At 40.0% G+C, this 109,837-nt stretch overlaps 6 protein-coding genes and 1 pseudogene across 13 annotated transcripts in view; 2 read left to right on the forward strand and 5 right to left on the reverse strand.

Annotated features, from left to right (window-relative positions):
- The window catches only part of LOC145498089 (importin-9-like), a 29,851-nt gene extending 6,579 nt beyond the window's left edge, over positions 1–23,272 (reverse strand). Inside the window, exons 1-27 of the mRNA XM_081477965.1 lie at positions 23,066–23,272; positions 21,564–21,625; positions 18,719–18,805; positions 18,409–18,480; positions 17,615–17,744; positions 17,007–17,095; positions 16,785–16,871; positions 15,750–15,869; positions 15,505–15,664; positions 14,804–14,955; positions 14,401–14,499; positions 13,430–13,536; positions 13,020–13,162; positions 12,247–12,325; positions 11,335–11,415; positions 10,156–10,303; positions 9,681–9,759; positions 8,737–8,804; positions 8,079–8,159; positions 7,365–7,493; positions 5,781–5,839; positions 3,962–4,088; positions 2,857–2,946; positions 2,315–2,481; positions 1,403–1,506; positions 763–792; positions 134–258 (exon numbers count right to left, since the gene is read on the reverse strand). Coding sequence (XP_081334091.1) covers positions 134–258; positions 763–792; positions 1,403–1,506; positions 2,315–2,481; positions 2,857–2,946; positions 3,962–4,088; positions 5,781–5,839; positions 7,365–7,493; positions 8,079–8,159; positions 8,737–8,804; positions 9,681–9,759; positions 10,156–10,303; positions 11,335–11,415; positions 12,247–12,325; positions 13,020–13,162; positions 13,430–13,536; positions 14,401–14,499; positions 14,804–14,955; positions 15,505–15,664; positions 15,750–15,869; positions 16,785–16,871; positions 17,007–17,095; positions 17,615–17,744; positions 18,409–18,480; positions 18,719–18,805; positions 21,564–21,625; positions 23,066–23,201 — 2,811 coding nt within the window. The 5' untranslated portion in view covers positions 23,202–23,272. The remainder of the gene's footprint in view (positions 1–133; positions 259–762; positions 793–1,402; positions 1,507–2,314; positions 2,482–2,856; positions 2,947–3,961; positions 4,089–5,780; positions 5,840–7,364; positions 7,494–8,078; positions 8,160–8,736; positions 8,805–9,680; positions 9,760–10,155; positions 10,304–11,334; positions 11,416–12,246; positions 12,326–13,019; positions 13,163–13,429; positions 13,537–14,400; positions 14,500–14,803; positions 14,956–15,504; positions 15,665–15,749; positions 15,870–16,784; positions 16,872–17,006; positions 17,096–17,614; positions 17,745–18,408; positions 18,481–18,718; positions 18,806–21,563; positions 21,626–23,065) is intronic.
- Positions 23,273–24,382: 1,110 nt separating this feature from the next.
- On the forward strand, positions 24,383–31,210 carry LOC145497239 (synaptotagmin-7-like). Its single transcript, XM_081477060.1, has 8 exons — positions 24,383–24,740; positions 26,125–26,345; positions 26,934–27,171; positions 27,892–28,068; positions 29,044–29,120; positions 29,330–29,459; positions 29,576–29,707; positions 30,270–31,210. Exons 1-8 carry the CDS (start codon positions 24,396–24,398, stop codon positions 30,339–30,341), a joined length of 1,392 nt encoding a protein of 463 aa, XP_081333186.1. The 5' UTR covers positions 24,383–24,395; the 3' UTR covers positions 30,342–31,210.
- A 14,427-nt stretch (positions 31,211–45,637) lies between these two features.
- Positions 45,638–71,961, forward strand: LOC145498331 (GATA-binding factor 2-like). Of its 6 annotated transcripts, none has more exons than XM_081478246.1 (5): positions 45,638–52,774; positions 64,395–65,270; positions 65,998–66,146; positions 66,807–66,932; positions 69,289–71,961. In XM_081478246.1, the coding sequence occupies exons 2-5, from the start codon at positions 64,421–64,423 to the stop codon at positions 69,643–69,645; spliced, it is 1,482 nt and encodes a 493-aa protein (XP_081334372.1). In that variant the 5' UTR covers positions 45,638–52,774; positions 64,395–64,420; the 3' UTR covers positions 69,646–71,961. The 6 variants fall into 6 exon arrangements, with proteins under 6 accessions (XP_081334372.1, XP_081334373.1, XP_081334369.1 ...); XM_081478247.1 differs by having other exon boundaries at positions 45,638–50,439; XM_081478243.1 differs by lacking the exon at positions 45,638–52,774 and adding an exon at positions 52,784–61,280.
- Positions 71,962–85,751: 13,790 nt separating this feature from the next.
- Positions 85,752–86,546, reverse strand: LOC145497535 (uncharacterized; annotated as a pseudogene).
- Positions 86,547–89,769: 3,223 nt separating this feature from the next.
- LOC145496457 (kelch-like protein 7) lies at positions 89,770–108,780 on the reverse strand. Of its 3 annotated transcripts, none has more exons than XM_081476120.1 (3): positions 103,909–108,780; positions 96,477–96,677; positions 89,770–89,791 (listed from the first exon to the last, which is right to left on the reverse strand). In XM_081476120.1, exon 1 carries the CDS (start codon positions 107,044–107,046, stop codon positions 105,232–105,234), a length of 1,815 nt encoding a protein of 604 aa, XP_081332246.1. In that variant the 5' UTR covers positions 107,047–108,780; the 3' UTR covers positions 89,770–89,791; positions 96,477–96,677; positions 103,909–105,231. The 3 variants fall into 3 exon arrangements, with proteins under 3 accessions (XP_081332246.1, XP_081332245.1, XP_081332243.1); XM_081476119.1 differs by lacking the exon at positions 89,770–89,791 and having other exon boundaries at positions 96,456–96,677; positions 103,909–107,524; positions 107,666–108,780; XM_081476117.1 differs by lacking the exon at positions 89,770–89,791 and having other exon boundaries at positions 96,456–96,677.
- On the reverse strand, positions 90,296–95,794 carry LOC145496456 (kelch-like protein 7). Its single transcript, XM_081476116.1, has 2 exons — positions 95,755–95,794; positions 90,296–93,359 (listed from the first exon to the last, which is right to left on the reverse strand). The coding sequence occupies exon 2, from the start codon at positions 92,876–92,878 to the stop codon at positions 91,058–91,060; it is 1,821 nt and encodes a 606-aa protein (XP_081332242.1). The 5' UTR covers positions 92,879–93,359; positions 95,755–95,794; the 3' UTR covers positions 90,296–91,057.
- On the reverse strand, positions 96,729–100,858 carry LOC145496458 (kelch-like protein 7). Its single transcript, XM_081476121.1, has one exon. It carries the CDS (start codon positions 99,385–99,387, stop codon positions 97,573–97,575), a length of 1,815 nt encoding a protein of 604 aa, XP_081332247.1. The 5' UTR covers positions 99,388–100,858; the 3' UTR covers positions 96,729–97,572.
- Positions 108,781–109,837: the final 1,057 nt, after the last annotated feature.

The raw sequence follows: 109,837 nt of genomic DNA on the forward strand, positions 1-109,837 counted from the left end.
AAGGCGAGGTCAATATCGGAGAAATATTGCTCGAGTCCTTTTCATTTTTTTGCACGTTTATGAACCGAACCGCCGGCTCGGTCCATAAATAGGCACATTTTAGGCACTAAATGACAAGAGCGTTTAATCATACCTCATCCGAGTCCCCGTCCTCTTGATCGTCACCTGCCGCAGCACTCTCCAAAAGAGTGCCTAGCTCATTGATGATTAATTTAAATAGCTTTACTGGCACAGGAATCATCGTCCATTGCTCGGGAGCTGAAATGACAAGTATCACGATGAATAGGAAAACCCTTGTTAACAATATTTGCTTCATATCCAAAGAGCCAAAAATTTCACCAATTATCAAGTTTCACAAGCTCTTTAAATGTTTGTAGTCAATTCGTGTCTAGCGTGATGCCTTCTACGCGCAAAAGAGGAAAAATGTAAACAAAGACAGAAGCAAAGATTCGCCTGTAGAGTACCTTCTAAAGTTAAGTAAACAGAAATAGGAGACGCCGTGAACCAATGGTTAGCGCGCTGGACTAAGGAGCGGTCTGACTTCGAGCCCTGGCCGGGGACATTTTGTTGTATTCTTGGGCAAAACACTTTACTCTCACAGTGCCTCGCTCCACCCAGGTGTATAAAAATTGGTACTGGTGTATTCGTGGGGAAACATGAAAGAAGTGCTGAGAGAATAACTGGGGAGTGTTAGCATTCCATTGAGGAAATACTCTTAATCGCTTCCTGCTTCGATAAAAGAATGTTGTCGCTGTGGCTTACCTTTCGCCGTTCTGGATCTTGTTCGGATTCCTGCCACAAAGATGAAAAAAGAGAGTTGTTAAAGTCTGACGTAACGTGTCAGCAGTGATCTGTAATAATCTTGACTATGGAGACGAAGATAAGGCAAAAGGTCGCAAGAGACATGGAGGAGAACAGTGGAAAGATAGCTTAAGGAGAAAGGATTAAGACCTCGGGCCGAGGCTGCAACGGCTGCGGAGGATAGGATAGTCTGAAAGCAGAGTCTCCATCAGGAAAACGGACAAATGATAAATGACCAAACTATGAAGATAATTGTAGCGATTTACCGTCATCGCATGTTATAGCGATAAATTATCACTTTTTTTCTGTTTATCACTGCAGAATTGAAATGTCGATGAAAAAAAAAAATCATGAACATATTGAGAGTTCTTGGGGTCCAGTTACTTTTAGGTTTTTTAAAATGATTCACATTCAAACTCTTTTCAGACACAACGTATCCATCCTTGAAATGTACAAATTGCTTGAATAAAACCCCTCCCCTCCCGGTATACAAGGATTTCCGTTAAGGGCTGTTTCGTCTCCCTAAATATGATTGATGCCACCATTCCCAACATACTGAATGTTTTAAGACGCAGTTTACAAGTTTGAAACTTTTTATTACCTTCATCCTGTTGGAAAATCCTCTCTCCTTTGACTATGATACTCGAGAGTCTTTTGTCGCCAGTGTTAACGAAGAACTGTAGAACATTGCAAAGAGCCATTGTGCTGTAAAAGATAGAAAAACAACAATAAACTGAGTCTCCAAAAGCAGTAATCACAGGTTGGTAGGAGGAGGAAATTCTCTAAGGGACGGACAATTATTAATATTAATATATTTTTTTATTTATTTAAATCAATCAATATTAATATTAATATTATTATTATATTATTATTATTATTATCATTACTATTATTATTATTATTTTTATTTATTTATTTATTTATTTATTATTTTTTTTTTTTTGCGGGGGGGGGGGGGGGAGAGAGGATTGGGCACTATCCAAAGAATAATCCTGCACAGCAAAAACTGCTGAAAAAAATTGTGCAAGGGGAGCCATAGGAACAGAAATCGAGCAACTGCCTTTTACTATCCGGGTCCTGTTTTCTGATGTTGAAAAATTCTTGCAAAAGTTAAGAAGACGCAGCTTTCACAGCTCGAGATGTGCAGTTGGACAGTCTAGATGGGAAGAAAAGTTCGCATTCTCACTGTTGTTGAGTTACAGTCAAACCTCCCGTAAGCGACCACCCAAAATGTCAAGCTTAGGTGGTCGCTTATGGGAGGTGGTCGCTTACGAGAGCTTAGACCATATTAGGTCACAATTTTGCCTCGTTAGCATATGGTAATTTTTAAGGTCGTCACTTTTAAGTCTGAAAGAGTACAGTGTATGTGCATTTTCTACTTTAAATTTTTAAATGTTGTTGTCATGTGAAAAGTCAATTTCGAGAAAAACTCCAGTTCTCAGTCCCATTGAGAAATGAGAAGACTTTATCTTTATCTACTACAATCGCCAGCACAGTTCTTAACATGAATTACCTCACTTTACTGTCGTAAACACCAAAGAATTCCGGCTGCCTCGCGCACCATATCTTTACAACATATTCTAGCGCCGACTTGCCGGTCGGGTCAGGAACACCGCTCAGAAAGTCAAGCGTGATCTGTAACTGACTGTTCATCAGGTGAAGAAATGAAAGGACCAGCGACTGTGAAAGCAGATAAACAGAAGCATTAGGACTAAAGCAACGCCTTAAAGTAGCTCAGTCACGGAATTTTGAGTTATTTAGCCACGTACAAAATTTTCTTTAAATTGAAGGAAACCTGAAAATAACAGTTTACTAAGATAGAAAAACACCAAAGAGATAAAAATAAACATAAAAGGAACAAGGATGGCTAAGGATGGAGGAGATTGACACGGATTACAAGCGAAGAACTTGAAAAATTTAGGATAAACTTTCGAAGATGCGAAAACCGTGACGTAGCTCACCGTAACTTGGTCGAAAGTGAAACTCTGGAAACGAAAGTTGACTTGTAAGGATTTCAATGAAATAAGTGTTGCAAAACATACGTCTGTGATTTACCTGGATTATGCTCAACGTTTCCGCCTGTTGAAGTTTGCTAAGGACTCCTCTTAATAATAAGTCGAGATTTTCACCAAGGTTATTTCCAATCTGCCAAGAAAAGAAGGAAAAAAACTCAATTAATATCCCGTTCTAACAGCGTCTAATAACTTTTTCTCACGCATTTTCTACATCTGTCAATGAGAGAACTTGGTTTTCCGTCAAGACGATTTTTCTGAGACGATCAGGATGTTATATAAAAGTAAAAGGTCTGCATACGAGCCAATTGGCCCATCATGGCCGAAGCTTATCCCGGTTTCTGTAGCATGAAGTGACTAGGAGTATTTCTGCTCCCCCCTGAATGGGATGCTAGTCCATCGCAGGGTTACCCCCAGCAGGGGGATAGAGAGAAGCACTTTGAGAGTAAAGTGTCTTGCCCAAGAACACAACAAGTCCCCGGCCAGGGCTCGAACCCGGATCGCTCGATCCGGAGACGAGCGCGCCAACTATTAGGCCACCAGGATTCTATATACCTGCTTGAATTAGTTGTTAAAATGTTAACAGAAGCCAGGATATAATCAATGATGGGGGAGGAGGTTCAACTCATACTTTAGGAGAGCACCCAGTGTCAAGCACCCAGTGATTTAGGTGATTCAAAACGACGAAGATAAAGAGGAGTTTTTCCTTTCAAGAGCAACCCGGCATGGCTGTGCTTTATCAGCGAAGGGTATGAAGGCGGTAACAGCGCACGCACAGTGCGTTCGACGGCTGTGGAGGTGTTGGCTCCACAGCGGTGAAACGTATTGCGCGCGCCGCACGCTGTTCCCTCCGTCGTTCCCGCCAAAACCGCCGCTTACCATCTCAAATTTCCGAAATCCTTTTGAGGACAAAAGGTGAAACAGTCACTGAAAAGTTAACCTTTGAACGGCACATATGCATAGAGAATTTAATTATTGTTATCCACCTTGTTTATCTGCACGTTATTTGATTTTCTCCTGTTAGTTTTCTTACATTTTCTTACATTTTCGCTCCAAACTGACCATGAAAACCGGAAGAGACGTTAAATTTTTGTACGGGGGGAGAGGCACAAGCTTATTCAGATTGACTAAATGATTCTATCACTTACCTTTTTAATCATTGTAGTTACCAGTCTACCAACAAAGGAGGCCGTGAACTCAGGCGCCCTGGGGTCGAGAAGATGTGAAGTTGCTCGGACAATGTAAGAGATAGCACTGTTCCCTTGAGGATCGCGCCTGGAAAAAAGGAAAAAAACGACAAAGAGCACAAAATGCTTCTTTAGAAAGGGTCGATAACAGAAAAATATTTCGCAATATTCTCGAGAACTTAACCCTGGTCCCTCAAAATTCGGTCTTCATAAATTTATGCTTTCTATAGCTTTACTCAGCAAGTTGTAAAGAAAAACATGCTTGGACTTATTAGTGCAGAGTGCACTATTGGGATGGTTTAGGGGGCTGCTGTTCGCTAAGACACTAACGTAATAACGCCGTAAGGTGTAAACTTTAATGTTTGTTTAATTAATTAATTTCAATTAATCAATTAGCCTTGACGGAAGGGGGGCTGGGTGTAGTAGGTACCCGAGTGCACTACGCAAAACGTGATAATATGGCAAAAATATTTATATGGTTTTGCAAATCTCATGCTATCCTTGTGGTGCCATTCTCTCAAGAACAGAAGCAATTTGCTCCAAACGCATGCGCAGATTAGTTAGCGTCAAAGTCGACTATATTTTAGGTGAAAGATGCATTTCGTAGAATATAAGACGCATGCGTTCTAGCATTGCCAGTGTGATAAACTCCGTTCTCGAGTTCAGATGCACGTTTTTTTTTGTTTTTTGTAATGAGTGATATCACACTCTCGTTTTGGCTGGGGATAGCAGTTATATTTCAGGTAACGTCAGTTCTCCTTTTTTAGTCCAAAGAACGTTACTGTGACTGCGTATCTTCTGGAATCTTCCCTAGCTCTATTCAGGAAATGTCGTCTGCTGTTTTATAAGTATTGTGTGTTTGCCAGGGTTGAAATAGAGAATCGGAACATATTGCTTCTCCTTAGCAGCTTGTTTATTTCCTCTTCTATGAAAGAGAACCCAAAGATCATATTCCCGCGTTAGTTATATGTAAACTTATAAATTTATGACAACAGAAACTTCGTTATTATTGCCGCAGACTCCGTGGCACTTACTGAAACCTCCAATTAATTTCATCAGTCGATGAGGTGACTCGCTCACCGATGTGGGATATAATTTCGGTCAAGTAAAGATCTCGACCTTTAATACTTCTCGTTGAAACGCTCCTCAGTTGTATTACTCAATGGCATTGTGTATTAGTTTGATGTGGTTTTATTGTTTACACCAACTCGGCTGGCAACAGAATCAGAACGCACTATTCCGTTATTCGACGTGACTATTTGATAATTAGATTAATTCTTGTTTATCGGTGAAATGAATAAAACAAATCGTTCCTCTTCAACTTTTCAGCAGATATTTAACTTTTATATTCCATTTATCTCCAGCAGTAAGTTAAAAAAATACACATCTTTCCTATATTTTCGTGGAAACAAAGGTATCTTGTTACATACATTGACGAGGAAAACAAAAGTAACAAATTACAAACGTTGGAGTGAAAAGTAATGTACACAATGAACGAAACTCAAGATAAAATACCACAATAAATTTAAAACCGTCTTGACAAACGGTAATTGTAAGTCATTTTTGGGCAAAACACAAACATGAAACATACACACGGCTAAGAGTATGTCTTATCAAGTTTTTGTCCGCTCATATTCTGCAAAGGGGAAAAGGCCTAGGTGACTACCAAGGGAGAGAACAGCAGGGGTGAGGACCTGTGTGACTACTACATCAGAGATGTAAATTACACTCAGCACTATCTGAGATTTTCTCACTAGTTTTTTAAAACAGTGTTACTCACCAAGCAATCAACTGTTCCGGTGAAACGTACACAAACGCTCTGAGGCATTGCCCACCACCCTAAATTATAAAACCGGGAAAAAAAAATTAGGACTACAAAATTACAAAGTCAACATATCTCAAGAAGATGGTTACTGACGAGGTGCTAGAATTAAATTCGACGGGAAAAGGTTTTCTTGTGTAAAAGTATTCTCTGGTTAAGAATTTTTAAAAAAGTCGTAGAACTTTCGGCTTCCAGTCTAAAACCTTAAAGAATTAAAATGCAAAAACGCGAGATGAGACATGTATGCGAAAAGAGGTGTGAAAAAATTGTAAAACGGTAAAATTACGCTTTTTACCCCCAGTTTTAAAGGAAAACGTTTTAGTGTTAATTGGAAACTAACAAACGACTTATATTGCCCGAAGTAACCGTCAATAAACCCCAGCAAGAAACGCTTATGAACAAAACGAAAAGTGTAGAAATCTTCTGAGGCAACCTCGTTCCTAGGGTCCTCTCTCTTCCTCGAGAAAGAGAGAGGAACCTGGTAACGAGGCTTCTACTGAGGCCCTTGAAAGAGCTGTGTCAAGAGAGGCACATCTTGGAAAATTTAGCCCAGTATTTTACAAGTTATACGATCGTTATCAGTGTCAATCGTCGCCAATCTCAACCTTGCCTGTTGCTGTTTGGATTACCGGCAACAAGCAAGCAACAAACATGCTTCTCTGTTTGTCAACCTAGTAAACTCTAACCGAATTTGAAAGTTTTCTTGGACACAAAGGAACATTCTGTACATCGCAGAAATACCACTTTAGGAGTTCCTTGAGACTATATGAGAGTTCAATATAAAGATTCGACCCATACATAGGTGAATCTTTTCTGACGTCATTGTCTACATTTTTCCTCATTAACATACGACTGCGCATAGAAGGCATCATGCTACACACGAATTGACTACAAACATTTAAAGAGTTTGTGAAACTTAGTAATTGGTGAAATTTTGGCTCTTTTGGTGTAATATTCGAGGAGAAATTGGCTATCAAAAACTGAAAAATGTTTGGGTGGCAAAAGCGCTAATGAGCTCATAAGTTCTTTGTGAAATTGAAATTTTCAGTTTTCAAACCCGCGTCGCACGAAAAGTATTCAAAACATCGGGCTCAAATTCCTTGGGACAGTTAAACGTGCTGTGCACTTTTGATATTCAGAATTAACGTTTTTGTAGCTCCATTAGAAACTGCATCGCTTATGGTAATGAGGCAAATATTGTAAACAAAGATTCTCCTATAGGGAGGCAAAGGGAGAGTTCAGGCACTGGGACCAGGTGCCCATTTCTCGAAAGCCCCGGAAACTTTTCGGGCCCGTAAAGGCATTTTAGTGAATTGGTATTTAAAGACAGAGAGGTGTGTGTATACGCCTGAAACTTCTTGTTTGAAGAAAACCTCTGCTCATATTAAGAATGTGTGCATAAAACAGCTCTGTAATCATAAGGTTTGAGATTTCGCTTGGACTTTTCGGGTGCGAAAACTTTTCGGGACCTATACGAGAAACAGGCTCCAGCCCAATAATTATGCAGCAATTGTGCGAGATATTTTGACCCCATGTCTGTACCTGTAACACAGAGTTATCATCTGACGCGAGTATTGTATTGACGACAACAGGAAATACAGAATTGAGAAGCGGCTCCGAGAGAGGGGGCTGGGTACACCGAATGATGTTACACAGTATATCCATACAGACCTGTGAAGATAGAAATATGAATGAAAAAACATGCCAGGACCTTGGAAAAGGAGACAATTTTCTCACAGTCTGGTGGGTCCACCCTAAATAACAGAGGAAAACACTTTACCACATGGAGACATAGATCTAGACATTCGTGGATTGCATTTCATTGCAGTTACATCACTTACATGCAACAAAAAGGAAAATTGTTTCGCTTTCGCACACGATAATTAACAAAGAACGGTAGGCGAAAAACGCTTGCTTTTCACAAGCGCATCATTGACTTTGCGATGAAAATCTTTTCAAATAACCAGCATTTTTTTGTTTGGATCTGTTTCTAAGGGAGGGGCAAAAAATTTGCACAAAATCAAGCATGGGTGGGGGAAAAAAAATTCAAAAAAGCCTCCAGAATAATGTCAGTAAGTTTCAAACCAAGGCTCATACGAAACGAGAAGGATAGAAATGCAAGTAGATTGAAGAGTTCAGAAATTTTGGAAAATGGAGTGGTCAATAAATAATGAGTAAAAGCAGTATGGTGTTGACATCTTTAGAACTTTAAGTTGTTCGCCACTGACTTCAAATGATATGATCTGTTTTACTTACAGCATTAATTCCTAACGGAGTCTTCTCTGGCGGAGCCTGGAATATACTAATTAATGTCGGCAGAAACCTCTGCTGTAAAAGCTAAAAAGAGAAAGTTAAATCAACACAGATCATTAAATAGTAGAAGCAACTTTTGTGAGTTGTGGAGAGCAACTTGCCACGTGCTTTACCTGCCCCAGCCAATCACAGTAAAGACGATGACATTTTGACCAATCGGGCGAAATCATGATTTTGCCGGGCCACTTTTCCCTCGCTTTTTAAAAAAACCTTGTGATTTCGTTGGAAAATGATTATCAACACGAAAATAAGACCTTAGTGCCCAGGCAAAGCTGCCATATATCATATGGGAGGCAAGATTTAGCCTAAACAGAAAATCACACAACAGAGATGCGCGAAATAAGTACACGTCACTGTAGGGGAGGTAAGTGGGTAAAAAACTAAATGCAACTTACGACCGCGCGCGTGACTTGGCGAAAAAGATAGGAAATCTGAACAAATGCGCCTATATATATAGGCAAGGAAGGCCCCTTGGGGACGTAAGGGTAATCAGGTAGCACCCATTGAGGCGATAGGTGCCTGATAGGTTTGTGCGCGGGCGAGTTCCGTATACTTTTTCGCAGTGAGAATAATGCCACGTTTCACACTTTTCCTTCCTTACCTTGTTGCAAGCCTCTATCATTGCAAGTTCTTTAAACAAGTCTTCTATTAGTGGAATAAGAGCGGCATCTAAAAGAAACGCAGACTATAATTAAGGTCATCAGTTTTAAGGGTAAGCCTGAGGTTTGGCTGATTTGGTTGAAGAGTCCCATCAGAACACTTAACCGGCCAAAAGCAGAGAATAAAACCCTGTCTAAACAGGAAATGTTTGGCGACCAAACACGATCAAACATTGTTTGGTAACCTAACATGTTGGTGTTGTACTGTGTGGCCAAACGGTATCAAACATGTTTGAACGAACAAAATGTTTACAATGTTTGATCAAATGTTTGACGTTGTTCAGATTTTATCAAACACGATCAAACAAGGTGTCCAAACGGAAAACGTTTGGTCACTAAGCAATGTTTGATCGTGTTTGATTGCTAAACATTTTCCGTTTGGACGGGGCTTAAGGTCATGTTTTGCCTGGTCAATTATTAATGGCGCAACTAAAAACATAGCGCTTAATTTTTTTATAGTTCGCAGTTAAAACTCCGTTTGAATCTTCCTCAATCTTAACCCTGTTTGCTTTATTTACCGGGTTTATTATTACTACCGTGTAGTAAGAACGTGTTTTTATACCTTGCCAAACTTTTACTTTAAAGGAGATTTATGATTACTTCACAGACCGCAAAACAGAAACAATTTTTATATCATTGTGTTGCTCCTTAAAGCTGCTGGAAACGTCTTCTGTTCGGTTCAACCGAAAATCTTTTTTACACTAACAGAACAAGAGTGTCCACCAAACGTGACCGTTTTCCAACCCAACTAGAATTTGACGGCTTCTAGATTCTGTTACCATCTCCGTCGCCAAATTCATAGCTGTCTACACCAGGTTTCTAGTTGCACGTATTCACGAATGTATTAATCAACAAACAAGCTAGTTAATTATCATTATTTTCTTACCGTGAGCATATTTGATAAAGAGCGCTATTGTCAGCGGTGATATTCTTCCTTCGCAAGACGTTGTAAATTCTTTATTGACCTGGAAATAAACCATAAGGACCGATTGACGAGAATATAATAACCATTAGACCTGATCGAAAGAGGACGTGTAAATCAGATCAGAATATTCGTGCAGTGAAAAGTTGACGGGAGAAAAGAAAAGAAAAACAAACGGGCGAGGAAAGATTGGGGGAAGTAGAGTTGGGGGGGGGGGTGGGTTGGGGAGAAGGGAGATTGTGGGAAGTTGTGAAGTCTCGAGCCACATTTTCCACAGCCACTGTTCTCGCCCTCTGCATTTCCTCGACGGCTTATGAGGATCAGTAACAACAGGAGCCCATCACGAGCAGCAGCGACCTCGTTCCCAGGGCTTTTCCAGCGCCTCAGAATTTCTAAGGAAAAAGGCCTGGGAGCGAGGTTGGAGCAACAGTCACCTTACCGACATAACAATCCTAAGAGACTCTAAGACCAGCGCCAGTACATCATCTGTCGATTGCGTTGCCATGGTAAGTAAACCATCCATGATCTTTGGAAGGAATGGAGCCAGGATTTGAGTGTTGTTCGACATCTTTAGATGAGCACAAAATCTGCAATGAGCCATTCAAATAGAACATATAATTATCCCAACTCTTTCCTATGAAACCCTTGTCAAGTAATAGCTCGAATTAACAAATATCCGTTCTAATAACGTATTTCCTTTAAGGTTGGATTAGGTATAAATTCTCAATTCTTCCCTCGCTTGAGAAACGACTGGAATTCGACCTGAGAAGCTCCATACTATGACGTAGCTCAAAAAAGATTCGTGAAGTTCCCTGATTGGTTGGTTCTTGCCCGCAAAAATTCAAAATTGAGCACGAACCAATCAGAGAATACCTCTGGAGCGCGGGAAAAAAGACGTATGCTTAGCCTTGTCCACACTACGCCGGAGGAATTTGAAAACACATCAAAAACCGGTCATATTAGATTTGTAGTAGGGAAATCACATTACTAACGCGATGTCATCGTTTTCGAAAAGCTCCGTTTTCAAATATTTTCCGTCCACACTAAAACACAAAGCCGGCGTTTTCAAATTCCTCCAGTCTGAAAAGCGTTTTCAAAAAGCTCCGTGTTCGTGAAGGATTAGTGTGGACGGTAGACCTAACCGTAGAAATAAAGCTGTGTTTTCAAATTCCACCAGCATAATGTGGACGGGGCTTTAGTCTTTAACCGGACACGATATTCTCTAGTTCTGTTCTCTAGCCTACCGTTATTCTTGTCACATAACTAAGAAATAAAGCCGATGTTGAATATAAACGTTGTTTTGGTGCTGTCTTCATGAAAACAAGGAAAAGAAAGAAATTTCCCGATATAACAAGATTCTTGTTAACTTCAGTGGAATCTGTAACAACTTGACAAGCACTACGTTTCCAAGTTAGTCCAATGCGTAATTACATCAATCTCCACCACTGCTAGCCACCCTCAGTTCCTAACTTGAGTTTTAATCATTTGTAGAGTAGCGTTTGAAAGAAACAAAGCCAGAGTTCGTTGGATTCCTGTGATCTAAAGGCGTATTTATGAAGCTTCTGAAAATCCCATGCAGAAAGTCAGTAAAAGTGACCTTTGTTGTCACTTTACTTACTCGTAAACAGCTCTGACAGCCGATATTCTTACAGCAGCTAGTTGCGTTGACTGGAGACCAGTAACTGATGCTTCAATAAATCTAAAAATTACAAGGAACATCATAGTTTAGTGGCAGAGCAATTTTCATTTGAGTATTGAAAAACAAACTACAAAGTTATTACGCTAACCAATCGCAAAGGACGCAGACAATCCAATGAACCAATCAAAACTCTAAGGAGATATGCGTAGTTGGCGGTAAGCGCGGGAAAACATATGCGAGTGAGTCGCAAATGGTTTGGGTTTTCTAATTGGTCGAGAAAGTGGCACGAGACCACTTTACACCAACACCGAGCTCAGTAATGTAAAACTAAAACAAATGCGAATACTTTCGACACTCAAATGAAAATCGCTCTATAAAGGTGAGCAGTACATAATTACTAGTACACACCACACAATAAAAGAATCCAGATTATTTCACCAGTGAAAGAGAGAATATTCAGTCCCTAGAGAGGTTCGGACCCACGACCTCCTAGATACCTCCAAGCTAACCAATGAGCCACAGAGCGAAGAGACTCATGGTGAACTGGGTCATTTACTAGGTCCATGTGTAAATCAAATACAATATTTGGAAGATCACTGACTATTGACACGTGCTCTTGAATTTTCTGAGAGTTGTTTCCTTTGCATTGACTGTCGTTGGTAGACCAGATGACTGGTAGTTATTAATTATATGGCCTGTTATAGCTACAGTGTAATAGCACTTATTTTAAGCTCAGCTGTCCATTGGCATTAAACCTTACGGGATGTTGAAAATGAGAGAACGAGAAGACAATGCAAATCACGACAATATGTCAGGTTGCTTAGCAACCCCTCTGACAACAAAATGTGGGCTCAAATGAAGTTATTTCGCCCAGCTCGTCCCTTCTCTTACCTTGTTAAAAGCTCTTGAGACATAAGCGGAGTAAAACGACTAGCCACCCACAGTGCTTGACCAATAAGAAAAGGTGATACTGAAAAGAGAAAAAAATAACCACTTTCCTCAATCATGAATTTAACATGGGCTAAAAGAAGGTTATACAAGGAAATGTCAGGTCCACACAGCTGGTCAGGGCTGGTGTTTAATATTGGTTTTCTTATTGTGAACCAACAAGGAATGCTTTTGTTCACAAACAAGGATGTTTCTAGCCCATAGTAGGCTCCACAGTGGTCAAATGCAGTGGGCAAGCAATTCCCACAAAAACTGCCACTTGCACACTTCTTAAATTTTTGCAGTCCTCCACATCAGGTCAAAAGGAGAGATCTGTATTCTGAATATGCATAGAGAATTTATTAATTTTCATCCACGTAGTTTATCAGCACGTAATTTGGTTTACCACTGCATTTTTAAAACAATTTCTTACAAATGTCTCCTTACAAATGTCTCGCTCATTTTTGCTTCATATTCTCTTAATAAGCTTTGAGGCGATGAAAACTGGAAGTGATGTAGTTTTGGATTTGTCCCCTATGAAACTGCAGGGCTATCCCCAGTCCACCATTTTTTGTCAGGCTGCTTCAACTATTTGCAGGTACAACTGTACCCATCTACACCCTTGAGTGGAAAAAATGCATTTCTGTGTGCCATCTCCTATGGCCTTACGTGCCACAAACCACAAAGAAGAGTGCTGAATGATATCCATTAATATCTTATTGCATAAAAGTTATTACCTGACTCCTGTAGATCTGCTAACACAACTTGTGTCAAGAATGATGTCATATCTGACATAGATACTTTGCCATTTGATACTTTGTCAATCATGAGTGACTTAATGCATCCCATTGCTAACATACATGACTCATGTATTTTCCACCTGAAAAGAATAAAAATTTAAACACCCAGTCCCTTAGCTGTATATCATCATCTTCACCGCCAACATTATAATCATCACCGTCATCATTGCCATCGTCAACACGATGATCATCAACATCATCATCACAGTAATCACCTTGGTTATATATTGTTACCATGATTGTCGTCGCCATCCTTGTCATTATCATCATCATTATCATAATCGTCATGAGTCTTTGGCATGCCACTGAAAGATTTATTACAGGCTATAACCCCCAAACATACTTACCAGTTATCATCTCCTTTACTTTTTCTATCATTTGCTTCTTGTAAATGTCTGTTGACTGCATTTGTTAATGAACCTGCACTTTCATTTTTGAAGTCAGCAGCAACTGCCTGGAAAGCAAAGTAACGATTGAAATTTCAGTGGGCTGGCCAAAGATAAAGGTAACAGCCTCCTCTCATAACCCTCCAAATGCTTCAGGAGAGTTTTCGGGAAGGACTGGACATACAGTACTCTCAGCCATCCACATGAAGGAGACGACAAACAACTTCCATGTAGGAACGTGCGGTAAAAAGGAACATAACGCACTTTAAATTTTATTGATGTATGCAGTTTTTATGTGAACAAAATTACAGTAAAAAAAGTTATTACTATTTTCATGCTTTGTATCAGTTTGTATTAGTTAGAAGTTAGACGATTTTGCTTTACCCATATCATGGATCATGTATAAATAGAGGATGTCATTGTTGATGTGAACTTTACAGTAATGAACTGTGCATGGTTACATGGGAGGCAGGGGTTTCATTAAAGTTTTCGGCAGGAGGGCAACTGGTTTTCACAGGCGGGCAAAACTATTTGACCTCTACATCTAATATGAGAAAAGCTTTCCTCTCGATGGTCAAACCAGGTGGACAAAATCGTTCTCTCACCCGACCAATTTGCCTGGTGCCCCCGGGAGGCATCATGACCTTCAAGATTAAGCCAGCTGTGATCCTTGAGGTGTGTCCTCTGGGGACATACTTAATTTCAGTACCTGTCTTCACAAGGAGTGTAAACAGGTACTGGTGAATTCACCAGCATCTCATGCAAGGATGGTGCAGCAAAGGAAGGGTTAGCAATTTTCCTGGTTGCTTTAAGTTACAGCAGCCACAGTTTAGTGCCAGCATAAATAATTTGTTTGGTTAGGCCTTTCTGGTGCTAGGACTGGAATAGTCTTTAACTCAACATGATTAAAACTGAACATTCTCTGTACTTACCAAGAGTACATCTTGAGCAGCAATACGAACAGAAAAGGAAAAAGTGTCATCATCCTCATCTTCAACAAACTGGTTTGGATTGGATGTCCACACTTGCACCTAATCAGGAATTGAACAACACAAAATATTTTACTACTCATGGGAAAACTAGAAAAGGTGTTTTGTATCTAGAGCATAACTTAAAATTATTCCAAGCAAATTCTAAATCATTTCTTGCAAAATATTGAGAAACAGATAAAACTACTGCTCCAAAGCTTTCATTTAAATGGTCACAGTCAAAGTTTTTATCCACAGACTTACAGTATAAGTTCAAATGGCATTAACCGATGTGAGGTTTGAACTGGTTAATTTACAATGGTTTGCAACAGCTTCTCGGAGAAAGAACATGTAATATAAGACTAACCTGTTCCTCTGTGATCTGCATGTACAGCACCAAGAAATAAATAAGGTCATCTAAAAACTTCTTGACAGCTTTCTTGAATTTTGGTGTTTCTATCAGTCCATGAATGAACTCAAACACACTAAAGACAAGATTTTCAAATCCTAGGACTTCTCCTGAAATACAAAAAGTGAAAAAGCAAAAAATTATTTAGCCACCATGAACATGCAGATCTGCCTCCTCTGGTCAACAGACAGGGCATTGACCTAAAAACAAAATTATACTGATTAAATATTGTTGCTCCATAGAGCCTTTGTTATCCATAACCAGACCAACATCAGCTATGTCAGTGAGCAAATCCACCAGTGGCACTAGAAAATTCATTGGCCACATCCTCAGAATGTATAACAACCAACATTCCAAGACGGCATTAACTTGTCCCCCTGAAGGAAAGAGGCATGGTAGACCCAGAGAGACCCAGTGCAGAACCACAGAGAGAGAAAGGACAGCCGTGGGTTTTACCTCATGAAGCGGGGCAGCAATGGTTGCACATGACTGAGTGGCATGGCTTTGAAGAATTTCCAGCCCATTACCCCCTGGGCATCATGGGATAAAAGTCGCATCACAGTCATAGAGCCTTTGTTACTTGCATGCAAAATCTTAAAGCTAAACAAAAATTGGCTAATATTCAAACTAAAGCATACAGTATGGACAAACAATCTCACCATCAGAATCAACTGGATCATCAGCATCATCAGTGTAATTAACAACTGTGCGAACATAGCGATCAGCACTCTGTGTCAATGTGTTCCACATGTGCGGCAGAATCTGCATCAGATGAGGTGCCATTTGCTTGGGAAAATTCTTTACTAGTGTGGTCAGTGCCTAACAAGGTTAACCAAGAAGATAATAATAAAAAACAGAGTGACTGGAATTTAAGGTGAAAGATTGATCACTACAGGAAACTTACCTTGAGCACTTCCATCTTCAAGCCACAATCAACTGTGGGACTGTCTGCCAAAGCAAGGACCTGAACAAATGCTTGAGTGAATTGTGGCATCAATGGAAACAGGATTTCCTTGGCAATGCTCTGAAATTCAAGAAAGTGAAGTTAGCTGTGAAGATATTAAACGACACTTTACTTTTGATTTCTCCTTTCTTTGTGCTCCCCTCACATGCAGTATCTCAGGATCTACCATGTGTACATGTAGATGGAGGTGTGGTGGCCTGATTGTTAGTATCCTCAACTCTGGGTCAAGCAGTCCTGGTTCAAGCCCTTGCCGGGGACACTGTGTGCTGTTCTTGCAGGGCTAAAAAAAAAATTGAGTTTGAGCTTGCCCTTGGGACAAATACATGTAGCTCTCAAATTTTGCTTGCCCTGGGCAAGTCTTAGTTTGCTCTTTTAGTGATGTAGTTGGCACAGGATTTGCCTAATCCCTTTCCCTCCTCATCCCTTACCCATTGGGCAAGTGAGAATGAAAAGTTACTGGCCCAGAAGGAAAATCTACTTGTCCAGAACAATGGAATGGCACTTTTTACAAGCCCTGTCTTGGGTAAGACACTTAACTCTCCCAGTCCCTCTTTCCATGTGGTTGTATTAATGGGCACTGGCAAATTTAATGCCGGGGGTAACCCTGTGATGGAGTAGCATCCCATCTGGGGGGAGTAGAAATACTCCTAGTTGCTTTATGCTACTGAAACCGGAGATAAGCTCCAGCTGATGGGCCACCTTGCTCGTATGCTGACTTTACTATGTGTAAACTGTGTCTTTGTTTGAAACAAAATCAGCACAACTGAGCAGTGATAAAACATCAAGGTTTAGCATGACTGGAACGAGAAGGAGAGGTCGAGGGGAATACTGCCCCACCCTCTCTCCCTAGATGAGATGCTGCTAGAGGTTCTGGAGCAGAGTTGGCCTCAGACCTTCACTTTTGGTTGCCATACTTACACTCTCTTCATCATATGCTAGATGATGCACCATGCATAAAGCTGAGTTTATTCTTACCAAATTGTCATCTTCCATTGCGCAGATCAACGAAGCACAAGTGTTAAAAATGTCAGCAGCACGTGATCTTGTTCTGATGCTGTACACCTATAAAGACATTGGACAACAACATCTATCTGAAAAGACTAACATATGCACTATATCAACTATTGACCATCTGTCAGTTTCTTTTTCCATCATTATGCATAGAGACATCACATAATATCCATGAATGTACTGTACCTCTGCATGAATGAATATCTTGTACATTTCAGGAAGAATCACTGGAGCAACATGTGGTATCTGGATGTCTGTCACCTCACGGCAGAACTCTGAGAAAAGGTAAAATCAAGTTACAAGTAAAGACTTGATTTTCGTTCAGCAACAGAATGCATATTAAGTGTAAGCTTTCCACAAAGCTATATTTAGAATTACTAGAACCTCTATTTTTACACTTGTATATATTTTTCTCATACTTTAATTAGAGAGGGCACCCTAGTGTAACAGCACTTTGGGTTGTCTCTTTCTCCAGAATGTTTCTTTACAGTAGCGAGTAATTCGAATTTAATTTATTATCTATTTGTAATTTAGTGGAGTGAATCTGTAGTAAACAATAAATAATAAATAATCAATCAATCAATCAATCAATCAATCAATCAATCAATCAATCAATCAATCAATCACTTGACTCTGCCAATTTTTAGCCACAACTCACAAGAGTACCATTTTCACATTTCTTTTTATTCTGTCCACAGGAACCTTGAGTTCAGATATTATCTATGCCATGCTAACAAAGCATAACAAAAACAATACTTCAACAGTGTCTAAATACTGGAAGGTTGACTTAATACCTGTTAAAACTCTCATTGCTCCATGAACAAGGTTACCATCACCACTTGTCAATGCCTGCATCAGATGTCCAAACAAATCTGGCCACGCCTCAGGCCAGTCCCAGTGGGCGATTGCGGAGATGGCATATGCCTGATAATGAATAATAGTAGTTTGAAGTGTTATCTCCAGCTTTTCAGATTAAATACTAACTTCTGATTTCCCATTGAAATATTTCTAGGCCCAAAATAATTCCACAAGTCTCTAAGTTTCTTGGTGATTTCAAACACCTTGGCATGGCTTGACTTGTTTCTGACCACTACCACAAATCTTTTGCACTTCTGCCAAGTTTTTTGGGCAACTGCCAATGATTTGGTAACAGTTTATGTCCAAGACTACTGTGGTTTCCAGGACTGTCATTAGGGCCCATAACCCATGGCACCTGTTAAGGCTGAGTATGCTTGATTTTCCCTTGATGCTAGAGGTGAAATTTCCTCTTGTTGTTGGAGAACAAGGCTGCCTGCAGGTGACTCAAAACTTAATGACAGCCCTGGTTACTATGACATCACATGTTATTTACATGTATATCTGATCTTGCATCACATGAGCACATCACATGAGCTCATCACATGAGCTAACCCAGTCGACCATGTGCTTGTGCCACAGTATAAATAAACATTCAATTCTGTGATTAAAACCTTGCTCTAGTTCCAGTAAGCCCTACATGTATTTCTGCCTTTAGTTGTGAATTATTTCTCCCAATCATGACTTCCTTGTGAGTGCAAGTTGAACAAGGTTGCTTATAAACAAAACTTACCACACTTGATCTGACTTTACTTATGGACTCTTGCAGGCCACCTGGTAAAAGACGTCGGATCTCTGCCTTAGCCTGAACACAGCAAAATTTAAATGAAAAAATGTTAAATAATCCAAGGACATAACACAATGTCTCCAACCAGTGCATGACCTGCTAAATAAACAGTCCATCAAACTTCCTATTGGGCCACTGTACCTTCCATGCAAATTCCATGACATTACCTCATTCCTTACATGTATATAACAGAGTTTTTTTTCATGCCATCAAAAAATGTTACGCATGTTCCCTAACTTGTACTTAACGCACTTACTGCATCTGTAGTTTCTGGAGGTCTAAATTTCTCAGCATTACAAGTCCAATGGGCTTCCACATACTGTTTAAGAATTACTGATGCAAGCTGAAAAGAGTCAAATCAAAACAATTAAATTGAAAAGAAACGATTCAAGACAAAACAATTAAATTATCAGTTTAACATTTTGTAAGGGGGCATCCTTAGAACCAGCATAAAATTCCACTTCAAAGGAATTAGCAGCTTTAAAATACAGCACTTCTCCATGGAGGTTCAGCAAGTCATTTTGCTGCAGTTGTTCTAACCATGGTGGCAACAAAGGCATTTCCAAAATTAATGCATCACTCCTATCTAAATTTTAAAGCTTGTCAGAATTTGGAGTGGTCAACAAGTCATTTCCCCAAAGGACGTCAGGTACAAAAAGCAGGCATCATGAGACATTAATTTTTAATCAGGCAGGTTTATTAAGTGTCAGCTCAACTGATGAAAATTTCACCCCTGACAAATAGTTGTCATCTGATAAGAATTTCTTGACTGATGAATATTTCTCAAACAATGAACAAATTCCCAACCACATTTAAAAAATGGTGTAAGTTACTGCAGTACTATAAGGACACAAAGCATGAGCTAAAAACTGTCTGCATTTTTTGAACAATTATAAAATAATGACCTGGCCCACTTAAGTACACAAAGCAAGAATTCTTCAGGCACTGACTGGCAATTGATTTAACACAACAACTGTGGAAATGCAATCTGTTTAATATACGTTTCTAACTGACTAAAACTGAAAAATGACAAGACTAACTTTTGTACACAAAGCAGGAGTTTCTCATACATTGATTCATCTATTTAATTAAAATAATGCAGTTAAAACCGGTTTTCTTTCTTGACCAACTGGAAATGAGCAGCCTAACTAGAATACAGACAGCATGGGTTTTGGAAGCAGTTCACACAGCAGTTCTAGCTGATCCAAGATGTAATTAAACTATGTACACAAAGCAGGAGTTTCCTTGGTTTTTTAACAAAGCAGTGAAAACTCTTCTGTTTGGTTTTTTTTCTTAGCTGACACAAAGTTCGTGGCTGACAAAAAATCCTCAATCAATAAAGAATTTCTCGCACATTTGGTAGCTTGACTAATCACAAGATCTTAAGATCTTGATGGGCCATAAGTGTTTTTACAGGTGGACAGCTGTTTAAAATGCCCATCATCAATTCTAAAAAGGTGAATTTGCATCTCCACTCGGCACAGCTGGGAGGGCAGATGGGCCTCTTTGTCTTATTTGCTTGAATGTATACTATGTTACATCAAGTCACAAATGTTGTAACACCTCCTAACATATACATCAGTAAAGTGGTAATTTAAATGTCAGTACTTTCCAAAATTTGCTGCTTTTCTTGCCTTTCGTTTAACCCTGTAAATCAGCAACAGCGAATAAGGATGATTTTGTATCCTTTGTGACAATACTGGCAAGCAGGATAAAGTAACAAGTGTTGTTGACTGATTATATTTTAATGTCAACAATTAGAATTTGTCAAAAAAAATTACGATGGGCATTTTAAACAACTGACCACCAGTAAAAACACTTATGGCCCATCAAGATCTTAAGATAGTGTGATTAGTCAAGGTACCTGTCTACATTCAAGATCTAGTAGCATACTACCAACCTTCCAGAATCCTCCGATCATCACACTTATTACTTCTTAACCCCACAAATTTTCACCTGAAGACATATGGTTCTCAAGCTTTTGCTGTTTCCACTCCTGAACTCTGGAACAGTCTACCTGTTTTTATCCGCTCATGTGACAATCTAAGTTCTTTTAAATCTAAACTCAAAACTCATCTTTTTAAGAAAACTTATTATTCTTAGCGATTTTTACTTTCTATTACTTTCTTAAATGCACATTTTTAATTATTAAGATTAGTAGAGATCATTTTGGCGAATTGTACAGCGCCTAGAGCAGGCATGGATAGGCGCTATATAAATATTTATTTATTATTATTATTATTACCAAATGTGCAAGAAATTCTTTATTGATTGAGGATTTTTTGTCAACCATGAACTTTGTGTCAGCTAAGATAATAGAAGAGTCAGACTGATTACCGGTATATTTTAATGTGATCAGTCAACAACAAAAATACCTCTTGGTTGAGGGAGTTTTATACCTGTTAAATCAATCAGACCCTACAACATGCTGTGCATGCTTTTAAGAGTTTGTTTCATTTAATACAGTCCAGGGATGCTGTCATACTGTCACCTTGATAAAGCAAGGGATTCATGCATACCCAGCTCACTTTTAAACACAACTGCTTCATGTTGGTTTTCTTATTTCTCTCCTTTGCGGTGGTAATTTCAACACAAGAGCAGGGCTCAAAGTTAACAACCAACTGGTCACATATGTGACTAGACTTTTGGTCATGCACCTAAAAACCATGTTTGACTGTACCCGTGTGTCTTAAAAGCCAAATGACAGTAAGGTGCATGTTTCCTAACCTGACCATACTTACATAGCCTAACTTTGAGGCTGGGATAAACTTTAAGCCCTGAAGTGTTATGGACATCACCATTTCATTTATGTTGTATCACTGTTAGAATATCATGTTGCTTATCACAATTTTCCCCAACGGGATTTCACATAGTGCAGGAAGTACAACAGCGGTCATAAAGAAGTGAGAAACATTTGCCTTTTGAGTGTTATCAGTACTTCCTCATGCTTTAATAACAAAAGAAAAATGCTTGGGCATTTTCTCCTCTAATCAGTTAAAAATGGCCTGATCATCTCAAGAAAATAGTGACCCAGAGCTAAATTCTCCCAAAGAAGATATAGAAAATGTATTACAAACAGCATGGAGAATTGTGATTCTGACCTGTCTGATGGCTAAAGCACCCTCCCTGTCAAGTGTGAGTTCTGCTAAGTGGACACCAAACTCTGCAAGTAACAAAGTTAACTATGGCTTTAACTGAATTCTCAAATCCAGTTTGAATATTTGTTGGACACTACTTGCATTATGGATGTGCTTAAGTTATTGCACATTAAAAAACAACTTCATTCTGCCGCTAATGCAGTCCTAAAGAAAAACATAACGCAAAAAGACACATGCTATGCCGAACAGGTTGACCTGAGCTGGTCTGAAATTCAAAAATGCTCTATAATTCCAAACACAACTTACAATAATAGCATGAGCAGTTTAGGTCATTTCTTGTGAAATTTTCCAAATTCTTATCACATCAAGTCTAGCAAAGCTGATATGATAAAATAATTATTGACTGAGCTTGGTCAGGCCATATGGAAAACTCAGGACAGAAAGATCTCACTGCATATGGTCCACATGTCCTGACCTCAAGCAAAATATTTTCACACTGACCTGTGTCCCTCCTCCTCGCCCCCACCCTCCAACAACTTATCCATCAACTTAAAGGGTGGTGAATAGTAAATGTGAAACTTTGTGAGAAAGCGATTTTCATTGCCAGCCCAAGACATTTCAGTTTCTTCATTTGTGAGACCTAGACTTCGAAGTGTTTTAAATGAGCTCAAGACATTCAGATTCTAAGACGTGCAGACATCAATCAGTACTTTTCCTAGCCTTACAAAAAATCAAGAAAACCCAACTACAAGACCCATGAAGTCTGACGGGAATTTTGCAAGACCCTTGGTTTTTGAAGGACCATTTGCCACCCCTGACTTAACCTGTACGCTTATAGTATGCATCATGATCTATGTTTGTCATCAATAGACAGATGCACCAGGATGAAAACAAAGGTAGCCACCAACTAGTAAGGGAATATTATCTGATTTGGCTCAAATTCTCCAAACCAAGATTTAAGATATCAATATTTAGGGTTGGGTTTGTCAGAGATTGTGCATTTGATGGAAATAATGCTTGAGGCTCTACAGAAAAGCTTATCTGAGTGTCTTGCGTAAGCTAAAATAAGTCTTTGACAGATCAAGTAAAGTTATGAATGAGTCTGAAATTAAGATAAAAAATTCGCCAATAAGTTAAGTTATGCCATTAAGACTGGCTACTCAAAAAGAAAAAAACAGGACTTGTTATGAATTTGATTTCTTTCGTTTGAATTTCACGCATGCAAGGTAAGCTTATCTTTAAAAAGCTTCATCGATGAAACTCTAACCATGCACTACAAAACATTATTCAATAAACATTAGCTTTTAAAATGCAACCAGCCAAACGTTTCGCTTGTAAATCAAACGGAGCGGATCTAAAATACTGTACTGGCAGAAACTACCGTCATAAAGAAAACAGTGTCACTTTCATGAAATGTACAATTTCGAAGTTTTAGTATGTCACGTTTTAGGCTAAGAACTGTGCACAGGATCTATAAATAATTCAAAGCAGAGAAATAATCTTACCCTCTGTGACCTCGAGAACCTTGAGCTGTTCTTCCGCCTGTTGTCTAGCTTGTTGATCTGGTGACAGAATGGCTGTTAAACTCTCTATGAGTGCCTGTTTCAGTGAGCGGTTCCTTTCCTCCGCTGCAGCAGCCATGTTGGAAATCGAAGGGAAGAAGTTTCGCGCATGCGAATATTTTGGCGGGAAAATTTTCAAGCAAGACTGGACCGCTGACCAAACATTTTCTTATAGCGCGGGTGACTGCCATGCCAGGACAGTATGTCTATTTCTTTTACAGATTGTAAGTAAGGCCCAGTTCAGACGCCGAACTTTTCATGAGCCGAACCAAATACACTGAATTAAGTACATGAAAAGTTCGGCGTTTGAATCAATTAAGAACGGCTATTTGAATTTGGAACGGCCCAGCCGCTCTTCCCGCCTAGCTCAGCCGGGAATTTCGGCTTTGGAACGGCTTTGATTCAGACGTCAAACTTTTCATGAGCCGAACCTAATGCATAAATTGTCATAACGTATTTTACTAGCAGTTTTTACTTTGCCTGGAAATCGCCGACATTTCGATGTGAGTTTGGTTTAAACTAAATAAAGTTCGGCGAATTGAGTTCGACGTCTGAATCGACAGGTGTACTTTTGATAATTTGGGTCGGTCCAAATTCGAATTAAGTTCAGCTCATGAAAAGTTCGGCGTCTGAACTGGGCCTAAGTTTCATGGAGAAAAATGTTTGTCATCGGATTTTCACACACAAAAGTAGCTGTATTTCACATGATGTGAACACTCTTTAAAAAATATTCAATTCAGAAGCGCATTTACCCATTCATTTAACCAGCGATCATACCCTCCCTCTATTATATTCAGACAAGCTTGGAGAACACCAGCACGAGCGACTCCTCACAGACTCTTTGTTGAATAGAATCAAAAAGAGAGGTGGAAAATAGAACAGTATACTGAGAAACTATTAATTACCTGGGGAATGATAAAGCAATCCGTGTAACCGCACGCCTGAAGTAACACTTTACCTGCCAATTATCACGCATCGAAACATGCACCATTCATACCCGAAGACCCAGGCGCGTCAGGGTTAGGTAGTCGGGACGACGCGAAAGTCTACCAAAAATATCGCGTCGTCCTACATCGCGTCGTCCCGACTAGCTCTATCAGCCTCTAGGCCGCACACCTAACCTGCAGTCAGGTGTTCTTTTTTGGGCGAACGGAGGAAGTGGAAAAAAAGAACATTCCTTTTTCCCCTTCCCCTGTTCATCAAAAAAGAACGCCTGACCACGCGCCATGCCAGCGATGGCACAAAGGTGCCTGGGAACGAGTTTGGAATCTTCATGACGTCAGAACATACGTCAAAGCAATCAAAATTCCACAAAGATGGCTTCCATGGTGGTGAAGTAAACAACGTTTGTCTCAAGAAAAATGATCTCAAAACCGTGAATAAGCGAACATTTGCAAAGGTTAACATTATGGGGACGGGAGCAAGCACATCAAGCCGGGAATGGACTGTAGCAGATGAAGATAATGCTACTGTGGAAGATGTGAGACCTCGAACAGCTGCAAATGCCAACCTTCCCGCCAACGACGGTATGACTGGGATGACGAAAGTAGTGGAAGCTAAAAACAGGTTTTTGAAGATCAAGAATAAAGAGAAAAACACGGCATGTTTTCAGAAACAGGTAGTTACTTGGGTTTAGTTATGTCTGTCTTTGAAATAAATTATGGTTTGTGAAAGTAAGCTAGAGTTTTGAGTGATTTTGCTTAGCCGGAGAATTGGTCTTCTCCAGACATTCCACAGTTTTTATGGAGCGATTGAGAAAGGCACTGTGGATTCTGTAGACTTGCTGTAATGTGCTTTGATTTGAATTCTTCATGCATAATCGTATGGAATTATAAAATCATTAATATTAAATCAATAAACAGGCTTACTCATTATAAGGGACTGATTGAACTTACAGAAGCCAGACTGGCTCTGAGACAACTCTCCTGACCCTCCCCTTCCCTCCCTTTCCTGAGTTACCCCAGGCAAATTAAGTTCTCACTGTTTTGATGAACAAGTCGAACAAGCATTAATATAATTTTCCCTAAGTTGTCTCAGGTGACAAGGCAACTCAAGGAGCTAAGTTGTCTGGGGAGTTCTGGCAGGAAGGACAGCTTTTGTCATCCATATATAACGCCTTTGGCTCACCAACCTTAGGCAATTAACAGCTTGCTGAATCTCATGTAATTTGGGAACTTTAAAAGCAGGTATTCAGGGCTGCAAATACCAGTCGGTCATCGGACATTGGCCGACCACAATTTGCTCATTGCCGACGAAATCCTAAGTGGGGTGAGACATGATGTCCAGACAATTTTTTGATCGTAAATCATTTTACGGCAACAACAAATAAAAATCTGTCCGACCACAATTTTGTTTGTCCGACCGAGACGGTGTCTTAGTAGGACATATGTCCTTTCAAGTGAAAAAAATTATTTGCAGCCCTGGGTATTTATTTTAGAGACGTAAAAATTACCTTGGCAAAGCCTACAGTGATCAATTGATTGAGAGGAACTCAAAGAAAGAGGGATAACTGAGCATTATTTTACTCTACCGCTATTTTGTCACTACACTAACAGATCACAGAACTGCTTGTTATTCAGGATTATGTACTTACTGACTGAGTGAGAGGGCTGGACAGAAAAATATTTGGATTGAGGTGAGGACGTACAGACCAAATGTAGTAAGATCTTTGCGTCCTGACTGAGAGCCAAATATTTTTCCATCTTGCCTGGCCTCACTCAGTCAATAAGCATTTTATCGTATGACCAGTTGTGGTCTTTGCTTCATGCATTTTCCAGCCCTATCACTTCATCCCTTAAGGTCTAAAATTGGGACGTTACTCCTGATGGTTTTCCAAGGAAATAGCGCACAGGGTCTTATGGGTCATGTGATAAGCAGTTTTATGTACCTGTAAGCAATAACAGAGCTGTACAGAGAATTCTGTCTCTAAAATTCCCTTGAGGAATACCAGTCTGTTACTAATGCTTTTACATGATGTGGCTGTCATTTCATTCTTTTTCAAGCTTGATGGAACCGACATTATTAAAGAACTATACAAGCGCATGGACCCCACTGTGACACAACCAGACTCTGGTGACATCAAGGGAGATGTGCAACTCTCTCTCAAGTACAACCACAGACAAGAGCTCTTACTAGTGAAAGTCATTCGAGCTAGAGATCTGGTACCAAGAGACCTGAATGGCAAGTCAGATCCATATGCTGTGTTAGATCTGGTTCCAGATCTGTAAGTGTGCATTTGACTCTCCTGATTCAGGGCAGGAAAAAAAATTAGAAATCCAGTTACTCAGTGGGCCACTACATTTCAGTTTTCAGTTGCCCCACTAAAATATCACTGGCCTAATAGGCGCACAATGTTCATACCTTGTATCAACTACATCATTTACTAGGTTCTGTCTAGATAGTCAGTGATAGACTATAACAAGACTTCTGAGGCTAATTTCACCTGCCCACCAGACCAACAAACATCCATTTTTACTTGCCCAAAAGCAAAATTTACTTGCTCCGGGCAATCGGACCTGGTGAAAGTTTCCATTTCCTGCCCTGCTGATTATCTAATGACAGTATTAAAAACAATGAATATCTCTTTATTACAATTAAGCTTAGGCTAGTATCTAGAATCAGCCAATCAGTGCTTTATGTTTGTGTACCATTGGAACTTATCCCAGTTTCTGTAACATAAGGTGACTAGGAGCATTTCTAAATATGTTCCCACTGGATGGCAACACAGTACACCAGTCCATTGTGGAGTTACATCTCAGCATACCCATACAAGTACATGCAAGTAGTTATTGTATATCTCCTTTTCTTGTAGGAATGGAGAAGGGCAGAAAAAGACAGCATACAAGTCTAAGACACTCAATCCTGTATTTAATGAGATATTTTCCTTCCAACTGGACCAGTCACGCATAGCAGACACTAAGCTACGAGTGGCCATCTGGGATCATGACTTCTTTGGTGAAGATGATTTTAATGGCGAAGGTGTAGTGGATTTGTCCAGGATTCATCTCAGCTCGGGGACACATACAGATTGGTTTATACTTCAGCTTGAGGTTCAGTACATGCATGTTGTAAATTGAAGGAATATTGGTTGTAACTTCAGATGACTGATGGTTGACTGATCTAGAAATCTGAGTTCACTTGAGTTCAACCCAAGTCATCAGAGGTCAACAAAAATGAAAATTAACGTTTGAAGGTCCACTGTAATATTATTAATGACATGAGCATTTTCTTATATGTAGCTGGAACATGCTTGCTCTCTTTGGCTGGAAAATTCAGTTTTCAATTACACTCAGTGTTCCAGCCAATTAATTTCTCCTAGCAATTCCTACAGCTGTATATCTCTCCATGCCACAAGAACCATAAGGCTTTGACATTCATTTTCCATCCACTTTGATTTGCTGCTAAAGCTCTCTGACTGACAGTTACCTATGACTGCAATTTATCTTTCATACTTTTTTTGCTTGAACAGTGAAGTTCAGGACAAATTTGTAAGTAGGTGGAGATCTTTCACTAATATTGTTTTTCTAGTCTTTCACCTGGTCAAGTGAATCCTTGGTTGCACTTTGGGTTCTCTCTGCCATCTCAGGACTGCAAATACATGTACACCATGAGCTATTGATATTTTGATGCATACACAGTCATAAGAAGCGGTGTTTTATTCTCAAAAAAAAATAGAGCTAAATTTTTAAAAATAAAATGGCAGCTTTGTGTACCACCATTTGGTAGCTGAACATACGATATTCACCTTTTCATTGTTGTTCCATTTTTAGACTGATTTCAGCATCAAAGGGGAATTAGAGATCAGTCTGGAGTATGAAGAACCTGAAACTCTGATTGTAACTATTCACAAAGCTTACAACATCAAGGCTGGGAACACCTTTACCAACACATCTGATGCCTTTGTCAAGTGTGCAATTTCAGGAACTGATATGCATCATGAAACCAAGGTGGGCATTGTTACTAGTGATGTGCACAGATTACTTGCCTTGAGTAATAATAAAAATATCTCAACAGTTTAGTATTGGTTTATATCAACTTGGCTGATAAGGCTCTAGTATTATTTGTTTTTGTTCAAAATGCAATAATGTAGTCGGCAAGATATGTGGGACACTCGGATCTACATAGTGGCAGGGCTGTCATCAAGGGCAGTAACCTGTTACACATGTTACGGCTGAGTATGCTTGATTCGCCTTTGGTGCTACTGGTGAAACTGCCTGTTGTTGATAGAATGTACATGTACTAGTTTGCTACGGGTGTGAAGAACAAGGTTACAGGTGACTCAAAACATAATGATAGTCCTTAGGGGGTCCTGCAAAGGGAGATGCCCATCACTGCAAGACATTGAATTACGTAAAAAGAGTGGAGGGAAATAAAAGATCTAAATGATTACAAGCAGTTGCGAGCTATTTTTGGCTGTAAATAATAATACAAGTTGTAAGCATACTTTTTTGCATAGAATTTTTATTAGTTATTTTTAACTTTAAAGACTGAGACAAAGTGGCAATTGATTGAGCAGTTTCTGTTTTGTACCTAGTAGTTTGCAGAGTAAATAATTGGCCAGTGTAGGTAAAGTCTGCATACGAGCCAAGTGGCCTATCAGGCTAAAGCTTATCCCAGTTTCTGTAGTATGAAGCAACTAGGAGTATTTCTGCTCCCCTGGATGGGATGCTAGTCCATTGCAGGGTTAACCCCAGTATTAAATTCGTCGGTACTCATTTATACACCTGTGTGGAGAGAGGCACTGTGAGAGTAAAGTGTCTTGCCCAAGAACACAACACAATGTCCATGGCTAGGATTCCAACCCAGACCATGTGATGATCCGGACTAACCATGAGGCCTCCAATTGGCCAATGTACTGTAGTAATAAACAGTGAGATTCATTAGTCCTGATCCCTAACAACAATCATTCTACTCAACTTCAGGTTGTGAGTGGAACTCTGTTTCCAGAATTTGAAGAAACGTTTGAATTCACAGTTCCACAGGAAGAGTTTTCCTCGAGGTAAGACTACATGTCCTTTTTCCTTTAGTTGAAATCAGGAAAGCAATCCCGGTAGGCATAAGTGTGAGATAACCTTTTCTCAAACTGGCGTTTACCACCCTTGTTGCGTTTGCCGTTTGTGAGGTGTTTGTTTCTAAGAGAAAGAGATGTCTGTAGACAGTGTAACAAAAAGTTTGAAGTGTGTCTATTTACAAATCATTTTTTGACAGGGCCTTACTGTTTCACATGTTTGACAAAGAAACCATCAGCAGTAATAACTCACTGGGTCAGGTCAATCTAGAGCTGAAATACCTGGACTTGGACGAGCCAATCAGAAAGCGCTATCCTTTGGCTGATCTGGTAAGTTCCTTATTTTAAAGGGATTTCGGCTTGGCTTTAGGACTGTGCTCTTGAAAATTTCTTTTCTTGATATTAGGTTAACTTGTAGCTGATGACCTTTCCTTTCTTTGTGGTAGAAAAATGAATCTTACAAGAGAGCAGAGTGGGCACAGAATGCAGTGGCACAAGAATTCAGAGAGGCCATGTATGCACATGCGTTGTACAGACATCCGCTGTTCTTACGAGGCATTGAAACCAAAGGAAGAAAGGTAGGACTCTATGAAGATGACTTCTTTGTAGATATAAGATCCTGTCGATTGTCAAATGCTTCACACCCTTGCACTCCTACTACCCTTGATCGGAAATGCTGATGTTCCCCAGGGATCTCAGTTCAACCCCACAGATGTGCTGGCTCAGTTTTTTCGGGAACTGTGTTACGTGGCCAGTACAACAGTTTATTTATTAATCGTACTGTTCATAGCGTCTTCCCAAGAGTGCATGAGTAATAACTATTATCTCCTTACAATATTACTATATTGTCAACCAGACAGGTGATGAGAATTAAAAATTCATCACCTAGAAGATATTGTCTTGACACACCACCAACTTTTGGTCACAAAACCAACATTTAAACCTTCATTTAACTTTGGGAGGAAATGGCAGAAGCCCTGATGTGTACGAAGGGAAACCACACCAAACCCCACTCTGTCGCTCACGCACTAGACCAGTTTCTTTAGAAACTAATTCTCTGTTCATTTGTCCTTGTTGGACAGTCTTTGTGGGCTGCTTTTGACCTCCCTTAATATCCTTGCTTCTTTCCGTTTCTCGCAGATGTACTCACTAAGCAGTCGGAGCGCTGGTTCCTCTGCCAAAGTGTTCTTGGTTAATGGGATACCCGGTTGAACTAACCGTAACACAGCTTGGAGATCCGGTTAATTTCACTTTTACCAGTTTTCAAGTTGATAATGAACAAAGCGTCACTTTCACTCTCCGCCTACGCGATGCAACAGTTTCTTTAGAAACTCATTCCTCATTCCTGGTTTGCTTGTATTTATAAGATAAGTCGCTCTAACTTAAATTAAATTAGAATATTATGAGGGGAAGCCATATTAGCCCTAGCTGGTTTCCATGCAGGTCCTAAATCTTGGTCGAATTGGAATTTGGGAGATGTTGGTTTTTGTGGAGGGAGGAAAACTGGAGAACCCGGAGAAAAATCCTCGGAGCCAGGCGAGAACCAACAACAAATTAAGCTCAACCCACCAACAAATCAAGCCCAGCCCATGTAAAATTAACCTTTTTTATCCATTCTATGGTGGGTACGTTTTCTCCGAGGCTCAGCAAAGTTTGAGTAAAATAATATGCGCGAAGAACATTAAATGTTCTAACATTTGCCTCCCGGGGTAACTATTGATAAAGAAATGTTGGATTTTGGGCTCGCAAATAGCAGTATTTGCCAGCACATGCTTCGAAAACAACGTTTGTTGGGGGTAACCATCCAATTTTAGAAGCAAGTCACTTGAAGGTACCCAAGGCCGGTGTTTTTTCCTTTTTTATTCAGATAAAAGCATTGATTACTTTTGCAGACTACTTTTGAGAAAGATTTCAAGCCTTCAGTCATGTATATTTTTCATATTTTAGGATCATGCATGTATCACGTACGTGCCACTTGTATATAATGGTAAACTTAGATGCCGACGTAACTTATCCTCCCCACGCTGTACATAAGTTAGTTATCTATTATCATAAAGGAATAAATAATTATAGTTGTTATAGTTGCTATAGTTGTTAATTATATTATGTCTTGCTATTTTTTCCAAACCAACTTAGAAATCACATCTGGCCAATCAGAGCAGGCGCGAAATTAATACGTTTTTTGTGACTGGTCAATACAATAAGCCAATCAGACGGGTAGAAATGTTAAGTTCGGGCAAAGACGCGTAAACTGTGAAGCCAAGTAATAATTGATGTTTGTTTTGCTTCTGGTTGGTTGAAAGAACATGATGAAGTTTTCGTTGATGAGCAAGGGTATGTCGCACACTTTTTTAATTTAGATCCATTAGAAGGCTCGGCAAACGCGAAAATGGCACCTACCTAATGGTCAGTAAACCAAACGTGTGTGCTCACGAGCAAGTTTTATTCATAATATCACCTAAAAAACAACAAGAGGGAAAGAAAACTCATTACTTCAGTTACTACGTGCTGTTACCAGTAACTACAGACATCCGAAACAAAGGCTCGGCGCCTGAGATACCACGTCTTTTTGACAAATTGAAAACAATAAATCAAATCTTTTCTGTAGAGAGATTTTGAACGAGCAAACAGCTCTCGATTTATCTTGGGCTTATGATTTAAGATAGAATTGTGTTCTAGCAATTGTTGTCATTTTATGTAGAAATAAAACTTAATGTCACTTTCAAACGCTTTCGAAAACTGTGGAATGTAAATTTACGTCAACGTTTCCCACGAAAGATATGCCACCGGTAGAAACTTTACATTACTGTTTTTTTTTATTCTTTGGATGTGTTTGCTTTTTCCCACATTTTAAAATAGTATCTTCGTTTTCAGTTGTGCCTTGATAGATAGCCTACAAATGAATTTATTCGAGTAGAGAAAACAAAGCAAAACCCCCGCGGCATAACCCTTCGAAAAACCGGTTCGAGTAAACAGTTTTAGATGTAATCCTGAGACGCATTTTTTTTTTTTTTGGAGTAGACTTTTAAAGGAACTTCTGACCAACTTCTATTGTATCCCAAGAAAATACTCTAAAACTAATCCTTGCCGAAGAAAAACAACTTCGTCTGAAAAGCAACTCTTATCTCAGTGGGTGGGCAACAAACGGATTATTCAGTAGGCGGCATTTTGACTCCTCAGGAAATATTGGTCTATTTTTTTGCTATTATTTCCGAAGAGAATAGAACAGTAAACTGTGGAGTTGTTGAGCCGGTAATTTTCTCTTAGCGGGTGGCAACAAATGAATTGTTTACTCGGCGACATTTGACTTTCTCGTGCAATATTTGGCCATCGTTCACTTTTATTCCCACGAAACCACTACAATGGAACAATAAGTTGTGATTTAGTTAACATCTTCTCCACGGGTGGCCAGTAAGAGAATTGTTCACCGGGCGACTTTTCGTCTTTTTTACTTCGTTCACCTGCAAGAGTTGCTCGGCTCGTTCACAACACACGCCATTGTGTACACCGCTTGCTCAGGTGTTATGCGATGTTAAACACATGAAAGGTTGGCCTTCCAAAGTCGCGCTTGTGTATTTTTCAATTAGTGCTCAGGAACTACCGCTTCCGTCTAAAATACGGTTCCTCTTTTGACCTAATACCTTTATAAATAGGCACAGTTGCTTGTAGCTTAGCATCATCTCGAATCTTGAACGAACGAAATTGTGAAACTAGCTTTTGAAACTATCGGGCACGCACACGCTTTTCCTATACAAGTATGATTTTTCTAACCTGACGTTTTTTTTATCTCAACGAATATAAACGTTCTTAGCCGGTTTTTAGCAATTAGCGTTAATGGAAGAACAAACTTAAATGTTTAAAGTTGTGAGATAATTTTTTCACTCTTTGTTTCCTTAAGAAGGAATCAGTCTGCCGTTTACTTTTGTTATCTCGAGCTTTTTACTAAGGCAGTTCTCTAAAAGATTGGGTTGTCGTTGTCTTGTAGTTTTTAGATAACGATAAAAATGTTTATTCTTTTAGTTCTTGATTTATGGTCGATTTACCATAGCCAAAAAAACTTTAGTCCCAGATTTACGAGGTAATGTTCATTTTTATTCACTTTCCAGAAATGACTTCCTTTCAGTAGTATTGGAATAAAACAATTTTTTCAACGCACGAGTATTGGAATAGAACAATGTTTTCAACATAGTATTGCCCGCACTGAAATAAAGCCAGTTTCTTCCAGTCGACTTTCAGAAAATTTCTTGAAAACTTATCTCTATTTATCAGCATCATTTCTAGATGAAGACAAAGATGTTCGTGTTTCGACTGCACTAGTTGCCAAAAAACAATCTCATGCGGCAGTCCTTATGCCATTGTGAAATGTCGAGCAATTCGGTGAGTCAGTATTTAGTTTTTGTTATCTTTTTACCGATCTCGGTAACATGGCAATAGACAACTTGAAACAAAAGGAGACTGGTTTACAACTATTGATGAAAGCGGTTTAAAACAATTATTTGATAAACGTTATCGGGCCTTGTTCATCAAATTAAAATTGAACATCAACAGCGTTATCGGTAAAACTGATTTGTCTATCAGATTCCGAAAGTTGTGATGGTTTGGTAATCGAAGACAAAGAGAAAATTCGAATCCACGTAAAACTTAATTTAAAAGATGAGATGACTTCTATTGTTTTTTCATAAATACAGCCAAAACAAACCGATAACAAATGATTCTCGCTCAAGCGTCACGAACGCTCGCAGCGATGTTTTTCATTAGTAATGACACCTACCCAAGTTTGTTTTACAAGCGGCGTCGACAGGTAGTGATTTCACAGCCAAAACACGAGCACGCTATGAACAATACTCAAAGAGTGCTGTGTTTACCAAAAGGCTAGCCAAATATTTACCAACGAGGTTAGAGTCAATACAGCCACACTCTCATCTCCAAATTGCATTAGCGGCGCAGCTGTTTAAATCCATTCCGCAAACACATTTCAAAAATAAACAAAAGAAAAACGCCGTTTGCACTCGAGGGCACGTGTCTGTAAAACCACAATCTGATCTGAATGGTATGTCCCACATTTAAAATGATTTGCAGTAGTTAGTTTTCTTTCTGACCGTTTAAGAAACTCTGCCTTTTATTAACAGTCGCAAATCTTTCATCACATACAAATTAACAGGATTAAAAACGTCAAGATTTAATCGGCATTCCTTTCAAAATCTCTTTAGAAAAAGGAAAATGAAAAATGAATGAAGTTTAACCTTTTCACCTGGATTCAAGACTACGCTCGTCTTGATGAATGAATGAATCAATGAGGTTGCTCAGCCAACTCTCAAGCTTTTGTTCTCTCTTCGGAAAGTAAACTCAGCTGCCATCAGCTAATCGTGTTGACAGAAACGCCTAAAATCAAACTCAAACAACTAAAACCAGCGCCACTGAGAGTGGGGAAGTTTACTTGGCTAATTGGTTCTGTAGCGCTCACTTTAACATGATCAATTTGGTGCAAAATAATTTTTATCCTTGATGCGTGCGCATTTTGGCCACTTATGAAACGTCGAAGCAAAGTGCGTCAGGGCTACGTAATATTTCTTTCAATGATTAAATTTATATTGTGAAATGTTGATGTTGACTGGACAAAACCAAAGCTTGTGATCAATTCGCGCGCGTTTCAGTTTTAGTGGGTGTCGCGCGCGCGTTTTCCGACTGTATCTCGCGTGTGCTACACGTTTGAGCATTGATCCGTTATCGTTGTAGTCGCGGGAAGTCCTCTTGCTGTTGTTTTCTCGAGCGAAAATTATTTTGTATTTCTGAAGAAAGGAGTAACCAGCTGAAAGAACCTTTTTTCTAACGCTGTAGTTCAAGAAATAGAAGGCCACAGATTCACGCTTCAAATTCACAACTGTTCTCCAATAATGATGATAATAATAGTAATAATTTAACAACTTCTAGAGCGCTATTTACATTTACTAATCAACGGCGCTTTACAACTTAAAATACTACAAAAAATAGCAAACCCCGCAGCTGTGCACTTCGCTTTCAAGCTTTAAGGGGTTTGGTAAGCTTGGTAATAACGTTTCGGCTATTCAGCCTTCTTTAAGTTGTCTTTTACCATGTAATCGATTACATAACCTATCTTGAAACTAGTTTTGCCAATATAAGTCCGCATCTTGTAATTTCATATGGTCGTATTTTTTATTCTTTAAACTATTTTTTTACTGTAAAGCTTATTTTAGCCTGAAGAAGGCTGAATAGCGGAAACGTTGTTGTATTAAAGCCGGAACAGTCAAGAGTCGGTCTTCATCCTCTTCAATTACACAGATTTTTTGAAAAAAACAAAAACAAAAACAAAAACAATATGTATATATATAAAAGAAGAAACTGACGCAACGTAGGATGGTTTTTTTTTTGAAGGTGTGCTATATTTCGGCTGGCCAAACCAGCCTTCTTCAGGTACAATGAGAATTTTACATTGGGACGTGTTTTTATGTAGCATATTTTCGTAATACCGGAAATACGTAAAACTAATTGACAGTGTAAATTTAAGATAAGAATATGGTATAATAAAATAATGAAATAACATAATAATAGGAAACAATTAATATGTTTCTTCACGGATGTTCAGACCATCGGGATCAATTGCTCTGCCTTTTTGAATTAAAAAAGCTTCCCTAGCCTTACGGCTAGAATTGTTTGCTTAAACATTTTACAGAAAAAAAAAACTTGTTGGTCATTGTTTTGGAAAAATATCAATTCCAAGACACACCTGGAGGTCACTCAACAAACGTTTGAATTAACTGAACCTTGTATGTCATCATACACTCTTTCTTTTTATAAGGATACGAGTTATAAAAATATCGAGGTTGAAATTTGCGAAATTTTAAGAATAGTTTAAGGATAGACCTGAGGCTGAGACTTTGAAAAGAATATAACTGTCGGAATCTTTTGGTTGAAAATTTGTTTTTAAGTTAACCGTATAAAATTCTTCCTTTCTGTAAATGGCAGAACTAGCCAAAAAGTAACAAAAACAGCACTAGCCGTATGTTCCATGCTGATGACATCTTAACTTTGCAAGAAGTTATATGCGTGATATCAGGCGTAAATGCCTGCAGGCTGGCTCCAATATTACTTTAACACCATCCAGAAACACATTCGAAAGCAGAAATGTCATACGCTATAATCTAAGAATTTTCATAATAATGATAATAATAATAATAATTGTAATAGTAATAATAATAATAATTGTAATAGTGATAAGTGTAATAGTTTTCTTTTTTTTTAAATAATAATAATAATAATGTTTATTAGTGGCTTATAAAAAATTACAGCTGTACAAATTCTTAGGACAATATATATATCAGGGAAATACTAACTTACAAACGAATTACAAATTACACTCATTCTTTACAACCCTTATAAGTGTAAGTGTAATAGTAATAAGTGTAATAGTAATAACAAGTGTAATAGTAATAATAATAATAATAATAATAATAATAATAATAATAATAATAATAATAATAATAATATTTATACAGGATAAACCCCGTCAGTGTAATCAACACTGGTATCAAAGGAGGTCCTGTTATTAGAGTACATAAGTAAAAATACAAAAGGTCTAAAAGGTATAATTCACAATGAAAATTGTCACACGGCCAAAAAAATATAAAAGAAGTATGCATCTACACATAAAACGTATTATCTAATTAAGAAAAAGTCTTTAGTGTCCCTTGAGAATTCAATGAAGGATTCCTTTGAAAATATGGCTAGGAAGACCGTTAAATTCCATCGCCCCAGTGAAATAATGAGATGTTTTGGCGACCTCTGGGTTGACTTTTGGAATACGAGTGTCATTACAAGATCTAGTCGAAGCTGTGGGTACAGAGGCATTAAAATAAAAATAATTATTTAAATAAGGTGGTACTGAACCACCAAGAGATTTTCTGGTTAACAAGACAATGTGAAGTTTACGCCTATTAATCAGGGGCACTAGACCCAAAGTAGCATTCAGTTCTTTAGTATCGAGACCAGAATTTGGAAAAATTAACTTCGCAGTTCTATGCTGTAGTCTCTCGAGGGCATCAGTGTTAACTTTTCCACACCCGTGTCATCGTCTTGTAGTGGCGTTCAGCTGCAGTCATGGGAATAGAGATTCTCAAGCGCCAAAAAGCACCCAATTTGCTCGAGACCTTGTTGACCACGTGCTCAATATGGTTGTTAAAACTCAAGTGCTTATCAGTCACGACTCCGAGATATTTGAAAGAATCAGATTCCGTCAAAGGAGGTCCACTATAGGATAAGATAACACTAACCTCCTTCTTTAGCCTTTGATGTGAGCCATAAATTACATATTCAGTTTTTCTCATATTCAGAAAAAGCTTATTTTCTTGCATCCACGAAGAAATACGGTTGGTGTCTGTGTTAAGACTTGCCGGCTTCTAGCTCAATAGCAGTTTTAGCGGCAAAAAATAGCATTGTATCGTCACATACAGCAGAACTTGTGAGAAACAAATACAAGAGGGCATATCATTTAGGTACAATATAAAGAGCAGGGGCCCCAAAATTGATACTTGAGGGACGCCAGAAGTTATATCCAGGGGAGAGGAGAGAACTTTGGCGACCTCTACACGTTGGGAACGGCCTTGCAAATAACTGGAAAACCAAAGAAGAGTCTTGTCACAAACGCCACATATCTCTGTAGCTTGTTTAGAAGGATATGGTGGTCTATCGTGTCGAATGCCTTCTTCAGGTCAGTGAAGACCTCCCCAGTGAGGAGACCGTTATCTATGTTTCTACGGATTTCATCCACAAAAAAAGGTGACAGCTGTTTCAGTGGAGAAATTCCTGTGGAAGACAGATTGACAGGGCGACCAAAAAGAATATTCAGCCTGTGCCGGAAAAACAATATTCTTATGAAAAAAAAAAAAGAGCGTATGCCAAGCGCGTCTACCACTGTAGTTGGGAAACATTGTAGAATTGGTAACGAATGGTACAGATATTTTTTTTGTTTGTAGACATTTTTATTGGCATTAAATCCAATACCTACCATATATATTTACGAAAATCGACGTATTTCCTCAATTATGTGGCCCTGTTTTTCAAATTGCGGGTTTTTCTTTGTCAATGTTCGTGATTAAACCAGCTTTGTTTTGATACAATGTTATATTTGGAAGCATTACAGAGTTCGCGTTTACGGTGCGCAAATGCACATACATACACAATCTTTATTTCAATTCGGTTAAAAATTCTTCAGCTAAAACTCCTAATATCTCGTGTAATAAAAAATAATCAAATAGAAAAGCTGCTTCCCACGAATGCCGTGCCTTATACATCTCTTTTGAGTAGGCGTTTAAACTGCCTCCGGGACTCTGCTTCCCTTCCCTTCCCTTCCCTTGAGTCACAAGGAAGACTGTTCCAAAGAATGGCGCCACTATAGCTAAAGCTATTTTTATAATAGTTTGTGCGCGGCAGTGGAACATTTAGTTTATTCTCAGAGTCCCTTAGATTATATCCGATTTCTCGCCTCTCGAATTTAGAACTTAGATATTCTGGAGTCAACCCGTGCAAAAACTTATAAACCATCGTAGCCGTCTTTCGCAGGACGCACAAACGCAGGGCCCAAATGAAATAAAATAGCAGAAGAAAAAATGAGAGAAAAAATAAGCTACCAAGTTGTACAAATACAATCTTACCGTAAGGGCTCTAACTTCGATCCAAGAAAAGAAAAATGAGTGATTGGAGACACTCATTAATAAACTGAATAAACATACAGAGGACCTAACATGGCGGCCAAATTAGATTATTTGGAGAGAAGAGGAACTTCTTTGAGGAGGGACACATCATCAAGGAAATACTATACTCTTTCCAATAAAACTAGGAGGCAAGCCACGTACAGTTTCTAAAATATTTTCCAGATAGGAAAGCAAATTAACAGCTGATTTTGGAGATGTTGTTAAACAGCTGTAAGAACAACAGGTGAGTTTGAAGTGTTTGTGAAGCCAATTTACAGACTTATAAGAATTCAATAATCTCGGTCTCATGAATACGTTCCAAACGAGACAAGACCAAGCTAGTGTGCTTGTGGCAGGAGTGGAGATATTGTAAGTACACTTGATATACACTTTCAAGATTATCCCTGGACTTTGTCCAGCCTACTTGTCGTCCCCTCTACAACAATACCACTCGCAACTACGCTCATCCTCGAAACTACTTTTTTCTGTCCCTACTGTGAACTCTGTGACATTCGGTGAACGTGCCTTTTCTTTCTCCGCACCTATAGTATGGAGCAATCTACCGGATTCTATTAAAAATACAACATCTCTGTCATCTTTTAAATCTGCCCTCAAAACATTCTTGTCCCGGAAATTTGATTTTTGATTTATTACATGAGGAATTGTACCTAGCTTTCATGTCACCTAATTTTTAAATTAAATATTTCATTTATTTTACTTATTACTGTTATAAGAAACATTGTGCAGGTTTTAACTAATTTATTTTTTCTTATATAAAGTAATGTAAGCGCAGTGAGTTTTCTAAATGAGCCCAAAAAACTTTATTATTATTGTTATCATTATCATTGTCATTGTCATTATTATTATTATTATTATTGTTATTGTTATTGGTATTGGTATTATTATTATTATTATTATTATTATTATTATTATTATTATTATTATTATTATTATTATTATTATAGACAACCGTACAGTTGCGAAGGCAGTGATTGTCATTTTTAACAGATTTAGCAAACTTTTTCTCCTTTTCGGGGAGCCTGTGTGTGTAGAGTGATCGTGTGTGTCGACGAATCCATCTAATAGCATAAAATTGTTTCGAATAAACCTTCGCGAATTAATCAGTCTTTATTTTAAACAGCAAGAGATAAAAACGATAAAATCTGTTATTGGAACAGATTACTGAGCCATAGCTTTTCAAGTAATAGTCTTATAGTTAATTAGACATAGGATTTCAGTGCATTCTCGTGTCTAAGTTTACAGTATAATAGAAACAAGCAAGCAACACAAGGCAAAAGAGAAGTTCGATATTTTTACCAAACAACTGATCAAGTTAAGATTGGTGCCATGTTTAGTAAGGGGATTGTACTCAAGATAAGTACTGCATTGTCGTTATCTTACTATGCCGTATGTTTTTTTCGCATTTCTCGTGTAAAGCATGTGGTCTTGAATTTGCCCTTCTGTTCTGTATGGCGTACTATGGGTGTGATCGTGTGGTTAATCTCCCCACTGTTTATTCAAAGAGACATACTTTCACTGCTAAGGGACCGTTCATTTTTTATGAGGGAGGGGGGGCTGGTGGGATTTGGGAAGCACCATTTAAAAATCGCATGACCCCCCCTCAGCTTACCAATTTTTTCACATGGCCCCCCCTTATAGCGGACATTTTTTGGGATGGCCCCCCCCCAAAAAAAAAAAAAAAATTGAACAAACAATATTTAGATTTCAACTTTTTTAATATTTCTCTTTCATCCCCCTACTTCACGTTATTGTGCTCACTATGAAGACAATATTTACAATCTCTATACGACAGAGAGCTGTTGTTTAAAAAACAAATCAAAAGAAAGAGAAGTCAATTTCGGATCTCCTAGTTATGGCTCGCCCTGAGCGTGTGGCATTTGGCCTCTAATTGGCATCTTCCTCATCTGAATTGATGAATGCAAGAGTGACGTCACTTGAGTCATCTTCTCCCCCAGAGTCAATGGCATCACTGTCATACTCATCATTGTCACTTTCATCCGTTTCACTGCTGTCAGCACTTGCCCTGTTGTCATTTTGTGTCAATGTCCTGGCATTTCTCAGTGTTGGTTGGCCAGCTCTGAGAGAACTCTTCTGCTGCAAGCATGAATGTCTTACAATTGTCTTTACTTTCTCACTCTTGCTGCCTTTCAAATGCTGCTTCAGCCCGTGGTGGTTTGAGTACTTGTTTAGTTCTGGAACACATAGCTTTTTAAGCTTGGTTAGATCTTCGCACAACTCAGTCCAAGGATAATCCTCCTCCCTACTTAACTTTGCCTTTTCTTCTGCTCTCTTTTTGCTTTTAAATTCCAGCACTTCAAGATGCTGAAGATAATCCACCACAAACTTCGATTTGACAATAAACTTATCTGCAAATAGAGCAACGCTCTCTGGGTCAGATAAAACCAGCCTGCCACTTCCATGCTCGTTCTTCTTTATATTGTTAATCCAATCGGGGAAAGAGCGCATTACTACATGAGCATCATGAAAGAGGCTCATTCCAAAATGCGCAATAATGGCGAAAGCGACGAGTCGTTTAAGAAAAGGTTTACAGCTAAACGATCCAGGCAGTTTGACATCTTACAAGCAAAAGAAGCAATTTTTCTAGGTGCGGATGGCTGTTCAGAAAGGGCGAGTGAGTTTTCCATGCAAGGGTACCAGTTGAAGCCCAGTGATGGAAGAAAACTGAACTTCTCCATCAAAGAGCACAGAGCAATGGTGGAAAAGTTGAATGTCATATTGAAAGATGTAAAGGAACACGATTCCACACTCTTTCAGTCCAATGGGCTTGCTTTAAAGCAGGGCGAAGAATTTGCCCACAGTTTTAATGTAAAACAGATCAAATGCACAGAAGCTAAGTTGACGAAGGTCACGCAGGACATGGAAGCACTAGAAAATAAGAAGAGCAATTATAACAGCATATTCAAAGGCATACTCAAACAGCACATCAACAAAAGGAGAAGGAAAAAAGAAAACTGCAGAAAGTCAAATGAAAGAAAGAGGAAGCAGACTGAAAACAACGTCCAAAGAGTTTATGGAATCTGTGTTGGAAACCCGCTAGGAAATGATCTTCCACAATGCCTTGTGTACCCTCCTAGAACGGCCGTTCCGGTAGAGTGTCTTAGAGTTGAGGATGTTGCCACGTCGATATTTAGAAGAGATGGGCCATACATCGCACAGCTCTTGGAAGGGAATTATTTCACCAATGCTGCAAGAAGCAGAATCACCACCAACCTTGAGCGGGAAGTCAGAGATTATGTTTACACCTTCATGTACCCTGAAGAGTACACTCTGACGGAAAGCAGTGCTGCTTCTTGCAGCATTGGTGAAAGAGACTCCCATAGCAGCACAAGCGGCGACGAAGAACTCGACGACAGCGGAGATGAAGATAAGTGCCAGTGAAAGTTGCATTCGAAAATAACAGTGTGAAATACTTCTTTTCAGTAGCTACAAATGCTTTTTGTCACTAAACGTTTTTTCAAAGCAGAAGGAAAGTTTGTAATAAATTTGTATCCTGCCTCCTATGTTTATTCTATAGCAATTTTTTTGATATTCAAACATTATGCCATTTTAAAGTTTTACTAAAATATTTCACGCGACCCCCCCTTTTTCCCTTATTTTTTTGGGATGGCCCCCCCTCGAAAGCCATTTTTTTTCGCATGACCCCCCCCCAAATCCCACCAGCCCCCCCTACCTTATAAAAAATGAACGGTCCCTAATTTAAGGTTACAGTATACCTTCAGGGGTGTCTCGCGCGCAGGCGATGTAGCGCGTGCAGTTTAAGCTGTAGATACCTAAACCCGTATATCAAATTAAAGCTTATGGAGCTGGCTATCAAACTATACCAGGAATTTTGAAAGAAAATGAATTGTCGAAATTTTCACGACCAGTAAATGCGAGCGCCCGAATCACCTTTCGAAAGCTACAAGTCAAAGCGAATTTCGTTTTACGCCAATTTAATTTTTTCCTCGGTTTCAGGGCCCAAAGCGCTTAAAAAACGTGTCTGCGTTTTGGCATATTCAATTGCAGTAAAAAGTTACAGAACATTTTCGAAATAGAATTAAAAAAATGTGGAGTGATCGTACAAAAATCGCTCTCGAAGAAAAAGTATTTCGAAATTAACAATTCCCAGACACGCTTTTGTATTTTATATGTTAAACTAGCCACTGTCCAAATTTAAGAGCAATTGAACAAATTCCCTTTGAGTTATAACTCTTTAAAGTGTCTGCTTCAAGTGAAAAAATTTATTCGAGAAAACAGCGCTAAGAAAAATTTTCTGCTTCGCAAACAAACTCCGCCCACAAACGCCTTCAACTGGGTTCTCAGGTAACTAAGCCAATCAGTGCAGGGAAAGTTTACTACCGTTAACCTCCTGGTGAAATTTACGCGCGAATCTCTAAAAAACTCTTGTGTTTCGTAATGCGCTCAAGGAACCGAAAGCAGAGAGAGGATTTTTCTGTAGCTCGGTTTTTCTTGAAGCTGGTCTGGCAAAATGGGGAAGACTAAAAAGGATACGAACGCTAGAGTGGCTGAGCGAAGGAAACAAACAAAAGAAAGCGCGGAGAGCAACTGTGTGTGGGCAACTGTGCATGAATAATATTTCAAATGGTCTCAATGAGTCCGACGATTCATCGATATCGGACTCATCAGAAGAGTCTCTGTCAGCATCCCTGTTATTGCTGTCAAGTTCCGAAATTTTTACAGAACCTTTCTTTTCTCTTACCACAAATATTTGCCCGCCTTATACGATAACTATAGCTTCATCCGCGTGGCGAACTTTCGCTTCTTCACTCATTGATGTATTTTCATTCGTTCTTCGCTGTTTTCGCTTTTTCGAACTGGTCCATGGTTTAAACGTGGCCTATGTTTACTTATAACTTAATAGAGACACGCCCAATACCAAAAATGCTGGGTAGTCAGAACAACAATGCTGATCAACTGAGTAGTCAATTCGTGACATCCATACAGGTAATTCCCGCGAAAATCGTCTCGGTTGATTGCATACGCGCCATAGGGCTGTCAATCAAGAGGTAAACTTTTACTTCCGGTGAAAACGTAAAACCGCCATTTCTCCGCCAATATTTAGCCTTTTTCAAATTTTTTTTTCAGAAATTAGAGATTATTCTTCGACCACTATTTTGACCCAAAAATCCAAATTTGAAGAAAATTGCCGACCCGAAGGTATACTGTAACCTTAAGTAAAACGTGATTAATTTATATATTGTTTAATACGGTAATATAATTCTGCGCACATCCTGATTAGCGAGAATCTCATATTGTATCAACGTATAAGACACGGGACTCTATTCCTCTTATTATTCCGTGTAGAATAAGTACCGATATCACACTACAGGGCCGTAGCACTGACGAAATGTCCATGGCTGAATTCGGATAGGTAATCATACGGTTTGGACATAGTTAGTAGAATTAATTTAAAACCGTATGATTACTTATTAATAATATAAACATGAAAAAATTTGCGTGGAGGAAGTGCCGGAAGACCTTTTTTGAAGCCATTTTTTCTCATTCGAGAAAACTTTTTTCAAAGTTTCCGCACAAAATTTCCCTCATCATTTTACGTAATATCATTGGCTTCGAAAATTTCCTAGTCTTTCAGCCAATCATAATCCTTTATTACGATGTGTAATTTGCACTGGTGTTACACTTTTTGCACCGGTGTTACAGTTTTTGCACTTTTTACACTTTTTACACTTGAACTGCACTGCTGTCAGCCAATCAGAATCGAGTTATTTTTTCATGTATATTATTATCTTATTTATTTGCTACCAGTGTTCTACTTTCCCCTCTTAAACAACATCAACGCTCTACACTAAAATGTCTAGTCAGATATTTACAGTGGCGGATCTAGGGGAGTGCCCCCCCTTAAAAAGCCGGCTGGGCAAGCAAAACAAAACCACCCCCCCTCCCCCTATAGCTCAAGGTCTGGATCCGCCACTGATTTGAATGCCGTTTGTCGGAAACGGGACCTAAACACCAGAAACAATGAATCTCGTCAACTAATCTGGTAAAACTTAGTCATATCAGATTAGGGTATCGTCTTCACTTCATTACGTTTTAAGGATCGCAGGATGTTTCCTGGATTAATTATAACTGAATTAAAATCCTCTGGAGCGCCACGCGATGTTATTGATCTGTAATTACGATAAAATCCTGCCATGCGTCACGTGCCGAGAGTTCGGGTCGACCCCAAACATTAGTCTCCTAAATCTCGGGTCGTCCACAACCTTCCGAAACGAGTTACTTTACAGGTCTTAAGAGTATTTTAAAAGACAACAGTTCATAACAGCACCCCTAGCCTTAGGGACGGACCATTATTTCTTTTTTGAGAGGGGGGGGGGGGCATTTTCTGGGGCATGAAATTTTTTTCTCATCTATAGTTTGGGCATGATTATTTTTGGTGGTTATCTACGGGTATATTACGAACTCATAACGTGACCAGCTCCCAGTTGGCTTAATAGCTTAGTTGGTAGAGCACTGCACCGGTATCGCAGAGGTCATGGGTTCGAATCCCGTTCAGGCCTGAATTTTTTTCAGGCTTTAATTTCACAACTGTTTCGGTTGTGTGTATAACTGCGATGATCAATCATATCTTCAATATAACTTGTCCAAGAATTTTTAAACTTCAAAAACAGGACCTGAATAGTAGAAAGCACATGCTCGATTTTTTTTCCCATGGCTCCCCTTGCATGATTACTCTGCAGGGATATTTCTTTTTGGAAATTTCCCAAATCCCCGCCCCCCCGCCCCCCCCCCCAAAAAAAAAAATGGGGAAAAAAACTTCCCTTCAAAAAAGTAATTGAATAGAAAACTAACAACGGGGAAATGAAAATAAAGGTTCCAGAGAGTGTTTTACCGCCAATCTCAAATGCAATATCTTTCTATTGGAAAGTCCCCTTGCCTTTCTATTAACTGCTAGGCTTAGAAAGAACAGGGCGAACCTAATTACTAAACTTATCCAGTAGATCTTGAGTTGCGCCGCGCGTTGAATTTTTGTGTTCGATATTTGACCTCCCTCTGTTGGAGTGCCACGTTAAAGGAGCTACGTTAAATATTTCAAGTTCGTCGTTTGCAATCCGTGTTAATCTTCTCCGTCCTTAACCATCTTTGTTCCTTTATGATTCATTATTATCTCTTTGGTGGTTTTCCATCTTAGTAAACTATTATTTTGAAGTTAAATTTCAAAGCAATTAAGCTGGGGGTAACCCTGCGATGGACTAGCATCTCATTCAGGGGGGGAGGGGGAGTAAAAATAATTCTAGTTGCTTCATGGTACAGAAACCGGAGATAAGCGCCGGCCTTGGCTTGTGTGCAAACTTTACCTTTGCCTTTACTTGTCCCCGCTAGGGCGAGAAAAGCTGGTAAATATCAACCGTTTGAACTAATTGTAGGTAGAACTTTTCAGACAGAACTCCTCCCCCTCCCCATAGGGACACTTGTGTTGTGAACAAGGTCTTTTAACTGAGAAATACCACTTCAGGAATGTGATAAACAGTATTGCTTACAATTCGGCGAATGTTCTTCACTCTTATCTAGATGGAGTCGTGGCATCTTGAACAGATTATCGGAATGTGCATGCTTGTTTATTGTTACACAGTCGGCGATTCAAAAGGAGATATCGATTTAATCATGTAAACACTAATAGACAAGATTTGCCTGCGAGACTTCACCGAGACAGAACCGGGAAAAACTTCACGTACCGAGCTTGCTGACGTACATATTTACGTAGAGGAAAAAGACCAAAATAGCCAAAGTATTTCAATAATTTATCAAACAAACTTCAAAGGGAAGTAGCAGAACTGTGTTTTTTGGTTTGGTTTGTTTTGTTGATTCTCCCACTCAATATTTCCTGTTTTTCTTCAAAGTGTTTCAGTCTAGGGAAAAATTCTTCAGCGTTCAATGGACGTAACAACAACAAAACTGAGAACATAGTTGGTTTGTGAGCACGTACATTTTAACCTTTACATCCCAAAGTGATCAATTTTCAAATTCTCGTTGCAATCCCAATGCTTTGCCATAGAAGACAGGTTAGGAGAGTGGTTGTAGTCATCAACTTGGAGATGTTGTCTTGATGTGACATCGAATTCTCAGAACCGTACCCAATAGCAGTTTTTGTAAGTGGGTAAGGAGAAGTTATCAGGAGGAATCAAACGTTATGCCGTCAACACTAATTAGAACTTTCGTGGTTTCTTTTTTTTTTCAAAGTCCGTCACATACTTCCTTAATAATAACCTCTTCTTTTTGTTTCCTATTTTATTAAACTGCATTCCGAGATTTCTTTGGAAATTGTAAGGGATAATTTCTAGGTTTAGCAAGAATAACTTAAACATCATTTAGTTCTTTTAAGCTAAAACGGAAGCCATTCGGTTGTTGAAAGATGTTTCCAAATAGAAGGAAATTACTGATGAGAAATGAAACGGAAATCTATAACTACGCCCATCTGCTTCTGCTCGCTTATGTATTTTCTCGTGAAATCAATGTTTCCCCGGCAATGTTATCCATCATAAAACGACTGTTATGTTAACTTCCGTTTCTCCTTTGGAAAACCGTTATAACCTACAAAGTCAGTCTGGCAGTAAACGCCGGGCTTATTTCATATCATCCTTAACCCAAACCTCACTAGTTCTTTACTTCACCAGCAATTTCCCACCTCTCGCCGACTTTTTTATGTTGTTGTTTTTATTAATGAACTCCTTCCACAGCAATGCAAGGCACGCAGTTTAATGGCGTCCTTGCCATTCAGTGTGCCAAAAATATTCTTCGGCATGCGTTTGTATTTTGTCTAGTTGGAGGCAAGTTGTCACCTTTGGAAAGAAAGAACTTGTGTTTGTTGGGTCAACATTGAGGAATTTTCGTATCAGTTTTCACTAATTTAGGAAAACTCTACAGATGGCGTGGGAAAATGGATTGGGAAATTAGTAAACATTGATTCTATTTGCATGCCCCTTGAAAAAAACCACTAAAATTTCTAATGTGCTTGTGGGCCTTGTCGCCAAAATAACATTTTTATTTTGATGTTCTACAGATATCCACCTTTCTAAACAACACGAAAACTTCGAGCTTCGAAACCGCAGGTCTCAGTGGCCTTGTATTAAAGGGTTCTTCCAGTATTGTTGTTTTTGCTTTTCATTTTTTTAGAAGAAAACTGTTAATACAGAGGTAGATTGTAAATCCAGTAATACCACTGCTATGTTCTTCTCATTGAAGCACATCATGGAATGCATGTAAAGTTTCAAGTGGGAGCTACTTTTCGCTACGCCGACATGTAAATTTCTTTCAAAATTATGTCTGCTGACAATTTGCCACTGTAACAGACGAGAAAAAAAATCGATTTGATACAGATTTGCTCTTCTTAGGTATTAATAACATGATAGTGTTAAAGAGTTCCAAATCTCTGATTAATATACGCCATTACATGTAAGCACCGAGCTAAAACTACTAATTCCTTTTACTAATTTCAATACGATTCTTCTGGTGTAACTTCTGAGAATTTGAAGGTAAATCAACGCAGAAACCTGTTATTGATGATTTTCAATATTCTCCTAATCTTCTGTGTGACAAGATACTTGTGTTGTCAGGAGAATTTGGTCATTGATCGCATTTACGATTTTTTAAAAAAATTGATTTTTAAAATTGCACGTCTGGTAGAAAAATAAAAGATATATTACAACATTTGAACCCGCGTTCTGTCCGTACAAGTATATTTCAAAACGAAACGCTGTTGAAACTGCCTTTGTCTTCACACGAAATTGGTTCCTTTTGAAAAAAAAATGGTTTAATTTACACAAGATTGAAATAATACTTTTCTTTCTTTTTAGCAAATGTCGTTTGTAAAGCGTCGCAACAATTCTTCGTTGCATCAAGGGAGGACAAAAATTTCCATTGATTAAAAACCGAAAAAAATTATTAAAAATTGAGGTCTTAAAGTGGATTTACCAAACCGCACGCGAGTCTGGTCGAACTTAGCACAAAAGATTAGATTGTGTGAAATTGTTATTAAGAAGATGCGGGACTCAGCACGTTTTGTTAAGTTTGCGTTTGTGCAGATTATTTACGCACTAAATAAAACCAGCAGTAGAATTTGTCTTCAATTGAGTGATAAGACGGACAAGCGAGAACGTGTGCAGCGTAGTGTCGCGTGCGTGATGTTACGTTTTTCGCGCGGCTTGCCGCTTGTATGAATGACGCAACTCGCAAAACAGGCAAAAAATATTGCCAACACACTCACGCAAAGGTCAAGTCTGCACGAAAATTATGGACTTCTCTTTGTATAAGGAATTGTTTTTATAGAGTGAGATTGATGAAGGTGCCAGAGATGCTGTCAAAAGAGGCACTTTAAGTGAGATATGTCCCACTGATCTAGCGAAACTAAGATATAAATAACGAGCACAGGATAACTGAACACTGTGTATGTGCGAACTGGAATTTAACTGACTCAAACGAATCTCCAACTTTTTATTCAGTAGAGGGTAAAATTGTTGTGGAAAAATCTTAAATCTTAAAGTTGAATGGTGGCGAAAGAAGAAAACAAAACAAAAAAGGGTTAGGTATACAAACAGAACGGATCGTAAGTTTGCGTTCAATATTTTTAATGTCGAATGTTAGGTTAAGCCTGATAAGATTTCTGTCGCTGACAAGGGAAGGCATTTTGATTCTTAAAAAGGGTTTAAGGAAGTTATTAATCTTATTATTAATACGCCTTTTTCGTCGGTGATGCTTTCACCGTATTTGCTCGCAACATTGAATGGCTTCCAGGAAAATAAAATATATTGACTCATATGTCGAGGTTTTCAACATATATTAAAGGAAAGTTAAAAAATAAAACAGGAAACAAACGCGATATTAGATTTCTGAGTGATCATCTCCTCTTGAGATGAAAACTTCAAAGAAAACAGATAACAGATCGAGAGATATCAAAGCACTTCCAAGGACGACACCGATTTGAGACCATCCGGAAGACGGAATTCGGTAGCCGAATTGTTTATGCAAAGTGCCCCTAACAAGCCAAAACAGAACGTATCAGATTGAGAAATCTAAGGCTTGGCAGGGTTTGTGAAATGTGTTTCCTCCATGAAATATGCATGCCATGATCGTTATCGAAAAACAATGCGATTGCTTCTGTGTTGACAGAGAGCAGAGGTTCGCGTTGATTAATATTGAAAATGAAAATCGCATTCAACTCAAATCACCGCACTTTGTCTAGCTATTCTTTGCACTAATGTTTATGTATTCAACTGATTTCTTCCTTATTAGAAACTAATGCGGCGGAGGAGAAGGGAAAAAAATTGGAACAGTTTGTCTTACTCCAAATTCAAATCCCTACCGCGCCCCGGCCTTTGAAATAAACAAATTAGGGATCATCCGAAAAGTGCTGATATGGTATGATGATTAAAATAAGCGAAGAGTGGTCGCGGATTAACAAAAAAAAGCTTCCTTAAATTGAGTCTTCAAAAGCTTTGCCGGTGCGACACAGGAGATCCTCTGGCCAGTAAAAACTGCCACGCTACAAAATAAACTTAAAAAGCAGAATTTGGTTCTACACGGACGAACGAGGCCGAAAACCTAAGGTGGGAGTTTTAGAACTTTTTTTTTTCCTGTCTTTCCTATCCATGTTGATTGTGTGTCCAGATGAAATAAATGGTAGTCAGTCCATCTTCACAGCTGTAGTCGGACAATATCACATGAACTATCGAACCCTGCCCTCTTCGCTTCAATCTGAGAAGTGAACATATTTTAAATCTCCGCAAAGTTTGCGCTTCATGTAATTCACCCGGCATATCTTATCGATAAAGAAGGCATGAATTTAGAGCAAAAAATTGACGCGTGTAATGTAAGACTTTAAAATTGAAATATCTACTTGTCTGATTAAATATTTTGCAAAGACGTATTTTGCGATATTTTTCTTCCATTCCAAAGATAGGTTTTCTTAAGCGCCATCTTGATAAATTATTGACAAATACATCAATGGTTCGTTTGCACCTATGCTGTTTAATTTAAATCTACATCACTGACTTAAGTTTTGCTTTCATGTCACACCGAGCTCATAAGTGTTCATTGGTATAAAAGCAATTTTTTTTCTAACTAAAACTGGTGTTGTGAAGCCTTGTACGAAGCCATCACTTCGAGTTTTATCTGCGTAGTTTGATATTCATGCAGAGTATGAGGCCGGCTATCGTGATTTTCACGGTATACCCTTGACAAACCTGCATGTAAAAAAAGAGGTTTTATCTTGCAATTAAACCTCACTTGTTAACTTTATTCATGTTTTATATACACTGATCAGATTGAGAAAGCCAAGGGATTATGTTTCGGGGTTTTACGTATCATTACTCATGATCCTCTTAACGGCGTGTAAGCTTGAGATCTAGCCCGGCTTCCTGAACGAGACACCTCGTCAGCACAAAGCACGATTTTCACTCCGACTTCTCGAACGCCTTCCTCTTCCAGAACATTTCTTTCTTTCTTATGGCAAACACCGATGCGTTGATTCGCTGTTTGACCGTCGAAGAGGGCTTAACTGCATAAGTCGGTTTTGTATACTTCAAGACACACATTCCTAGATCCTGCCCCCTTTTGATTGGAATCTACTTTGCACTTTAAAATCGCAAGTACGAGACACTATGTCGATCTTAAAGTACTCAAGCAGGATATCAGAGACTTTAATCCACTTTCTTTGAAATTGAAAAATGGTATTTGGAAACTGTGAATAATTTTTTTAACGCTATCAGGTTCTCTCGCGGCTTGAGTCAGATGAAACTTTTGTCTTTAACTTTGCTTTGTCGTATATTCGGAGATATTTACCGTACATATCGAACAGTCTCAAGATATGAGCCTTGTTATTTCCTTCGACATTTGAGATATGTATTTTTTTTTTTTTACTTTCACATTTATTCGCAAGAAAAATACAGTATAAACGAGGATATCGTCAGAAGCGCGTTTAAATACCAGATCTGGACTTTGGAGAGGAATAATTCTTGAATTTAAAGCCATTACAACGCCTCCGAATGATTGCAAAACAAAACAAGACCCAAATGCGATTCACGGCCCATTCGATAACTTAATGAAAATATCTTTATATCTCCATTAGGTGACACTATTTTTAAAAGGGTAAACTATCGAACAGTACCTTCGATAGAAAGTAAGATTGCTGTGGCAAAAAAGTACAGCAAGAGTAAAATAAGAGAGGCAAGTGAGTGGATGAAATCCTACAATGCGAATTTTTTTGGCTGGCAACATTTACGTCCAAAATGATTTCCAACCTAGAAGGGCGTCAATGTTTTAGTCAACAAAGGTCGTGCACATGTTGGGTTTTAAGGTTTAATCCCGTGAAATCTGACACTAAATGCAGTTAAGCAAAGCCTACAAAAACACTTGTCGTCACGAGCACGCAATTATTTTTTCTGACACGCAAACCTGTGATCGAACTCATGTGGAGAGCGCGAGATCTTTTAATAAACTTGTACAAAAACCGCTTTGCGCCGTATGAAAACTGAGTTCCGCAAATGCCTTGAAAGGTCTTTTAATTCGCTATTTCTAGAGAGCAATGACGCCGTTTTATTTCTTTATATAAAGGAAATAGAAAACGACTTTGATCTTTTCAAACTCGAGTGACCGATGCAACACATCTGCCGCCTCGGAGGCTGGTCACGTGGGTGGATTGCTCGCGCCACTTAACGTCCGCGCGAGATTGGTCGAGCGTCCATGCATAGTAAAACAGTCCCATTACATTATGTGGTTAATATGTTTTATAAATATACGCCGAATGTTTCAATTTCCTCCAGTTAATCGAATCTCTGCTGGTTTAAAACTGCGCCATTGAGATCGAAATATCACAAAAGAAAAATACGAAGTTTCGACTTGATGCTGTATAGCCACAAATTTATTGACGCAAACTTGAATACGGTAAGTTCTGTTATATTTTTTTGTCTTTTATTTCCCTCGTGCTACTTAGCATTTTACATAGCGTTTTCTTTGCCAAGGCAAGTAGTGCAAGAAGTCCTTGTTTATGGGATCAGTTTTGCTTTCAAGTGACCTTTCGGGTCTTTTTCCGCAAATCAAAATTTTATTTTTGACACCTCTCACCTTATTAAACTCGTAAATGCAAACACTTGAATTTTGTATACCTTTGAAGCCAGAGCCTTCACATCAAAGATAACCAAATCATTCACGAAAGCTTCTAATCTTTCCTGAGGTGAGATTCTAGATTTCTGTTATGAAACTTAAGCTTAAATATCTACCTTGAAAATCTAAGATAAACCTAAAGGCACTCTTTAAGATCTTGCATGTTGTTTTAGTGTAATGACACCAGATTGAGGAGTTTTTTGCCGCTCGTTCAACTGAAACAGTTTCGTTCGACAGTAGGAGGAAACGAGTATATAAGTTGACGTTTTAGGAAGGCGTAGAGCAGAAAAAGGAAATGCGTCTTCAAGAGTTCCCCTCCTTCAATCTCTCGCTGACGTTTCAGTTAAAACTGTAGCAAATTAATAAGGAACATTGTTCAACAGCAATTGACAGAGGTAGTTTAATACAGAACGTTTAGCTACACGAAGGAAGCTAGTAAGGTAAAGCATTCAATCAAAGATAACCTTAACAGATTTCTAAATTTAATAATTTATGAAAGCTAAGAGTTATCGTCGAATGGACGATCATGCCGAGTCGTTTTAGAATTTGAAATGCATACTGTCGAATGACCGTTTGCGTGTATTTTATACTGGCCAAACCAAAGCGAGATATTGAGATGACTGTGCTTGCTTACTCTGTTCTATACTCAGCGCAAAATGTGGGCGAAAGTGGCTCGCAATCCTTCTGTTTGCGCACAAGAAGAAAGAAATTCGTCCTTCAAAGCATGCGGTTTTGCATTGATGATGTGCAAAGATCAATGTAATCAGTTACAAATGATGAAATCACTGTTAATAGAATTGAGGAAATTTCCTTTTAAAGAATCTTAAATGAACGCACGCGCGGAATATGAATGGATTATTTGGCGCGGTAAAATGCCAATTGCCTCCGTTTTTTCCGCTTGAATAAAACCGATTGAGACGTGTTCTCGGCCCCAGAGGAGGACAGCAATCAGAACTTTCTAGTTTACAATGAAACCCCGCCTTCGAGGATGGCAAAATACAAATTCACTAAATAACCCATTGGCGTCAGAAGTCTTGGTGGACAAGGCAGAAATTCAAACAATTTCTAATATACAACATATCAATGTCAAAATTGAGGGATCCCGTTACAAGCGCAGCTTTTGTTGAAAACGAAGAACGCCGGCAGCGAAATTGAAGTACAAACGCGAAGATTTGTTCGGTTGTACGGCCATGCAGATGTTTGAGGCATGGCCGCGTTAGTTTTTTGTGCCAAAATACGATGTTTACAAACTCAGCACAGACTCATTAATTTGTTATTATCCAGTCTTTTATTGAGGGATTTTTTTAGATTTAGCTGCCATAGGTGGGCGAATTTGTATACGGAAACAGGATTTGTGGCTCCAAAGTGGCCAGATGGATGCAAGAATTTGCTCAAAAACTGACAATGTCTTTCTAATTAGTCATGCCATCAGTTCGTCTTCGCCAGAAAAACGTCACTTGGATCGACCTTCAAATTTGCGTTTCTTTGGTTTTTGAGGTCTTACAGAAAACCTGACGAAATAAATCACAACCTGTCTCGAGGAATTATCGAGTTGACAAACTCTCTTGTCTTTCCATCCATCTTCGACTCCGCGTGTTAAAATTGTCTTGTTTGCGGCTTTATATCCCGATTATTACAGAAAACAGGGTTCTTGTGTTTCGTAATTAAATTTCAACAGCGCTTTTCAATCAAAATTTTCACCGCATCGAGGATATTTCGGCATAGAGATGATTTTATGATGGGTTTTTTTTCCGTTCTCGAGTAACGCGCGAGAGAATCTCGAGCATGCCTAAGTGACAAAGGAAAGATCGATTTAAAAAGAAATATAACAAGATCACGCGTGATTTGCACCGGATCAATATCCACAGAACCTGCAGTCTGTCAACTCCTCCTGAACCAAAAATTAATAGGCATTCGTTTTTTGGTTATTTGACGCTAAATTTTTGGTTTCCTCCTTCTTGCGTGCTCACTTACCCACCCTCGAGTAATGTCAGCGTGAACAATTTTGATTTCCGCTGGTGGAACATGTAACGCTTTCGTAAAGATACAAGTGTGAAATTTAGCGCTTTTTTTGGTTGTGGATTTTGTTCCGTTCCTTCTGCGAGAAGTTAGCTAAATATGGTTACATTGCGCTCGCAAATACTTGGCTTGCCTTGCCTAACGAATGGATTCAATCAACCAGCGCGTATCCAACTCTCAATACGCGAATTCGGCGCCAATGGTTCGCACGGATGTGACTCGCTAAATCCGTCACAGTTGAGTGACCGTCCATCGTCTTGTGAGGTATTCGCTCTAATTCACACCATTTTGCTCGGTCGATCTGGAGGCATTGCAGGAAATAAATCGGTGGATTTCGCAGAAATCTCAGCTACATCTTGCGTGCTTAGAAGTCGGCACAGTAAAGCATGTGCACGTTAGACAAAGCAGTGAATTAGACCGGTACGCTAGGCGCCGAATTGGCGCCCAAGCGCTCAAGTCGTATAAATAGCATGTAACACTAGCCCGTGCTTTCAAAGTGTACTTTCTGTAGCAGAAAAAAAGTCAGCGATCGCTGGAGCTCGTTGAACAAATAAATCGCCAACGAGGTGAGTAGATTTTGTTTTACTTGAGGAAAGCTAATCGGATTACCTTGTACCTCGGCGGTTTGTGGCGAAAGTTTTTTTGCGAGTTCACCTCAATACGGAGTTCTTTAGTGCGAAGGAACCAAGGTCCTTGGCTTTCCAGTGAACCGCAGCAGTAGTAACAACTTCCAGCCAGTTTTCTGTATACACTAATTTGAAAGAACAAGCTCCCTGTAGTGCTGAAAGATAGATTTTGACTCCGTTTAATCGTACTGATCAATGAAATTGCTGTATCTGTACTATCGCACCAGGAGGTTGATGGGTTTATCTCGATAAGGCTGCAGCTTCGCGCAAGGAATAACAAACTGATTTCTGTAAATACCTACACATCACTTGCAGTGAATATTAATAAAAACCACCCGCCTTATCGTTAAGTGCTGTCGATAATCCAATATCTTAGTTCCGTTCCTCGAATTGGTCGACTTTACAAATTCAAAATCGAACAGCAAAGTTTATGTAGTTTGTAAGACACTGCGAGCGTATTTCGAATGTTATGACACAGCGGTTACGCGTTCTATGTTCGCATTAGCTCCTTGCTAAATTATCAGTCAGTGAAGAAATTATTATCTACGAGCACTATGGCTTTCGAGGGCCAAGAACAGCTGCCTCAATACAAAATTCGCCAAAAGCCTATTATCAGACCATTAGAAATGTGTGAGAGCTTGATGGCTTGGTCATCAGTTATGCATACATTATCACGCACTGCACAAAAGCTGTGCCATTATGAAATTACGTCCATTTTTATACAGACAGCTTTTTTGCCCTCACTTATTCCCGCAGATGCTCCAGGTAAATATTGGAAAAACCACGGACCCCTAATTACAAGACACTTACACGGTTCGATCGAGTGATTGAGCGCGAGGTTTCGCGTTGGCCTATATTGGACCGCTTGTGCTAAACATAGGCGCAAAACTGTTTCGGTTTTCGATTGAGCAATTATCTGTTACCCGTTTGCTACAAGTTACTTAGGTCGCTGTTATTAGCTGCATTATCTTTTGCCATTGATAGGCGGATAACTTGTGTCGCAAAGCCATTATACAAGTACACACAACAAGAATTTGACCAAACGCGAGCGGGTATAGGACAGCAACTCATTCGTCTTACTAGAAATCGTAAAATGCGTTTACGAGAATTCAATTAGTAGCGAAATGAGGCTGGATAGCCGAAGTGATAAAAAATTAATGGCTCAACAAAATTCTTGAATGAGAACCATAATAGTTCACAGCCTATCAAAGGCGCTACTGAAGAAGTTTTGCTTTCGTAACTTTTGCCCATAAAGGGGGTGGGAAATGTTCTCACTTCTGACAATCATATCAGCTTTGGTTTGCGCAAATATCGAGAAATATTTATCCAAGGCTCCCTTTGAATAAACAATTATTACCATCAAATCACCGAGTTATTGAGTTTTACGCCAAAAGGGTGGGAAATCAGAACAGACGACACAAAATGAATTATTTAGTGCACTTATTTGGCAATAAATTCTAGGCTGCAAACCAGAACATTTTCCACCATGTGGTCGGCTTAAAAGGTGAGAAACGATTCGTGGACGAAGAAAGCACCGAAAAAAAATATTGTGGACGAGATCCGCAGGGCTTATTTCGAGCCGGTTTCCTTCCAAGGCCGTGAGAATTGTTTCAACATTGGTAGGTAAAAATTCATATCGTTCAGTATCAAGCGTAGATCCAAAATGTGATAATTATGCAATTATCAATTTTAGATAGAGTGATTGATAAGTTGGAGCAAGCCTCCCTGTCATGAGCTTCAACAGAGGTAGGTATTAAGAGGGAGCGTGGCTCGCTATATCGAGAGGTGAATGGCATTTCCGGCTGCAAACCACGAGCGCATTTATCTAGTTCCCGCGAGAATTTACACTTTCCGCTACGTTTGCAGCAAAGTCGGAGAGAAGTTGTTTCGAGGAGCAGTGTGCTAAGTAAATAAACGTCTGGGACAGGAACTGAGAAACGCTCCGAACACAAACTTGATTGTTAAGGGGCTATCACAGTTGAGAAATCAAAGACACCGACAACCGACTCACTGTCGCCACTATGACCCTCAAAGAATTTTCCCATTAGGCCAAAAATGCTATTTCACACGGTTACTTCTGCAAGAACAACGGCAATGAACAGCCCAGCTTCCAAAGGCTTTCCCTGAGGGCTCGCGCCCGTCTAAAACTCTTCCGCTCAAAGACGTTTCGCGCTTTCTTCATCGAGGCTTCATACTACGCCCAGAAACCATACGTGCCCACGTTTGTCAAATAAGCACAGTTGTAGTCGAAGAACAATGCCAATGAGTGTTCCGGGTCACTCGCCCCTAAAATTTAAGCAAATTGAGAAGATAAAAGAGTCACTGAGTTTTAGAAACTTGTATTCTTCTTGATGGGCAGTAGCACGCGTCTGTCTTTGTTCCTAGCCGGGTTGTCGCGACTTGCTTGAGGGGAACGTTCGTCAACCGAGAAACCCTCTTTGATTAAACTTTGTTTCGTATCTGTTTCTTACTGTGATCTCTTGGTCGGCTACCAAGTTTCCTGATTGCGTTCCTAGGAAAGCGATAAGGAAATAGGCAAACTTCTCTTAAATTTTATCGAATTATACACAATAGTCTTTTTATTTTTTAACACCATTTGCAAACAAACAGCTCACGCAATGAAGTGAATCTTTTCAAGCGGAACACTTATGAGCGAGTTCTGTACGTCTTGGGTATTAACATCTCTCGTCTGTAACCATAACATATAATTGCTACTTCGTTTATCTGTTCTTACGTATTGTAATTTTAGTGAACTTATCCTCCTTAGATTGCGGCGGATTATTTGCTTTTACAAATGTTTAAAATCACAAAGGAACATGCTACAACAAATAGAAACGAGATATGTTTTTCTCGTCTCACCATCGTTCTCATATGATAACGCGCTTTTCAAAGTTCAAGAGTATTTCGAGTTCCTTCAATAACTGCTCCGAATCCGCTTATAAAAGCTTCGCAGTTAAGACATTTAACCCGAAATTGGCTTGCCGTACAAGTCTTGTCTAAAGTAATCCTTCTTGGAGAGCCGTTTAGGGACGCCAAGTGGATCAAATACATTTGTCAATCACGAAAACTCTTTAGGACACAGACTCGCGTGCTCCAGTGACCACCGCAAGTCGTTTCGCTTTGTAATTTTCAACCCCTCCGCAGCGAAATGATGAATTTTAAGGACTAGTAAATTGCTTATTACTGATAAGACATTTTTCGTGCCCACAATGAGCTTACAAGCAGAAAATTTGCATGCAGAGGCTAGCAATTCGGGCGTTTACCGACTCGTGCCATACCGATAGAGCTTAGGGAAGGTCCAGCGCGAAATTATTTCCAAACTATCTTCTTTCACATTTCGAGGATTTAGAGTTTCTTGGTTAATTTCTTTGTAAAGTATATCCGGACCAATATCTCCTCAGTTTAAACTCCCTCCCGATTTTACAAGTTGCTTAGTTAGCTCATTGTTATGTAAATTCTGCGTGTGTCAAATGTGAGACCTAGATTTATCGTTTTTTGTTCGTGAGTTTTTGTTGGGTTAACCTTTTGTTGGTTTTCCGTGCCAGATAACGATTCTGTTTATGTGAGCGAGATTTGTTAGTTTAGTTAAGAGTTGTGCTGGTCATTATTAATACTGAACAGTAGAAGAATATGACTACAGTAGTTTCCTTTTTTATACCAAAAAAAAAAATCGAATTATTGCTCGGGGTCACCGAGTAAACGAGGCAAGATTTTGCGCGTAAATCTATTTTTAAACTCTCGATATATCTATTCGGAAGCACTATCGCAGATATAGATGTACCTTGTGTTAACAGCATAAAACGTATAGCTTAAAAGTCATTGCAATTGATTGTTTCTTCGATATTGGACCGAGCTAAAGATAGAAATAGTAAGAGTGATCTCGTATGTAGCCAAGTACAAGCGAAGACTGATTTCCTGTTTGTCAACTGCTTATGGCAATCCTATTTGAGGTATTAAAAGCTAAGCTTAACTTAGATAAAGGGACTAGGAAAAACGCAAGTAGCTTTGTAGATCCTGAGCGGGATTTCAACAGTTTCAAGTGAAATTAACCATGTCTCACTTGTGTGGTACGAAACGGATCTGATTCAGGCGATACTGGTTCATGTCTGTTCACAACGGCCGTTGCGATTGTCGACTCGACAACAAAACGATGTCTGTAACAGTTACCTATTTTCCCCCACAAGCGGAAAAAAAACCATCAACCGCTCGTCTGTTTTAAACTTTTTAATCATCGACTTAATATTTTGTCCACAACTACGGATACGCTGCTATTTAAGTACAATGACACCCCAACTGATTGTTTCTAAATGCGTTTTGAAGCCGTTTTAGCCACAATTTTTGCCTCTTTGTACAGATTCCTGCGGTCGAACAACACGCTCTTTCATACTGTCAGCATTATTCTCATTTCCTTCGACAGCGTTTCCTGTGTAGAATTGAACACCTTTTCATTTTGAATAAAAAACAGCTTCTAGCCCTCCAACGTTGAAACAGTTAGTAACTAAAATCAAAGTTACCTACCGCCGATCAATGGTTCTCACAGATGGTTTTATCCATAAAAATTCCTGCATGCACGGCGACTCCACAAAGCCTGTAGCTTTCGATATTCATCTGATGTACAACCGATATATCTCGCAGCTTTAAATTGTCTTGGCGCTATGAAAATATATCACTTTACGATCTTTGTTTTGGTGCATCGAAAGATCTGTTTTCCCTTGTTTTTATGCAACACGTTGCATGTTGTGTGAGAACAACTTCACACGTCAACCAGCACGCGAGCCCAAATTCTCTGTATTGCCGACAGTTCTCTATGCCTGCAAGTTTAGCTAGCGTTTATGGTTTTAATCCGTTTTTATCACGATTCAATGCTTTATCAGTTTGCCCTGTCGAGAGCGCTTTAAAGCCCTACAGTTCGGTTTCCAGATATAAAATCGATCGCGGACATTAAACTTGTTTTAGCGATTAACTGATACAGTGTACCAAACCTGCACAGTATGCAAGCAAGATACGACACCCCCTACATCAGATAAAGCTAAACGGAGTTTCCTGTTTGGGAAAGTTTTCAAATTATCACCCTTCTTTCACGGGCCTCAAAGTCTACTCTACCCACGAACCATCGACGGCCATATCGAGCTGTATCTTGGTCTGTTGTGGTGGGCGGTGGCTTTGAGAGCTCACGGATTTCCAAAGATTAATTTTTCAAAACAGGACGAGAATGCGTAATAAACAGTTGTGTGTTTTCAGAAATCAGAAATGCAATCATGCATGCTGGCGATTATACAAAAGATTTCATCGCCACCGTACACAAAGGAAAATGGGAACATTTCACTGATAACCTCTTTCCTCTTTTGACTTATCTCTCCAGCAAAGCAATGCTTGTGTGTTTTACGGATTTAGTCTAGCGCAATGTGTAAAGATAGATATATCTAGTTAGCTACCGTGTGAGTCGCACAGTGTTTGTCGGCGCCGGCTCCTCGCAGCTCCGTACAGTCTCGGCGCGTAGCAACTGTTAAAAAGTCTCAAAGTAGCCGGGAACTTCAGCATGTCTTTGGAGAACGTTAACCGGGAGACCTGCATCTTGGGGAGTCTCTGTCCTCTCGTGTTCGGAAGAGCTGTGCCCGAGGGCTTTCGAACTCCTCTTCCTGGTAAATTTTTCATGTTCTTAATTTAGATAGGTATCCTTACTGTACAACGGACCCAGGCAGTTAAGACCAACCGGCGCAGCCACCCAAATAAATCCATCAAACAGAGACATACTTCAGTGAAGTAGACATTTTAATCCCTGGCATTGTATAGAGACAACAAACATTTTTCCTCCTTCAAAGTGAAAGGCTGATGATTTTTTTTTTCTCTTGAAAGTTGCGTTTAATTGAACAAACCGCACACGCAATGGCACTTGTGGGAAATCGCCGAATATAAATCATTTATGAAAAAGTTATTTCTTTCTGCACAGCTAAGTAATTCAATTTCTCGATCTTAATTGCGATAAAATAGGTTTATTCAATTCTGAACACCTAGCGCTCTTAAAAACTCATAATTACGTTATATTTTAATAGAGGGCTTAGAAACCTTTAAGTTTTTCAAGCGCTTACTATTTCGTGCCCTTGACTAAAAGTGTTTTCTCATGGGCAACGCATTTCATTTGTTGAATTAAATACACTAATTTTTTTCGAAAACTATTATTCTTTTTCATAAAAGGGTTATCTTTATTTCTTGTTGTCCTAAAGAGTTTTGGCTTTAAACATTTATGACTTATAATGGAAAATAATTGAAATGTTGATACCGCCACAACGGAGAGGAAATATTAAGAAACTATTTTGAGCGGTTCAAGGGCATCACGTAAAGAGAAATTTCTCACATTTATTGAAGCGGAGCGGAAAGGGGTCGATTTCATGTTCGTTTCGTTTGGCACGTGGGCATGTGGCCCTTAACCGCACCAAGTAAACAGCCTGTCTTCGGTTTGATTGTATTTCTTTCCTGTGCCCGCAGGTGGGACTAAGAAATTTTAATGATTCAGCATTTATGAAAGAGGGAAAAATTATTTTCGCTGCAAGCACCAGTTGTCCGTTAATATTAGTAGCTATGGATTTCAATATCATTTCACGAGTGTGATTCTTGTGGTAAACATTGAACATTTGGATCGCTCTCACTGCAGAGTGTAAATTGCATGATCGATTCGGTCTTATCACACATTTCAAACTCTGCACTGTCTTGGTAATCGTCGTGATTATAGCGATTATGTTTATTGCTTGTTTACGAATTTCTGCTGCTTCGTGATTAGAAAAGTATAAATATTATCATTATTCTAGACACAAACTCTGCTGGAATTCGATCAACGATTAAAGAAGCGATTTACAAATCAGGAGCTCTTTCTCCTTGGCGCACCACGCATCAAACACCCATATCTCCTCCGGAGGTCGGGAAGCACTTCGTGATCTTCATCTCGAGTTGTCGAGATCTCGTTTTAACAGGCTGCAAACTAGCGTCTTGCTGTCTGCAAACCCTAACGCCATGCACGCAAATCATCAACATTGTTGAACATTTGAAACTCTGATAACACCAGCCAATTACATTGTCATTCTATTCATACTTCGCGCGAAAGGTCACCCTCGATGAATAATAGCATGTTAGTGCGACTAGAAACCGAATTCAGTAGCGTTTGTGGCGAAGTGTTTTACGACAGTTCGGAGCCACCGAGTGCAATAAGGCCTTAATTTATTTCCCATCATCCCTAAAGAGGTTTTCGTTTGCAAACATTTACACTGATAACAAGCCCTGAAATACGCAATAAAATCTTTGCGGAGCTTATCTTTTGTTATCGGCTCTATCTTGCGGTCACGTTCCACCTGTCGTAACAATGAACTTAACCCGGGAGCCAATCAGTGCTCGGCATTAGATAATTAGTTGTACAGCGAAGCACCCATGTTGTTTTTCTTTGCTCTGTGATGGCGGATGCGCCCATCAAGACGAGCACCGCTTGATCAAATAGTCTTCAGCAAACATTCACAACGGGATGTTTTCTCGGGACGTCATGGAAAATCACTCGGGCATCACTAATGCGGATCACAAAGCCGTTAATTTTTGCTCGTCAAATAGGATATTATTTATCGCTTGTAAGAAAAGTATATAATGATAACAAATGCAGTCAAAGAGGTTGATTTTACAGAGATAAGTGAGGAATCCCTTGCCCCGGATCTAAATTCAAATCTGACTTTGAAGAGTTACGTATTTCAACTACGCAGGCACGAAACCAAAATGTGTTAGGAGATCAAACCGGGCGTCCTTCTGCTTTTTACGCGCGTCCGTCACGTGTTTTCGATGCTAAACAGAGCTCACGTGAAATACTATTGCCGCTAATTTACTGTTTGAAAACTTTACATGGCACCCAGCCGCGTGATTGACAGTTCACTTTAGCCGAAGAATTGATTGTTTGATTTGTGTACCAATGAAGTTTTGAATGGAAGAGAGAATCTAACAAAATGTCAACCAGCGCGCCAGGCGATTGGCTGAGCGGCTGACCTGTCACTCCTAATGTGTATACAAGCAGGTTTGTTGGCGCCAACCAAGCGGGAGTGAACTTCAGCCTGGTTTGCTTACAAAACCTTTCAAATATTGTTTGAATATAACCAGACACCACATCTCAGCTTGTGCATTGCGGGGTTTATCCTATAAGACTCAACACTGTGGCTATTTACAAAACACGTTAAGGTTCTTCAACGACCCACTACGCGCGAAGTACTGGATTTTCACGAGGTGCGCACAACGGATCAAAGTCTCAGGACATTTTTTTTTTTCTCGCTCTCTCTCACTCTTCTGCCCGGCGTCACGTACAAACGAAGTTCCGCGATGCCTAACAAAGCTAATGTCTCGCACTTAATTTTAGCGCCTTATCTACCCAATCATCATTCCCTACAGCTTCGGAGATCTCCCTTTGTGTGTTAGGAGCCCTGGAGAAATTCCATATCTATTTGAATAGCTTCTAAAGATTTCTAGAGTGTATTCATCAGATAAGTCGTGCTAGCTTCATTTTACTTGTAAAACTGTGAATAGAGACTTCCGTTTGATGATGCACGTTAGTTTTTGACGTCTTGCACCGTTCGCCGAATTTCCCATTGAATATAATGCCAGGACAATGAAATTCCTCTTGCCTATTATTTCCTGAAGTTATTGTTATGGGACTTATTAAACCATTTAAATATATGCCACTCTGTCAGTTTTGTGTTCTATTTGCGTTGAGCAACACCTCTGTTCTCTTGAAGGTTTCTCGCGACTTGGCATTCTGAAGATGGAAGCGGTCAACCCTGAACACAGATGGATTCACCCAGCCGTTAGCCAACAACACGAAGGCGCTCATGGCAGCGACAGAATGCAGCCTTCTGTCTCGAACTGCGCAGCAAACAACATGAATTTGGTTGAAACGAACCAACTTCTTCCTCCAGACGAAGTGGACGTTTTCTTTCACCACCTAGACAGCTCGGGAAACGCACCAAATTGGTCGTACACTCCCGGCGGTCGGGCCTACCGCCCGTCAATGTGCCAAATGGCCGCGCACGGTGCTACAGCTTTTCAAGATCCTCAAAGCCAATCTGGACAAGGAAGCTGTAGCCGGGTGTTCTTGCCAACCGCTCGCGTTCCACCAGGTCAGGTTTGTCGTCCTCATTTCCACACTCCGATCCAGTGGATTGAAAGCAAGCCAGCGCCGGGACTCATGTCGCACGGTTGTTCCACCGCTACTCCACCGTCGGTTTGGTGTCCTTCGTTCCAGCAGGGCCATCGTCCAAGTCCCGTGCCTGTTTCCATGCCTCCTTCGGCAGTTTCGGGCTCCATGTCATTGTCTCACAGCTCGGCGCATTTATTCCCCTTCCCGCCAACACCGCCAAAGGATATAAACTCTGGCGAGAGCGGAGTAATGGGCAGCGATATTTTCAGCTACGGTAGTGAAGAGAAGGCACGTTTGAAAGCCGGAATGCCGCTTGTTTCCCCGAGACCCGACACGGCTCCTTTCACGGGCGCTCTCCCACATTACGTTGGTTCAGAGCTTAATATGTCCTCTTTCGGACCACTGCCTGGTTTGCCCGGGCTAATGGCGAATAGAAACTTTCCTAGAACCAGAACCAAGAGCCGATCGAACTCAGGTTAGTACGGATTTACAGTCGAGCAAACAAAAACTAATCGCCAAATCGAATTATCTCCAAAATGCCACTTTCCTGGTGAGATTAGCGTTCTTTCCTTCCACAAAAGCTGCGGGAGTTGAAGTTTTTCTCTCCGCAAAATTTCTTTTATGCCCGTTCTAATTTGGAGGCACTAATTATGCCCCTAAATAAACCTAATTACTGTGCGGTAATGTTCACCGTTGAAACGTCCTGTACTTGCGGCATTCCTGCTTTCAGAGACTCCTTAAATATATATGTGTGTGTTTTTCTTATCTTTCCTTTTTAGTTTTATATGTTTTAGTTTAGATTTAGAACGGTAACCACTGCGCAAAGATGTGTTCGACACAGTCCCTGTTAGAACGTCATGTTATAACGTTTTGCTCTCGCGAAGTGAAGAGAGTTGTATTACAGAATTGCCATAAGAAAGTCATAAAATCTGGCAAAGGAGGATAGACTTATCTCAATGTAAGACGCGTATGTTGTCGTAAAGAATGACCTTTTAGGAAAAGTGTTTACCAGAAGGAACTCGACTCCAATCCGTCTTCTAAGGCTAAACACATGCACACTACATGTAAAAGCCGGGCACACATTTGTTTTTATTTTGATGATTTTATTCCGAATTTCTCGCGAGTGGTTACCATAGAGGAAAGTAGAAAATCCTCGAAACGCGGATACAAGCTGATCTTGGCTTCTTCGTCTTTTCAACCAGCGGATGGGCGCGAATGTGTGAATTGTGGCGCTACTTCAACCCCGCTTTGGCGGAGAGATGGTGGAGGACATTACCTCTGCAACGCCTGTGGATTGTACCACAAGATGAATGGAGCCAGCCGTCCTCTCATAAAACCTAAACGAAGATTGGTGAGTCGACTGGTATGAGGCCTTTGAATCACACGTAACTCTAGCTAGAAGGCTCTTTTAATTTCAGTTCTTTTTCAGTTACATACGTTGCAATTGGAATCTTTCTACGTTAGTCGTGGTATTAAGCTAATTTTCAAGTTGTCGCTAAAGGTTTTGACGGTCGACATTTGATGCGTTCACAATCGTTGACAGCAAAGAGTGTGAAAATTTTCAAAGCCCTTTCAATATTAATTGCTAACTAAAAGACTCGATGAGATGAATGTAGCGGACAGATAGCCCGAGTAGAATTTTTCAGAGGCGCAGGAATTTTTAATTTTATTTATCTTAATGGTCTTCCATATGGGGAATTTGATTAAAATTTTAAGCGTGATGCATAATTTGCCAATTAGAGCTTTCATGCTTCTTTTTGCGTAAAATCGGGCTATTTTGCAGACAGACGTTGTATAAATTACGCCTAACACGTAACTGCGACTTGTCAACGCCTCTAATGAAACTCTAAATGCTTTTGATGGCGCAAGAAATCCCCTGCGAGGAACTTCGCATTCAGAGTTTATTTGCGATCACTGTTGAGGGACTTCCTAAGCGCTTTTCTCTTTTCGGGAACCGTGAGGTTTTCTTTCTTAGTTCTAATTTGCTTTTCTCTTTTTTTGTTTCAAACAGTCGGCAGCCCGCAGAGCTGGGACATCTTGTGCTAATTGTCATACCACACAGACTACACTCTGGCGACGCAACCAAAACGGAGACCCAGTTTGCAACGCGTGTGGACTGTACTGGAAACTCCACGCGGTAAGTGGAACGTGCGTGGCCGCGCGCGCGTGCTTAAAAAACACTTTACTTCGTGTTCTGTTTGAGAGGACAGGATTTCTTGTGGAAAAGAAAAGCGTCGAATCGAATGTAATAAGCGTAAAAGATAAGATATTCGTTGATAACTGGCGGGTTGCTTGATTTATTTATCACACGATCAGAAATTCGTTTATCCTTAATGACTTAGAAACGATAAACAAACAGAGTTTTAAGACGTTCAGAGAAGCGAATTTCCTTCGTTTTAGATAAGAAATTTCCGAATGCAATCGCTCTTCTGTTCGTGTACAATTTCTTTTATTTTCTCCTCAGCCGTTTGCCATCGAGGAAATAAAATTCAAATCAAGAATGCAAATGAACTGGTCGTTTTATGTATTGAATAAAATGTGAATCGCTCTTTTGACGAACAATCTCTTGGTGCGTTCGCTGAGATCTTCCCCAGCTGTTGCCAAAGCCGTTATGTGTGATGATTATATTTTATTACAAAGCTCATCAATTAGTCTTTAGCAAAGTTGGGGTAATTTCATCTCAATTTCCGGTTGAGTTATTTTGAGTAAAAGCTTAATGTGCTGTGCTTTTGGGTTTCCGATTTTTTTTTTGCGAGGCTTGTAAATATTTTTACATGTTCAATGACTTTTGTTTGGCTTTGCGTGGCAGAAGTATTTCACATGGCGCGCGGGCTGCGAGCAAATAGTGGAGTTTTTGTTTTGCTTTGTGTACATTCGTAATTTCTTTTACACGATTCAAAAACATAGCTTCGACACCTTCTCAATGGAGAAAAGCTGCAGTTTCCATGCTAATTAATGTTAATGTATTAAACTTTAATGACTTGTGTGTCCGTTAAACACCGAAAAACTCACATTTCCTGCGGTAATTTAATTGTCAGCCTTCAAGCCTTCTGCTGGGGAAAAGGGCCTTTGTGTTCTCGCTTGAATTTTAACTGAGCACATCAACTTGTCGGTTATATCGAGTTAATAGCTTCCTTTTATACCTTGGCGGGAATTGAATTTTCGGCTGTTTCCTGTGCATTACGAAGATAATGAGACTTTAATATTTGCTGTGTTATCGGGCTTTCAATAAGTCAAGAAACAAATGTCTTGAATTTTCAGCTTTCAAATAAACGCCAAGACCGTAATTGTGGTTAAAAAAATACTTTTGTCTGATTATGTATTAGGTAATCACACTGGCTTCCTTCAACTTTTTTGTGTAGTCGCGGGTCTTTTTATTTTTAGCGTTGTCTTAACATATAATGAGTTACAAGCATGAATTTTTAATTTCAAAACTTGAAATGTTTTTTATCAGCCTCCCGTGAATGGATTTTAAAGTATGGTGCACGCACACACACAGAACCCGTTCAATTTAAAAAGCACAATTAATTTAATGTTTAGAATAGTGATTTTGAATCTCGCTTTAAACACGGAAAGACATAAAATGGCTTTTCAATGGTCAAACAAGGATCTTTGGTATTTTAAACCCAGGACCACCTGCCTCTCTCTTTTGTATTTCTGTTAAAAGGCCGCGGTAAAATGTAGACTGAAAACGTATGGCTTTCCAAGACAAGAAAAGGGCTCCTTTGTTTCATAAAAACGCGGCTTGGCAGAAAAGAAAGAAATTCAACGAATAACAAGTGGTTGCCACGAAACCAGTTAAATTCGAGACGATTCCATTCGGGAAATTTTCCTCAAGACCGTTTTAGCAATTGTCATTATAGTTCTTTTTAATAAAATGCACATTCGCAAACAATGGAGAGAAAAGGAGGTTGTCGGCAAGCGGGAAATTGCCATTGATACTGCTGCGTGTTTAAACTGGCGATTTTTCGCCTGTTGAAGTGAATTGAGTTATTGGTTTAAAACGTCACAAGAACACAGCAGATTTTCTGCACAGGCTTACACAATTAAGTTCGATGAAAATCGAAACTTTCGCCTTTCTATTTCACTTCATAGTCTAATCCAATTTCCGTTCGTAATGGTGGAAAATTGAGAGTGCACTTACTCGCTTTTACAAGTCACGAAATTATCGGATTTTGCGGTTGGAAGTTTTTTAAAAGTTTCCTTTTTGTCTTTAAGTTCGTTTCACACTTGGCTTAGCCAGCAGATATTCAAACATTGATCGGTTTTTGTTCAGTGATTTTTTTTTTTCGACAGCTGAGAGCGCCGAGCACAGTGCGCTTTAGAAAGATTTGTTAAACTTCTGTAGATTAATTGAACATTTTCTCACTTCGAACCGAAGACAAATTTAGACTACTGGGTAGTTTACGCAAGGGATTAGTGGCTACACACTTCCCCTCGTCAATTGCTAGGGACTTCTCGACTAATTCTGGTTTTCTCTTTTCCTTTCAAAGGTGAACCGACCGCTCTCCATGAAGAAGGATGGCATCCAGACGCGAAACAGAAAAGTTTCTTCAAAGAACAAGAACAAGTCTAAGGGTGTAAAACAAGAACAGAAACATGGCAGCGAAGACAAACTCATGAGCAGCCGAGATTCCATGCCTAACATCAGTCAAGGCAGTTCAGTATCCAGTATGATCAGCCCAGTTATTAGTCCTACAATTCATACTCCGACCGCGTTTTCAAGGCCGTCCATGACGGGTTTACCCACGCTTCACCCGGGTCTATACGGGCCGCTTATTCCTGCTCCGACTTCGAATCCGTCAAGTTATTTACCTGCTCCTCCAGCTGTCTCGATAAACGCCTCTTAGGAAAAACTACGACAAGACTAGCTGCCGTGACGTCTTCAAGGAAAGAGAAAAACATTTAATTAGTGCGAGAAAAGCGTCTCTGCATGCTATGAAACGACAGGCAGTTCTTGCTGAACAAGTTCCGCCGAAGAAAACGTACTCGTCGCTCGCCCGCCCGCCCCTCCGTCCGTCCTTCGGAGCCAAGTTCTATTGTAATTACAAATTTTCCCGTGTATCTGTACATCAATTAGAACTTTCACCCGCAGAAAGGCCGGGAAAGAAAACATAAAAAGGAAAACGGACACAAGTTAAGTTGAATGTGGTGCGTACCTTAGTAAATGTTCCCGTCGTATTAAAGTTCTCGTCCGTTTCACGTGTGGAATAGCCATACGAGAATTAAATAAGACTCGCTGAGAAGAAAAGTTGGGTTGGAAAAACTAGCAAGAAGAGCGATTCGGTTGTGTACAAATTGAAGGTTTTGCGATGTTGTTCTTTTTCTGCAGTTTTGGACAGGTTAAATATTGTACAAGTTCGTGATAAGATTAGGTGTTGCGCTGTGGAAGTTAACTTTCTTTCAGATAAAGCCGCCCTGCTTGCGACATGATAAAAAGGTCCTCATATTTGATTTCATGATATTTGTGTGTAATTAAAAGATTTATCGTGCACTCGTATATCGCTTCTTGTCTCAAGGCTCAAAAATCCGTGAGATATGAGACCGTATCGCTCTGAAAGGAAAATATACGCTGTAAATATTAAACTTGGAAAATAACTGAATCTATTCATGCAGGTTATGTTATCAACACAGATTTCTTCTACTGTTCATTCTGGAAATCGTCAAAGAAAGATTATCTCTCTTGTTGCTCATGTAGTTATTTCTATCTTTTAGCGTTCGTTGAATTATAAATCATGTTTTCCATCTTCTCTCTTGTAAAACCTGTATGAAGGTCATTGCTTTGTCATTCGCTATGTTAGCGATCGAGAATAGTATAATTATAATTATTATATCTAAATATATGAACATTGAGACTCAAAAAACTTAACTAAATAAAGTGAAATCCACTGGAAAATTGTCTGGTATTTCTTCATTTATTGAATACTAGGAAGCCACGATTTTTACAGCTTCTTGTACGAAAAGTTACTAAAACTCTAACGCCCTTCTGGTATTGTGATTTCTGTATTTAATGTTGGAAAAGCAGCAATAGGAAATAATTCAGTTCAAAGCTTAAAATATTTTGAAACCTCAAACTATCTTTCGAGAGATTTTGCAAGAGGCAAACAAGTGAATCTTCTTCGATATTTGTAACTTCATTTCGCTGCTACGAGCAACGAAAACAAAGGCAAACTGAAGGTGTAAATTAGCCCTAATATTTTCAATTAGAGCAAAGAAATCCTGAGACATCAAATCACTCTTACAGAGGTCAATATTTTGTTGTTTTTGCAGAGTTTGAATGGTGGAAAAATCATAATGGCGAAACATGAGAGAAAAATGACATCACTCGCTCAATTTACAGCTTTTGCTCAGCTGAATTTGTTGCCATTTGCCTACAAAAGTTTCAATGATTAATAATTGGGCTATATGATGGTATAAACAGTGCTTCCTAATCGCCTTTCAACAGGAATTAAATTATAATTTAAATCGATGTGTGACACAAACATTAAGAAGCTGACTTTTTGTTGTTTTGCAAACTACATTGAAAAGTCTTGATTTACGATTCGTCCACTGTTAGCCAACTTTTTGCTGATGAGTATAACTTAACATAGATGTTTGGCCCTCGCTCAATGGCATACAAAAACCAACCGTTTGATAATCGCAAGAATTCAATTTTTGAATCTCTCAAAGTCGGCTCTTTCGTTTGAATTTTGAGCCATGTTTCTGTCCAAATACAAAAACTGATTACATTCTGCTAACAAGTCATTAAAACCGAACCGAAACCTTACACTTTTTTATCAAAATCACTTTAAAACTGAACACACTTTAAAGTCTTCTTTCTATTTAACGAACAGGTTTCCAAACTAATTCAAATCCGCAAACAGATATAAACATAACTAAGATTTCGTGCAAAAACTACATACCGAAAACCTTCCCTGTTTAAAAGGGCAAGAGCCGAGGGCAAATCCTTAGACGAAAAGACGACATTTCCCAACCCACGCTAACCGCACCTTTGCCGGCTCGCAAAAGAATAGCTAAATCAAATCATCTGGTCCCTTTAGTGCTGTCGTTTGTCCAAGAAAGGGTGCGGGTCTTTTTGCGAAAGTTTTAGGTGCTCGAATAGAAATGACGATTAAAAAGACAAGTGATTTCATTCAAACAAACGGGTGAATTTTGTTTTTCTCAAGTCGTGCAACCGTCGAAGCTGGATAAATTATTCAGATAGACAAAATAACCTGTACTTTCTCTGCAAATGGATGATAAAAGAATTGACATATTGTATTTCTAGAATGAAGACCTTTTAAACGAAAACAGATCATAACATTGCTGACACAATGTAAAACGGATGATAAAAATAAATGCAGCGATTTAGCGACAGAAAGAAAAACCCTTTCAACGTAGGAAAGGGTTTAGCTCGCTCGCGACAACTCAACGGAATCGTTAAACAGCGAAAACAACACATGTACGTGAGTAAGAATAGAGTATATCTACTCTAGCTATAAACATTATTTACACAGCCAAATTTATTTCATTATATCGACGACAAGGGAATGATTTCTGGGGGTGACATTTCTTTGGATCGCTATCGCAGAGCTTTCATGAAAAACAAAAAAGAAAACAACCCTCTATTGTACCCGAATGCTATTTGTGGAAAGCCATGAAGCGGTGTTTTCGTTTAAGGTAAACGCAAAATTGACGTGTTGTAAGCTTTTTTTGGTTACATGTGTTTTAAATATGGTGAAATCAAAAGGATATCACGATCTGAAGTGACTTTCATGTCAGAATTACTTTCTCCGATATATTATCGAACTGATAGCGCTTGTGTTCTACTGAATTTCTTTTTTCTTTCCTGCCAAATATTTCAAAATGTTCAGCATTCGCGATAAAATGATTAGATTGATCTTGATTTAGGCGAGAATTTGAAGAAGTTCTTTTATTTACCTATAATTTCAAGATAGAAGAAATATTAGTAAGAGAGGTTTCAATTCGAAAAAAAAAATCACAATTTATTGGTAGTTCCTGTCCATAGAAAACCCAATCAAATTTTCTTCGCCTTTAGTGGCATAAAAGAGAAAGCGGATTCACAGGGGCTCTTTTCAAGGACATCAGAAGACATCAAGACAAATTCGCGTTTTGTTTTTTTTTTCTTTAAGTCTAGACTTTCATCTCCTGTACATAAGCTTTCGATAGCGCCTATAAAAAGTTTTTGATTGTCAGTTCGGAACCGCTCTCGTCGAACACCCATTTACTGGCTTATCAACAAGTCCATCGCCATTGAATGCGTTCGAACTGGAAGTAGCTTGACATGTTGTCAACAGCACGCACGAACGCTACGCCAATACGCGACGCCGTAATGAACGAGATTCATAATCGCGATATTCCTAAAAGATTCGCACGAAAAGCGTTATCTCCATCAAGATAACGCCGAAATGAGTATTTCCTACACCTGTGTTGGCGGCTGAAGTTCGCAAACACAACTTGAGGCAAAATGAGTTTTTAATTATACGTTGTAAGTTCTGTTTGCTTGTTAGGCGAGACTTGGCCGAGTTTTCGTGGAATCTCACCAAATAAATGAGAGCAGAAAAGTGCCAAGATCGTCACATTTCCCATTTATCACTGCCTTTTCTCTGATTTCAAATCATAATAGCCTTTTAGCGTCTTTTAGCGCCTTGGCTTTTAGTGAATTCAAAGATTTTCCGCAATAAAATAGGCTGATGTGGGGAGAGAAACTTCCGATGGATTTTCTAAGCTCTTCCTTCAAGACGTTATCATTTGATCAATACACGGCGAAAAAAAAACTGATAACAGAAATATTAGAGGGAAAACAAATTTAAAATTCAAAGTTTCTGACCGACTTTTTAATTAATTTAAATTCTTGTTTTCTTTTTTCTACCTTCGTAATTACATAAAGAAAAATATCGATGAAAACGAATTATTTTTTTTTAAATCTGATTACTTTCTATGGAAGACATTTTATCGTAAAAGCTGAAAAAAAACCACTGATATTGTTTTTTTAGTTTTCTGTGGTCGTTTCCTCAAGCAACTTTACCAACGAATACATTTTTCCAATATTTGTTATCTTTGATCCTTAAAGAGTAAAATATGTCCTGTCTTAAGGCCATGTCTGTGTTATAATCGTGGATATGTTTTCGGTGGTTATGAGTTTCTGATGTACGATTAGCGAATGTGACGTGCAACAAATTTGATATTTTCCTTTCGACAATAATTTTCATATTTTTTGTCATTTCCTTGGCACTGATAGAAAAAATAGTTTGCGGAGTTTCTTGACTTTAATTACTGACTCGATATAATTAAGTTTATGGTGTACCTTTGAGGAGTGTGTTTTGTGGTATTTTTTAATCAAGTTAAAGTTTAAATATTTGATGTAACGTTACCAAAAAAACATAAAATTTCCGAAGTCTAAAAGTCTGTTTACTGTAGAGAGCATTTTGTTTTCCAAGAGAATTAAGAAATCTCTATGGGGTTCAAGTCTCACTACCATTTCGTAAAAGCTGCTTTTTGTGCCAAACCCGAGCACAATGGTCCACAATGAATTAGCATTTCTAGTTCATATTTACGGGAATTTTCAATTGCGAGTTGCCGTACTTTTAGAAGAGGCCCAAAATTGCCCTTACTGAATGATTATCTCTCATCTCCTTACGGTATTTCTGATTATATCTCAGCGTCCGAGAGTAGAGGACCGTTTGTTCCTCAGTCTGTTTCGATCCGCTCGCTGAAACGTTCGTTTCGAGGAGTCACAGCCACGCCATTTTGCTGTACGCGCAGCCAGCTAGAGGGGGTCTGGACGTACTTCTTCGAGAAAACCCAAACCAAGAAACTACCTTTGTAGAATTCGTTTTTCGCCTTTCTAATCAGTTTCTGTACGCACTGTCGATAATTGACTGTTAATCTGATAGTTAGAAAAGCTAGTTGAGCCAGACCAATCAACCTGCTTGATATAAATCTTTCCGTCGACTCTTACTTTGCCAGTGGATTCAGAAAGCGCGAAATGTAGCATGAATATCAAGAACAAAAAGTGTTATACCATAGTATCGATGGAAGTAATGTTTCAAAAGGTTCTCTGATATCGTTTATTTGGTTTTCTCGAAATAGGAGAATGCTGATCTCACTGAAACTAATGAAACAAATTGTAATCGTACCTCAAAGACTTAAGAAACTTGATCAACGGAAGTTTGATGCTATTCCTAAATTTTACAAGTATGGGTTTCTAATAAAAAAAAAATGCGGATATTTTATACCTATTTGTTTAAGATGGCGTCCCCTACTGTCGATTTTTATTCTTCTTAAGTTGATCAAACCCAAGCTCTCCGTACAGTGTAGTGACATAATCCAAGTATAAAGTTTGAGAGAATTTAGCGAAACATCACCAAAGAGAAATTTTCTTAGTATTTCAAGAAAATTTCACAGCTAATAGAAATTTGTAGAGACCAGGACAGGAACTTTGAATGTCGATATTCAGGGCTTTAAAAACAAACAAATTAACTTTTATTGTGTTTAGCATTACTGTTAGGAGCTTGTTGATTAAAACGCCTTCAACACGAAAACTACTAACTAAAAGCTCACTTACTTTACATTAACCCGAACATTACTGAGCTCAAATTTAACACTTTTTAACAAATCTTGCATTTTTTTTTACGATATATGTCCGTTGTTATCCGTATAAGAATCGATTTAGTAGCTGTTAATCTGAATTTAAAATATGTCTAATTGAGTAGCCATCAGAATTCCTGAATTTCACTGAACAGTGTTGTTTAGCCATAGAATTTATTTATCCTCAACCTTTCAAAAAATACGATATCTCGTATTTCGTGCGTGTTAGAAACTGTTGAAAATCCATACACACACATGAAAACAATAGACCACGCGTGTCCTCCACGCGCCGTTCACGCCTTGCACACGCGCTAATTTTCCACCTTTCCTGAGCGAACTGGGATGATAACCATCTTTTGGTTTATCTGCGCTTTTCTTCTGAGCTTGAACGTACAAGTAGCTTGTCCTCTAATAGTTATATCACAGAGTTTCGAACGTATTTGTAATTTTGTATCAACCCTGTAAGGAAGAATGAAAAGTACATGCGATAAACGAATTTAATTTGGAAACCACTCAAAATAGCAGAAATCTTCCTGTTTCCGCCAGGCAAACTTTTAAGCATATCGCTTTAATCGTATTAGATTTATACGGAGTGCAATTTTCTTCAGTTTCCACCAAATCATGACCTATTAATGCTGCAGAAAACATCATAACAATCTGGAACAACCTTAAAACAATTAATTGTTCATCCGTTGGCCAACGCCCATAAACACGTGTGACGTGACTGGTTGTCGATTTGTTTCTGTTTGCTGATGTTGTTATTTCCTTCAATTTTTGCATTACAGAGTAGTTGGCCCTTTTCGTTGATACAAAATGAATAGTGGCCGAGTTGTATCAAGTAAAAACAGAGCTTCCTTGTTTTATCTCTAAGCGAAAGGTTATGTCAAACGGCGCAACCTTCAATGTTTGCTATGAACCTCATTTTGACTGAAAATTCTCGGTCCCTTGAGGCCCTGTCCCCATTACGCCGGAGGAATTTGAAAACGGGGGTTTCACTCTGAAAACGCATCGAATGTTTTCGGACCACACTACACCGGAGAAATTTAAAAACGCAACGATCACTGGTAGTTTTGGGTTTGAGTTTGAGGAAAACCAAGGCAGGGAAATCACATGATTATTTTGACTACATCGTTGTCGAAAAGCTCCGTTTTCAAAATGTTTTCCGTCCACACGAAAGCGAAAAGACGGCGCTTTCAAATTCCATCGGTTTGAAGAGCGTTTTCTTGACGAATTAATGAGGACGTTAGGCCACACCTTAGAAATAAAGCTGCCTACGTAACAGCAGTTGTTCACAGCACTGAAAAAGACAAAAAAGTATATCCCTTTTTGTATTCAATCAGTATGACTAATACTAATAATGTTATGGTTTGCCAAGATTGTCATTAAAAGATGCCTTCGATTCCTGGGATTAAATCTACTAGCTCTCTATAAACTGTAAATAAAATGACGTAAAATTTGTCAAAATGACTGCTAGAAATCTTTACCCAGTTGATCAACGCTAATTAAGTCTTTCTTTGCTGTGCTCATCAAAGAGGAGTAATTTATTATTGTTTGTAAACTCATAAATACTTGCAATATATTCTGTAGATTTCTTCTCGGCGAGCTTCGTTTGTTTGTTGGCAGTTTGACGAAAAATAAACCCGAATAATCATTCCGAGAGACTTTAGAAGGTTGCAAAAAGTTTTTTAGCCCTGATTAGCTTATTTCAGTAATAATTACAACGTATTATCAATCCTCGTTCATCAATTCACGTTATTTACAACGATTTCTTTCAAATGATATTTTGAAATGCTGAGTAAATTTGCCTATCAAAGTCAGGGACTTTTCATGCGATTTAGATATCGAGAGCGAAAACAGGGGAGCTAAGAACTTAAAAGCTGTTATTCACAGATTTCAATCTTAATAGCCCATTGTCATGTAGTGTATCTTATTTGACTCATCTTTACGGTTTTATGAAAAATCGCTCCATTGTCACTGACGCGGCATTTTAAGGTATCGGCCTGATGAAAGAACTCCGGACTGAAAACAGCGCAGGAAAATCTACCACTTTTTTCGCGCGCGCAACTAGATGCCTTTGTCCAAAATGAATGAACTTGTTTAAAACACTATGTTTTGTGTGATGAGAGAAAGCTACATGTGTTTTTGTGGCCCTCCTTCATCTTATTATCATTCAATATCAATATCGTTTCAAAAGACGTGATATGCCACAAAACATGAGGTGGTAACTGCTTTTAAATTGCAGTATTTACCTCTTTTAGCAGCCCTCGGTCTCCGAGAAAATTCTCAGAGGTTTGTTTTGGTTTCGGTGTTTTGTTACTCAGCTAACTAGTTGTAGTGGACGAATTAGTTAAGCCTCTTTGCAATCCTAAGAGAAAATGATTAGTTACGAAGGCACATAAACATGGCGTATGGAAACAACAAGTACTGTTTGCTGATTTCGATATTGAAATGGTTTTTACTGCATTCAGCCGTTCTGCTACACCATTTTTTTTTCCCGGAAGAAGCTCAAGAGAGAGTATTATTAATTATCTGTTTAAACCATCTCTAAAAATTCATTGTCACACGTAAATTCAGTGGCCTTATTTGAATATGCATGTTGTTTTGAAGGGAGTGAATCAGTTAATAGCAGTGAAGACGACTTTGACTCCTGTATCTCATATGTTCTTTGAGACTGCTTTTGTAGTGTTCGCGTCAATTTGTGTAAAGCCTTGTACCGATCCACTAAAAAGCAATCGAAAACTTACTTGAAAGGAAGTTGATATTGCTGGATTGGAAATAATATCGTTAACTTTATTTCCTTTGTTGTGTTCTTTAAGAACAAAATCACACCTTTAATAAAAGTGGGACAGATGTCGAGGATATCAGTATAAACGAAATATATACATCAAAAACGGCCTTAACAATTAAATTACCCAATATTCGAGGAAATAGACTTTTAGAAACCGAAAATGAATAAGTTGAGTGATATTTCCTTCCTCTAAATTAACTAAATTGCGTCTGTGTGCTAAGTTATCCTAAAAGCAGCTTTGCTTTCACAGCGACAGATCGAAATTTGATTCCCACCCCGTGCAAAATTAAATAGTGTGGTTTATTTCTTGCCTCCGATAATAATCAATAACATGGAATAAAATGATGTTTACTGCTTTTAACAGTGGGACATCCAGGCAGATACAAAATGTAAAAGGAAAACGATTTCTATGAGTATTTATAGTGCCGCTAAGCTTAATTTTCGTTCATTCCCGCAGGCAAGGAAAATCGAGAAATCTGCTAAAAAGCCAATATAATGAGGCTAGAAAAAAAGCCAGGAAATTGAACATGTGTTTTCTCAATTTGAAACACATTATCACGTAACCCATAATGTCTAATTAGTTTTCCTTGAGATTTAAGTATCTGGTAGACAACTAAATTGGTTGTAATCAATTCTAAAAGCCAAATTTAGCTAAGTTTTTATATTTTTTTTTAGCAGTGTGGACTGTCTTCTTGTTTTCTTTCATCTGTGTGCTTTTCTGTTCGTATTTTTCCAAAGAAAAAACAATAATTTTCAAAAAATCGAAAAAGAAATTTTAAATTTCGATCATAGATGTTAAAATCCTCATTTACTAAAAAACCGCAATAATTTTTTTACCCATGCATTCATTCTATGTTATAATTTTGTGATTTTTCTTAAAATGACAATTCAACCTTAAAGGCCACTTAGGAAATTTGACATTTTTATAAGTATTAGGCTAATTCCATCGAAACCTAACACATCTATTTAATTTACTTCTCAACTCAAACATGCAAAGCGTTGAACGTTATTTTGCAATTTCCTGAAACACGTATAATCATTACGACACGACGAAAGCAAACTTTGTGGTCCAAGAGACTTTACAACTCGGCCCAAATGTTTTTATGATTAGTTTGTAATTGATATTTTTGCATATACATATGAAATTAGACGCCTATTACAAAACGGCTTCCTCCGGTAATTTTTATTCAATTTCTACACCGTATAATATGGATAACCCGTCTGCAATTGATTGAATAAAACCCTTTGGCTAAGAAAGAAGCTATCTTTGTTCTTAAGCTGTGCTTTCAATGGATCACGAAGTCTTATTGTCCTTTGTTTGCAAAGACTCAACAATGGTTGAATACCTCATTGACTTCAACAAACACTGTTCCAATAGATAGAGATATAAAACGAGCACAACATGAAAAAACATCGAAGAAACATTATCAGGGTTGCTGACAAAGACTCGATATCTCTACCTGCATAAGAAATGATATTGTCAGACAAGACTACTGAGCTTTAGTCAACAAGATTCACTCATGTAAATTTTACAGTGCACGTTTTAGTTATTATTCAAGGCTCTCTTGGATTCTCAAGGATTTTAAACAAAGGTTTTTTATAAAATAATATTCAAATCTTAAGAACCGGCTTATAGTCAAAGCCCAGCTGTCCGGCGCGTGGTGTAGAATTACGAGCCTGAACAAATTTCCGACGATTTCGCTGCGGACTCCATCTTAAAATCCACATGTCGTGCGGCTTGTAGCAAACACTGAGTCCGGAATACACTTTTAACGACTTTTTAATTTAGTTGTCTCACTTTTGGTTCACTATAGTATAATGGTTGTCTGACAAAATTGTAAACAAATGAACAATATGCATACAAAATTAGCTGTTTCGTTAACGGCGTCTCTTTTGTAAACTCCCAACATGTTCTGCCTGTTTGGCCGGCAACACAGCGGTTTTTCATTGTGGGAGTGTGGAGATCCGCCAGTTGTGGGCAGAAATTTAGAAAGTACTGCTCAGGAGGAGCCGGCAAAATCTCGAGATAACTATACTGAATAATCTAAATACAACAGTTGTGAGTAAAAATGCAATTTAATTCGTGGAAAACTACTCTACTGTTTAGAAGGATCCAGCAAAAATCTTGAGATGGCTATGATAGCTAAATTAAAAATAAATGTATGTTGGGAAGCAGTGTTTTTATTGTGGATCTGTGGGTGTGGAAATCGACAGTTGTGAGTAGAAAGCTGGATCTCGTGGAAAGTTAACTGCTGTTCGTGAAGAAAAATCTCGAGATAATTATCTAACTATAATATCTTAATTCTAATATTCAAGCAGTTTTTTAATTGTGGGCGTGTATTTGGAGATTAATCAACTGTTGTCAGCAAAAAACGTGAACTCGCAGAAAAACTGATAACTCCGAAGAACTTGTCAAGATCTTCAGAGAACTATTACAGAAAAACTCAAAATTATGTTGAGTAGAAATATCACTGAATTTAACAATTGATCTCTTTGGCATAACCCTGGGTATCTCGTAAATCTTTATAAACTAGTGGACATGTCATAAAGACAAACCGGCTCGTCAAGTGTCCGTCAATTAGAAGCTATTAAAAAAGTGTTAGAACTTTCGAAGACTTTTTCCCGACTTTTTTTCCATCTCAGACATTACTGATTTATAGCAGTAAGCACCTTACTCTCCAAATGTCCTTAATTTTTATTCACCAAACTCTTTCGCAAATCAGAGAAAAATAATTTTCAGGACATACAGGCTTGCTTAATTTTTGTGGGTGAATATTTTCTCAATTTCACTATAACATACTTTTAAAAGCTGGCTAAACTGACAACCACGCCATAGGAAGGTGGGGTGGGTGGAGCAGGATTGGGGGAAGAGACGGGGAAGGGGTAAATGTTATTCCATATTTAGGGATTATGGGCATGCAAGGAGAGGAGGTTGGGAAGCAGACACGCCCTATATGGCTACGGCTACTGTATAGGGCTTGCGTTTTTCAATGTTCACTAAACAAACTTTTTTGATTTTGTTTTTTTAAAGAAATAGTAGCGTTGCCAACTTTTTATTTGAGATTCAAGCTGAAACAATTTCATATGCACGATTTCGCACTGGATTTTCTCGTTAATTCGAGGCCGGCCGCGATCTTCCATTTTTAATGAAAAGAAAGCAAAGTAACCGCAAATTTCGGAGCCGTAGACTCCTATAGAGCATAGAAATGATCTAATAAATGAACAAAACGTTCTTATGAAACCACTGCACTCTCCCCGCTTGGGGTTCCACTTAAGATTTTTAAACTCGTTCTATGGCATATGGTAGTGTAAATACTCCGAGGAAAGAAATTTGTGGTCGATCAAAAGCTTGAGTATTCTGATCCAAAAGCAAATAGTCACAGAGGCATAGCCAAGCGACCAACCGATCGATCGTAGAAAACGACAGTGAATGAGTGGTATAATTGCCTCAGTCGAAAGATGTCTCTTCTTTTCACACGAAAAATGTATTTCATGTTATTTCTCTACGCCAATTGTTTTGCGGAAGGGGCTTTTGAGGACCCACCAACTTTTAAGGCTTTTAAGGCCACAAAATTGGAAACAATTTTGTAGGACATTTCATCAGTCAAGGATCTTGACGTTTGCTAGCCTGCGTCGCAGACGCTACCTATCACGGGGAAATTTCCGTCTGCAACGCAAGCTAGACGTTTGCATAGCAACCATATTTTGACAGGCATGCTTTTCAAATTTCAAATTTTCTTGTTCTGAACGAAAAACAAAATTCTTGCAGTAACTACATTTTTAGTTGTTTTTAGCTCTCTTTATCGGTTTTGGCTATTTTTGAGCAATTTTTGGCAGTCACGGTTTTCTAACATTTTGGACAAATCCTGAAATCCAAGATGGCGGCTGTTCGGAAATGATGGCGTCATGTCTACATCATATGACGTCATCGTTCCACGCAATCAATCAAGCAATCAGTCAAAATTCTCCAAGTTTCATCGTCATAGTTTCTCATCCCTAAGAGTTACAGAGCAAGGGCCTCAAAAGCCTCCTCACAGCAGACCCAAAAAAGCCCGGTCTGTCCTAATTCACTGATATTTAATTAACAAATAGATTCCATGTTACCGTACGTCTGTTCAGTAATACATTACGGATGGCATCAAAATGTAAGAACAAAAAAGTGGCACACGATCTCTGTGTGGAGTGTGTAGCCCTGGGATGGAATACTTCTACTATCTCGTTCCCAGTGCCTTTTCTTGATATTTGGAAGGGCCGCCCCTTCTTAACTTAAAGAGAACCCCCGGTGGAGGGTACTCCCTACAACAAACTATAGGGGGAGTCTCCACCCCAATGGGGTACTTTTTTTAGGCTTCGAGTATATAAAAGGGTAGGGATTTCACCAACCTCGTTCCCATGGCCTTTTCCCTTTTCTCTTTTCCCAAGCAAGGGAACAGGCCATAGGAACAAGGTTGGGGATTTCACAAGTTGAGGTATATCACGAAAGGGTAGGGCAATCTGTAATTTAGTTTTAAAGGTCCTTTTGATCAATATATTTCGAGCATGCGCGCCTTATGGCTGTATCATTTCATTTGATTGTTAAGCACAAATGCAAATGACAAGAAGATTTTCCTTTTTGGCGATTTTTTCATAATACGGGCCGAGTATGAAAGCATGTGAAAGAGGTAGTACCTTGTTTCAGTTAAAGGAATACAAAACAGGTACCTTTTCTGTCAAAGTGGTATATAAAAGGGTAAGGGGTTGGACCTCGGGGCGGAGCCTCCCCGTATAAAACTTTGTAGCGTACCGCCCCCGCCCCCGCCCCCGCCCCCGCTCCCGTCTCCCCGCCCGGGGCCTGGGAGCAAGGTTGGTAATTCTGCTGAAACCAAGATAAGTTTGGATGGTATAGGACACTTATGCCCCATTTATATGGTCTCGGATAGACGAATACCCGAGACAACCCTAGGTAACTTTTCACTTATTTCTTTGCAAAATTCAACCAACCGTTTACAAGAGGATCGCAAATCCGTATCGGAGGGCGAGACAACTCGGGTGGGCGAGTTGTCTCGTCTCGGCAGGCAGGGTAACCCTGGCAGAAGGGACAACTTTTCTTCATATCAACACTTTGGCTCACCTGACCAAGACATTTCTCGCCTTGGCGAGTGTCACGAAATGTCTAGATTAAGAAATTTGTATCAAAGAAGTGAAAATTAACGCCGCAAAACCCACTTTGATCGAATGACCAAGGAAAACTCAAAGAAAGAGGGATATTTGCACATTTGATTATTCAATGAAGGTCATCAATAATCGGGTGAACTTTGACTCGGAGACAACGTCTTCACATATAAACGCTCGATAAAGTTGCCTCGTGGGGAGAGGGGCCTTATTAGTCCGACGTAGCGTCTATACTCAACTAGAAAAAGAAATGGTGTTAACATTATCAATGTACAGCTCAGTAGAAATGTAGAATATGAACGGTAATATAAATGGCGGAAAAAATTGAAAAAAAAAAAAAATAGGTATCGAGCTTAATATGTCATTTTCACGTGCTGCGGCAAGTTCAAGGTGTTGTGCGTTCTGCACGCTTCTGCGTGCTTCTCGTGTTATTTTTGCTCTATTACTGGTTCACATACGAATATAAGAGTTGTTAAGAATTCATTCTCCGTCGATCTCTCTCTCGCGCGCACAGATTTAATTGAGTTGCCGTCGTCATATATTCCCATGATGTCGGATTCGGGGAATTTAAAGAATACATTACGTAGTGAATCTTCTCGCGGTACTCAACCTCCTTTGGCCACCTTAGGTTCGGAAAAGTTTGGCTAAGTATCACGCGCTGTGCCTTTTCTTGGCAGTCATCTTTGGACACCACACTTCCAAAAGGCGAATCCTTCACTCGTTCAGCAGGTGTTTGGCCTGTTCAAATCTTATCTGAATACTCAGCTCGAAGGGATGGGCTAGAAGGGTAAACAAATTCAGTTCAGAAAGATACAGAGCGCTACGAATCCGCCGGATATTCTCGGAATCAAAAAGCTCGTCGCCGAGGGCAAACATTAATGAGGAGCTTTAAGCAATGACGACGGCGACACCAGGGACGACGCCTAGTAATCAAAAGATGGATTTATCACCTTCAAAACGAAATGCGAGAAATTTGCTGTCGTGGCTTACGTTCTCCAAAATACGCAGAATTTGATTATTTCACGTTGTCAATCGTTGTGCAGAAATGTGCAAAGATTTATAACGCACGTGCACAGCCATTGTTCTGCTCATTAAACCTTTTGTTTGGTGACGATCTTGTTGCCCCGGCGTTGCCATCGTTGTTTCGTTTTAGGTCCCTATTCACAAAAGACGGAAACTTCTCAAAATTGCTGACTGGAACAAGGGCGGGTGGTTAGTGGTTGACGAATACGAGTCTAAACACTTTCGGCATTAGGGTCCGAGGACGAGAAAAAGTTGAGAAAAGCGAAAGAATCCGCCAACAGAAAGAGGAAGGTTGAGTTTGGTGGAAGGCGTATAACGAGGATAAGAAAATGAACCATGCTCCTGATAATCAGCTTTTTCGTGGTGAGTACTTACTTGTGTTCGCTTTCCGTATGTCTACTTTGTCATTTCTCTTTGGATTCTGCCTGGGAAAGTCCAACCATATTCTTGGTGTCGCTTTATGTGTGTCTTAGTGGGTGCACATGTTTAAGGTGAAAATAATTTACGTTCGTTTGAACGCAGTGAATTAGAACGTAAGTATTTATTGGCGGAGCCAAGTCCCACCCATCACTCCCCCAAGGGCGCTACGATCCCCTCCTCCTCCTCTCCCTCCCCCCGCCCCCACACAAAGGGTCTTGGTGCACCTTTCCGGCAAAAAGTAAGGCCATACATGACAAAAAGATTTTTATGCATTTGGGTTGCTGGATCCATCGGTGTTATTTCAATAATGTTGTTATGAGAGCTCCTACAATTAGCTACGAAGCTGGAGAGTAGCGTCAAGAGAATTGTTTTTAGCATCCGGATTAGGTGAATTTCTGTATAGATTTGGCTTAAAACTAGGAAAAAAAGTCAAGAGATTTGTCTTTAGCGCCCGGATTTGGTGCATTTCAATAGGCACAGTGCTCAAGTTAATTTCATACAGTTAGGTAATTTCACACATCCTCAAATCTGATGAAAAGTCGCATTTGATAATAAGCTTTTTTCCTCGCTGTGTATCAGTTCAAAGTGATGTAAAAACGTACGTTAAACTCTAAGTTGCCTCAAATAGGAGTTTGACAACTCCGTTAGCAGTTTGGTTGCGACATCCTTCACCCTTCTAAGCGTAGTATAACGTGCTATTATTCAATTGGGCGTCAACTGGGCAGTTTTGGAGCTCTGATAGGAAGGCGCGAATAGTGTAAAGCACGAGGCCCATAGCTCTCTTTAACTGCGATGTCCGTGGACATTATCTCGCTGCTAAAGTGATCACCTGTAGTACGGATACCTTGGGGGTTGACAAAACGCCACCCCATTTGGCGAGGGATGCGTCGAAGAAAACCTCTTTTAGTACGCTGTGTTCTTCCTTCCGCCAAGGAAGACGGCCTCCCCAATGGTCAATAAATTAAAAAGCCAGTGCTCTACCTCCTAACGCAGGTCACCGATCATCGGAATAGGCTTTGCTCAGTGACTGAACTGAGATATAGCGCACGCTATTTGACGAGTGTAGAGTTTTGCCGCTGGAACCATCAAACTCAGGGGTATTTAAGGAGACCGTTCTCTCCAGCAAAATTGCGTCACGAAAGGTTGTAAATTTTTGTTTTTGTCCTCCGGGGTAGAGAAGGTTTCCCGAACGGTGTCGACCAAGTGTGCCAAAAAAACGAGTCGTTGGGTGGGTAAGGCAACCGACTTCTCGGTATTAATGAAGTATCCTAACTTTGTAAGTACCGCAATTGCGAGAACTACGCCCGACAGTGTGGCTTGGTAACTTGAGCGCGCCCCGGGAACACCCCACAGTTCGCCGACATGTCTATCATCAATGTACTGTGAGGAAGGGACACCGACCTCTCGAATGTAAGAGGTTGCGACGGCCCCGAGGGTCTGATAGATGCAAGGACTCTCTTTCCATCCCTGGCAAAGCATGTTCTATAATAACCACCAGCGACCCCATTCGGCGCCCACAAGGGTTCGACTATCTTCTGAGATAAAAGAAAATGATCGAAGCCGGACTTGTCATCTAGTTTAGTGTGAGAGACTTTTTCACGAGGTATATCGTGGGATATTGACAACTTGGTCCAGTTTGAAGGGATAATGCTTCATGAAACAGTTAAGATATTGCTGGTCGTGAACCAAGCGTGGTTTGGATGGCTTGATACTAAGTGACATGACTATTCGAGGTGATGGGACTTACTCTACCCTCCCGAACGCGGTCATAGCGCCCATGGCGATCTTCTTTTCGATCTCGGTGGAGATGACTTGGGCATGGGGGATACACGACTTATTATTGGGAAAAATTGCATCAGGAGGGAAGCTATATGGTGATATCTCCTTCGGCGATATGTACCATGAAAGGGAACAATAAACTCGTGAATATTGATCCCGTCTTTTATCCAGGACATGGTTAGGTCCTGTTGGGGGTGATTCTGAGTCAAATATTCCCAGCCGGACATATGTTTATGCGGTTCGCCTGCTAGAAACGATCCGAAATCCCTAACCCACATATCACCTTTGGCAATCAACTGAAATGGCGGGGGCACGGATGGGACGATAGGACCTCCCTTTCCTTGGGGCCAGCGTATCCACTTGACTCGGCGTTGCTCGTAAATGCGGGTCACAGCCACAGGTCAAACGTGGTTTTCAGCTCCCATGCAGGAATTGCATGGTCGTACTGTGAAAGGGAAAGGAGAAAGCTGTGAGGTCTACTGTGAGGTCTAAGCTGTGAGGGCCCCGAGGAGAGGAAGGCTGTCCCATCCGGCGGCTCAGAGAGCGGCGCGGGGTCTCTCCGTTAGAACGCGGAGGCGACCTGGATGTGGCAGACTTCCTTTCGGGATCCCAGCAGGAGGGAATAAAGCGCTCGCAGAAATCGAAGATTGTCTACAAAGCCAGCTGCTGGGACTGTGATGCTTTCTACATTGGTAAAGCCAAAAGAAGATTGCAGGACGGAAAGACGGAGCACTTCAAAGCTCTCACTCAAGTTGGTCACGCTTCCGCTGTTGCTGATCATTCGACTTCTACCGGTCACAACATCAAATGGGACCATTTCGAGATCCTAGCAAGTGAGCAATGAGATTTACAATGTAAAATCAAGGAAACATTGTTGATACGGGACTTAAAACCCGCCCTAAATGAAAACGTCGGTAGTGAAAAACTCTTTCTTTATTAATTCACACCGGATGTAGTTTCTGTTGTTCATTGTTGTCTAGCTAGTTACCAATACCTCGCTTTAGTTTTAGCCTTTTTAAATTTTGTCATATTTTGTAACCGTCACTTCTGAAGATGTATGTTGTAACTTACGAAACGTCAAGTTGAATATACCATGCGTAATCTATTTGTTATGTTCGTTACCGCTGTTGCTTTTCTCTTTCTCCTGAAATTGAAATGGCCGAAAAACAAGGATTTTTATGATAATAAGCTTTTCATTTAAGCTTAGAGAAAAATTTGAATACGTTTGCCAAATCCGAGTCATTCTCAATTTCTCGATGGTCTAGTCTTGTATGCCTGCTTATTACTAAAGTGGATTTAAAAAGTGCTCCGTTTTGAGAACACACTGATTTTTGAAACTGATCCAAGCTTTCTATTGTTCTAGCTCTACTGCTTTGTAAAACACTTCGGCTCGATTTCCGCCGCTCTCTTGAGTTCGGTCAAAGGAGCGCGGGCTCTTTCCCGAACAGCGGCTGGTAATCGAGCCTATAAAAACACCCAGCCTGCCCATACACGCTGGAATACTGATATCACTGAAGGAAGCCCGGGTGCGAGGTTAAATGCAGGCTTTTAAATTATTACCTGACGTGACTTCACAATTTATCAGTGAATCCCTTTGTGCTGTCATGAAGTACATAACAGTTATCCAACGCTTTCGAGTTGTATACCATGAAATATCCCACGCGCGAGTCACTTGTATTTTCTCGGTATACACAAGCCTCCAGGCAAGTGTGTATACCAAGAAAATACAAGTGACAAGTGAGATAATCCATGTTATACCACGAGAGGGCGTTGCATAATTTTTTTATACTATGCCATAGAAAAGCACAATCAATGCGACATACGCTACGCGCGGCGCATGATTGGAAGGTTGGATATAGGTATGTGCCGCTGTGAAGGGTATGGTTTTCAAGCAGTTTACTCTAGGATAGGGTATATAAATCAGAGCGTTTGGGTCTAGAATAGGGTATCATTTTCGCAAAACTGACTGCTTGGTTGAAGAGTTTATCTAGAGTAAGGAAACCAGGAATTGCCACTCAAAAATATAAAAAATCAAATCGGCAAGTTTAAATTTACGCAAATCAGCCTCAACAGTGTCGATAAATGGGGGGATTTGGGGAATTTACTCTAGTATAGGTTAGCAAAATTCAGCTGAACTAGCTCTGGTATAGGCCAAGGGTTCCAGGGTCCCAGCGGCACATCCCCACCCAAAAATTCCCAAAGTACCCCCGGGCGTCGAATATACAACGACTTTCCTGTGTTCTAATTGGCTGTAATTTTTATGGCACGGTGTAAATGGGGACATTTCTTTGCTTTTCCAGTTTACTCATTTTGGAGAGTCTTGAAGAAAACGAGAAAAAATTCGCAAGCACAAATATCGTTTACGTGTGAACAAAAGGCACAAACGTTAATGAGTACTAAATATCCGCTTGCAATTGCAGTCAAACCAAGTGAAGCGTACCCCTCAAGATTACATTAAGGCGGGGGGTACACATGAATTTAAGTGAAATTTTAGGAAGTTTAAAGAGGGATTAAAAGGATAAAAAGGGGTTTGGAACACCACCAGACAGTTCATTGCCCCCAAAAGGGCACCCCGGGTTGTTCGGCAACTGTTTGGTGTAAGTCTACCAATTTCTAACTTCAAATTCTAATTTTAAAACAACATCAAATCTTCAAAATAGCCTATTTCCATAAATTTTACTAATCCTTTGAGAAAAACTATTTATTCCCAAATTTACCCAAAAATCACCAAAAAATTTACAAAACAGCCCAAAACGTAGCTATGTGAAATGAGCAGAGAGATTTTTCACTGCTTGAAACGTGAACGATATATTTGCGTTCAAACCATAATACCTAGCAAAAATATGGCCTTCATGTTAACCCCCGCCTTAATGAATTGATCATTTGAGCATTGAACCCGCTAATCGTTTCAAGAATGCAATAATGAATTGATTATTTGAATATTGAACTCGCTAGTCATTTCAAAAATCATTATTAAATTGATTTTTCTGAACATTAAACCCACTAGCCGTATTCTTGGAACGACTAGTGGTTTCAATTTTCCAATAATCAATTCATTACTGCATTCTTGAAACGACTACCGGTTCAATATTCAAATAATCAATTCATTAATGTAATCTTGACGGGTGCGCTTCACTTGGTTTGACTGTAAACGCAGAAGTGTGGACGGGACGAGAGGTTTCAGCGTCGCCACAATTAGACAGAATTGAAACAGTTTGTTGAAGAAGTGAAACCACTCGACGTTTCTTTCAGTGCCGACCAAACTGGTTTGGGATAGTTTTATCACTGTCTGATTAAATCCGGAGGAAATAACATCGATTTCGAGTCATTTGTCTCGAATGTAAGCACTGCGTCGATTTTGAAAGTGGTCACTTTCTTATCAGTTTTGGCGGATGTAAAAATAGCTATCTATTTTAGGACGCATTTCATTGAAATATAAAACTCCTCCGTTGAAAGATAAGCTATAGTGCGCAGCTTTAATTATAGTCTTTACCATGATCGTACGCGAATTCAGGCCGATATACTGATACGTGCTTCACTAGCCGTCACGTCAATCTATTTTTGGAGCGCCAGATTCCTTTATAGCTTTATAATTTCTAAAGTTACGGGCTGCAAACCTGATAATGAAAATATCATTTTAGTCTGAAAGAATCTAAGCCTTAGAACAAAGAATTGAAAAGTAACACAATCGACAATTGAAACACCGTTGTAAACAAAGCAAGTAACCTTTACTTATATTTACATCAGGTGCACTTTCAGCTTGCATTACAGGACTGTTATCTATACAGGCCCTGTTCCAATAAAATATAAAAACTTAAAAATTATATATTGAAAAGATAAAATACGACCATAGTGTGATTGTCTGGTTAATGTTAATTGTTGTTACAATATGAATAAAATGAAATACTTTTGAAAGTGAGGTTAAGTTGATTGTTTTGCTTTGTCAGTTTAGTTCATTACAATCCATTTTAACCTGTTGTAGGTATGAATAGCTGCTCTCTTTTTTTGCCTGGTTAATGTGTCTATTACGTTTTACTTTACAGTTCCCTTCATTCCTACTTCGGCATTGTATCTGCGTGGTAATTCAGCTATTCTACGCCGACTTGCTCTCCCAGCCATTTCGTCCGATTTGAAGCCCACATTGATGGAACAGAATAGTCCAAAATAACGCCTCTTAAAGATATATGAGAACATAAAAATCCGTTTTTCGTTTCCGGTAAATTAACAGAAACGTTCTGGCCCTAGTTGTTCCATGGCTGGATAACGCTATCTACCGGATAAATCGCTATACAGTGGATAAGTGTTGCCCAAACAAACCACGCTATCCGCTGGATAGTTATTTATCAGGCCGGGTTGTTCGAAATCACTATCCAGTGGATTACGTGGTTTGTTTTGTTAACACTTATCCACTGGATAACGATTTATCAGGAGGATAGCGTTATACAGCCTTCGAATAACTTCAACCCCTGGTGGACAATGTTATCCACCTTTTGAACAACCTGGTCTGGTGTTTATCTGGGCCCTAAATACTCATCAAGTCTTTTTTTGGGTAGACAAAGAACCTCAGTTTGAACGTGGAAGGCGCTGAACGGCATGTGTGTTGCAATGGTCCACTGACGGACTTCAACATCCCAGCATTCCACGCTGTCCAGTGCATCTTCTTCGCTCTCGCCTCCAAACACGAAAACACGATTTGCCAGAGCGCCTATCCCAGCAGCACAGCGCGCTGTGTTCAGTCTCCCAGGCTCCACGGTCCACTGATCACTGGTAGGATCATACATCTCGCAACAGTCTAGAATTCCAGAGTCATGATCGTTCTCTCGACCACCCACCACCAAAACTCTACCGCTCACGACCGCTGCAGAAGCGAAAAAGCGCCTTTTCACCATAGAATCCACCAAGATCCAGCGGTCCTGCTGCGGTTCGTATCGCTCTACCGTGCGCAGGAAGGTATCATCTACACCGCGTCCTCCTATCGCGAGGATATTACCATCGAGCACCACTGCGCATAAACCTTGCCGAGCACAGTTCATGCTCGCGACAGGGTACCATTTATCCACCGCGGGGTTGTACCGACTGACTCGAGCTGACACCATGGTACCGTCGTTCTCATGGTGGATGCCACCGAGGACGTACACCTGGCCTTGGAGAGCGACCGCAGCCGAGAAGCAGCTTCCTCTCGGCAGTGAGGCGCGAGTGTTCCAGGCACTGTCACCCGGAACAAAGCACTGGACTAAGCGGCTGCCTTCTTGGCTGAAAACGGAGTGATGTCCAATGCTGTAAAGAACACCGTTACACAAAACCGACGAGTGACCTTTTCGCCCATGAAGCATATCCGGTAAATCAAACCATTTATTAATGGCAGGCACGTAGCAGACAGTGTGTTTAATGTTTTGAGTAACATACTTGCTTCCAGTGCCACCACACATAACTACAGCACTAACAAACTCCTTAGGGACTTCCGTACTACTTATGCTGATATCCTCGTGTAAACCGACTGTTTGGAGTGCTTCCTGAACAAGCGACAAACACGGGGTGCTTTCCCGAACGAGTGTTTCTCTGGCTACAATATTCAAAAGAACGTCCCTTGAAATTCGTCTCAGGTGAACACAAGAGAAAAGATCTTTAAAATGGAACGCTCTGTTGTCTAAGTCGTGCCTGATCCATCGCACGACTGCACTAAAGACATCCTTCTCACTCGTCACCGCAAGATCATCGTTCGAGATGACCTCCTCCAGCAAAGTCTCCTGTAAACTGAGAAACGACGGAGTGCCAGTAGCTTGCACGAAATTTGCGCTGATGAAACGGGTACAAGACGATTTCAACGCCTGGAGCGAATGCTCGTCGGCCACAGATAGAATGGAGAAGCAGTTGTAAAGGTTCAAGTGCTCTTGCAAGAAGTCTGTGACAACCTCTTGTAGATCCTCGATTATGAAGTACGCAGCAGCTGTTAAGATTAACTCAGCGTTGTCTCCTAACTGTATTTGTCCCGTGTACATGTAGTCTAAGATATCGCCCACATCATCGGGGTACAGCCATTCCAAATCGACCTCAAAATGATCACTCCTTGGCCGCGAATTAAAACTGAACAGCTTTCGAAAATAATGACTAGAAGCGGCAAGGACAGTGCAGTGTGCAGCAAATTTTCGTCCTCCTTTTACGTTGATGATGACATCACAAAACATTCCTTCCTTTCTGAAATCGTTCATTGTTTGAAGAAGCTGACTTGAATAAGAAATGTTGTTAGCATCGAGAAGCTCTGCAGCTTGACGTTCGCCCTTCATCTTTGTATTCATCAGAGTTACGTAATCAGGACGGTTCAGATTATTCATACTGGGCTTATTTAGCAAGAGAACGGGAACGTGACTTGACGACGGCGCGCGCAGTACAATACCCAAATATGGTCAGATGACGACTGCAAGGCGCGCGGAATAACCTGGATTCTGTTCTAATTTGACCATATTAGGGTATTTGTACTGCGCGCGCCGTCGTCAAGCTAGTGACGTTCCCGTTCTCTTGCTAAATAAGCGTACTGAGAGTAACTGCACGTGCAGCACTTGTTGTTCTGGTTAATATTTGCTGTCGACTTAATTATATATGCACGCTTCATGTTTCATATTTTCTGGGAGATCTAAAAATTGCTACAACCTCTATGACGGCTATGACGAGTCTGAGAGAAAGTAAGGGAAAGTTACTAACGGAATGAATTTCTTCCCACTCTTTATTTGCACTGGGAAATACTAAAGTAGTCATCCTAAAAGCGCTAGGCACTGGGGCGTTAAATAACATTGGAACTACCGAAACATCTTATGACTAAGCCCCGGGGGGCCCGGAGAATGAGCCGTGGGGCCTTCTCCTCAAGAGGCTCCATCTTGACACCTAAACTAATTAATGACGCTAATTTTCTTTCATCAGTTACAACTCAGTACCCACTATGTTTGACTTTTTCTACGCTACCTTGTTTTTGCTAATTCCATTGACTTTCTTGATCTTTTACGCATGTTCTATAGCACGGGGATCTTGTTTGATTCGTTTCAAACATGGGGGGAGGAATTTAACTTGGTCTTTGCAGTAGAAAGTCAAAATAATTCACTGCCGTGTTGTATTAGTTCTGAGAAGAGACACGTGATGGAATCCATTTCCGGTATCTGAGTTCGGAGAAAGCCTCGATTTTCAAGGAAAAAGCCTTGAATTCGGAGAAAAAAAGGAACAGGAAACTCTGTCTGGATAAAAGAAAGGATGAACGTGATTACTTGTATTCCACTGGGAACACGCAAGCGGGACTATAAGAAATGAATACAATCCAGTAAATATGAATCTCTTCAGCAAAACATTTTAATTTTGCATACGTTATCAGACATTCAGATTTCAAAGAAGTCTTCGAAGTCTATTTCCGGTTAACCGAATACAACACGGAAGTATACAGAGGACACAACTGAACTCTAGCAACTGGAATGTCAGCCTTTTCCAGTTCTCAGCCTAGCCCTGAGGGATCGGGAGATGACTGAAATTGCAGGCTGTAAGGCAATTTGACGGGAAACTGTTTACATGAGTGATGCACATCATCTAATTCAGCGGTTTGAGCAGTACATCCAGCCAGAAGCCCTTTATCCCTTGTTATGGACAACGTTTTATCTTTTCAATTATTATGCTTTATATCAGTTTCTTCCGGCATCAAAATAATTAAGAACCAAAACATTTTTGCATACCTTCTTGCCAAGAATATTTCGCCACTATAATTTCCAGAAAATAAAGGTGAAATGATACACGCTCCAGTGAGCAGATCTAGTGACAATACTCTCGTTTAATTACGAATCATAAAGAAACTTAACACTCAGCCGAAGGACATTGAATTCTACTTGCAATTAAATCGAGTCCGTTACACTATATTGCACTCATGGAAGTTTTCGAAATAAACATTAAATACTTCCTTGTTCCGGTTTGAAGGCTAATTACTGAAAACGTACGGGCATTTTTCACATTGTAGTCCATTGCCATCTACGCCATCGTTAGCCTGCAGAACAGGCGGTTTAGCGGGACAAAGCGTGAGCACGATAGATGTCACCGACGCGCGAGAAAGGCGCGCTACGCTTTGGTTATTTAGTCATTCTCACTTAGTAAGGGATGGACCGTTATTTTTTGAGGGGGGAGGGGTGGAGGGTGTTGAGAAATTTTCTGAGGCATGAATTTTTTTCTCGCTTTTAATGATTAAGAGGTTGTGCAAGAATTTTTTTCACATCCAAAATAGGACCTGAATAGTAGAAAGCACTTGCTCGAATTTTTCCCATGGCTCCCCTTGCACGATTTTTGTTTGCTGTGCACAAAATTTGTTTTTGGGTGATTGCCCAGCCCGTCCCGCCCACTAATCACTAATCAATCTTTATTTACACTCACTCTTGCTGAAAATAAGAAATTACAATAATCCCCTCAAAAAAAAATTAACGGTACGTCTCTAATGGTTTTTTTCATTTCTAAAGTACTGTTCTCCAAAATTAACTTATTATCACTTCACTATTATCAGTATCTTCTCGATTCTGATAGTTAGGTTCGTAGTACGAATATATATGTCTCAACCAGACATCGCCACACTGATTAATTAAGGTTGGCTTTCGATTGTGCAACATTTTCAATCAGGGAACGTTGCAAAACTCAAAAATCTCTTTTGCCACTCTGAGAACGCCACACTGGACCCAGGATCTTTTACAAGGCATTTTGCTGACGGTTTCCCAGCTTCTCTTGCGCTCGTCACAACACTCCACGCTGTCCAAGCCCCCCGAGTTATTACAGCCTCCAAACAGGTAAATCCGGTTTCCAAGTCTTGTAACACCAGCCGCCTGGCGCGGGACGGAGATGTTTGGGAGCGAGGCCCATTCCTCGGTGGCCGGATCTAGCACCTCGCAGGAAGAGAGATTCACTCCGGTTGATGAGTGGCCGCCGATGACAACTGCACATGCAATACTTGTTGTTCTGGTTAATATTTACTGTCGACTTAATCATATATGCACGCTTCATGTTTTATATTTTCTGGGAGATCCAAAATTGCCGCAACCTCAATGACGGCTATGACGAGTCTGAGAGAAAGTAAGAGAAAGTTACCAAAAGAATGAATTTCTACCCACTCTTTATTTGCACTGGGAAATACTGAAGTAGTCATCCGCTAGGCACTGGGGCGTTAAATAACACTGGTTGCTGCCGAGTACTGAAATACAGCACAAAAAAATGAGCACAAAAAAACTAAGTGCCGTGTTGCAAGAAATTCTGCAAGCGGTTGACCCGCCTTACCGGTGGACTCCCGAGGGATGTAGAAACAATCCAGTTATTTTACTAACTTTGCAGAAACAGCCATAAAAAAACTTACGTGATGGAATGGAGCTGTTTTAATTGGTGTCGAAATGATCAGAAAAGGCCACAAAAGGGTCGACAAAATGTGAAGTCTGTGAAGGATATAAACGGTTTTCTATTGACCATCGTCGACCAAGACGCTAAAAAACCTCCGCATCTCACAGGTTTGAAGGATATTGAGATATTCCACGGCATACCACGAAACAGAGCATTGCATAACTATTTCATACCATGCCATAGAAAAGCACAATCAATGCGACATACGTTACGCGCGGCGCATGACTGGAAGGTTGGATGTAATACCGTCGAATATACGACTTTCCTGTTTTCTGATTGGCTGTAATTTCTATGGCATGGTATAGATCGTGATAGCTCTCTGCTTTACCAACTTACTGATTTTGTGAAGTCTTAAAGAAACTGAGACGAAAATTCGCAAGCATAATATCGTTTGCGCGTGAACAAAAGGCACAAACGCTAATGAGTAATATCCGCTTGCAAATGTGTAAATGTGGACGGGACGCAAGGTTTCGGCGTAGCCCCTACTAGACAGATTTGAAACAGTTTGTTGAGGAAGTGAAAGTCCATGACGTTTCAGTGTCAGACCAAACTGGTTTGGGATGGTTTTATCACTGTCTGATTTATCACTGAAATGTCAATTCGAAAATCATATTGGCTTATTTGAGGAGGAAATAACATTGATTTCGAGTCATTTTTCTCGAATGTAAATACTACAGTGGAACCCGCCTTACGACCACTCCGTTAATACGACCACCTCGTTAATACGACCACCTCGTTATTACGGCCACTTTATTCTGGCCTAAGAATGGAATCTAAGCTTTACAACAAAGAATTCAAAAGGAACACAATCGGCAATTGAAACACCGTTGTAAACAAAGCAAGTAGCCTTCACTTATATTTATATCAGGTGCACTTTCAGCTTGCATTACAAGACTGTTATCTATACAGGCCCTGTTCCAATAAAATATAAAAACTTGAAAATTATATGTTGAAAAGATAAAATACCACCATAGTGTGATTGTCTGGGTAATGTTGTTACAATAAGAATAAAATAAAATACTTTTGAAAGCGAGGTTAAGGTGATTGCTTTGTTTTGCCAGTGTCAGTTTAGCTCATTGCAATCCATTTTAACCTTTTTCTGGTATGAATAGCTGCTCTCTTTTTTTGCCTGGTTAATGTGTCTATTACGTTTTATTTTACAGTTCCCTTCATTCCTACTTCGGCCATTGTATGTGCTTGGTAATTCGGCTATTCTACGTCGGCTTTCTTTCCCAGCCATTTCGTCCGATTTGAAGCCCACATTGATGAACAGAATAGTCCAAAATAACGCCCCTTAAAGATATATGAGAACATAAAAATCCGTTTTCCGTTTCCGGTAAACAGAAAATGTTCTGGCCCTAGCTATTCGAAGGCTGGATAACGCTATCCATCGGATAAATCGCTATACAGTGGATAAGTGTTGACAAAAGAAACCACGCTATCCGGTGGATAGTTATTTATCTCGCCCGGGTTGTCACTTATTTATCCAGTGGATAAGTTGTCAACAACTTATCCAGTGGATAGCGATTTATCCGCTGGATAGCGTTATCCAGCCTTCGGACAACTGGGCCCTGGTGGATAACGATATCCACCTTTCGAACGACCCGGTCTGGTGTTTATCTGGGCCCTAACTGAAGTACCAATCAAGTCTTTCTTTGGGTAGACAAAGAACCTCAGTTTGAACGTGGAAGGCGCTGAACGGCATGTGTGTTGCAATGGTCCACTGACGGACTTCAACATCCCAGCATTCCACGCTGTCCAGTGCATCTTCTTCGCTCTCGCCTCCAAACACGAAAACACGATTTGCCAGAGCGCCTATCCCAGCAGCACAGCGCGCTGTGTTCAGTCTCCCAGGCTCCACGGTCCACTGATCACTGGTAGGATCATACATCTCGCAACAGTCTAGAATTCCAGAGTCATGATCGTTCTCTCGACCACCCACCACCAAAACTCTACCGCTCACGACCGCTGCAGAAGCGAAAAAGCGCCTTTTCACCATAGAATCCACCAAGATCCAGCGGTCCTGCTGCGGTTCGTATCGCTCTACCGTGCGCAGGAAGGTATCATCTACACCGCGTCCTCCTATCGCGAGGATATTACCATCGAGCACCACTGCGCATAAGCCTTGCCGAGCACAGTTCATGCTCGTGACAGGGTACCATTTATCCACCGCGGGGTTGTACCGACTGACTCGAGCTGACACCGTGGTACCGTCGTTCTCATGGTGGATGCCACCGAGGACGTACACCTGGCCTTGGAGAGTGACCGCAGCCGAGAAGCAGCTTCCTCTCGGCAGTGAGGCGCGAGTGTTCCAGGCACTGCCACCTGGAACAAAGCACTGGACTAAGCGGCTGCCTTCTTGGCTGAAAACGGAGTGATGTCCAATGCTGTAAAGAACACCGTTACACAAAACCGTCGAGTGACCTTTTCGCCCATGAAGCATATCCGGTAAATCAAACCATTTATTAATGGCAGGCACGTAGCAGACAGTGTGTTTAATGTTTTGAGTAACATACTTGCTTCCAGTGCCACCACACATAACTACAGCACTAACAAACTCCTTAGGGACTTCCGTACTACTTATGCTGATATCCTCGTGTAAACCGACTGTTTGGAGTGCTTCCTGAACAAGCGACAAACACGGGGTGCTTTCCCGAACGAGTGTTTCTCTGGCTACAATATTCAAAAGAACGTCCCTTGACATTCGTCTCAGGCGAACACAAGAGAAAAGATCTTTAAAATGGCACGCTCTGATGTCTAAGTCGTGCCTGATCCATTGCACGACTGCACTAAAGACATCCTTCTCACTCGTCACCGCAAGATCATCGTTCGAGATGACCTCCTCCAGCAAAGTCTCCTGTAAACTGAGAAACGACGGAGTGCCAGTAGCTTGCACGAAATTTGCGCTGATGAAACGGGTACAAGACGATTTCAACGCCTGGAGCGAATGCTCGTCGGCCACAGATAGAATGGAGAAGCAGTTGTAAAGGTTCAAGTGCTCTTGCAAGAAGTCTGTGACAGCCTCTTGTAGATCCTCGATTATGAAGTACGCAGCAGCTGTTAAGATTAACTCAGCGTTGTCTCCTAACTGTATTTGTCCCGTGTACATGTAGTCTAAGATATCGCCCACATCATCGGGGTACAGCCATTCCAAATCGACCTCAAAATGATCACTCCTTGGCCGCGAATTAAAACTGAACAGCTTTCGAAAATAATGACTAGAAGCTGCAAGGACAGTGCAGTGTGCAGGAAATTTTCGTCCTCCTTTTACGTTGATGATAACATCACAAAACATTCCTTCCTTTCTGAAATCGTTCATTGTTCGAAGAAGCTGACTTGAGTAAGAAATGTTGTTAGCATCGAGAAGCTCTGCAGCTTGACGTTCGCCCTTCATCTTTGTATTCATCAGAGTTACGTAATCACGACGGTTCAGCTCATACATACTGATAGTAACTGCACGTGCAATACTTGTTGTTCTGGTTAATATTTGCTGTCGACTTAATTATATATGCACGCTTCATGTTTCATATTTTCTGGGAGATCTAAAAATTGCCGCAACCTCTATGACGGCTACGACGACAGAAAGCAAGGGACAGCTACTAAAGGAATGAATTTCTTCCCACTCTTTATTTGCACTGGGAAATACTGAAGTAGCCATCCTAAAACCGCTAGGCACTGAGGCGTTAAATAACATCGGGGGTTGCCGAGCATTGAAATATAGCACGAAAAAATTAGCACTAAAAAACCTAAGTGCCATACTGCAAGAAATTCTGCAAACGGTTAACCCGCTTTACTGGTGGAGTCCCAAGGGATTTAGAAACAATCCAGTTATTTAACTAACTTTACAGACACAGCCATTAAATTTTATTACGTGATGGAATAGAGCTGTTTTAATTGGTGTCGAAAGGACCAGAAACCACAAAAGGGGTCGACAAAATGTGAAATCTGTGAAGGATATAAACGGTTTTCTATCGACCATCGTCGACCAAGACGCTAAAAAAGCCCCGCATCTCACAGGTTTGAAGGATACCGCAATTCAAGATAAATTAAAAACTACCGAAAGATCTTATGTCTGAGCCCTGGGGCCTTCTCCTCAACAAGCTCCATCTTGACACCTAAACTAATTGATGAGGCTAATTTTCTTTCATCAGTTACAACTCAGTACCCACTATGTTTGACTTTTTCTACGCTACCTTGTTTTTGCTAATTCTATTAATTTTCTTGATCTTTTACGTATGTTCTATAGCACGGGGATCTTGTTTGATTCGTTTGAAACATGGGGGAGGAATTCAACTTGGTCTTTGCAGTAAGAAGTCAGAAGAATTCACTGCCGTTTTGTATTAGTTCTGAGAAGAGACACGTGATGGAATCCATTTCCGGTATCTGAGTTCGGAGAAAGCCTCGATTTTCAAGGAAAAAAGCCTTGAATATTCGGAGAAAAAAAGGAACAGGAAACTCTCTCTAGATAAAAGAAAGGATGAACGTGATTACTTGGATTCCACTAGGATCACGCAAGCGGGACTATAAGAAATGAATACAATCCAGTAAATATGAATCTCTTCAGCAAAACATTTTAATTTTGCATACGTTATCAGACATTCAGACTTCAAAGAAGTCTTCGCAGTATATTTCCGGTTAACCGAATACAACTCGGAAGTATACAGAGGACACAACTCAGCTCAAGCAACTGGAATGTTAGCGTTTTGCAGTTCTCAGCCTAATCCTGAGGGATTAGGGAGATGACTGGAATTCCAGGCTCTAAAGCTATTCGACGGGAGACTGTTTACATGAGTGATGCGGGTCATTTAAGCCTGTGGATACCAAACTTTAGCCAAAAAATACCGTTTTTTTTTTTTGTTTTTGTTTGCCATTAACCGTTACACTGGCTACCTTTTGCGTTGTATGTTCTTTCTGGCTGGCTTGAAAAGTTAGATGTTAATCACGGGCGAAGCCTAGAAAAGGACCTTGATCAATCATTGGCGTAGTGGACCATTTTACCACCGTTTTTGCACCAAAACTGATAACGTTGTTTTCCGATTTGTGACGTCGGAATGTCGTCGATATCTAAACCTGACAGTTGTGTGGAAAGGTCTAGCCTAGTACTACTATCTGCTTATCAAGAATGTCTGATGACATTTAAATTGACGACGTCACAAGTGGTACAAAGAGCACGACCATTAAGTGGCCGTATATGGCCACTTGGGCGTCAAAGGGTTAATTTAACGGTTTGAGCAGTACATCCAGCCAGAAGGCCTTTATCGCCTCACCTGTTATGGACAACATTTTATCTTTTCAATTATTATGTTGTATATTTTCTTCCGGCATCAAAATAATTAAGAACCAAAACATTTTTGCATACCTTCTCGCCAAGAATATTTCGCCACTATAATTTCCAGAAAATAAAGCTGAAATGATGCTCGCTCCAGTGAGCAGATCTAGTGACAATACTCTCGTTTAATTACGAATCATAAAGAAACTTAACACTCAGCCGAAGGACATTGAATTCTACTTGCAATTAAATCGAGTCCGTTACACTATATTGCACTCATGGAAGTTTTCGAAATAAACATTAAATACTTCCTTGTTCCGGTTTGAAGGCTAATTACTGAAAACGTACGGGGCATTTTTCACATTGTAGTCCATTGCCATCTACGCTATCGTCAGTCCGCAGAACAGGCGGCTTAGCGGGACGAAGCGTGAGCACGATAGATGTCACCGACGCGCGAGAAAGGCGCGCTCCGGGTTTGTGTATCGCACATCGCACTGTACCCCGCTACGCTTTGTTTATTAGTCATTCTCACTTAGTAAGGGATGGACCGTTATTTTTTGAGGGGGATGGAGGATGTTGAGAAGTTTTCTGAGGCATGACTTTTTTTCTCGCTTTTAATGGGTAATAGCTTGTGCACGAATTTTTTTCACATCCAAAATAGAACCTGAATAGTAGAAAGCACTTGCTCGAATTTTTCCCATAGCTCCCCTTGCAAGATTATTTTTTGCTCTGCACAAATTTTTTTTGGGGGGGTAATTGCCCAACCCCTCCCCCCCCCCACTAATCACTAATCAATCTTTATTTACACTCAATCTTGCTCAAAATAAGAAATTACAACAATCCCCTCAAAAAAAATTAACGGTCCGTCTCTAATGGTTTTTGTCATTTCTAGAGTACTGTTCTCCAAAATTAACTTACTATCACTTCACTGTTACCAGTATCTTCTCGATTCTGATAGTTAGGTTCGTAGTACGAATATATGTGTCTCAACCAAACATCGCCACACTGATTAATTAAGGCTGGCTTTCGGTTGTACAACATTTTCAATCAGAGAACGTTGCAAAACTCAAAAATCTCTTTTGCGACTCTGAGGACACCACACTGGACCCAGGATCTTTTACAAGGTATTTTGCTGACGGTTTCCCAGCTTCTCCTGCGCTCGTCAGAACACTCCATGCTGTCCAAGCTCCCCGAGTTATTACAGCCTCCAAACAGGTAAATCCGGTTGCCAAGTCTTGTGACACCAGCCGCTTGGCGCGGGACGGAGATGTTTGGAAGCGAGGCCCATTCCTCGGTGGCCAGATACAGCACCTCGCAGAAAGAGAGATACACCTTTGTTCTGCCAAGAATGGCAGAACAAAGGCACTACCATGGGATCTCCTATTTCACTGATAGTTGGCAACCTTTACATGGATGAGAAACCATAAACTGCAAGGGACCGCATACGATAAACGCTGCCAACGTAGGAACTACAAGAGATCTGATCAGCACTTCGAGAAGTTTGCCCTATCTACGGCACCCAATCCACCTGACATCTGGTATCGTTATGTGGATGACACGTTCACTAAAATGCACGCTGCCAACATTGATAGTTACACCCAACATATCAACAGCATTAACCCTCACATAAAGTTTACCAGCGAGCAAGAGGAAGACGGTAAACTACCCTTCCTTGACACGTGTGTCCATGTAAATGAAGATGGGAGCACAAAAACAGCTGTGTATAGGAAACCCACCCACCCGGATCAATATCTCAATTTGACCTCCAACCATCATATATATCATAAACGTTCAGTTGTGAGGACCCTCCTACACAGAGCAGAACACCTTGTTGGCGAGGAGGAAGATAAGGCAAAGGAAGTACGGCACATGCAGAATGCGCTACTCGCAAATGGTTACAAACGCTGGATGTTTTAAGTCCCTTTTCGACCCAGCCCCACAGGTCAGGAGAGCAGCACCTCGGGGTCACCTAGACCAACCTCCGTAGGCCTGCCTTGTGTGTCTGGACTCTCAGAACATCTTAGTAGAGTCTTTAGGGCACAAGAAATCCGCACATACCACAAGCCTTACAACACGCTGAGGTCCATCTTAGTCCATCTTAAAGACAGGACACCAACCGAAAAGAAGACGGGCGTGGTATACGACATTACATGCAAAGATTGCGGAGAGCATTACATTGGCGAGACAGCGAGAACTCTGGAGAAGCGAGTGGGTGAAACATCAGAGACAAACAACATCTGCAATCCGGGAACACCAGTCTCAGGCCAACCACGAGGTCGACTGGGAAGGAGTCAAGATTCTTGATAGAGTCGATAGTTATCAAAAGGAAAATCAAGGAGGCCATCCATATCAGACGTCAACGCCCAACACTGGACAGGGACGGGGGCTGTGATCTTCCCGCCAGTTTTGACCATCTGTTGTCACGTGATTAAACAATTTGCATTCACGTGACAACGAAAGCTCATTTTAATCGCTGATGAAGACTGTGCGATACAGTCGAAAGCTTCGTTTGCAAACAGGCCTTGTGACAAGAATAATTGTTCGTTTGGTTTGGGATAGTTTTATCACTGTCTCATTTACTACTGAAATCTCAATTCGAAAATCATGTTGGCTTATTTGCGGAGGAAATAACATTGATTTCGAGTCATTTTTCTCGAATGTAAGTACTACAGTGGAACCCCGCCTTACGACCACCCCGTTAATACGACCACCTCGTTATTACGGCCACTTTATTCTGGCCCAAAAAAAAAAGCTCAGTCAATCATTTTCTTATTTAAAGAACCCCTTTAATACGACCACCTCGTTAATGACACCATTTTTTCATGGCCCAAAGGTGGTCGCATTAACGGGGTTCCACTGTATGTAGGTTTTGAAAGTGGTCACTTCCTTATCAGTTTTGGCGGATGTAAAAATAGCTCTCTATCTATTTTAGGACGCGTTTCATTGAAATATATTACTCCTCCGTTGAAAGATGAGCTATAGTGCGCAGCTATAATTGTAGCCTTCACCAGGATCGTACACGAATTCAGGCCGATATAGTGATACGTGCTTCACTAGCCGTCAGATTACTCTATTTTTGGAGCGCTAGATTCCTTTATAATTTCTAAAGTGACGGGCTGCAAACCCGACAATGAAAATAACATTTTAGTCTGAAGGAATCTAAGCTTTACAACAAAGAATTGAAAAGGAACACAATCGCAAATTTAAACAACGTTGCAAACAAAGCAAGTAGCCTTCACTTATATTTATATCAGGTGCACTTTCTGCTTGTATTACAAGACTGTTATCTATACAGGCCCTGTTCCAATAAAATACAAACACTTGAAAATTATATGTTGGAAAGTTAAAATACCACCATAGTGTGATTGTCTGGGTAATGTTGTTACAATAAGAATAAAATAAAATACTTTTGAAGGCGAGGTTAAGCTAGGTGATTGCTTTGTTTTGTCAGTTAACATAAGCTCATTGCAATCCATTTTAACATTTTTGTGGTATGAATAGCTGCTCTCTTTTTTAGCCTGGTTAATGTGTCTATTACGTTTTATTTTACAGTTCCCTTCATTCCTACTTCGGCCATTGTATGTGCTTGGTAATTCGGCTATTCTACGTCGGCTTTCTTTCCCAGCCATTTCCTCCGATTTGAAGCCCACGATGATGGAACAGAATAGTCCAAAATATATAACGCCCCTTAAATCTATGAAAACATAAAATCCGTTTTCGTTTGCGGTAAACAGAAAATGTTCTGGCCCTAGCTATTCGAAGGCTGGATAACGCTATCCACCGGATAAATCGCTATACAGTGGATAAGTGTTGACAAAACAAACCTCGCTATCCGCTGGATAGTTATTTATCTGGCCCGGGTTGTCAGTTCTTTATCCAGTGGATAAGTTGTCAACAACTTATCCAGTGGATAGCGATTTATCCGCTGGATAGCGTTATCCAGCCTTCGGACAACTGGGCCCTGGTGAATAATGTTATCCATCTTTTGAAGAACCTGGTCTGGTGTTTATCTGGGCCCTAACTGAAGTACCAATCAAGTCTTTCTTTGGGTAGACAAAGAACCTCAGTTTGAACGTGGAAGGCGCTGAACGGCATGTGTGTTGCAATGGTCCACTGACGGACTTCAACATCCCAGCATTCCACGCTGTCCAGTGCATCTTCTTCGCTCTCGCCTCCAAACACGAAAACACGATTTGCCAGAGCGCCTATCCCAGCAGCACAGCGCGCTGTGTTCAGTCTCCCAGGCTCCACGGTCCACTGATCACTGGTAGGATCATACATCTCGCAACAGTCTAGAATTCCAGAGTCATGATCGTTCTCTCGACCACCCACCACCAAAACTCTACCGCTCACGACCGCTGCAGAAGCGAAAAAGCGCCTTTTCACCATAGAATCCACCAAGATCCAGCGGTCCTGCTGCGGTTCGTATCGCTCTACCGTGCGCAGGAAGGTATCATCTACACCGCGTCCTCCTATCGCGAGGATATTACCATCGAGCACCACTGCGCATAAGCCTTGCCGAGCACAGTTCATGCTCGTGACAGGGTACCATTTATCCACCGCGGGGTTGTACCGACTGACTCGAGCTGACACCGTGGTACCGTCGTTCTCATGGTGGATGCCACCGAGGACGTACACCTGGCCTTGGAGAGTGACCGCAGCCGAGAAGCAGCTTCCTCTCGGCAGTGAGGCGCGAGTGTTCCAGGCACTGCCACCTGGAACAAAGCACTGGACTAAGCGGCTGCCTTCTTGGCTGAAAACGGAGTGATGTCCAATGCTGTAAAGAACACCGTTACACAAAACCGTCGAGTGACCTTTTCGCCCATGAAGCATATCCGGTAAATCAAACCATTTATTAATGGCAGGCACGTAGCAGACAGTGTGTTTAATGTTTTGAGTAACATACTTGCTTCCAGTGCCACCACACATAACTACAGCACTGACAAACTCCTTAGGGACTTCCGTACCACTTATGCTAATATGCTCGTGTAAACCGACTGTTTGGAGTGCCTCCTGAACAAGCGACAAACACGTGGTGCTTTCCCGAACGAGCGTTTCTCTGGCTACAATATTCAAAAGAACGTCCCTTGACATTCGTCTCAGGCGAACACAAGAGAAAAGATCTTTAAAATGGCACGCTCTGTTGTCTAAGTCGTGCCTGATCCATCGCACGACCGCACTAAAGACATCCTTCTCATTCGTCACAGCAAGATCATCGTTCGAGATGACCTCCTCCAGCAAAGTCTCCTGTAAACTGAGAAACGACGGAGTGCCAGTAGCTTGCACGAAATTTGCGCTGATGAAACGGGTACAAGACGATTTCAACGCCTGGAGCGAATGCTCGTCGGCCACAGATAGAATGGAGAAGCAGTTGTAAAGGTTCAAGTGCTCTTGCAAGAAGTCTGTGACAGCCTCTTGTAGATCCTCGATTATGAAGTACGTAGCAGCTGTTAAGATTAACTCAGCGTTGTCTCCTAACTGTATTTGTCCCGTGTACATGTAGTCTAAGATATCGCCCACATCATCGGGGTACAGCCATTCCAAATCGACCTCAAAATGATCACTCCTTGGCCGCGAATTAAAACTGAACAGCTTTCGAAAATAATGACTAGAAGCGGCAAGGACAGTGCGGTGTGCAGCAAATTTTCGTCCTCCTTTTACGTTGATGATAACATCACAAAACATTCCTTCCTTTCTGAAATCGTTCATTGTTTGAAGAAGCTGACTTGAATAAGAAATGTTGTTAGCATCGAGAAGCTCTGCAGCTTGACGTTCGCCCTTCATCTTTGTATTCCTCAGAGTTACGTAATCACGACGGTTCAGCTCATACATACTGATAGTAACTGCACGTGCAATACTTGTTGTTCTGGTTAATATTTGCTGTCGACTTAATTATATATGCACGCTTCATGTTTCATATTTTCTGGGAGATCTAAAAATTGCCGCAACCTCTATGACGGCTACGACGAAAGAAAGCAAGGGAAAGCTACTAAAGGAATGAATTTCTACCCACTCTTTATTTGCACTGGGAAATACTGAAGTAGCCATCTTAAAACCGCTAGGCACTGAGGCGTTAAATAACATCGGGGGTTGCCGAGCATTGAAATATAGCACGAAAAAATTAGCACAAAAAAACCTAAGTGTCATATTGCAAGAAATTCTGCAAGCGGTTAAGCCGCTTTACTGGTGGAGTCCCGAGGGATTTAGAAATAATCCAGTTCTTTGACTAACTTTACAGACACAGCCATTAAATTTTATTATGTGATGGAATAGAGCTGTTTTAATATGTGTCGAAACGACCAGGGCTAAACTCCAGAATACCCGGCCACTTATTAGCATCTCATTGAATAAGAATAGCAACTATTGTTATATACCTCGTTCTTCAAAGCCCACCGACACATGTAAATAAAGTGGCCGGGTATTCTGAAGTTGCTCCACGACCAGAAACCACAAAAGGGTCGACAAAATGTGAAGTCTGTGAAGGATAAACGGTTTTCTATCGACCATCGTCGACCAAGACGCTAAAAAAGCCCCGCATCTCACAGGTTTGAAGGATACCGCAATTCAAGATAAATTAAAAACTACCAAAAGATCTTATGTCTGAGCCCTGGGGCCTTCTCCTCAACAGGCTCCATCTTGACACCTAAACTAATTGATGAGACTAATTTTCTTTCATCAGTTACAACTCAGTACCCACTATGTTTGACTTTTTCTACGCTACCTTGTTTTTGCTAATTCTATTAATTTTCTTGATCTTTTACGTATGTTCTATAGCACGGGGATCTTGTTTGATTCGTTTCAAACATGGGGGGAGGAATTCAACTTGGTCTTTGCAGTAGGAAGTCAAAATAATTGACTGCCGTTTTGTATTAGTTCTGAGAAGAGACACGTGATGGAATTCATTTCCGGTATCTGAGTTCGGAGAAAGCCTCGATTTTCAAGGAAAAAAGCCTTGAATATTCGGAGAAAAAAAGGAACAGGAAACTCTCTCTAGATAAAAGAAATGATGAACGTGATTACTTGGATTCCACTAGGAACTCGCAAGCGGGACTATAAGAAATGAATACAATCCAGTAAATATGAATCTCTTCAGCAAAACATTTTAATTTTGCATACGTTATCAGACATTCAGACTTCAAAGAAGTCTTCGCAGTATATTTCCGGTTAACCGAGTACAACTCGGAAGTATGCAGAGGACACAACTGAACTCAAGCAACTGAAATGTCAGCCTTTTCCAGTTCTCAGCCTAATCCTGAGGGATCAGGGAGATGACTGCAATTCCAGGCTCTAAAGCTATTCGAAGGGAGACTGTTTACATGAGTGATGCGCATCATTTAATTTAGCGGTTTGAGGAGTACATCCAGCCAGAAGGCGTTTATCGCCTCACTTGTGATGGACAACATTTTATCTTTTCCATTATTATGTTGTATATTTTCTTCCGGCCTCAAAATAATCAAGAACCAAAACATTTTTGCATACCTTCTTGCCAAGAATATTTCGCCATTGTAATTTCCAGAAAATAAAGCTGAAATGATACACGCTCCAGTGAGCAGATCTAGTGACTATACTCTCGTTTAATTACGAATCATATAAAAGAAACTTAACACTCAGCCGAAGGACATTGAATTTTACTTGCAATTAAATCGAGTCCGTTACGCTATATTGCAGTGATGGAAGTTTTCGAAATAAACATTAAATAAGGTCGTAATACTAGCAATAATGATAAATATTGCATAAAACGTACAACAGTTTTTAAAGACATGTTTCGGCATGCTTATGCCATCTTCAGTTTAATAGAGTGACTAATGATACGTGACACAAGTTATATACTACAAAATATGAATAAATTATTTACAATATGCATTACAAAACAGTGGAAACGGAAATTACAGAGTTAAAAAGGTGTTGAAGTGATGTAACTGTTTGTTAAGGTCAGGTTTGTTCTTACTAATATAAAAGGCTTCTTTAAGTTTAAGATCAATAGAGCTATTCGCTGAGTCTAAGATGCGAAAACAAGAAGGTGTGTACATGCCCCTGCATGAAGAAAATTGAGAAAGATGTTTAAAAATATGCGAGTTTTTATCGCTTACTGTATGTTCTTTAATCCTGGTAGAAAAATGGCGACTGGTTTCACCAATATAACAGGAATTACATCCCGCACAAGTAAATTGATAAACTACCATGGATTTTAGAGCATCAGGAGTACGATCTTTAAAACTGAACATATTCTTGATTTTGAAAGAAGTAAAAACTAATTTGATATTAAGATCCGTTTCACAAAAACGTTTAAGTAATTGCCGTAGTTTGAGTTCCGTTATTCTAGAGTACTGGCCGATAAAAGGAAGCTTAAAATAGCGTATATTGTTTTCATCATTAACGTTGCGGCTTTTTTGATCAGAAGGCTTGTTAAGATACCGCTTGAAGGTTTTTTCAATGATGTGTGAAGGAAACGAGTTACGTTTTAGAGTGTCCGAAAGCTTGATCAAATCGTTTTCAAAACCGGAAGAAGTGTTGTTGATTTTATAAGTTCGGTCAATGAGAGTACGGACAAGGCCGATTTTATAGCGAAACGGAGTGAAACTAAAAAAATTTGTTAAGAGACCAGTGTAGGTTTTTTTATGAA

The sequence above is a fragment of the Orbicella franksi genome, chromosome 9, assembly GCF_964199315.1.
Source record: "Orbicella franksi chromosome 9, jaOrbFran1.1, whole genome shotgun sequence".
Lineage (NCBI taxonomy): Eukaryota > Metazoa > Cnidaria > Anthozoa > Scleractinia > Merulinidae > Orbicella > Orbicella franksi.

What these genes read in the sequence shown, in the direction of transcription:
- LOC145497239 (XM_081477060.1), top strand. Translation starts at nt 24,396, where the DNA reads ATGACGTCAGAACATACGTCAAAGCAATCAAAATTCCACAAAGATGGC. An exon ending in CGGCATGTTTTCAGAAACAG is followed by an intron (nt 24,741 to 26,124) that starts GTAGTTACTTGG and finishes TTCTTTTTCAAG; the next exon opens with CTTGATGGAACCGACATTAT. An exon ending in GCTATCCTTTGGCTGATCTG is followed by an intron (nt 29,460 to 29,575) that starts GTAAGTTCCTTA and finishes TCTTTGTGGTAG; the next exon opens with AAAAATGAATCTTACAAGAG.
- LOC145498331 (XM_081478243.1), top strand. Translation starts at nt 61,178, where the DNA reads ATGTCTTTGGAGAACGTTAACCGGGAGACCTGCATCTTGGGGAGTCTC. An exon ending in CTTTCGAACTCCTCTTCCTG is followed by an intron (nt 61,281 to 64,394) that starts GTAAATTTTTCA and finishes GTTCTCTTGAAG; the next exon opens with GTTTCTCGCGACTTGGCATT. An exon ending in TGTACTGGAAACTCCACGCG is followed by an intron (nt 66,933 to 69,288) that starts GTAAGTGGAACG and finishes TTCCTTTCAAAG; the next exon opens with GTGAACCGACCGCTCTCCAT.
- LOC145496456 (XM_081476116.1), bottom strand. Translation starts at nt 92,878, where the DNA reads ATGAATAATCTGAACCGTCCTGATTACGTAACTCTGATGAATACAAAG.
- LOC145496458 (XM_081476121.1), bottom strand. Translation starts at nt 99,387, where the DNA reads ATGTATGAGCTGAACCGTCGTGATTACGTAACTCTGATGAATACAAAG.
- LOC145496457 (XM_081476120.1), bottom strand. Translation starts at nt 107,046, where the DNA reads ATGTATGAGCTGAACCGTCGTGATTACGTAACTCTGAGGAATACAAAG.